Source organism: Amborella trichopoda, chromosome 3 (assembly GCF_054954075.1).
Source record: "Amborella trichopoda isolate Santa Cruz 75 chromosome 3, AtrichopodaSantaCruz75HAP2 v2.0, whole genome shotgun sequence".
NCBI lineage: Eukaryota > Viridiplantae > Streptophyta > Magnoliopsida > Amborellales > Amborellaceae > Amborella > Amborella trichopoda.
The window spans coordinates 58781839-58926017 of record NC_142338.1 but is presented as its reverse complement, the minus strand read 5'-3'; the positions used below and the strand labels follow the sequence as shown (position 1 = coordinate 58926017).

General features: G+C 34.3%; 8 protein-coding genes across 40 annotated transcripts; 3 read left to right on the top strand and 5 right to left on the bottom strand.

The window, feature by feature from the left end:
* Positions 1–36029: 36029 nt before the first annotated feature.
* Positions 36030–49073, top strand: ATSUV3 (ATP-dependent RNA helicase). 5 transcript variants are annotated; one of them, XR_016051981.1, is made up of 16 exons: positions 36030–36476; positions 37760–37883; positions 38983–39104; positions 39243–39433; positions 39804–39944; positions 40400–40522; positions 41472–41549; positions 42663–42839; positions 42948–43060; positions 43234–43314; positions 45850–45915; positions 46148–46212; positions 46688–46733; positions 46862–46978; positions 47341–47432; positions 48681–49073. XR_016051981.1 is itself a non-coding variant. In XM_020664226.2 (16 exons), the coding sequence occupies exons 1-16, from the start codon at positions 36440–36442 to the stop codon at positions 48688–48690; spliced, it is 1575 nt and encodes a 524-aa protein (XP_020519885.1). In that variant the 5' UTR covers positions 36030–36439; the 3' UTR covers positions 48691–49073. The 5 variants fall into 5 exon arrangements, 4 of the variants coding, with proteins under 4 accessions (XP_020519885.1, XP_006839004.2, XP_088717894.1 ...); XM_020664226.2 differs by having other exon boundaries at positions 42671–42839; XM_006838941.4 differs by lacking the exon at positions 48681–49073 and adding an exon at positions 48136–48471 and having other exon boundaries at positions 42671–42839.
* A 61-nt stretch (positions 49074–49134) lies between these two features.
* LOC18429657 (Protein kinase superfamily protein) lies at positions 49135–54486 on the bottom strand. Of its 5 annotated transcripts, none has more exons than XR_016051980.1 (7): positions 52525–54486; positions 51575–51661; positions 51309–51422; positions 50640–50947; positions 50262–50375; positions 50091–50163; positions 49135–49444 (listed from the first exon to the last, which is right to left on the bottom strand). XR_016051980.1 is itself a non-coding variant. In XM_088861765.1 (7 exons), exons 2-7 carry the CDS (start codon positions 51635–51637, stop codon positions 49407–49409), a joined length of 681 nt encoding a protein of 226 aa, XP_088717891.1. In that variant the 5' UTR covers positions 51638–51661; positions 52525–54486; the 3' UTR covers positions 49135–49406. The 5 variants fall into 5 exon arrangements, 4 of the variants coding, with proteins under 4 accessions (XP_088717891.1, XP_088717892.1, XP_011621659.1 ...); XM_088861765.1 differs by having other exon boundaries at positions 50640–50918; XM_088861766.1 differs by having other exon boundaries at positions 50640–50918; positions 51575–51676; positions 54451–54486.
* A 396-nt stretch (positions 54487–54882) lies between these two features.
* On the top strand, positions 54883–61539 carry LOC18429655 (protein RDM1). 4 transcript variants are annotated; one of them, XM_011623355.3, is made up of 3 exons: positions 54883–54925; positions 55613–55767; positions 60938–61539. In XM_011623355.3, the coding sequence occupies exons 2-3, from the start codon at positions 55623–55625 to the stop codon at positions 61312–61314; spliced, it is 522 nt and encodes a 173-aa protein (XP_011621657.1). In that variant the 5' UTR covers positions 54883–54925; positions 55613–55622; the 3' UTR covers positions 61315–61539. The 4 variants fall into 4 exon arrangements, with proteins under 4 accessions (XP_011621657.1, XP_088717898.1, XP_088717899.1 ...); XM_088861772.1 differs by having other exon boundaries at positions 60010–61539; XM_088861773.1 differs by having other exon boundaries at positions 54883–55075.
* Positions 61540–64316: 2777 nt separating this feature from the next.
* On the bottom strand, positions 64317–70800 carry LOC18429653 (homocysteine S-methyltransferase 2). 3 transcript variants are annotated; one of them, XM_006838936.4, is made up of 7 exons: positions 70316–70800; positions 69111–69167; positions 68763–68992; positions 68528–68657; positions 66640–66843; positions 66094–66165; positions 64317–64805 (listed from the first exon to the last, which is right to left on the bottom strand). In XM_006838936.4, the coding sequence occupies exons 1-7, from the start codon at positions 70475–70477 to the stop codon at positions 64611–64613; spliced, it is 1050 nt and encodes a 349-aa protein (XP_006838999.1). In that variant the 5' UTR covers positions 70478–70800; the 3' UTR covers positions 64317–64610. The 3 variants fall into 3 exon arrangements, with proteins under 3 accessions (XP_006838999.1, XP_088717896.1, XP_088717897.1); XM_088861770.1 differs by lacking the exon at positions 69111–69167; XM_088861771.1 differs by lacking the exons at positions 68528–68657; positions 68763–68992; positions 69111–69167.
* Positions 70801–73872: 3072 nt separating this feature from the next.
* LOC18429652 (serine/threonine-protein kinase 54) lies at positions 73873–85169 on the bottom strand. 3 transcript variants are annotated; one of them, XM_011623353.3, is made up of 8 exons: positions 85052–85169; positions 84824–84922; positions 83906–84302; positions 78010–78131; positions 76496–76701; positions 76152–76326; positions 75107–75241; positions 73873–74495 (listed from the first exon to the last, which is right to left on the bottom strand). In XM_011623353.3, exons 3-8 carry the CDS (start codon positions 84252–84254, stop codon positions 74286–74288), a joined length of 1197 nt encoding a protein of 398 aa, XP_011621655.1. In that variant the 5' UTR covers positions 84255–84302; positions 84824–84922; positions 85052–85169; the 3' UTR covers positions 73873–74285. The 3 variants fall into 3 exon arrangements, with proteins under 3 accessions (XP_011621655.1, XP_088717895.1, XP_011621656.1); XM_088861769.1 differs by having other exon boundaries at positions 84824–85169; XM_011623354.3 differs by lacking the exon at positions 84824–84922.
* A 6535-nt stretch (positions 85170–91704) lies between these two features.
* Positions 91705–100934, bottom strand: MCCA (methylcrotonyl-CoA carboxylase alpha chain). Of its 6 annotated transcripts, none has more exons than XM_020664495.2 (16): positions 100420–100934; positions 99085–99206; positions 98622–98769; positions 97995–98132; positions 97712–97807; positions 97562–97621; positions 96923–97015; positions 96556–96667; positions 96006–96110; positions 95775–95911; positions 95354–95585; positions 95009–95187; positions 94521–94643; positions 92754–92999; positions 92382–92477; positions 91705–91898 (listed from the first exon to the last, which is right to left on the bottom strand). In XM_020664495.2, the coding sequence occupies exons 1-16, from the start codon at positions 100765–100767 to the stop codon at positions 91890–91892; spliced, it is 2244 nt and encodes a 747-aa protein (XP_020520154.2). In that variant the 5' UTR covers positions 100768–100934; the 3' UTR covers positions 91705–91889. The 6 variants fall into 6 exon arrangements, 5 of the variants coding, with proteins under 5 accessions (XP_020520154.2, XP_006838997.3, XP_088717889.1 ...); XM_006838934.4 differs by having other exon boundaries at positions 95009–95175; XM_088861763.1 differs by having other exon boundaries at positions 95009–95175; positions 98622–98792; positions 100420–100915.
* A 6633-nt stretch (positions 100935–107567) lies between these two features.
* On the top strand, positions 107568–110080 carry LOC18429650 (peroxidase P7). 2 transcript variants are annotated; one of them, XM_006838933.4, is made up of 3 exons: positions 107568–107813; positions 108439–108633; positions 109455–110080. In XM_006838933.4, the coding sequence occupies exons 1-3, from the start codon at positions 107604–107606 to the stop codon at positions 110004–110006; spliced, it is 957 nt and encodes a 318-aa protein (XP_006838996.1). In that variant the 5' UTR covers positions 107568–107603; the 3' UTR covers positions 110007–110080. The 2 variants fall into 2 exon arrangements, with proteins under 2 accessions (XP_006838996.1, XP_088717880.1); XM_088861754.1 differs by lacking the exon at positions 108439–108633.
* Positions 110081–112082: 2002 nt separating this feature from the next.
* On the bottom strand, positions 112083–128483 carry SEC22 (Synaptobrevin family protein). 12 transcript variants are annotated; one of them, XM_011623350.3, is made up of 7 exons: positions 126670–126780; positions 126249–126323; positions 123469–123721; positions 122030–122190; positions 121075–121221; positions 115989–116065; positions 112083–112754 (listed from the first exon to the last, which is right to left on the bottom strand). In XM_011623350.3, exons 3-7 carry the CDS (start codon positions 123654–123656, stop codon positions 112671–112673), a joined length of 657 nt encoding a protein of 218 aa, XP_011621652.1. In that variant the 5' UTR covers positions 123657–123721; positions 126249–126323; positions 126670–126780; the 3' UTR covers positions 112083–112670. The 12 variants fall into 12 exon arrangements, with proteins under 12 accessions (XP_011621652.1, XP_088717884.1, XP_088717881.1 ...); XM_088861758.1 differs by having other exon boundaries at positions 123469–123707; XM_088861755.1 differs by lacking the exon at positions 126249–126323 and adding an exon at positions 125664–125734.
* Positions 128484–144179: the final 15696 nt, after the last annotated feature.

Genomic DNA, 144179 nt, shown 5'->3' with positions numbered 1-144179 from the left:
GTGGGCCCGGAGTGGCCCGTTCCTTGACAAAACTAATTGATTCTATCCGAGAATTGAGTTTCCGATCTATGGTGGGAACATGACTGTCTCATCAATTCTCGATCCAGATCATATGATTTCAATTCAGATCGGCATTTTTTCGGACTATAGGACAAAGTACATGCATTTTGTTCGTCGGCATTATTTTATTAAAATGGACGGAAAGGATCGAATATTGGGCAAAGATGTACGATGGAGATTGGCCCATCAAGTCCACCTAGGATACTAGAGCTAGTGCTCCATAGATACCATGTTTGTGAGTGGTATCTTGTTAGGGGACACAATGCATGTATCGGATTCCAAAGGAAATCATGATTCCTAAGCGTTTGGTTATGTGGCTTGTGTCGCTGTCTCTATGTGCACATTGAAGGGGGTTTTTGCTCGATTCTAAAAGTCCAAGTTTAGATGCCATTCTTATTATCAATTGGTTGACAACAAGACGTAAACTTTCTTTTTCCATTTTCCATTTTCGGCTGTGGAAGTTGAATATTAGTCAATGCTTATTGGAAAATGCACACACATTTGGGCGGCTATTTGGAGAGAGAGACCTTAATCACAAATCAAATGATTTATTTGAGGAATAGTAGCAACTGGTTTGGAAAAAGGCCATGTCAATGGATGTAAATATGAGTGCTTATACTATGCTCCAGTGGGTGCATATAATATATAAACTCCTTTGGGCGAAATACTTACTTGGGAGATTTTTTTTTTCTTTTTCTTTTTTTAATTTTGGGATCCATCTAGTATATGTAGATGATTACTTTTCAAAGAAAAATATAGATTTTGAGTTTATAGATCATTCCCTCCAAAAATTGGATTCTTGCAATGCAATATTGGGATGCCACCCTTTTTTAGGCACATAGAGGGTGCCAGTTAATTTTTTTTCACATCCACAAAATTTGAGATATGTAAAAGATATTCCTAGTGTAAATTTTTCTGAAGAAAATTGATGGATAGTATCTTGCAGGAGTAGGGAATATTTTGGCACATAGAGGGTGAGAATTAATTGTTTTCCATATCCACAAAATTTGAGATATGTAAAAAGTATACCTAATGTAAGTTTTGCCCTAGAGAATAGATTGATAGTGTACTCTTGCAGGAGTATAAAATTTTTTGGCTTTAAATATTGGAGTGGGGTGGGGAGAGAGTGACCTCAATCACAAATCAAATGATTCATTTGAGGAATAATAGCAATTGGATAAGAAAAGAGAAATGACAATGGATTTAAATATTGAACTGGGGTGGTGGAGCCTAGAGACATAGACAACCCTCGACAAAAAAAAAAACCACTGCATGGTTTGTAATTTTTTGAGAGAGAGAGAGAGAGAAAATCAAGTTAGGAAGGATAATAGCTAGGAATGAATCTTTTATGGGAAAAGTTTCTATACTTTTCCTACATATTAGAAAGTCTATGCTTCCTTACTCTCCTGTCGTCCAGTTTTGATCAAGAGAATCATTCACCATTTGATATTAAATCCGACGTCTTAAAGTATTTTATTTTTTATTTTTTTTGTACAAATTATATGAATATAAAATTTTGTACATGCTATCTTCTCATTGGCGAGAACCTATAAAAAATATTAAAATTAATGTTTCAATAAAATATAATGACCAAAATACCTCTTGAAATTTTCAAGGGTATTTTGGTTATTTTATTTTATTAGAACCATTGTTTTTATATTTTTCACTAGTACGAATTTAATAGAGGATTGGACGTATAAAATTTGGTGTCAAAGTAGTTTGTAGAAAAAAAATTAAAAATAAAATGTCGTAGAGACATGACATTATGAGTGGGGCAATCTTAACCCTCCATTCAAAATGGATGGTTGGATAAGGGGAAGTATATAAGTTTTATGCCGTAGAAAAAACGTAGAAAGCTTGCCCATCTTTTTATGTATTAACTAACTAGCTGATGGCATGATTATTGCACCTTGCTCGTGCTGTGAGTTTAGATGACAAAATAAATTTTAATGATTTTTTCTATTGCATTTTTTATTTATTATTTTTGTGGTTCTTTAATTTTATATCATATTGCTTATTTGTTTTATTTATTTACTACATAGGTTGAATAGTATTTCAGATATTCCTAATTTTTCAGGCACAATTAGGATACAAAACCCTCTCCAATTTTTCCCCTTTTCTATTTTTGTTCACTCCCCTTTCTTGTCCATGTAGAATGTTTTTATTAGAAAAATCTAAATATTAAAAAAAAGAAAAAAAAAAAAAAAGAAAAAAAAAAGAAAACATAAACTAGATTCTCAAATGAGGAGATTTTTGGGATGAGATTTCAAGAGAAGACGAAGAAATAATAGGAAAATTGGAAGAAAAATTAAGACTAGTGAGAAAAATGTGTGTGTGAGAGAAGAGGGATATGGTTGTTGAGAGAGAGAGAGAGAGAGAGAGAGAGAGAGAGAATAAAAGGAGGGGGTTGTGGTTGTTTATCAAGAAGCATAAGCAATTTTATGCAAAATAAAAGGATTTTGTTATATGGAGAGAGCAAATGAGGAAAGTATGATTGGCCATTTCATTTCTTGAAACATCATGGGCACCTGGCCATGATTAAGAATGTCACTTGATAATGAGATTAGTTTGTTATTTGCTATGAACCTGAGTTTGTTATTAGTTAATGATGAAGCCACCTTCCATCATTTCCTAAATTTAACATATGGCTTCTTGCAGTACTTCTATCATATCCTTAAAAGGAAAGAATATTTTGGAGTTTTCAAGAAATATAACTTGTTTGTTTACACACAAACACCGAGGGGGAGGAAGTGAAAGCATGAAAGATACTTTAGGATCGCTTTTCTGTAAAAAATATGTAAATATAAAAATTAAAAAAATGTACTGATAAAAAAAGACATAAACAGTATGATCCCTTGGGGGCATGCTACAACGCGCACTATGGACAACAATAGCTTCTTGCTAGTTCGTCAATGCTTGTTTTTAAACAATTTTTTTGCAAAGTGAGAAAAATGGGTGGCAATACAAAATTGGCCAAATAAAAATTAAGAGGTGGATCACTAGAAATATCTGGTGGCTGGACTAAATCGATGGTTGATATATTTTTATAGAGTTGTATCTCAAATCTCGCTAAAAAAAAAAATACAATTCTAATGTAAAACTTACAAATCAATCAACCAACCTCCACTAAAAACAAAATGTTAAAAAAAAAATGTCATTCATAATACAATTTTTTTTACCTACTATTTCAAGTCTTCACATATTTACAAATCCGCACCGTTTTCAACACTTCAAATTCCATAAACAGGGGTGGAAATATATTGATAGGCCATCCAAATGGTCTCTAATGCCAAAGTAGATGACGTTAAAGGTGTGGCTATTCTAGATATGACGAAGCCGGGGACCTACCAAAACCACACCCTTAATTGAAAGGTCTATACATTGGAGAATCATTTGTGTAGGATGCATGCTTACCCTAAGCATGCATGGCACGGATTCAGCAGGGGCTAAAGCTTGCCTAAAATTAAACAACCGATCCCTCCCTCCATCTCATGAAGAATTACGATTCAAAGGCTGCCTAGGATCTTGCTACATTCTTTATATACACAACCACCATGGAATCATATATGTATTTGAGTGCATGTACTATGTTCCTATGGGAGCAAACTGTTTGTTTGCTCCATAGGATGAAAAATGCAATTAGGAAGATTTTTTCAATCTGAAAATCTGGGATGCAATTAAATATCATCAGATGATTTTTTAAAAAACTAATAAATTATGATTTTTTTTTCGCGCCTTTTTTTTTCGGTAAGAGTTAGTCTCTAAGTAGTTGAAGATGTATCCCCAAATTTTGGGGTCCTAAATACCCCTGGCTTCCTTTTTTCCCTTAGGGAGTAAATGATACTTTGTTCCCGAGGGAGTACAATATCCTTTGGCATATCATAATTACACAATTAAAAGATACAAAATCAATAACTTGAATTTAATGGGAGGGGTTTAAGAAATGTTTTAAGAAATTTTCAAAGCTGAAAAGTGAAAGGAAGGAGCGAGGGAGTCGCATCAGCTTAACCGTTGGGATTTCCTGACAGTATTAAAGCCAAAGTACAAATCAAAGGTGGCCTTTGACCGTTTTCTTTGTTGGGAATTTTTTTTAAAACACGAAGATGCCCTAGACTTCTCTTTCAAAGTCCATTGCACCTTATCTTTAAAAAATAAAAATTAAAAAATAAAAGTAAAGAAGACGAATTCTAAATGTTCTACAAATATAAAAAAAAAACAAAGGGGTGTAGTTTCAATGAGGTTGCAACCTTAAACCATAAGGCGCACCTCCAAATTTTATCATAGCATGTAATTTTAGTGTAATTTTTTTTTAGAATTATCAAAAAATCTATTTTTGTATCTAATATAAAATTTTAAACTTCAAATATGGTTAAAATCAAGTAAATCCATAAACATATGAAAATCTTGAAAATGGATAGTCTATATATATATATATATATATATATATATATATATATATATATATATATATATATATATATATATATATATATATATATATATATATATTCATACTCATACATCTCCATATTGAGATAATCAATTGGAAGTTTTTTCAACATTAAAACAACTTTTTCTGATCTACATTTTAAAGTTGTAACCTTGTATAAATTTTTTTCTTAAAATAATATAAAAAAAAAAGAAAAGAAAAAAAATTCTAAATTCTCATTGGATTTGGATAGTTTTACTGCTAACGTTATATTCCAGCCCTTTTTGGAGCTGATGTTTTAGAATGCTGATTCGAATCGGAATTAGTTTATTATCCATGGTTCTATACTGGATTCCAAAAGTTTGGATTTATCTCATGCATTTATTCAAAATTTCTCAAATTTGTCATCAATTGTTCCTCTCATGTTCATCTACAATAACCCTGACAACATTTTTTCATCCGAGTAAAAAGTCTATGAAATCTTGGGATCGAAGTTTGAGGGTTTTTCTTTCATTTTTTATACTTGATCAACCATTCTTGATTTTTCTCTCTAGCTTTTCATCTGATTTCTCTTAAATTTGTCCTATTTTGTTTTCCTCTCATTGATGAAAATACCCCTAACAAAAGATTCTGGATCAAACCCCTAATCTCATAATCAGAAGCTCCAAAATAGGGCATTGTAAAAGACTAACATTATGACTGGAATACAATGATTTTTTCAACGATTTCAATTGGAAACTCTACTCCAAGGTCCAAAGTGTTTGATTTAGATTCAAATTTAAAGTACAGTCACGTTCGCCAAATTTGATGGAAACATGAAAATATGTTTGATTTTGTTTCAATGAAGTGGGTTTAAATGATATAGTCTAAGAAAACCTTGAGTAAAGCAAAAAGGGAGGGCCATAAACCGATATAAAAATTGTTTTTTTCCATTTTTTCTTCATTTTTTTTTTTGTTTTCCACTAAATCGGAGCAAATCACCACAAGCCAAATGAATTCATCGGAGGGTTGAAAAGGGACTCAATTTTGGGTTTTAAGGCATTATTTACTATTTAGAACCGATGAGTAAATGCCTCCTCTCTCCTCTTTCAAGTTCCAAATTGTAGTCTTCAACATAAAAGTATTATTCCCTCCCCAACTCACATAAATGTGTTTAAAACCAGGGTGTTGGCTTCATAGTTGCTCGACTGAGTGAGCTTTGAATGTGGAAGTAAAAGCAAAATTCATAAAAAATAAAAATAAAAATTCGCTTAAGACTTGAAAACCACCCAAGCCATTATATTTATAATGACCAGACTGAATTATATTTGAAAGACCCCAAGGAATTCCCAAGTTTCAGACGATCTAAAACGGGGACCAGGTCCGAGCTGACTCAGGCGCTCCCGAATTCATGGTTCAAACTCCTGGTAATGCTTTTAAAAAGGATCATCACTCTCTCCCTCTCTCAACATGCTAAATGTCATCTTCACCCTGCATTAGAGTGTGTGTGTGAGAGAGAGAGAGGGAAGTCATTTTCTTTCCCTACTCAAACTAACAATCAAACCTTGTCAGTTTCCTTTCAAAGGATGTTTTTGTCATATTGGAGGAAGTAAAAGGATAGTGAAGTGTGACCTACAAGGCCATGAAATTCCCAACTATCTTTTAATTCACCTTTATTTTGGATTGATGATCCTCACGTAAGGAGAGTTTTTCATATCTAGAAACCTAACCTAACTCTCCTAAAGAAAGAAAAGCCCTTGAACTGTAGAGGAAATAGTGCCCTATAATCAAATCTAAGATGAAAAAGAAACAAGTATAAATAGAGAACAAGTGATATAAGAAGAGAAACAAAACACATTGGGGAGAGGTTTTTTTAGGTGGGTCAGTGGGGAGAGGGCCTCTACCCTCAATAAAAATTGAGCCTAAGACATAGCGTCGCAAATTGTTAGGCGTCAACCAATTAAGCCCAGGATTTTCTCCAACAATAGGGGAGTTTGAGTCAAAGAAAAGGAAGTTGTCGCAAATTGTTGGGCGTCAACCAATTAAGCCCAGGATTTTCTCCAACAATAGGGGAGTTTGAGTCAAAAAAAAGGAAGTTTATCTTCCATATTTGGTGGCACATTTCAAACTAGAAGCCAGATTTGGTGAGAAAAATTGGAAAATTAAAGGGAGAGTGGTTGGTTTAAAAGGAGGCTTATATTTGCAGGTAACTAAACAAAACATTGCTTAGGGTTGAGAAACTTGAGCATAGGAATTTTTAGAAATTTAATGTCATACGAAACTGGACGTGTCATGTGCGGGTCACATCGTTTCGCGTGGAGGGCACATCGATTGGACTGGCGAATTGATGAGACAGATGACCAATGATTTGGAAATTATTGTAATGAAAAGTTTTTGTCTTTTAGGGCCCACGCTCTAAACAACCAAATTAGAGCTTATCTTAAAAATTTCATTAGAAGAGTCATCAAATGGATCATCTCGACATCAAGATGCATGGACACGAGAAAAAAATGGATTTCAAGTTTTGGAAATAGTATATTTTATAATGTATTTTTGGACCGTCAATTTTTAAGATTTTCAAGTTTTTATAGATCTGCTCATTTACATTATTTTTAAAGTTTTAAATTTTATAATTAAAGACGAAATCTATTTTAAAGCTATCACAAAGATTTGCAATATTGAAATCGTATTTCTCGATACTCTTTGAAGTGCGCTTACTTTGATTGTTTAGAGCCTCGGCTCTATACAAACCGCACCTTTCTTATTTTATGTCTATTATATAAAAAAAGTTTATACGAGACGTCAACATTACCGTCAGTGTTTTAAAACCAAGCGATTTTGGATCATTGATCACTAATTTAAATGGAAATTGGTTAGGACCAAACTGTTTTGACGTAGCAAGTGTCCCAGCCCAATGCCCCCAAAAACCCACCCTCCTCCGTTTTGTTTTTTTTTTTTTCTTTAAGTTTGTCTAATGTTTTTTTAGGTCCTCTTAAATATCCGTAATATAAACCTTAATGTTTATTTTCATTTTTTGTGATCACCGATTTAGACTAATCTAGATCCGATTCGAATTGCCAATCCAACAATCTAGGATGGATTTGTAGGTGAACAATCGGCTCCACTGATCTTAGTTTTAAAACACTGATTATGCTATTGAACTAAGTTACATTACAAAATCCTCTAAAAAAAAGTGCTATGATCCGTTAAAAAAAAAAGGAGTGCTCCACTGTTGGAAAATGTTCTAATTAATCATCTCAACCTCGTGATGTATAAACATGAAGAAAAAACAATTTCAAACCTTAAAAATAGTGCATTTTGTAACAAGTTATCTGGACCGTCTCTATTCAAAATTTTTAAATATTATATAGATCCGCTTAATTTGTACTATTTTAAAAATTTTAAATTTCATAACTATGAATGAAAATAGACTTTGAGATTTCTGACACCGGAGCTAAATCTTTAAAGGTGTGCCTTACTTCTACAATATAAAGGAAGCACCTTATACTAACCCTACCCTTATTATATTATGCAGTCGCCTTCTCTCTTATATTTGAAGCTTTGGAAAAGCTCACAATTGCCTCACTGGTTATTTCGTAGTAGTGCGGATCTCTCATTTTTAACAATTTTCATCATTTTATTGTAGTCCCGCTTATCTCATGGATTCTAGTTGGGAGGGTTGAAGCGTTTTGTTTTGTTTTTTTTTTTCTTTTTAGGGAAAAAGTTAGAGATGGTATACAATGAGACAATTTATCTTTTCTAGCTATTAGCTATTGGATTGTAACCATAAATAATTTAATTAAGAGGCACCTCCAAAGTTTATCATAACACGTAATTTTGGTGTAAAAAGTTCTTAGAATTATTTGAAAATATATTTTCATATCTAATTATAAAATTTTAAATTTTAAAAATGATTAAAATCGAGTAGATGTATAAACATTTGAAAATCTTGAAAATGGACGGCCTAGATAATATGTTGCAAGATGTACTATTTTTGGGACTCATTCTTTTTATTTTTTTCCCATATTCATACTTCTCGATGTCTAGATAATCAATTAGAGGTTTTTCAACATTAAACTATCGTTTTCGATAGATTTTTTAGGTGCATCTTTAATTCTACATTTTAAAATTGCAACCTTATATAAACTTTTTTCTTAGCTATTGGATGTCAAAACGGATGGCTTGGGGTATGAGATAAAGTTTGAGAATTTTTTTTTAACTTTGAGTCTAGTCAATAACATACTCACAACCACTCGATTTGAAATTTGATGGATAAAAGTAATTATGATATCCTTGCATTGAAAGTACTTAGCCTCTTTGTATATTTTTTAAAAGGGATGGTATACAATACGACCATTTACCTTTGATACAAGGTGGTCACAATTACTTACAATCATTTGATGTGAAATTTGATAGCTTGGATGTGCTACAAAGTTCGATAAAATTTCTTTTGAAGTTTGAGCTTTGTCAATGAAATAATTGCAACCACCCAATCTCACATCCAATGGTCAAAATTAATGTGACCACCTTGCATCAAAGGTTAATGGTCTTATTCTATACTTCCCCTTCTTAAAAAAGGTTATATACCCCCTTCTCCATATTTGTTATATCAAATAACCGCTTGTACCCATTGAAAGCCCATAGAGCTTCTTCAAATTAAAAGAAATGATGTTTAATTTTTTATTGATTTTTTTTCGTTGTCCAACTTACAACAATTACGTTTTTTTTTTCCTTTTTTCTAATAAACTCGTCATATAAATGAAATTTGAGATGCATCTCTTAACTACTTGTGAGGCTCATAGAATAAGAGAGAAACGAGGCTTCATTGGAGTTTGAGAGAGAGGAGACAGATGAAGAGGAACATAGAAGACACGGAGAGAAAGAGAGGGAGTTTATAAACATTGTAATTTAGATAATGAAAAGGCGGATAAAGGATTATATGTCTTTTTTTTTTCTTAATTAGAGAGGTTCATAGGTTTCTATAGACCTGAGAATTTATTTGAGATTATAATTACAAAGAGGGAGGGGGGTAGGGGGTTGTGCCTTTTGTTTTTTTTGTTTCTCCCTCTTTGCCTATGGGCAATAAGCTCCCTCTTCATTCCTTGCATTCCACTAAACACTTCATTCCTGGTGCAATCTTGTATTATATTATTTAAATCAAGCAGCATTCTCCTAAACACTTCATTCTTTTCATTCTTTTGAATTCAAGAAAATAAGCTCCCTCTTCATTCCTTGCATTCATCTGTGTCAAGAATTTTGCGCACAAGGAGCTTGATAAAATAGCATTCACTGGTTTTGGGGTGAGTTTTTTATTTTCTTTTCATGGCTGGAAAAAATCGTTTATGGATTTCTTTCTTTCCCTTTAGTCTAATAAATTTAAGCCTAAGATACCAAGTCTTGAGGTGATACTCTTTTAAAAAAATTCCTTCTCTTGTGAATGTTCAATGTGTTCCTTAAGACTGAGGAGTATCATGGTCATGAGTGTCACCACCTCCAACCATTAATTGGACGGCGATGAGTGATGATCTCATGCATGGTCATGAACATAAGATATCACCCTTTTTTCCTTTTTGCTGACGGGAGCCATAATTTCTGGAAAAAAAAAAAAGTTTTTGTTTATGATTATTATTGTGTATTATTTATTAATTATAGGTACCTTGATTAAAATCTTGTTATTAATAAATAATGCCAAAGATTTTATGCCTAAAAACCTCAAAAAAAATTTCAAGATAATAAGCAGGTACAACAATGGCAAAGAATGCAAGAGCGAGATATTCTACAACGGGAAGAAGTCCTAGACGAAATAGGAGATATCCAAAATATATGGGACTGTCCTTAGCCTTTGGGGATTACTCTCTCTTAACAAGATTAAGGCTTATAATTTCCCATTCTTTGCCTCAAACTTGCTCCCACTTTCATCTTTTGTGTTCTCAGGTTCATCGTTTTTCTTGTTACCGATCAACATCGGCAACTCGCATCATAAGTTCACTGCAACAACAAGGTATACTATGTCTATTATTTCTTTCTTTCTTTCTTTTTTCACTGCATTTTATGGCATTCAATAGAGTCCATGAAAATAGAGTTTTCTACATTCAAGGGTACTTTTTTTTTAGGCCAATTTTTAGCATAATTTTATCTCTTCTTGACAGCTTGATGTAACCACATTCATGGTTTGTATGGTCGATAGAACACTTGGTACTTTCAAGTGATAGTCTGGATGTTTAATTTTTATTTTCTTGCATTATATTTTCTTGAACATATTTTTCTTGCATTGAATTACGGAATTGTGTTTATTGCTGATTCTTTATACTAATAAAAGTTGGTTTATACTATATTTGATTGATTTTAATTTGAGTATTGTAGATTAAAGAATGTGCTTTTGGAATTTTATTTTAATAAAAAATTTAGGACGGCCCAATAACCTATTCGGCAGTGATTTCATGCAACAATGACAGACATTTGTTTGATCCAAATTTTAAAATAAACACTATTTTCATTCTAATGAACAATCACAAAAAAAAGAAAAATTTGAAAATGCAACCTAGAAAATATTTTTTTACCCCAATTAACATAGGCTGTCCATTTTGGTTAATATACATAGATCTAGGTCATAGAAGGATTTTTTTTCATTTTCAATTTTTTTGGATGGCTTTATTATCATTAGATGAACAATGTTAAAAAAATAAAAAAAAATGATTTTGAGTTTGTAAATGCTAAGATCTTGAAATTCACCAAATGAATGGTCTAGATTCATTGTTGGAGGGGACTCATTTTGATCATATCTAGGGTTCAAGTATGTGTGCATAATTTTGAGTCATAGAAAATACCACAAACATGGTTTTCTAGAAGTGTGGTTGCATTATATCACTACCCTAATATATTTTCATATATAGTTATAATATTTTAAACTCCTAAAATAATTTGAATCAAGCACATATATATATATACATGTGAAAATCTTCAAAATGGACGGTCCAGATAATGTGTTGCAAGATGAAATATTTTTGAGACTTGAAATCATTTTTCTTTTTGTTCTATATCCATATTTCTTGACATCAAGAGGATCATGGTTTTTCAATGTCAAAATACTCTTGTCCAATAGATTTTTGAGGTGCACCTTACGTCTATAATTTAAGATGTCAACCTTATATAAACTTTTTTCCTTTTATGTACATTACTTGATCGAGAGAGTACATGAAAATATTGTTCCCACATCAGCATAAAACACGGGCTCACTAAAAAGTCCTGATCAATGAAATTAGCGGTGGCAATGGGTCAGGTCTGGGCCCGCCTGGACCCAATTGGACCTGACCCAAAAATAAATAAAAAAACATTTAAATATAATCAAATATTATGTTAAATACTTACATATATTATTTAAATATTATTGCTAAAAATAGATAGTTATATTTATGGACGAGGTTTATATAAGGCATAGGCTTTATGAAGACAAAATAAAGCCCCACCTCAAATCCTCATAAAGATAATCTCCAACACCAACAATAAAATTCAAAACTTAAAAAAATGATACAGATCTTATGGATATGTGAATACTTATTTTTAGAGTGAAATGGACACTATAGATAATTTATTACAAAACACACTATTGTTGGAGCTTGAAATCCTAATTTTTTTTCACATCCAAAATGTTTAAGTCCAGAAAATCGATGTAAAATTTTTCCGCTTAAATTGTAATTTTGGATGAGTTATCAAGTGAAGCTTTATTTACTTTGAGAGGGATGCATCCCTATCAAACCATTTTCTTATATTTATTTAAATATTAATTAAATATTATCAAAATATTACATATTAATATATTATTTAAATAAAAACACTATTCGGGTCGATTTATATTAATATCTTTAGGTTTAAGATGATTTTTTTTCAATTACTTGATAGATCTATGTGAGATATTTAACAAGTGATGAATTATATATGAGCTACATACCAATAATATTAATTGATTTATTCTAGATATATGTAGTATATAATAATATACTACATATACATATATTAGTATTAATTCATGGTGATTGTATTGGTCACACATCTCTTTTGGGTATACAACAAAGGAGAAAACCAATATTCTATTGTTTTTGAAATTGTAGAGGAGGAAATCAGTATGACCAGCAAGAACGGCGATGGAGGTCAAGTAAACAACGCTGCCATTGCCGGCGTCAAGAAGAAGCACGTCCTTGTCTACAAAGACAAGGGTGAACGATACAGTCGGTTCCTTTGTATGTTGAATGGGGTTGAATGGGGCAGGTGCAAGGTCATGTGCCCTTAAAACGCCAAACTCATGGGCAACATGAAGCCGAATTTCCAGAAGAAAGTGCGGGTGGGTGACATTGTGCTTTTGATTATGCATATACAAGGCCATCATAGGCATTTTGGTTTTCTTGCACATCTGATTATGCATATACAATGCCACGGGCATATTATTTACAACTGATTCTTTAGAAATTTGGTTTATATGATATTTGCATAATTTCATCTTGAGTTTTGGAGGTTAAAAAATGGTCACTAAATTGACCTCAAACCCTTCAATTTCTTTATTGTCTTTAATTAAATTGAAATTCCAAATCAATTAAACGTCAAAATAATTTTCTTCCCTCGTAAATTGATTCGTCAAAATCATTTTCTTCCCTTGTAAATTGATTCACAAAAATTATAGATGAAATATTCCTTCATGCCATCTGGTGAGACCTCGGTGTACTGGGATAGTGTCGTCCAAGGCATTAAAATTCAGAGATAAAATTAAATATGGATGGACAATATGGTGGCGATAAATCATGAGTTTCATAATGACATAAATAATAGTAGCCAGTCATCAAGGGTATTAGAATTCAAAGATAAAATTAAATTTGGAGGGACAATATGGTGGCAATAAATCATGAGTTTCATAATGACACATGAGATAGTAGCCGGTGTTTCAAAACCTGAATCGTTGGGGTGGATCGTCCACTTGAAAAATAATGTTGGGTATTGTTAATTTTGACCATTGTTTTTATTGTTTGCACCTACTTCTTTTTCTTTTTTTTTTAGCACAATATGATGCAAATAACAATCTTACTAATATATAGTTTAAATTTAAGTGTACAGAGCATATGAGTTTAAATTTAAGTGTACAGAGCATATGAGCTTGTTACCTTTTGTGTGAACTCTTGATTTGGAATCACATGCTTTTAATATGACAAGCTTTGGAATAATATACTTTTGTTGTGATGAGTTTTAATTTTTTCTTATTTTTTTTGTTATAATCCTTTCAACTATTTCTTTATATAATTTCAAACTAATTTATGAGGCTAACATTAAAAAACTAGAAGTTGTATATATAAGTTTGATGGGTTTATTTAGCTCAATTGGTGAATATATTACATGACAAAATATGTTAGGCCATTGGAGGAGATTAAAAAGGCATATTAGTTTTAAATGATTTTTTACTTTATACAATACTAACAAAGACATCATGATCGTAACAACATAGGAAACCAATTTCTCATCACGCATCATGATTCTTTAGATCTCTTTTATATTCTTTTTATTACAATGAAATCTATATTGTGGTCGATATAGTCATAGTGTGGTACTTAACATAAAACTTAATTGAAATTGTCTTAACAAATTATTAAAGAGTAATTTATTTTCAAATATATTATTTAAAAAATTATCACTAGCATTATAATTGTCATTATTAACTAATAATACTTTTTTTTTCCTATAGCTTCATGTTTGTCATCAATGAATAAGGCCCAAGCAACAAACAAAATTTTAGTTTCAAGAGAATAAGTGAGACTTCCTTTTTTATTGCATTCAAGGTCGTCGAGGTTCTAGAGAGAGAGTCATATAACCTAGATATTCTGAGAGAGAAATATTATATAAGAACTGTCTATAAAGAGAGCATTTACTTTTTGTACAAGAAGGTCACGATCATTTTATCCCTTAGATTTCAAAATGGGGATTCTCTATAAAGAGACCATTTGCTTTTTGTACAAAAAGGTCCTGTACAAGAAGATCATGATGATTTTTATCCGTTAGATTTCAAAATGGGTGGTTGTAAGATTTCAAAATGGGTGGTTGTAAGTGTGTGATTGTTAGACATAAAGTTCTTAAAAATTTATTTATCAAACTTTGTGACTGCCCCAAGCCATCCACTTTAACATCTAACGAGTGAAAAAAGTTGTGACCTCTTTGTACAATAGATTTTTGAGGTGCACCTTACTTCTATAATTTAAGATGCCAACCTCATATAAACTTTTTTCCCTTTAAGTACATTACTTGACCAAGAGAGTAAATGAAAATCTTGTTCCCACATCAGCATAAAACACGGGCTCACTAAAAAGTCCCGGTCAATGAAATTAGCGGTGGCAATGGGTCAGGTCTGGGCCCGCCTGGACCCAATTGGACCTGACCCAAAAATAAATAAAAAAACATTTAAATATAATAAAATATTATGTTAAATACTTACATATGTTATTTAAATATTATAGCTAAAAATATATAGTTATATTTATGGACGAGGTTTATATAAGGCCTAGGCTTTATGAAGACAAAATAAAACCCCACCTCAAATCCTCATAAAGATAATCTCCAACACCAACAATAAAATTCAAAACTTAAAAAAATGATACAGATCTTATAGATATGTGAATACTTATTTTTAGAGTGAAATGGACTCTATAGATAATTTGTTACAATACACATTATTTTTGGAGCTTGAAATCCTAATTTTTCTTTCACATCCATAATGTTTAAGTCCAGATGATCGATGTAAAATTTTTCCACTTAAATTGTAATTTTGGAGGAGTTATCAGGTGAAGCTTTATTTACTTTGAGAGGGATGCATTCCTATCAAAACCATTTTCTTATATTTATTTAATTATTAATTAAATATTATCAAAATATTATATATTAATATATTATTTAAATAAAAACACTATTCGGGTCGATTTATATTAATATCTATAGGTTTAAGATGAATTTTTTTCAATTACTTGATAGATCTATGTGAGATATTTAACAAGTGATTAATTATATATGAGCTACATACCAATAATATTAATTGATTTATTCTAGATATCAGTAGTATATAATAATATACTATATATACATATATTAGTATTAATTCATGGTGATTGTATTGGTCACATATCTCTTTTGGGTATACAACAAAGGAGAAAACCAATATTCTATTGTTTTTGAAATTGTAGAGGAGGAAATCAGTATGGCTAGCAAGAATGGCGATGGAGGTCAAGGAAACAACGCTGCCATTGTCGGTGTCAAGAAGAAGCATGTCCTTGTCTACAAAGACAAGGGTGAACGATACAGTCGGGTCCTTTGTATGTTGAGTGGGGGCAGGTGCAAGGTCATGTGCCCTGAAAACACCAAACTCGCTATATGAAGCCGAATTTCCAAAAGAAGGTGCGGGTGGGTGACATTGTGCTTTTGCGCCTCAGAAGCCACGAACACAACAAAACCGACTTGAGCCACACATACACTCTCGATTGGGCTTGAGAACTCAAGAGTAAAAGGGCTCTTGGGTGTATCAGCAAGCATGTTCATGTGCCTGATGCAGAAGACGATCGTGATTATATTCAGGTTATTCCATTTGCAGCAGCAATGAAAGCTGGACCTCTCTCTTCTATTTTTTTCTGAATTTATCTCTTTCTTTCTTCTTTTTAACATGTCATTATTTGAATTCCATCAATGTCATAATTGGAAGGGACATCTGTAATTGTTGATCTTATGGGTCTTCAACTCAAAAAATTTTAAGTTTGGTTTATGTTTTGTTATTTGGGAATCCTTTTTTACAAAGGAAAAACTTCAACTTGGTTTATGTTTTGTTATTTAGGAATCCTTCATTACAAGGAAAACTTCAAACTTGGTTGGTTTATGTTTTGTTATTTGGGAATCCTTCTATACAGGGGAAAATAATATGATTCATGTTACAAACTCATATTCTATGATTCGGGCACATTGTTATACATAAACATTAATAATTTTTTAAGTTGGTTTATGTTTTGTTATTTGGAGAATCCTTCTTTATAGGAAAAACTTCAACTTTCGTATCAAAAATTTTTAGGTCTACATTCTCTTTGTTGTGTTTAGACTTTAGAGCAATTACTGCGATTCACATCATGAGCTCACTTCAAGAACCAAGTATGTTATGTCCATTTACTCTTGATATTTTTTCACTGCTTTATGCTACTTTCAAGCATATAGGAGCCCATTAAATAGAGTTTTCTATTTTATTTTATTTTTATCATCTAAGGATGCTTCTTTTTTCCGAACAAAACAGAGTTGATTAATTTTTAGTATAATTCTTTTGTGCATAGTGAAGAGGATGTGCTTGAGTACCTGATGTTTTTACATGAAAGTCTACAAATTCAAATTTGGTTTTCTTGCACATCTGATTATGCATATACAATGCCATCATGGGCATTTTGGTTTTCTTGCACATCTGATTATGCATATACAATGCCACGGGCATATTGTTTACATCTGATTCTTTAGAAATTTTCATAATATCATCTTGAGTTTTGAAGGTTAAAAAATGGTCACTAAATTGACCTCAAGGCCCTTCAATTTCTTTATTGTACTAATTAAATTGAAATTCCAAATCAATTAAACGTCAAAATCATCTTCTTCCCTTGTAAATTGATTCGTCAAAATCATTTTCTTCCCTTGTAAATTGATTCACAAAAATTATAGTTGAAATATTCCCTCATGCCATCTGGTGAGACCTCAGTGTACTGGGATAGTGTCGTCTAGGGTATTAGAATTCAGAGATAAAATTAAATATGGATGGACAATATGGTGGCGATAAATCATGAGTTTCATAATGACATAAATAATAGTAGCCAGTCATCAAGGGAATTCAAAATTAAATTTGGAGGAACGATATGGTGGCAATAAATCATGAGTTTCATAATGACACATGAATGATAGTAGCCAGTGTTTCAAAATCTGAATCGTTGGAGTGGATCGTCCACTCGAAAAATAATGTTGGGTATTGCTAATTTTGACCATTGTTTTTATTGTCTGCACCTACTTCTTTTTCTTTTTCTTTTAGCACAATATGATGTAAATAACAATCTTACTAATATATAGTTTAAATTTAAGTGTACATAGCTTATGAGTTTAAATTTAAGTGTACATAGCTTATGAGTTTAAATTTAAGTGTACAGAGCATATAAGCTTGCCAAACCTTTTGTGTGAACTCTTGATTTGGAATCACATGCTTTTAATATGACAAGTTTTGGAATAATATACTTCTGTTGTGATGAGTTTTAATTTTTTTCTTATTTTTTTTGTTATAATCCTTTCAACTATTTCTTTATATAATTTCAAACTAATTTATGAGGCTAACATTAAAAAACTAGAACTTGTAGATAAGTTTGATGGGTTTATTTAGCTCGATTGGTGATTATATTACATGACAAAATATGTTAGGCTGTTGGAGGAGACTAAAAAGGTGTATTAGTTTTAAATGATTTTTTACTTTATACAATACTAGCAAAAGACATCATGATCGCAAAAACATAGAAAACCAATTTCTCATCACGCATCATGATTCTTTAGATCTCTTTTATATTCTTCTTATTACAATGAAATCTATATTGTGGTCGATATAGTCATAGTGTCGTACTTAACATAAAAATTAACTGAAATTGTCTTAGCAAATTATTAGAGAGTAATTTATTTTCAAATATATTATTTAAAAAATTATCACTAGCATTATAATTGTCATTATTAACTAATAATACTTTTTTTTTTTCTATCGCTTCATGTTTGTCATCAATAAATAAGGCCCAAGCAACAAACAAAATTTTAGTTTCAAGAGAATAAGTGAGACTCCCTTTTTTTTTTGTGTGTCGTCGAGGTTTTAGAGAGAGAGTCATATAACCTAGATATTATGAGAGAGAAATATTATATAGGGATTGTCTATAAAGAGAGCATTTACTTTTTATACAGGAAGGTCAGGATCATTTTTGTCCTTTAGATTTCAAAATGGGGGTTCTCTATAAAGAGACCATTTACTTTTTGTACAAGAAGGTCCTGTACATGATCATTTTTATCCGTTAGATTTCAAAATGGGTGGTTGTAAGAGTGTCATTGTTAGACACAAAATTCCTAAAAAAAATTTTATCAAACTTTGCGAGTGCCCCAAGCCATCCACTTTAAGATCTAATGAGTGAGACCTCTTTTTTACAAAAAGTAAATGAAAGAATCCCCATTATATAAATAAAATAAAAGTAATAGACCTTTTTTAGCCTCAACTATTCTTTCTTCATCAAAGGTTATAATTATCCATCCTCCAGCCACACACAAAAAAACAATCACCTACTCTCTCATCTCAAACTCGTACTCCTCTTGTATCTCCTTCCTCTCAACTTTTTATTCATCTACCTTCTCTTTCTTGTCTCACAGCAATTACTACAATTCCACCTAAAAAATCAATTATGTTAGGTCCATTCTCTCAATATTTTTTTCACTCCTAGCATGTGAGGTGAACATCTGATCGGATTTTTCTACATTTTCTTAACCATTCAAGGATATTTTTTTCTTTTTCAATCTTGCGTGATGAGATTGTATCTTTTTCCGTAATAAACATTCTATGCTTGAACTTTATTAGTCGATAGAAAAAGTTTTACATTATTGTTTTAGTTTTATTTTTTTCTTGAAATGAGGTAATGGCTCATGATCTTATTTATGTTTACGTTATGAAATGTATAACGGTATACAACATATAATTATGAATGGTTTTTTACATGACAGTCACACCCGATCATGCAGATACATTATATAGTCAGCTTACAAATGATTTTTAGAAAATTGGTTAATATGAACTTTGCATAATTTCATTTAGTTTTGAAGATTAAAGAATGAGCTTTTGAGTTTCTCTTTTGCAATAAAAATATAGCGATTGTCTCTCTGTTAATGGTTTATTGATAACCATAGTGAAATTGATCCCAATGCCCTTCAATTTCTTTATTAATTGAATTGAAACTCCAAATCAACTGAACGTCAAAATTAGTATCTTCTCTTTTAAATTGATTCACAAAAATCAAAGATGAAATACTCCCTCATACCATCTGAGATTCCAGAACCAAAAAGACCAAGGCCTTGGATTGTATTTTAAAATGGATTTCAAAATTCCATATCAGAAATATACCCCCAAAGTAAGAGTAAATGGAAATTCCCCATTCCTTTTAATAAGTTCCAGCCATTGGAATTTTTCTAAGATGTGGTACTGCCACATATGGACAAAATATATTTATGCCCCTGTCTTTCAAGGAAGAAAACTTGCTCAATCCCCTCTTTTTTTCTTTTTTCGTTAAAATTTATCTCTTGTTTCTCTTCTATCTAAACTCTCTTCATTCACATGCACTCTAAAAATTTTTCTTTAAAGAAGTTTAAATATCTGTATAAAGCTTATTAGATAGCCGACTCCAAATAGTTGGAAAAAAACTCTAATGACGATGAAGCTTACCAAATTAAAACTTATAAAAAACCCGTATATATCTTCCCTTAAATACTTTGCTTATGTTATTCGAACTCATTTCAAAAGCATTTACATTTGAGAGAAAAAAAATATGAGTCACTTTGGGGGAAAATGGAACACATATGAATGCACAAATAAAATAGAGTTGAAATTTAAAATTAAAATGAATATTTTCTCTGAAAAATATAAACATGAGAAAAGAAATAGCACCTCTCTCTCTTGGATGGACCATAACGCCTGCTTAATGTTAAGCTCTTGCATCCATTTGTTTAAAAACGAGAGGTGGGAATTCTAGGATCCCATACATTTTAGTTGATTTTTTGTTTTCTAAATTAATGATTTTTTGTTTTTATTTTCAATTTTCAATGGATTTGCTTAAAACAAATCCCATGTTCTATGCATTTTTTCCTTTTACAAGTTCTTTTGTGTCTACTTAAGAGTAACGGTGATTGTTTAATTTAGGGGAAATGAGAGAATTGCTGGAACTTGCGACTCATTATTTTTTGGAGAGAGAGTGAGCAGTTTGATCACTTATTGCATTTTATACCATTACTTAATTCTTTGGGATGAATCCATTTTTATTGAATGGTCTCTTGTTTTCCCATGCATTTGTTCCTTGCATTGTCCCCAACTATTTTGCTTTTGCTTCTACAGTTTTGTTATTTTTCTTTTTTCTGTATGAAAAATTCTGTTGAATGACTTCTTCATTGTTTACCTAAACGCTAACGTCAATGCCTAATTGTTTTTGTTTTTGTTTTTGTTTTTATTTTTATTTTTATTTTTATTTTTATTTTTATTTTTATTTTTATTTTTATTTTCAATTTTTGTAAATAATTGCTTATACTTAGATAAGTTTTATCGTGGCATATAATATCCCTTGAGCGACTTTTTTTTTATTTTTAATGTTTTTTTATACTTCTTTTAAATTGAATTTTGTAGAACCAATTATAGATTGGTACCTTAGTTTTCCCTGCAGGATGATTTTTAAGACTAAATGAAAGACCCAAATATTGGAATACAAAGCAAATATTTCCACTATTTTATTTTACTGTAAAACTTTACTTCTCTCTTCAAATCTTTAGCAACTTTGAAACAACTTTTTTCATCTTTAGTAACTTTGCAACAACTTTTTTCAAAAACTTTAACAGCTTCAAATCTTTAGTCACTTTGCAACAAGTCTTTGTAACAAACTTTAAGTGGTGATACTTGTTTACTACTTCATTATCATCTGATATAGTTTAAGGGGAATGAACTTGTGAAAACAATACCGGAAATATATGCATATTGAAGTGAAATTGAACTAGGGTTTGTGAGGTTGGAGTTACAAAAATTATTACGAAAATTTAGAAATTTCCTACCGCGTTATGCAATAATAGAAGGTAAATAGACTACCTTCTAACAATGATGATTAATTTGAAGAGGAAGCATGCGAAAAAAGAAGAGTGAAGAATGGTATATTTGGAGAGATGGCCAACCTCTCTTAACAGTTGAAGGGTTGTATCTTTGAAGAAGAGTAAACAACATCTTTCAAACCTAAAACGAGGGATTTGGGTAAATTTGGCAATTTGAAATATCAAGGATTTCATGATTATTTATGTGGTAAATTTGGCAATTTGAAATATCAAAGACTTTTTTGATGTCTTTAACATGAACAGCTGATAAGCGAGATGCAATTCTAATCTGCAAATATGTATAAAAAACATGTTTATTTCATATTTGTTCCTTAGCTAATTACAAAGATAATACATAAAAAAAGAGAATCAATTTTTTTACAAGAATAAATTGTTTTCACCATTAACATCGACAAGGATTGATTTGGAGAGACAGCCGAAATGTAAGATGACACCAACGTCTTTCGACAAGGATTACCCTCGGAAGCTTAAGATAGACATATTTATTTTACCTACTTTATTTTAAGATGCACATATTATTTAGCTAGTTTATTTTAAGATGAACATGTTTATTTTAGCTAGTTTATTTTTTCTCTTATTTGCTATTTTTTGAGAAAGTTTTTTTTATCCCTTATTTGCTATTTTTAAGAAGAATCTAGTCCATTTACTAGCCATCTTTCATAAAATGAGTTAATAGGCTACTCGTGAATCTAGTCCATTTACTAACCATCTTTCATAAAATGGGTTAATAGACTACTCGTGCTGAACGTGCTGAACTTTTTCATGTAGAACTAAGTTTTGAGTTGTCAAAGCTTCATACTAACCTATGTTTCCTGTAGAATTATGTTTTGAGTTCTCAAAGCTTCATACTAATGCACCGTCCCATTCCTTTTCTTATACAAAACATATTGCTAAGTAATCCTGGTGTAACAGAGTCGATAAGATTTCGTGATTATCAATTTGGTTGTAAAAATATCCGTGGTTGAGACTTAATGAAAAATGTCGTTTTATCTTGGAATTTATTTCAAAAAATTTATTGAGAAAATTAAACTAGTCTTCAAAATTTATTGAGCAAAAACATATCAAGATTGATTTCAAAAGCATATCACAAAATACCGTTTTTGTATAAAGCTATTCGACCAAGCCTGTTGCGCACATCGAGCGACACTCTCTCCATGACTCCACCAAAACAGTGGGATGAACAAGTGGGTTATAGGTAAACCTACGTAATTGTGTGGCTTCCTTCGCAAAATCAATTTGAGAAAGCAGAAAATGCAAATTGTTATTTTATTGATAAAAAAAAATTAAGCAACAGGGCAAGAAAAACATTAAGGAGCATAAAAACCGCAAATGACTATTTATTTATTTATAAAAAACATGAAGCAATAGGAAAGAAAAGCATTATTGGTTGATAATGAGAATCAATCGAATTACATTTTCAATGGCTCAATAATTGATGTCAAACAAATACATATGCAATTTTGTTATTATGGAAGGTTGATGATTTATAAAATAGGTAAAACCGAGAAAGGGGCTGAGTTAGTGGTGTTAGCACCCCACACCTTAGTCCCCATATTGTAGTTTCCATTTCTATTGATATCACCTCACTAACATTTTCAAAAACTAACTTCTAAACTAGTTGACCACCTCACTAACATCTTTGAAAAACGAATTTCTAAACTATTTGAAAAAATGGGTATGGGTCTGTCTTTCCTAATGAATTACCCAAAAAAAGAAAAAAAAAGTAGGGAAAGCCAAAATAGAAGATAAATGATCAATGCAACAAATAAATTTTTCAAGTTAACAAGTAAGATTTTTGTTTTGAGTGCATTCAAGATTAAGAGAGCTGGAGAGTCCTGGAAAGTGAATATAGCTTAGATATCTGGAGAGAGTCCTATATATCTTTTGTACATGGAGGTCATAATTATTCCCACTCATTAGATGTTAAATTGGATGGCTTGGGGTGAATCACAAAGTTCAAGATTATTTTTTTTTTTACACTTTGTGTCGATTCAATTACACTCTTGCAACCACCCATTTTAAAATTTACAGGATAAGAATGATTGTGACTTCTATATACAAAAGATATATAATCCTTTGTAGGCAATCCCAAAAACTAAAGTTCCGTTGCAGGCAATCCCAAAACTAAACCCTCTTTCTAGCCGTAGTGGATTATTTCTCTCTTAGAAAAGGTTAAATTACCCATCCTCCGATAATCACCTACTTTCATCTCAAACTCTCCTTCTCTAGCATCTCTTTCCTCTATTTTTTTGGTCATTTATATTCTCTTTCTTGTCTTAGAGCAACTACTGCAATTCACATCATGAGTTCACTTCAAGAACCAAGTATGTTATGTCTATTTACTCTTGATATTTTTTAACGGCTTTATGGTATTTTCAAGCATATAAGCCCATGAGATAGAGTTTTCTATTTTTTTTATTTCTTATTTTGTACCATTCAATGATACTTTTTTTTTCCAAACAGAATAAAGTGGACTAATTTTTAGCCTAATTCTTCAGTGCATGGTGAAAACGGTGTGCTTGAGTAGCTGGTGTTTTTACATGATAGTCTACATGTTCACTTTTGTTTCGTGTTCACTTTTGGTTTCATCTAATTATGCAGGTACAATGATATCATGGGCACATTGTTTACAACTAATTATTTAGAAAGTTGGTTTATATGATCTTTGCATAATTTCACCTATAATTTTCGAGGTTAAAGAATGAGCTTTTGAGTTTCTCTTTTGCAGTAAAAACATAGCGACAGTCTCTCTTTTAATAGTTTTTTGATTACTAAATTGACCCCAAGGCCCTTCAATTTCTTTCTTTTATTAATTGAATTGAAAGTCCAAATCAATTGACCATCAAAATCATCATCTTCCCTTGTAAATTGATTCACAAAAACTGCAGATTAAATACTCTCCTATGCCATCTAGTGAGACCCAGTGTACTGGGATAGTTTTATCTGGGATATTATAATTCAACAATAAATTATTAGTTTCATAATTACAGGAATAATAGTAGCCACTATTTGAAAACATGAATCGTTGGGGTGGATCGTCCACCCCAAAAATAATGTTTGCACCTAAATTTTTAACTTTAGCACAATATGATGCAAATACCAATTTCACTAACATATACTTTAAATTTAAGCGCATGTGGATATGATCTTTGCCAAATCTTTTGTGTCTAGAACTCTTGATTTGGAATCACATGCTTTTAATATGACAAGCTTTGGAATAACATTATTCTATTGTGATAATTTTTTTTTTTTTTTTTTTTTTTTTTTGTGTTATAAGGCGTTGAAACATTTTTCTATATAACTTTGATATAATTTGTGAGGCTAACATTAACTAAAAGTTATAGATGAGTTTGTTTAGCTAACTAGAAAGATCGATAATTATATTGAATAAAAAAGTATGTTAGGGCACTGGAGGAGATTAAAAAGATATATTGATTTTAAATAATTTTTTATTTTAAAGTAGTTAGTAATAGGGAAATGATCTAATACAACGGTTGTATTATAGTATAATGAACTATACTTCTAGAAAACCATATTTGTGGTATTTGTATGATTTTAAATTTTGCACACACACTCTCGTCATCTTTATAATCAATCTAAAAAAAACTAATTTGCACCCTATATATGGTCAAAATGAGTCCCCTCCAACAATGAATCTAGACCGTCCATTTGATGAATTTCAAAATCTAGGCTTTTATGAATTCAAAATCATTTTTTTCCTTTTCAATATAGTTAATCTAATGATAATAAAGTTATTTAAAAATTTTGGAAAGAAAAAAGATCATTCTAAGGCCTAGATCTAAGCATCTATCCAAAATGGATGTCGTATGTTGATTGGACTAAAAAAATACTTTCTTGGTTGCTTTTCAAATTTTTCTTTTTTTTTTTATTGTTCATTAGAATGAAAAGAGTGGATATTTTAAAATTTTGATGAAACAAATGGCTCTAACATAGTTTTTAAAGGTTGTTGCATTATATTACTATACAACCGTTGTATGAAATCACTCCCCTTAATAATAAAGTATCATGATCCCAATACTATAGAACCAATTTTTGATCTCGAGACGGTAAAGCCATCCATATTGAGATCTATTTTATGGTTTCCTAATTACAATGAAATCCATATTTTTTGTGGTCTACTGATTACAGCGAAGTCTAAATCTATATTGTAGTTAATAGGGTCCTAATGTGGTCCTTAATATAAAAATCGACTGGAACTTGATACGTAATGTTATGAAAACACAACTGCTACTTGACCCAAGCCTGATTCATGTAATATGTTGATGTTTCGGAACTTCATTAATTTTCATTGTTAACAAATAATACTTCTTTTTTCTATTATCAATGTATAAGGCTCAACGATACAAAGAAAATCTTATTTGTGTTATTGCATTCAAGGTCCTAAAGAGAGTCTTAGAAAAAATAAGAGATCCATATGACCTAGATATTCCTAGAGAGAATACTATATAAACAAACCCTCTTTGCCGTAGTGGACTATTCTCTCTTTACTTTTCTGTTAATCTACGTTCTTTTCTTTGTGTGAGAGCAACTACTACATCCACCTCAATAACTATGTACGTTATGTGTATTTTCTCAATATTTCTTTATAGCTTTGAAGAAATGTAAGGAGAATATCATATCAGAGTTTTCTATATTTTCTTTAACCATTCAAATATTTTTTTGTTTAATCTTGACGTTTTATGGTACTTTAAAATCAGAGTTTTCTATATTTTCTTTTACCATTCAAGGTTTTTTTTTTTTTTTCGATCTTTCTTTTTGACAAATGTTACTTTTATTAGATTCTAAAAAAACTCAATTATAGAGTCAGAAATGACCAAAGAACCGATAACCCCTTTCGCCAAAAAATCAGTTATGGTACTTCCAAGCATACAAAGAGAACATCAAATCAGTGTTTTCTACCTTTTCTTTAACCATTCAAGAATTTTTTTTTTCTAATCTTTTAAGAGTTTTTTTTTTTTCCATAGTGAAGGTGGTGAGATTGAGTACGAGGTATTTTTATAAGATAGTCGAGATGTTCACCATTCTTGCATACTTGATCATGCATGTACATTGTATCATCAGCCATATACATTGTAAAATGGACATATTGTTTACAACTAATCCTTTAGAAATTTGGTTTCTATGAACTTTGCATAATTTCATCTGTAGTTTTGAAGATAATGAGCTTTTGAGTTTCTCTTTTGCAATAAATTAGCGATCTCTATGTGTTAATGGTTTCTTGATAACTATAACTATATTAACTATTGCAATAAAATTATAGCGATCTCCATGTGTTAATGGTTTCTTGATAACCATAACTATATTAACTAAATTTGTATAGAGCCTAGGCCCCAAACAATCAAATTAGAACCTACCTTCAAATAGTATCGAGAAATGTGGTTTCAATACTGGAAATCATTGTGATAGACTTAAAATATATTTTCATCTTTATTTATAAAGTTTAAAGCTTAAAAAATAGTGTAGATCGACAAAATTGACAGTCCAAAAATGCATTACAAAATATATTATTTCCAAAACTTGAAATCCATTTTTCCTTATGCCATCTTGATGTCGAGATGATCAATTTGAAGATATTTTGGCATAAAAAAAACCTCTTCTAGTGAAATTTTTGAGGTAAGCTCTAATTTGATTATTTAGAGCCTCGGTTCTATATAAACTTTTCCCTTAACTAAATTGATCCCAAGACCCCTCCATCTCTTTCTTGTATTAATTGAATTGAAACTCCAAATCAAGTGAACGTGAAAATCAATATCTTCTCTTTTAAATTGGTTCACAAAAATTGACGATGAAATACTCCTCATGCCATCCGGTGAGATCCCATAACCAAAAAACCCATATTGTATTTTAAAATAGATTTCAATATTCCATATTAGATTCACTCAGCAGTGAGAGTAAATAAAAATTCCACATTCATTTTAAAAAGTTCCAGCACATTGGAGTTTTTCTAACAATGATGTCGGACCACCACATATGAACAATATATTTATGTCCCAGTCTTCCAGGGGAGAAACTCGCTCAGTACCCTCTTTTTACCCCTTTTCCTTAAGATGTGTTTCTCCTACGTCTAAGCTCTGTTCATTCATCTGCACTCCTAAAATTTATCTTTAGATAAGTTCTATCAATATTTGTACAAAGCTTACCAAAATAGCCAAACCCAGATAGTTTAGAAAAACCTGTAATGATGATGAAGCCAAATTAAAGCTTATAAAAAAAAGTTGTATCTCTCATGCCTTAAAATTCTTTGCTTTTGTTGTTCAAACCCATTTCCAAAGTATCTAAATCTGAGGGGTAGCTTTGCAAAAAAAATAGAACAAATATGAATACACAAATAAAATAGAGTTCAAAATTTAGAATTAAAATGAATATTTTATTTGAAAAATATAAACATGTGAGAGAAAATAGGACCTCTCTCTCTCTAGCTCTCTTGAATGACCATAACGCCTGTTTAATGTTAAGCTCTTGCATCCATTTGTTTAAAAAGAAGATATGGGAATTCTAGCATCGCATACATTTTAGTTGATTATTAAATGAATCATAATTTTATAGTAAATAAAGGGATTCAGATATGAATAGTTTTGCAATATCCCATAATAAGAGTTTCATGATATATTTTTTTGTTTTCTTGACAGGAGGATTAGTTATGGCTGTTTTTTTATGTCGTGAGAAAGCTTATTTAGATAAAGAGATTTATTAAGTATTCTTTAATTGAGTTGGCACCATTTTAAGTGGGGAAAGAGAAGAAAAATTCTAAGTAGAAAGTTAAAGTGGGAAAATAAAAATAAGAAAATAACAATAAAACAATAAATGAATAACGAAGAAAGCAATAAACGGAATAACGAATAGAATGAAAAGATGGTTAAAGATTTTCTTTGGAAATTTTGTGAAAAAATAAAAAGATGATTAAGTATTCTCCCGCAAAATTTTGTGAATAAGAAAAGATGGTTACAACAATCACAAGCGCCAATGCATCACGAAAGACAGTAAAGATAAACAACAAATGACCTCATCTTCACATGCCAATGCATCTATTTGACTAAGAAAACTATTTTTTTTTTGGTTTAACGGTGAATGCATATCTTTGACTAAAAAAAATCGAGCCCTCCATTATTTAGCTCAATATGAATTAAAAGATCATCAAAGCAAGTCTAGTCCGTCCAAGTCTAAAGAATAAAAATTCGGTACTAAAAAAATTCCTAGCTAGTTCATGCCTAAAGAATGAAATTCGTCTCATTACTCATGATACACGACGGAGATATTTGGTTATTCTCATGTCTAAAGAAGGAAAATAATTAAGATTCAAACAAAAAAATAATGAAGATTTGGTCGAAAAAATGAATGTTGTAGACATAGTGGAAGATGAATGTTGTAGACATAGTGAAAATTGAGTCCTAGACCCTTATCCCAATGTTTATTACCATCATCAACAAAATTCGGTCAAAAAAAAAAATAAAGATTCGATCAAAAAAAATGGGTGTTGTGGACATAGCCGAAGATTGGGTACTAAACCCTTATTCTGATGTTCATTAACATCATCAGCAAACGATAGGTGAGAGATTTGTTGACATAGAACATAGACCTTAAATAAGTGAAAGATCTGCACCTTAGTAAGCCCATCCATTACACCGGTTCCGATCCTAATTGCGAAACGTGGAGAGAGATTTACGAAAATAAGACTAAACATGCCAATTACCATTTGTGAATATAAACGTTAACAAGCCCATTACACGGTTCCGATTCTAATTTGTGAAACTGGGAAAGAGATTTGGACTAAACATGCAAATTACCCAAACAGTTCACAACGAGATTTGCGAAAATAGACTAAACAACCGAGAGATTTGTGAAACTAAACTAAATAGGCCAATTACATAAACAACTGAGAGATTTGTGAACATAGACCAAGCCCATTCAGTTGAGGACCATACTTAAAAGAGAGGTGAGGTTGAATATGTGTATAAATATTTATAAATATTTTGTATGTAATTTTATATTTTTAAGTGATATTTTTACTTTATTCAAAATAATTTACTTGAATCATATGTTATTAACTAAAAATAAACAAAAATACTTCAATATCAGTTAAGCAATTAAATAAGGGTGTTGTTTTCTATAAGATTGCAATCTTAATCAATCCAATTAAGGCGCAACTTCAAATTTCATCATAACATGTAATTTTGATAAAAAAAATTCTTAGGAATCTATTTTCATATCCAATTATAACATTTTAAACTCCAAAAATAGTTAAAATAATCTATAAACATATGAAAATCTTGAAAATGGACGGTCTAAATAATGTATTGTATGATGCACTAGTTTTGAGACCCAAAATCTTTTTTTTTCATATTCGTATATCTCAATGTCGAGATAATCAATTAGAGCTTTTTTCAATATTAAAACAACCTTTTGTGATGGATTTTTTAGGTACATATAATTCTACATTTCAAGGTTGCAACCTTAACCTTTTCCAATAAATAATATTATATACAGTACAAGGTGTATACTAAACAATTAACAAAATAATATTATGTAGGATATATTGATTTCAAATAATATACTCTACTCTTTATAAGAATACTTGTCATCCAAAGTTCCAAACAAACCATATTGTACCAATAATACCATTTATCTATGCTACAAGAAGTAATTAAATATGAAAAATTAGTGTGTGTCACGTAATTAAATAAAATTCATCTAAAATTTGAGTCTATTCAATGGCACATCCGCATTCACCTGACTTAAAATATAACAACCAGGGGTGTGTACTTTTCCAACACACCCGAATATACAAACACGAATACGGTCGTGGTCATTGATTATTCAACAACAGTTTCTTGATATGCAATTTACAGATGTTTGGGACCTTTGAACAATGAAGTGTAGCAGGCAGACATTTTTCAGTCTGGTGCAGGGATCAAAAAGTATGGCTTATTCTGTAAATATGCCACCCCAATCTCTCATTTTAAACCAAAACAACAAGGGCAAACATGTAATTTTTCTCTCCCAGTTTGGACATGCTTATTGCCACATGAACCCCTTCCAAATTTGACCGTGTGATGCAAAAGTCCACTCTTTTTAATTTAATAAAGGGCAAAGAAAGGTTGTGATGTTCTATATCATCTATTTTAGCTTGATGGTATAAATTCCACACGTCTTTTATGACAATGTCAAATTTACATAGTTCAAATTTCAACAATGAAAATTAATATAACCTTATTTTTATAATTAATGTTACAATTTTATATAAACTTTTTTTAAAAAATAATAAAACATTTTTTCAATGTTTTTGTTTCTAAGCAAATGGAGTGTCAAAGATGACCTCTTTCATCCCCACAAATGGGCATAAAAGGAAACGCTACTTCTAAACAAACATGCGCCGAGAATGTTTATATAAGGTTGCAACTTTAAATTGTTGAAGTAAGGTGCACCTCAAAAATCCTACAATGGAGGGTGTTTTGGGATAGGAGAACCCTCCGATGGATCATCTTAATCTTGAGATGAATGGACGTGAAGAAAAAAAAGAATTTCAAATCCAAATAAACAGTGCTTGTAATAAGTTATCTAGATTGTCTATTTTCTAGATTTTCAAGTGTTTCTTGAACAGTTCGATCAATATTATTTTATAAAATTTAAATTTAATAACTTAGGATAAAAAGAGATTTGAAAGCTATCATAAGATTTTTTACGACAATAAATTTTATAGGTGCGCCTTACTTCTACAGCATAAGGAGACAACCATATACAAACCTCACCTTTCAAAGGATCAATAGATGGGTTTGCATTCTTGGTTTAAATTGGAATAGGTGGTTGACCCATTTGAGCACCGAGCTTTTGCCGCTTCAGTTATGAGTTTTAGATATAATAAATAATTTATTGTTGATCCAATAATCTTAGAACTTGCGTAAGCATTTTAGAAAAAATAAAATTTAATAATTTTTAAAAATTACATTCTTTGCTCAGTAAGGGAATTCATGGAAAAGTCATGTTTTATATTCAACATTTAAAAATAGTTGCTTACATTTTAGATTTTACATTCACGTCCCACTGTCTTAGAGTATATATTATATTTTAGATTTGGGCAAGCTTTTTATGCTTCCCTAATCGGGATTGATTCATACTCTAAGACATTGGACGGGTCAGGTTGATATTTCCTCAGCAGTGACATATGAAAGACATTGTGGATGCTGGAGAGCAAGTCGGTAAGCCACACTTCCAATTCTTTTCAGGACTTCAAAAGGTCCAATGAATCATGGGCTCAATTTCCCATTTTTCTTGAATCTCATAACACCCTTGGTTGATGATACATTTCTTCAATTTACTTTCTAACTTCTTCCACCTCTTCATCCAAGATCGGTCCACTGAGCTCATATGCAGTTGGGGGCTTTACCCGGGCCTGGCTATTTGGATTACGTTGACCATAGGTGAGAAATATGGGCTCTTGGCTGCATCAAAGGGGATCCCGTTATCGTTGAACCATTTACCAACATATATGCCTAACATGTTTCTCGTACATTTCACCATGCCTTCGAGGATCATCTATTGTGATTTAGGCTTTGAGATAAATAGGTCTATACGACTGTGACCTACAATACTGATACTCCTAGATAAGCCAAGAACAATTTTTTCAACATCCGGTTCCTGTTGATACATATTTCCACCAACCCCTCCATATATATTCCAGCTGGGCCCGCCATACATGCTTTAGCTAGGCCCGCATATTGGAGCTGGGCCCGCCATGCATGCTGGAGCTGGGCCTGCCATGCATACTTGAGCTAGGCCCACCATGTATGCCCATGTCATAACCACTATGCATTCTAAACCCGCTTTCCCTATAGTATGTTTCCTGTAAACTCATTCTTGTGGCCATCTCCAAGTCATTATTATATTGCTCTTCTAGATCATTTCCGCTCGATGGCGTATATAAACCAGCCATCTCTTCATCCATCATCTGCTTTGCAGTTTTTTTACCTTTGGTAGCCTTGAGAAATGTTGTCATTTATTTTCTTACATTACTAAGAACACTATTGTACATAGAAACATCTCCCTTAATACCTGCCAAGTGTTGCTTGAACCAATGTACCTCACTACTTATCACTTTTTTACAGTAATTATAAATAAATTTGTTTTTTTTGTTGGGATCAAGTCTAACCCTGTGTTGCCATGCAGGGTCTTATTTAGATCTTGCCATGGTTCAACTGTTTTAATATGTAAATGGTTAAAAATTAACATGACAATTCAACATGAAAAATAATCACTGTGTAATGATAATATGTAGGGGTAGTTCATAAAGTTATATTTATTGTTAATACAAAATACTTCTACTGGTAAAAATATTTTAGTTCCTACTGGCAAAAATAATTTATTTATGCAACATTATAGATAAAAATAGTCTATATCGGCCACTACATATAGAACAAAAAATTTACAATGATATAGTATCAATAAGAAATATATTTACAATGGTATAGTACATATGGACTCGTTACAAATTTTAATTTTGACAAGCATGACTTAGTTCCTACTGGGAAAAAAAATAGAATCAAGAAAAATAGAATCAACATTATAGATAAAAAGAGTCTGTATAAGCCACACTTAGAATCAAGAAAAAAAATTACAACAATATAGTTATCCATAATGCCACCACGTATATTTGGCATAAAAAATATTTACAATGATATAGTCATTCACAATGCCACAAATAATATTTTCAATAATATAGTGGGCACAATCCCAACTCAATTAAAATGATCACAAATAATCATACATCTCAAATACAAAAATGCAAGATAATATAATAAAAAATGCAAGCTCCAAACATGACTACAACTAAATTATCAAAAATATATATACAATTTATGTATCAACATACATTTTTTTGCATTAAAAATTTAATAATACAATTGAAAAATGCATGATAATATAATTATCATAGATGCCACGATTTTTTTATAATCATATTCATACAGTTAATACTAAGAATATACATACATGCCACAAATAATATTTACAATGATATAGTCATTCAAGATAATGTACTGATAAAATATTTATCAACCATATACTTACATTTTATGCATTAAAAATAAAAAAATATAGTTTTACATTAAAATTTTAACAACATGTATTTTTTTGCATCAATAATCTATCAATATGTACTTTTTTGCACTACAAATTTAACAATAAAAATTTAAAATACAGTTTAATTCCTCATGATAATCAAAACTTGGTCATGATTTTCACAATTTTTCAAAAACTCATGATTTTTCAAAAAAATCGATCATAAAAAAAAAAACGCAGCCACAACTCTTCTTCATCCGAAATCGAGCAATAAAAATTGGTTAATTCTAGTAATTACATCCAAAATTAATTGAATTACAGTATTACATTAAAAAAACCCCTAAAATAATTCATAATAGTACTTTAATTCGTATCATATTTGTAGTTTGGCTGAAAAGAAAAAAAACCTAAATGTTCTTCACAAAATCGTGACTCAAAATCGAAAATTCACTACAAATCCACCAAAATCAACACAAAATGTGTACAATTTATGATGAATAATACAATCATGACTAATTTCCCTCTTATTTCATACAAAATAGTGATCTATTTCATCTGTAATTCAAAGAATGACAGAAAAAAGAAAAAAAAAAGCGCATAAAAAATACAGACCCAACCTGACATCAGTCATTTGAACTCGAAAATCCACCTCAAATTGAACAAATTAGATCTAATTGAACACATTTTATGATAAATAACATAATCATGACTAATCTCCCTCTTATTTCATACAAAATAATGATCTATTTCATCTGTAATTCAAAAATGACAGAAAAAAAAAAAAAAAAAAAAACGCACACCCAACCTGACATCAGACATTTCAACTCGAAAATCCACTTCAAATCGAACAAATTAGATCTAATTGAATACATTTTATTATAAATAACACTATAAGGAATCAAAACCCTATAATATCAACAAATTATTTGCAAAAACTTAAATACAATCGATTTAATGGCGAAAAATCGAGGTTCTTACCTGTTTTTCTACAACTGTGGCTTCAAACCCAAATCTGACAGTTAATTGTCCAAAATAATCGCAAATTTTGAATAAGTTCTTCTCAATAACACTCTCAAGATTAATAACCCTCTGATTTTATAAAAAACAATGCCCTATTTTATTTGAAATCAATGAAAAGGCGGAAACCTAAAAAAAAAACTCTTGTTCTTCACAAATCCGATGATTTGTGATCTAAATTGAAGCTGAAAGCTTCAATATATCGAACAATAAAACATGCAAATACTGTAATATTCGAATCAAACTAGTAAAAGCAAAAAAAATGATAAAAAAACTCCAAAATTTGATGATTCAAATGCTTTTATTGTGTCACCCGTGCCTGCTACAGTAACTCGAGCGATTCACCGTTCAGAATAGCTCGGTTCTATCTAGACGTGGGTGATTTCCCGTGTATTGCAGGAACCAGCATGGGGTTGCCGGTTTCTGAGTCGAACCAGGTGAGTCCGGTTGGACTCACTGAGTTTTGAAACAATGGTTGCAACCTTATATATATATTTTACTTAATTTTATTTTTTCATCTATACTTAAGTAACCATAAATGTGGTACTTCAATATCTCACCATCACACACTTATAAAAAATACAAAAAAATGAAAAATAAAAATAAATAAATTTACCACAATCTATCCCAATCTATCCCCGTAATTAGGCTTCCCCATGCATAGTACTAGTCGTGTTCTTATCCCATTACATTCAAAATATCTCTCTTAAAGATGGGCTCTTTGACCTATTTAATGTTCCATATATAATATCTCTCTAATACTGCGATCCGTCTTTATTCTTATAAACATGCGGGTCTTTTAACTTTGGCTTAATAATGTTATATATATAAACATGCGGGTCTTTTAACTTTGGCTTAATAAAGTTATATATATATATATATATATATATATATATATATATATATAGAGTAATAATCCTATAAGTTCCTCCTCCACCCATGTGTATAGGACCCCAAACGATCATCATTAAAGCTAGCACAAATGTTTAGAAAAATTATCATATAGGTGTGAGACTTAACTTTTATATAGATCCGTACCAAATTTAATGGTGATCATTTGGGGTCCTACACACATAGGTGAGGGAGGGTCCTATATGATCATTTTTTATATATTATAATAATAATAATAATAATAATAATCCTTTGAGACTCTCTTACACCTATATGTGTAGGATATCAAATGATCACCATTAAATTTGGTACAGATATTTAGAAAAATTAAGTCATGCACCCATGTGATAACTTTTTTAGATATATGTGTCAAATTTAATGCTGATCCTTTGGGGTCCTACACACATGGGTGGGGTAGGGTCCTATAAGATCATTTATCTCTCTCTCTATATATATATATAGAAAATGATCATGTGAGCCAGTGGGTTCCCCTAAAATATAATACTTGAATGTAAATAAAAAATATATGAGACTATTTTTAAATTTCCAAAATAAACTATGATTTTTCTTTTTTGTTAATTTTTCTTCCACAAATTGGTAGGGCCTGATCCAAATCAAAATTTGACCAATATTTAAAAACTTAGATTGGTTATGTGAACCAGTCATTTGGAAACCTGTCTGGTTTTGCAAATGGCCGATTTCAAAAAGTGCAAAAAAAAAAAAGAGAATTGGCCAATAAAATATTAAAAGTAAGAAATTTTTTTTTTTAAAATAAAGAAAAGAAGGCCTCGACCAACCCGAACAGTTATATTCGAATATTATTCCCTTGCAACATATCTGGATCGGGCAATTCGGATAGGATCTACGGTTCTCGAAACGCCCGTTCAACCGCGAACTTTTTCCTTCGCCGAACTATTACCCCGCTCTGTACTCGATGCCACTCATTTGTTTTCCCTCCCATTTTCGTTTTCATTTAATCATTTTACGTTTACATTTTGTTTTTTAGGGTTTGCCTTCCATTTTTGAGTTGTAAAATTAAAGCAGTGTGATGCCTTAAAGCCATTGCAAGCCCTAATGGCTTCCTCCTTTTTGCGGAAGAAATTTCCCTCAGGTAAATATCACGAACATTGTTTTCCTTTTATTTCAGCAATGAAGACGACTATTTCTTAGTTTATGATGATTTTGGGTTTTACTGGTTCTTGGTTTCTATTTTTTGATTGATTTAAGACCATTTAAACTAGTTTTAGCTGCAAAAATGGGAGAGAGGTTGTATTTGTGTCCTCACTTTCTGGAAATGGCGAGTTAAGGTTTTACTGGTTTAAATTGAGTGGTGATAATTGAGAGAGAGAGAGAGAGAGAGAGAGAGAGAGAGAGAGAGAGAGAGAGAGAGAGAGAGAGAGAGAGTTCATGTAGGAGAACTTGTATGGAGATTGAGCAGAGGAACACTACTCTATATTTTAAGTTAGTCTTTTTAGCACCGTAATTTAACGGGCCGAGGAACACTGCTCTATAATTTAAGTTTATATGTTTAGCACCTGTAAGTTAAATTTATATGTCAACCTAGAACATCATAGGTTTAAAGGGCTGGTTTGTTTGACGGCACGGCGAATGCCCTAAAGGATGGAAGTAGTGAGAAAAGATATAGAGACATTGAGGGTGTGGCCCTTGATAGAGTGGAATGGCACAAGAGGATTTGTTTAGCTGGCCCCAAATAATTGAAAACAGCTCGGATGATGATGATGATGATGTTTAGCACTAAAATTAATGGTACATGATTACTTAGCCCCCATTTCTTTTGTTGCATCTAATTTATGGTGTTCTGTATTATGGGCTAGAGCATGAATTGGATTACCACCAAAGTTTACATTCAAGAGAAGGCTGCACACTAAACACTCCAGAGAAAATTGATATTATGATTTATTATTACTTTTATTTTTTTGGAATTTGAGCATCTTAACCTAGAGTTATCAACCTCGGATTCTTGAGAAAGCATTTTGATCGAATCGAACAATAACTTCCCTGAAAGGAAGAAGCACCATATCCCAATAGGATGAAGTACATTAAAAAAAGGCTTTCCCAAATGGAGGAATTTTTATATTTCATCTATTTTGTCATACAAGGCTTCAATCTGTCCCTTCGTTTCCTATGCTTACTTTTGATTTGGACATAGTATAAAGATTGTGAAGGTTTATTACATCATGATGTGTTCACGAGCTCTTGTTTTCTAACATATTTTATGAACTCTTGGTCACAAGTGGCATGATTCTTAATTGGCAATTTATTGAACCTTGTAAGAGTTTGATTTTATTGGTATTGCTCCCCTACTAGCACTCATCTGTGCAATTCCCTGATAGTTTATCTTCTCTTTATTAACATGGTGATTATGTGTCCTAGACACTACAAGACTCTTATTGGGGAGCTTGGAGCGAAGTCTTCATCACTTACAAAATGCTCGCTATGGTTGTGGCTACTTCAGTAGCTTTTGCAATTCACCACTGTTTGACATCACCGACTTAACGTAAGCAATATTTATCCTTAAATGTGTGGCTTGTGATCTATCACGCCTTATTTCATTTCAAGTTTCTCTAGTAATGATTTAGATGATTTTTCATCATATATGGTCCTTTTCCTTTGGAACTTAATCATAAAAGCAGGATTAACATTGCATAAACGACATATTTATTTATTTGATTACTTGATGTGAAATGTTAATTTTGTCTAGCCAGTGCTACAAGTGTTGATTATCATTTTCGTGTCTAATTTCTTATTTGTTGAATAGTAGTATGGTATTAAAAAAAGTGTTGCCAGTCAGTTTCCTCACCAATTTGTAATTTGTTGTTGTTGGATATCAGTAAGAACTGTAAACAAGTAAAAAGAAAATAATTGTGATATAGTTCGATCAGAAGATATCATGGTGCTTTATCATCTAAATGTATATCTCAACTCTCATCTTTTCATTTTCTTTTCTTGAAAAGATCAAACTATAAACATAATTTTCTCACTCTTGAGCTGATATCGTGTCCATTGCTGTGTTCTTATCAAAGAGTATAGTGCTTTTGATAACTTAAATGTATTAATTTTTCTTTGTTGATATTTGTGGTAATTGGTCTCCTCACCGGGCTTCAATCCATTGAATCACCAATATAGGAAAATCAACAGCATCAAACTTACAAGCCAAAACCTACCAATCCACATGTTTCACCTTCTCCAAATTCAAGATTTGTAAACTATATGAACTTATAATATCTCCAAATCCAAAAAGTTTGAAAGGGCTATCCTCAAGACAGGTACACTGAGTTGTGATATTTAATAACTGCTACTTGAGAAGACAATGCAATAGGTTTCTAAGGAACAGAGATTGCACTGTAGTTTGGGTTTTTTTTTTGGGTAATTATGTAGTTTGGTGTTTAATTTCTGGTTCTTAGCTTTTCTATAGATTTTAATCATTTTTATCCTTCACCTTTGTAAATCTGTATAATTTTTCCATTAATGCTAGCTATATGGTGTGATGGTAGGATCACTTTAATGCATCTTCACACATTTTATTATCTTCCCTTTGCTAGCATTTATAAAGCAAAAAAGCCTCCTTACCATTTGTGCTTCTATGTCATTTATAGACGTCCTCACACATGGTATGCACGTGCTCGGATGAAAAAACGGAATGTTATTTTGCACGTTGGCCCTACAAACAGTGGTAAAACATATCAAGCACTGAAGCGGTTGGTAAAGAGCTCCTCAGGTATATCATAGAATATGCTATTCTATGATAGTCGACCTTGATACTTGTTTACATGCATGATATGTAATAGCATGTAGCATGTTGAATTTCTGGGAACTTCTTAATCAAATTGTTACTCTTTGTTTGATTTCATTATAGGCATATATTGTGGACCTTTAAGACTCCTTGCTTGGGAAGTGGCCAAAACGTTAAACAAAGCAGGAGTTCCTTGTAGCCTGGTGACTGGACAAGAGAGAGAGGAGATTGATGGTGCTAAACACAAAGCTGTGACTGTTGAGATGGCTGATGTAAATTATGATTACCGATGCGCAATAATTGATGAAATTCAGGCATGTTGTTTGGGGATACTCTGCTTTTCCATTCTTGTGTTAACTCTGTGGCCCGGCATGCTATGTAGATTTTCTTTTTAATCATACACGAGTCATCTAGGTTCTTTGCCTGCCTTGATCACTGTATTATCTGATAAACTATCATTCACCATGTTTTCGGACGTATAATGTGGAGTGTATTTGTGTAATTTTTTTCATGTTGGGTATCGTGTTACTTGTTTAGCTGAGGTGCTACATAATAACTATTGGAACTTGATTGAATGATACCTAATAATATATGGAGGTTTTCTTTTTGATGCTAGAAGTTTCCGCTTTCGTAGATAAGGCAATTCAGTTGTTAGGCATGCCGAGTTCTTTCTATTATTTGCAGATGCTTGGATGTTCAACGAGGGGTTTCTCGTTCACACGTGCATTATTAGGGATTTCTGCTGACGAACTGCATTTGTGTGGGGATCCTGCTGCTGTTCCACTTATTCAGGAAATCCTTGCAGTTACTGGTGATAAAATCGAGGTAATATATTTATTTAGTAGATATAAGACTAGATGTTATTTCCAGTCACTTTGGATTTGAATTTCTGATTTCCATTTTGTCTGGGTGAAGGCCTCCTAAACAACTGAATGATGCTTCTACATTACTTTTGTATGAGATGGCATTGTTTGGTTGGAAATTTCACGTGTTAGCTTGCTTACAATAAGTGATCTGATTGTGATTATGTTTGTGTTTGTTTGATCTCTTTGCAAGGTGTCGGATGCATTTGATTTTTTGCTATTGCCATCATGCTCCATTGCACTCCCTGTGTGCATGTGTTTGACATGCATTGACACTGACATTAGTTTTATTCCTATGCCACTCTGAGTTTGTAGTTTTCATATTACTATATCGGCTGGTATATATCTATATGTACACACAGGCATTATGGGATGTGTTCACCCACATTTTAAGATCTCTTATTTGTATTCTTTCAGGTTCAACGTTATGAACGATTATCACCACTTATTCCTTCAAAGGCTCCACTTTGGTCCTTTTCTGACATACAAAGAGGTGACTGTATTGTTACATTTTCACGCCGTTGTATATACAAACTAAAGGTGAGAAAGCCGAAAGTCTGTTTTATTTGACTTGAAAGTTTATTACCAATAGCAGCTCCATATTTCTTCCGTCTTTCTGTAACTTTTCCTAGTTGTTCCTGCTCCTACTTGTTAGACAGTGAACCAAATTGCACACATCAAATCTATAGTGTGAACTGTGGACATACATTAGGAGGCTCTTAATTATAGGTAGGAAACTTTTCTTGCTGTTCGAACATTAAGATCCCATAAAAGAAGATCAAGGTATGAATATTATTGTTGATTTTTTTATTTAATAAAAAAAATGATCAGTTACAAGAATATACATGTCAGAGAAACCTTATGGTATTATCTTTCATGGTTGGTGCATTCTGCAATAGAGCAGACTCTTTTTCTCACTTGGGTTCTGATCTCTTTCTCACCGAGAAACCCTTAACATGGCTTCTTCTCATTAGGATGTGCTATATACCCCTCACACTTTCGATAATCTAAAATTGAATGAAAACCAGGTCGGTGATTTGTCTTCCCTCTGGACCCCACCAAAATCGTATGAGATGTGCTGAATTGCTCTCATGATCAGAACGGCAAGAAATGAGTCTTTCTTTCATTAGAACTTTTTATTGGTTGCGTCCCATACCTTTCATGCCAAGTTGTTCATTGGGTACTTAATAGTTCGTGTAATATAATGAAAGCATGAAAGTATTTCTGTATGATATATTTCTGGTTTTTTTAGTGGTTGTCATTGCATTTCCTTCTATTTCCCTTGACCATGTTTTTCCTCTTATATCTTGCTTTTTGCATGCCCTGATGTGATCATATGAAATTCATATGAAACTTCTTGCTCTTGAACTTTCGAAGACTTTGGTATCATCAGTTATTCTATTTATTTTCTTCTTTGTTTTATCTATACCGTTGTTAATTTTTATGCATGTTTCATAACTTTTTTATTTTTTTTGTTGGATTTAAGTAGAAAAAGATTGAAACATCTGGAAAGCATATGTGCTCGGTAGTGTACGGTTCCCTACCTCCAGAAACTCGAACCCGGCAGGTATGCTGTTCTCACTTAGGTAGATTTTATGTTTTGTGATCCACAGCAGTCGAACTAGTTATATTTGAAATTTTCTGCAAATTAGATAGGATATTATTGGACTTATCATTATTAAAAGGGAAAATTTCGTATAGAACCCTAATTTCTCGTATTATTTCATGGTAGACCCTACTTCCGTTTTTCTTTCAAGCGGCGTAAGAAAACCCTTAAAGATTCACCATACCCCCTCATCTCTTATCTCCCTCTTTTATTGACTTTTGATCAAAAAAATTAGCCCCAACAAATCTTTTTATACCATTTCAACCCAAAAATGTTTTTAATTGGTGGAAAGGGAAAAAGAGGGTTAAAAAAGTTTTTTTGATGAAATGGTATAAAAAGATTTGTTGGGGCTAATTTATGTGGTCAAAAGTCAATAAAAGAGGGAGAGAAGAGATGAGGGGGTACCGTAAAATCCTTAGGGATTTCCTTATGCCGCTTGAAAGAAAACGAAAAGAGGGTCTATCATGAAATAATATGAGGAATTAGGGTTCTATATGAAATTTTCCCTTATTAAAAACATTCACCTTGTATCTTATGTTACATTCACCACATTTTGGCAAGTTCCCTACTTGGCTCCAAAAGGATATTAAGATCTGTTACAACATCCTTGCACTTCAACAGCATTTTCACATTCATTGATAGATTAAATTAGAACACCAAAGCATGTATCATGATAATGTATCTTGCTATAATTTGATTTGGTATTACCTTTTTTCGCTGCTTTTGAAAACAAACTTCTCTTTCCTCTTTCTCCAATTGCTTTGGGAATTTTTGCTCGCATGGTTGATTGATGTCGTGTGCTGTTACTTTGTGTCCCTTCCTCTATCAATCTATCTTTTAGTGCTTTTCATAGTTCATATTATATTTAAATATGGTTTCACTTTGTATTGTCAGGCATCCTTGTTGGGCAGATTGTCAATGTAGGGCATTTTCGTCTTGTGAAACTTTGATGCTTTTAGTTGTTTTTTTTTTTTTTTTGAGAGAAAGTTGACATTTGGTGCTTTTAGTTGTTATAGTTCATGTTTTTGACTTTATTATGTTTGTAATGACTGGCTAAGTGGGTCTGTTATTTAGGACTGCAGGCAACAATGTTCAATGATGAAAGCAGTGAGTTTCATGTTCTTGTCGCAAGTGATGCTATTGGAATGGGTCTTAATTTGAACATTCGTAGAGTTATATTCTCAACAATGGAGAAATTCGATGGTGTCCAAATCCGGGAACTCACCGTGCCAGAAGTTAAACAGATTGCAGGTCGTCAATCTTTCTACTGCTTTTAAGTTGCACATTTGATGTTTTAGCATATTTACTCTCTGCTTTGTTGTAATTGTATGTATTTACCCTATCCTTGACTTTTTTCAGGGAGGGCTGGAAGGTATGGTTCTAAATTTCCTTCTGGGGAGGTTACTTGTATAAATAAAGATGATCTGCCTTTACTTCATTCCTCACTCCAATCTCCCTCACCTATCTTAGAGGCAAGTTATTATAATGTTCTGTTCCTGCTATTAATATTTATAACTAGTAGATCCATGATTTAAATCTCCTAGTGCTAATGATGGAATTAGTATTTAAATGTTTGAGAGCATCCCTTTGCATTGATAATCGAAGTTATTGGTTCATGATCAATTACCTTAATGTGTTTTTGCAGCGGGCTGGATTGTTTCCATCATTTGATCTTTTGCTATTATACTCTCGTTTACATCCAACCATTGGATTCCACTCCATGTTGGTAGGATACATACCAAACTTGTACTCCCATATTATGTTTTCTCCTATTGTTTGATGCCATGATTTATGGGAACAAGATATTGAGTTTGTTTTTAATGCTACTATCCAAAGAAAAAAAAAAGTGTCTGATTTGAATGCTTCCCAGAAGCATTTCCTTCCCTTAGAATATTTTTTCTTGTATGGGCTGTTCGCGTAATTTCTGTGCCTTACAAAACAGAAAAATGGTGGGGCTTGCCCTGGTAAAAAATGCAATGCCAGATGCAGCTTCAAGCAAAATTGATATCCTTGTGACCAGATTCTACCGATGGAGCAGTAATTTGTAGTTGGGTGTATACTGCTGTAATTGATAAAGTTACCATGCTGCTATCCAAACAATAGCATTCATTTCTTAACCTAGATTACTAGTTAGAAAAAGCCAGTAGTGAAGCATACAACCTTTTGGTCTTTATAAGAATGCAAGTTAAACTAGTTTTGCTCCAAGTAAGCAATCTTTGTGGTGGATGAGACAGAATTCATGGCATGGAGCCCCCGCAAGATATGGTGTTTGGTGGAGTTCACATGGGGTTTTAACTAAGAGTTTCGATCGTTTGATAACAGTTCCCAAGGAACCCTAGACCATCTGGTGTGGGATGTATCCCTGGGAGGCGGCATCTTGCTGCTGATGTAATTGTTGTTATGTCTAACATCTTCATTTGGTTGTACCTCAAGTGCAGCTCAATGTATTTTTCTGTTGAAATTGTGAGAAACATCCTACCTCGTTCACAGGGAGCCTGACTCAAAGCCTAACGCTACTGGAATGAACAGTGACTTGTCTGGTTTTAAGTACTTGGATTCATACCTTTGACAACTCCCCATAAACTGACAAATTTCTTGAGTGAGAAAGACAGTAAATCATTAGGAGCACATAAAAATGTTCCTCCTAAAGTAGCTGTGTTATTACAAATAACGTAAAAGTCCTTTTCTAGGTTCTAGGAGCAAATCATTCTCAATGGCAGTATCTTTGTAGATTTGGCTAGTGGTGATGATCTTCTTGAATTTTCTAACTTAGGAGTACGCATTCTGCAGAATTCTTTTTTGTATCTAGTCCAGCGTTTTAAAAAACGCCGAGTCGAATCGGACTCGCCCGGTTCGACTCGGAAATCGTGAAAAGGGACCGGATCGCCCAAAAAATCGGAAATCGTCCGGTTCTAGAGAGAACCGGACGATTCTGTACAGTGATTCACTGTACGGAATCGGCGAGTCCGAACAGTGAATAGGCGATTCCGTACGGATTTTTTTTTTTTTTTTTTTTGTTTGTATTTTTTGTAATCCATGATAGATTTTTTTGTAATACTTGATCGATTTTTTTCTAATCCATGATCGAATTGTTTTTGTTTTTTTGTAATCCATGATCGAATTTTTTGGTTTTTTGTAACCCATAATAGAATTTTTTGTAATCCATGATCGAAATGTTTGTTTTCTTTTCTTGTAATCCATGATCGATTTTTTTGTTTTTTTTTTTTTTTTGTAACCCATGATAGAATTTTTTGTAATCCATGATCGAATGTTTTGTAATACATGATCGAAATGTTTGTTTTTTTTTTGTAATCCATGATCGAAATGTTTCTTTTTTTTTTTGTAATCCATGATTGAATTTTTTGTTTTTTGCTTTTTTTGTAACCCATGATAGAGTTTTTTGTAATTCATGATTGAATTTTTTGTAATCCATGATCGAACTATTTTTTTCTTTTTTTGTAATCCACGATTGAATTTTTTGTTTTTTTTTGTTTGTTTTTTTTTGTAATCCATGATCGAATTTTATGTAATCCATGATCGAATTTTATGTAATCCATGATCGAATTTTATGTAATCCATGATTGAATTTTTTGAAAATTTGTGATTTTTTTTGTTTAATCCATGATCGAATTTTTTTTTGTAATCCATGATAGAATTTTTTGAAAATTTGTGATTTTTTTTTTAATCCATGATCGATTTTTTTGAAAATTTGTTATTTTTTTTTTTTAATCCATATTATTCAAAGAGAAAACGAGAGAGATGATGATTCTGATGGCCACCCTATCCCAGCCATATTATTCACATATCGAGTCCCAACAGCAACAGTGTAGGGATGAGCACGAAATACTGTAAATTAAATGCTGAATGGCGGTTCATGCAGGGAAAGAACATATCAATATTCGCATATTCATTCAAAAACATGAAAATTCTTAATGGAGTACCCTCATTTTTTATTGAATTCCTAAAAAACAATATTTATAATGAATTTTAATAATTTTTTCGAATTTTTTTTAAGCTTTATTCTGACCGATTCACCCGATTCCCAATCCGGATCGTCAATTCGCCGATCCGGATCGGTTTTTTGGAAGCCCGATCTGGGTCACCGATCCGTTTTTTAAACCATTGATCTAGTCTAATGGGCTTCATTTGAATTTTCAAATAGTACTTTCAGCAACATTCTTAAATGCACTCAGCAGAAATATTGTGGAATTAATCTTTTTCCAAACTTCACTTATGGCTAACAACTGATGTTTCTTTTTAGGAACAATTCCTTGGGAAGGCAAAATTATCTCCAAACTACTTCATTACAAATTATGAGGATATTTTGGTATGCAATATTCCTTCTAAACCTCAATGTGACTGCAGATATAGGCACTTGAGCAAGGCTATCATCATGAACTAGTCCTGATTGGTGTGTCATAGATAGGGCACTCATTTCTTTTTAATGAAATATGTGCAGTTATCGCTTCTATTGTTTAAAGCTAATTGTACAGTTGCACATTTTTTGCAAATGATATTAGTTTTTTAGATATTAATTTTTGCCTGCTGTCTGACCACAGAAGGTTGCAATGGTGGTTGATGAAATGCCTCTAGGTTTGCAAGACAAATACCTTTTTTGCATCAGGTATTTTTCTTTAGTATATTACATGACTACTAATTGGAGTTGAAATGTAAATTTGACAATATGGTAATGCTAAATGTAATAGATGATGTATGTGTAACAACACCTTACATGCTGCCCTTGGTTCTGATTAGATAGTTTGAGGCTGTTTTGCTAACTTTAATTTTCCCATTCCAAGTTTCTCCTAAATGCCAACTGACCATGTAAGAGCTTTGGACCGGTCTGTTGGCTGCAATGGGTCTTGCTATCATGTTCTTTATAAATATCAATGTTCATATGCAAATGGACCTAAACCTGAATTAATTGAGGCAGCTTGCAGGTTCAGGCTTTAATCCAACTATTTAGGCAGGAGAGACCCGTGCCCTTTTCTTCTAATTGTTAATGTTGACAAAATTAGTTTTGGGTCATTTTTAAATGGCCAAGGCAGACTGCATATTGAGTCTGATTTTAGAAATGCTGATGTTCACACTCTTTGCAGCCCAGTTGACATGAATGATGATTTATCAGCACAGGGTCTTACACAGGTAAAGTCTGTATGTTATGGTTTGATTGCTTTCTTAGCGAGCCGACCCCAATTAATTGGGAAAGGCTATGATGGCGATGATTGCTTTCTTAGCACAAGACATTTTATGAATCTGTTTGGGTGAATCAGTTTGCAGAAGGCTATGCCAAGAAAGGCATTGTTCGACTCAAAGAGATTTTCACTCCTGGAACCCTCCTGGTACCAAGAACACAAAATGAGCTCAAGGATCTGGAATCCATACACAAGGTAATTTTCTTTTCAAGTGTTTAGGTGACTTTTTGGCAGTTCTCTTTTTCCTAAAATATTAAGAAAGTAAAAAGGTACTAAACGAAAAAGGTACTAAAAAAATTAAAACTGTTTGAAAAGATTGTGTATTGAACAAATCCATTTGTAAATTCCATTTGATTCTACCCAACAGTCCTAGCGAAGGCTGGAAAGTGTGTTTCAGACCGAATTTGGTAGAAGTTGTCTGAAATCTTAGTTTAAGTTGAAGGGGTTTGGAGTATGTATCATTGAAATCTGAATTTGTGCATAGTGAACAAGCATATCATACACCTGTACTTCCTATTATTTATCTTCAATCTTCTGTTGCCAATGTTGTCCTGGAGGTACTGGAGCTGTACGTGTGGCTGAGTTTTCGTTTGGAGGATAGCTTTCCAGATAGGGAGTTGGCAGTTTCTCAGAAGGCAATGTGCAGCTTGTGAGTAGTTTATCAAGCCCTTGGAGCTAAATTTATTGGGATTGTCTACAAAGAGACCATTTGTCTTTTTTACATATGAAGGTCACAATCATTCCCACACATTAGATATCAAATTGGATGGCTGGTGTTGAGTCACAAAGTTTGAGATTTATTTTTTGGAACTTTGTGTCTACCCAATGACACTCTTACAACCACCCATTTTGAAATATAAGGGATAAAAATAATTGTGACCTCCATGTACAAAAGATAAATGGTCTCTTTGTAGATAAGCCCAAATTTATTTATTTGTTTGGGGCTTTTTCATCAGAATCATGAAACAAAAAATTGTTTCTGTTTGGGTCTTAATACTTGATTGAAGTGATCTAACTTGTAAACAGATCTTGACCTGAATTTGCAGGCATATTTTCTGTGGGGTTTCCTTTTTAAAAATAACCTTTTTTTCATCCTGAATTTGGATCTGAATTTTTTTTCCCAAATTTGGCAGCAATGCTCAATTTTGATCTTCTTTCCCCCTTTTCTCAATAAATATGTGAAAAAGAAATCCAGCCCTGTATCTGGTATTTCACTTGCCTGTCAAAATTCATATTGAGAATTGAAATTTAACACCTGGCTCATCATTTGGAATTTTCTAAGTAGCAAGAGGTGATTATGTTAAGTCTATAGAGCTTTGAATGATAAGCAAGCGTGCTTTTGGTATTACTAGATTGATAGAAGAATTTTTGGAGAGACTGGGATACCAGAGACCTAGATCGAGAAAGCTCCAAAGGAAGTCTGCTCTTCCTCAAATTGATTCACCGTAATTCTAATGTAAATTTTGTCCTCTCGGAGCAATCAGTTCCGTGTAGCCTATACCTGGTTCTAATTTAACTGCAATAATAAACTATCTTTTTTCCATTGGCTGAGTGCTTGGACTTTGCTTTAGACTTCCAAATGTACAAAGTTCATCGTCTGAAATGGGATGAGCGGTCATTGTAAAATACATATGGATATGTCGAATTTCATATATGGACTATTGGGAAATTTAATTTTTATGGAAAAATATGGTAAACTCAGACTCCAGTATTAGCTCAGCCAACATAAAGACCCAATATTTTGTGCATTTACATACGGCCCCCGTAAATTTATGTTTTTACCTCTTTATGTGTGTGTTGCATGTAGCATAACTTAACCTATGTTTCGTAATTTCTTTTAATGAAATATCACTTCTTTGGATTGCATACTTTAAGATGGTTTATATTCAATACACAGATATCTTTAGCTCTCAGATGGATTGTCAGATATAAGGGGCGTTACAAAGCTCAGGAACCAAATAAATACAACACTCCCAAGTGCCTGATTTTACATCTAATGAACAAGGCTGATAGCAGCCTCCTCACCAAAAGGAGTTGGTCTTATTGCATACTTTAAATGGTGTTCATTGTATAAGTTTCTTTTATTTTGGGAGCATTTCAACGAACCCTTCTGAGCCATCAGATGCAGACTTTGATTGCTGGGGTTCATTATCCCTCCTCTCGAAGTATGTCAAAAATTTAGACAGACTTTGTGCCGAGGAATCACACCCCAGCCATCCCCAAGATCCAACAGCTTCAGAGGGTGAAAGCGCTATTGTAAAATTTCCTTCTTAATATTTCTTCCATAAAATCTGCAGATGTACCTCAGCATAAGCCATTCTGAAATCTCTCTCGCTCTCTGATGCCAAAAATTACTAAAATCATCTATGCAGCATCGTTTAATCCCCTACAATAGATTACATGAATGAGAATGTCGCCCATTTGTCTCCCAGTTTCACTTTAGATGGTCACCATATGAAGACATGCAGTCTGAAAGATTAGATACAAGCGTTATAGCATAAATCAGTTTGAATCAGAAGCTAACTTCTTTTTCTCCAGCAATGCAATACACTTCCTCTTGAAGCTTAAGGGGATCAGGGTGCAATATTTTTGTCGTAGATATTACCCTGATATCTCAAGGTTTTTAGCCAACCATTGTGCGCTTCCGGCCTCTTTGTCGCACTGTAACAAAAGCGAGGTGACATTATGTTGTGCTTATGGTCTTCTAAGAAATATTATTAGTTTTATTTCTAATAATGGAAGATGCTACCATCCACTGTAAGTGAAAGTGCACAGTAAGTGAAAGTGCCTGTAAGTGAAAGTGCTACGGTCTTGGCTCAAGGGCTCCCTACTATCCTGTCGAACTTAGACTGTTGGGATAGCATGACAAATATAAATTCCAATTTTGTTTAGAGTTTGGTTTGAGCTGAAAATTTTGAGGGTGTGGTGTCACCCTCACGAGCCTAAAAAATATATAAAAGATAACTTTTAAAAACTGAAATAACCAAAATACCCCTGTGATATTTCAGGGGTTTTATGATTATTTTGTTTTGAAGAATTTTTATATATTTTCAAATGTATGAGGGCACCGTGTACCTTCAATATTTGAGCTCATTCTAATATTTAATAAAAAAGAGTCAAAATTCATATGCTAACACATGCACCCAATTGTCCAATGAAGATTAAGCAGTTGGGAGCCATGAGCGAAGTACTGTAACACTTCATGCATGAGCAATTTTCATCTTTTTCCTTTGATAAATAAATGATGTCTACCAAAAAATACAAAACTTCGTGTTTAGAAAAGAGGAAAAATTATGACAAGAAAGACCTTGAGCAAGCTTGTTGAGGGTCGCACACCATTGCTTTGAGGACTTCCTATATGCAACCAGTATCCGATCCATCTGTTCAAGTTTGATTAAATTGTGAGAAAGTTGAGGTATAAAAATACCAAAGAACCAAGGGATAGAATATTTATCTGAGAGTGAGAGAAAGAGATTACCACATTGCCGCATGAAGAATGCATGGAGATCAGAGCTCTCTCAAGTACGTACAAATCCACGGCTTTATCCTCAGAAAGGGTAGAAGTGAAACTGAGACCGAAGTCAATAAGAACCTGAAAATGAATATGGCGTTTTTTGGTCAATGCAAATGGCGTGAATTTGCTGAAATCATTTAATTAATGAAAAATGAACATCAGTGATGGCATGAGGGGTTACACCACAACGGCGATTATCCAATATCAAAGGATAAACCTCATCCCATGCCTACCATACTCGAAGAGGAAGAAAAACATCGAAACATTCCCTTTATGTGTGTGTGTGTGAGCGCGCGTGTGTGTGTGTGAGAGAGAGAGAGAGAGAGAGAGAGAGAGACCGACCAGATTATTCGTGCTACTTTGAAGCAGCATATTTGAAGTTGTCAAGTCCCCATGAACCAGGCCTCCATCATGTAGCTTTCCTATCGCATTTCCTATCTGTCCAGCAATATCATTTATACGTTCCTCTACCACACCAGTCAATCCAAAGTCTAAAAGAACATCTTTCACAGATGGTCCTTCAATGTACTCAAACGTGAGTGTGTGTAGCAAAGGATCCACAGCATATAGAGCAGGTGTGGCCACACCAAGTCTTCTTGCTTTAGTCATGCAACGGGCCTCCTAAAATTAGAATTATAATTATATATCATCTGCATGCTCAAAAAGAAACCAACATAGTTCGTTTTTATACAGGTAAACTATGAAAAGCTAAAGCTAAAAAAATTTATATCCGGAGCATGAAAAAAAATGACTGATATGTGCTACATTGCTCATCACTCTCTCTCTCTCTCTCTCTCTCTCAAAGGCTCTCCTCCAGGGAGGAGACAATATGATGCTTTATGGTTCCAACCTGTCATGTTGAGAGGGAGAGAGAGAGAGAGAGAGAGAGAGATGGTCTTTTTCAAAAGACGACAAAACGATATTGCTCAAAACATTTGGATTGAGATATACTGTTAAAAGTAAAGACTTAAGTACTTGCTGGCCAGGCTTGAAACCATTTGCAAAACTCACCGCATTCAAACGTTTCAGTGTCAGTTTCGAATCAAGGGTTGGGTGCCTGTACTTCTTGGAGAATCTTTCCTTAATGATGGACCTCCTTCCCATGAAGGTTGACTCAAATACTCTCTGCAAAAGCCAATATTAAATCCACATTAAAGAACCAAACAAAGCAGAACCAAGAATCAAACCTAGTATCACCTCTGTTCTTTCCACTTTAATCCTTTTATTACATCCAAGAAAAAGATAACACAAATTTGAGAAGAGAAAGACACCCTTACAGCTTCTGCTCCCTGCTTCAGAAGCACCCGAAAACCATCTTCCTCTTTTGAATCAATATCCATTTGTATGGCCTTTAACTAGCTGGTCTGCAGATGTATGTACTGGGGATGATCAGAGTTTCATGGGGATTGCATATGCATAAACACTCAATCACTGTAAGGATCATACCAGCATATTTTTCTGTAGGGAGATCAGAGGTAATAAACTCCGAACAGTAGAGGAAATTGTCGAAACTATCTAGTTTTGGTTCCTCACATGAGGGTTTAGTTTGTATTTGGACCACAATGACAATTCGCTGTATTGCTCATGCACCAAACTATGCAAGTTTTAATGTCTATTTGGATAGCGCTATGCATGGTCCTCACATGAATAGCGCTATGCATGGTTCTCAAGATAGGTTTCTCTAACATGTAGCACAAACTCGACCATTCTTTGTCTATTATATTAAGGTAGAAAGTTTGCCTACAAGAGTTCATCAAGCAAATATTCACAAGATTCGCATATTTCATGGGTGAAGAAAGAATAATCTTTATAATTATTTTCTCTGGTTGCCCATTGTATTCCCTTGCAAACCGTGTAAAAATGGAACTAAAAGCCTTTTGTGTCATGCTCAAATTTTCCTTTTTCAATGCCCTAGGTTTCCAACAAAGCAATTCGTTCTAAGTGAAGCGTGTGAAACTTAGTAAGTCAATACGATTTTTGTCCTTTGCATTGACAACAAAAAAGTCAGTACATCCCTAACTACTCATGGTTCTTACTTAGCAGTTAAGTTCTCATTGTATTGCATGAAATGGTGCTAGCATATTCAATGGTCCATTTGATTCTAGATAAATAATAGACAAGAAAAACTAGATGTAGCTTAAAAACAAAAGTTTCACTTCATAAAATAGAAACACAAATTATAAGAAGAAAAAGTGCTACAACATTCAACATGTGAACAAAGTCTAACCAGCCTGAGTATGTGAGCCGATTTGCAGTCTCATATGACGTCCAAGCTGCTTCTGACTCTCTGCACGATTCATCAACTGCTCAATCCTCTCCTTTTCTTTCCTCATATTCATCCTGTCAAGCTCCTCCCTTAGGATTCGAAAAGTATTATACTTTGGAACCAACCCCCTGATAACCATTTCTTCAAAAAACAAGCATGCCCCATCTAACTTACTGGCCCTACAAAGTCCATGCACCAAGAGAGAGAAAGTTCCAAGATCAAGGCTGATATCCTTCCTTATCATATCATGCAATAAATATTCAAGAACCTTCATCCTTCCTTTTTTGCAGAACATTTTCAGCAGAGGTGTATAGGTTCGAATGTCAGGCTTACAAGAGCTTTCTTTCATCTCTCTAAGAACCTCCAGAGCCTCCTCTTCTTGAGAATGCTCGCAAATAACCGAAATCAATGTATTATATGTTGTAAGACTTGGTGTAATTCCATTATTAGGCATCTCCTCAAAAATAGTTCGAGCATCTCGGAGTCGACCTGCTTTCCCCAATATAAAAATCAAAGAATTATAGAACAAAGCATCTGGGGTGCAACCACTTTTCTTCATCCGTTCATAGATTCGTAAAGCCTCTTGGGTCTCTTTTGCCTTCCCAAAAGCATGCATTACAACTGTATAAGTGACCACACTTGGGGGGCACCCCTTCGCTTCCATCTCATTAAGAAGGGCCTCAACATTTTGAAAATCATGCAAAGAACAATAAGCTTCGACTAAACTAGTGTATGAAATTACACAAGGATTGAATCCATATCCCTTCATTTCCCTCATAGTCCACTCAGCCTCTTCCAGGCGCTTAGCTTTACACCATCCATGAATCAGTACATTGAAGGTGTGAGCATTAGGGGGTATCTCCCTCCCAAGCACCAAAAATAGATCTCTAGCACGCTCCACATTACGTTCCTTACAAAGAGTATCCAGAACTACATTCATAGAAGAGGTATCTTTCCTTAAACCTAAACTCTCAATCCCATAGAACACATCTATAGTATCCTTCCATTTACCAGCACCCGATAATCTCCTCATCATCTTACTCACTGTAGATAGAGAAATCAACCCTCCTATTTTCCTCATCTCCTCCACTATATCCCACATCTTATCAAATTGCTTCATTTTCCCAAGAATATCAACCATCATATCATATGTTTCAGTTGAATTCACAAAACCCACTTGCTTACTAGCCCATCTAAAGAAATTCAAAGCTGAAATCCAATCGTCATTATATCTCCGGAGCACTTTGTTCACTAAAGTCTCTGAAACTTTGACACCACAATTGTCTAAGGCCCTCCAAAGATCTTCAGGGGAATCACGCAGATTCTCCAACAATGAACCAATTTTATCAGTATCCTCAGAGGAAGAAACCCGAGAAATAGTTTTATGGTCAAATTTCTCCAAATTATCGATCCAATCAACTTTCTTTACTCCATTCGCTGGAAGCACGAAATCATCATCCATGTAATCAACAAAAGGCTCCACCTTTGGGTTTTTAATCCATTCAGGGAGCTCAGAAGACTCACTAAAGTTGCAGAAACCGCGTAAAGCTCCATTTAAAAGTCCATTAATGGAGTTTGCAGCAGTGAAACAAGTTTCCAAAGTCTCCAAAAAGTAAACGGACCCAAAAACCCAAATACCCCTAGGAACAATATGTCTTGCTAACATGGTGGAGGAAACCCCAGATTCAGAACCAAAAAAATCTCAAGAGATGAAGATACATGCCCCAAAAACAATGGAAAAAACAGAAATCGACAGAAGACCATGCATAGAACACGATTTACGCAGTAAAAATAAGAGAGAGTAAAGAAAATAGATTATCTTCCGTTCTTTTAAATGGAAGCAAACAAATATCTATCAAAAAAAAAGAGAACAATTCGGAAAAATACCTGCTAACGAAACAGCTCCAAGCTCTCTCCGCGGGTGAACTTGTTATATGATCAAACGAATTTACTTGGCTTTATGACCCCTGCACTATTTAAAAATGACAAAGAGATCCCAATATTGCTCTGCCTAACAATTACCAAAATAACCTTATCCCTAACTCAAAGGACCAATTCATAAACGATTATTAGCCCTTAACGGCCATTTTTCATACCTTGCGAAGAGCCCCGTGTTAGGAAAGAAAAGTCTAAATTGCCCATAACTTCTCACTCAAAGACCAGCCTACCATGGTTTCTCGCAAAGCATAATAGGCAATTTGGACTTTCCTTCCCAAGCAAGGGCATTTTGGTCCATCTCAAGTTGTGGGCGTAATAGTCTTTGAATAAAAGGAGAGGGGTAGGCCAGACGTCTTGCTCCTTTCAAATGGCGGAATTTTAACGAGGTAGCACAGGAAACCCTACCTTTGTGCTGGCTATTGAGGTAAGGTCACAAGTGTTTTATCTTTCCCTTGGTGTCCATATTTCTCTTGTTTTCAGTTCTATAATTTCTTGTCATATATTTTTATGACCAGTAGAATTAGGGTTTCATTACCGAGGGATTGATAGGATTTACGGTTGTGGAAAGAGAATGGTATGAGTTCTTTTCTTCTGGGAAATGTGAACCTTAAATCTATTTTAATTAATTTCCATATTTTCTATTGTTTTGAAGTTCTATAATTTCTTGCAACTGTATTCTGATAACTAGTAGAACTAAGGTTTTATTTCGAGGGTTTGATTTGGAATTCGGTTATGGGAAAAAGAGTGGTTTGAGTTTTTTCTTCTGGAAAACGTGAACCTTAAATCTATGGAATTACACTCTTTGATAGCAAAAGTGTAAGGTTATTTTAACTGTTAATGCTTGTGGTTATGTTCATTTTGGTGACATTTTTGTGAACTAGTGTTTCCTGTTTGGGAAACCCTAAACTTTGTGTTGTATATAATCACAGTGAGTTCTCTCTCTCTCTCTCTCTCTCTCTCTCTCTCTCTCTCTCTCTCTCTCTCTCGCTCTCCAGGATTTCAGAAGCGACTTTAGTGTTTGGCCGGCTATGCTCTAAATGGAAATGATTGATTTTTTTATTGATTCTAAAATTAAAATGATTTTTATAGTACTTTCTTTTGCACTTCTTAGGGTTGAGTTCATGATGAAGAGAGCTGAACCATTTGGTCAAGTGGAAACGATATCATCTGATGATTCCTCAGACTCAGATTCTGGAGATGATAAATACCAAAAGACAAGTGGTAATGGAGCAATTGATAAGCCTGCGAAACTTGGTACCGCTGAAAGTATGCATCTAATTGCTTGGATACATCCTGTATTGCTATCTTTCCATTGATGTCATCTTGTTTGGTTTTTTACTTGTTCGGTTTTTTACTGATCTTTTTTTTTTTATTATTGTTAATTCTTAATTTCATTGATAAAAAAATGAGATTAACACATAAAAATTACATTGCTATTTAAAAATTTGCAAATATCTGCATCCACTTTTTGATCTTTGCACCTGAGAATAAGATGGGTATTCTCCTTCTATCTCTCCAAACAAGTTAGAATAATAGCCATGGGTAAATGTTAAATGTACAATTCAGATAATGGAATAAGTTGATAAGAATTCATGGCTTCTAATGTGAAGATTCTGTTTGCTGATACAGTTTTTGTAATTGAAAATAGGTATAATTAGACATGCAGCAAGATGATTTGTATGCCCATTGCAGTTCCATACATTGATGCTGAAACTTTTGAGGTTTTGGGCCTGTCATTCACTCCAATAGAATTTCCAATACTTGGAATTTATTCTAACTGTGTTATGTAAGCATGATATTAAAGTTGATTTCATACATATAAGGAGTTTGAAATGTTAAGTCAGATAACTGAACCATTTTTTTAATTATAGTGGAAACTCACTCATTACAACATAATAATACTAGGGAAAAGATCATTAAAGGAGATGAAACCCCTTAAATGTCAAACTATCCCTATTAACATTTGAGGGCATACTTTTTCATTTAACTTAGATACCTATCTCAAAAAAAAAATGCCTTTGTCCAGTATTTGGAATGAGGAACAATGGGGGGCGTTTGTAATTTGACCCCCAAGAGGCCTCACCCGAATGATAGAAATACCTCAAGTTGTTCTGCATTATAAATAAGGAAGACATTGTTCAGTATTAGCACAACAGAGCAACTAGATACATACAAATCATTTAAGTGCATGAAGACAAAAGTATCCCTAATTGTTTTGCAATACTAATACTGAACAATATTTTTCTTATTTGTAATATGGAACAACTAGGGGTATTTTTGTCATATGGTTGAGGCCTCTTAGGGGTCAAATTATAGAAATGCCTATGATTGTTCCACATTCCAAATACTAAACAAGGGCAAATTTGATACTTCTATTTACTTATTTATTTGAGGGGGTATCTAGTTGAAATGAAAAAGGAAAGTATGCCCTCATATGCTAATAGAGATAATTTCACCCCTTTAACAATTTTATAAGGGCTTTCATTCCCTTTAATGATATTTTCTCATAATGTTATAATGTGTAAATACTAAATTTTTTGAAATGTCATCAATGGAATTTGGTGGGTAAGGAATTTAAGTAATAGGAGTTATTAAATTAATAAACAATAGCCCATTAAACGTCAAATAGAAAAATGTTGAAATGCTTGAGATGCAGTAAATATATTAAGACGTAAGAAAATGGAGTAGAATCGGTGCCATCGTGCATGTTGTTTGCGGATGACATAATTTTGATCAATGAGACCCAAAACAACGTCAACATAAAGTTAGAACTTTGGAGGGATGCTCTAGAATCTAAAGGTTTTAAAATTAGCAGGAATAAGACAGATTGTAAGGAATGCAAGTTTAGTAATAATAGGAGTAGAGATGGGGAAGTAGTTAAGATTGATGGCCAAGAAATACCAAAAGATCACATTTTCAATATCTTGGGTCGATAATCTAGGAAAATGGAGAGATTGATGAAGATGCTGCACATAGATTAGAGCTGGGTGGGCGAAGTGGAGATGTGCTACTAGAGTTTTTTGTGATTGCCTTGTACCAATGAAGTTGAAGGGCAAGTTCTATAGGATAGCTGTGAGACTAGTCACCAACTTTACACTATGGGACGGAATGTTGAGCGGTCAAGAAATAACATACTCGGAGAATGAGTGTAGCTGAGTTGAGGATGCTGAGATGGATGAGTGGCAGACAAGAAGGGATATAAATCAAAATAAATATATTCGGGAGAATTTAGGTGTAGCACCAATAGGCGATAAGATGAGAGAAAGTAGATTGGCCATGTGTGGCGCAGACCCAGTACAATACATGTTAGGAGTTGTGAGTTAGTTCAAGTGGAAGCTAGAAAAGGGCAAGGGGTAGGCCCAAAAGGATGTGGTTGGAAGTAATGAGAAAAAATATGGGGACTTATGGCCTCAATAAGGGTATGACCAGAACGGCGGACCAAGATTCATTTAGCCGACTGCAATTAGTTGGGAAAAGACTTTGATGATGATGATGAAGAAAACATAGTAGAATGAGTTGTCAAAATGATACTAGAGTTCTCACAAATCCTCACTAGTTAATGTTGTGAAAAGTATTTTCATCAACTGTCCTCAATTTTAAAAATGTACATTTATGGAAGGTGGATTTTTTTCAGGCCTTTAATCTGGGTGGGTGGGTTGGTTGTTTGGAGGTGTTGCATGTCCCACAATATAACAGTTGTATGGATTGATGGGTCTTGAAGTGGATGATGTAGGAAAATTTACTGTTACATATTTTATTGGTTTGTGAAGTTGGGTTTTGGGTAGTACTCCTGTTGTTTAGTTCGGGCACTATGGATCCACCGAAAGTTGCTTTCAGATGGATGGCCATTGAAACATCTTAAAGATGGTTCATCTCTTAAACCGTGGATTTCAGATTCCTTGCTTGTGGTTTTTACCATTGAAGTATTTGACATTTATTTTTGCATCTCCTTGATCTCTAATGTGGGAGATGTTGGGATTTCTAGCTTGTGATTTTTATCCATTGAAGTATTTGACATTTAGTTTGGCATCTCCTTGATCTCTAATTTGGGATATGTTGGGATCAGTGGAAAGGCTTGTTCTTGGTCGATATGTTCCTTTAGGATAGGTTTAGGGCCCATTTTTTCTCGAGTAAGTGGTCTTCTTGATTACTACTTACGAAGATATAATGCAAAACAAGGCTTTTATAGAGTGTAGTAGTGGATTATGGATTTTTTCATGGGGTTCAGAACTATGGCTTACTCGTGACTAGTGATCTATGCAAATTGAGCCTCAGAGAGGTCACATTTTTGGAAGATTTGCCCAACAGCAATCTTTTGGAAAAACCGGAAAAAATGCAAATATAGAGGTGGTAAGAGTAGGTATTGGACATTAATGGGCTGTAGTGCTTAAGGAATTACCTGAAATAAAGGTGGACCTAATCCACTGATGGAAGACAGTGGTTCTTAGTGAAATTCCCAGTCCCAAAGCAGAAGATCAATGGAGACAGCTGCCAAAGGGTTTCAATGCTTAACTTTTATGACTGTTTTATTGGTAAAGTTGGACCATTGAATGTGGTTCAGATCCTTGGGAGCCATTGAATTGGAAGGTTGATTTCCAAAGTAGTTGGAGGTCTAGGGCAGTCTGCTTCTCTATTGAAGCAGAATCCATTATGTTGATTGGTTTTTTCTTTTCTTTGACCTTGACCTTTAATTTTCACCAGTGATATATAAGCTAATAACTAGGGGCAAATATGCTGGCTGAAAATGTGTCAACAGAAATAATATAGTAAAATAAATCAATGACATGGGAAAGAAGGAAAAATGGTGGGATTATGCGATGCACATGAGGTCACCGAATATCAATTTTAAATATTTGTAGAAAGAGTATGGTATCTCATCAATTTATGATAGACTCTTTCAAACATTATTCGAGGAATTCCGCTATTTTCAGGGAAGAAGAGAGTTATTTGCTCTCTCTTCTATTAGGGAACTAATGGCAGTAGTTGGGGTAATGGAAATTTTATGAGAGCAGCATCGAGTCAATATCTTCAACATAACGCTTGCATCACGTGAACCTCTACAGTATTGTAAAACTCCCCAGTTACAAGGATATCAATTTTAAATATTTGTGGGAAGATCATGATATCTCATCAATTTATGAAAGACTCTTTCGAACACTATTCGAGGAATTCCACTATTTTCAGGGAAGAAGAGAGTTATTTGTTTTCTCTTCTATTAGGGAACTGATGGCAGTAGTTGGGGTAATGGAAATTTTATGACTATACGAGAGAATCGAGTCACCATCTTCAACATAACCCTTGCATCAAGTGAACAACTACAGTATTGTAAAAATCCCCAGTTGCAAGGACAGGAATTCGGTTTGAAATCATGTTAAAAAATGAAACTCAAACTTTTACATCTGATAATCATTAATTTATCAAATAGCTAGCTTATATTAGTCTGTCTTATGACTTCTCCTATCCAGTGTCGTAGTATCATCCCTTAGTTAAGCATGATCTATGATACAGGTGATGCGTTGATGAGAAGAGCAAAGATGTATGAAGAATACATGAGGGACATCCCCATTCCATCTCATCGCAAGGCCGTCATCCCATTTAATTCATGGCAAGGCTTAGCCAAGTCCATGAAGCAATTATATGGGCAACCTTTGCATTATCTTACCAATGTTCTCTTGAAAGAGTGGGACCATTCGAACGATGGGGTCAACCATGATGGGCGTTTGTTGGATGAGATTTTCCATCCTGTGAGAGCAGAAGCCATTGTTTGGGCTGTCGAGGAAATCCATAGGCTCACCTCTTCTCATCACCATCTTGCCAAGCTATGGGCTGAAGTACCCCTGCATCAAGCATATGTTGATGCCATCCATCCCCAAACATGGAATTGATTGGCCTCCAATACCCCTCTCTCTCTCTCTCTCTCTCTCTCTCTCTCTCTCTCTCCTCTGTTCTTTAAGGCTACATCCCAAAATCCAGTAGTTGCCATATGATATATAAAGTTTTGTTTTTACCAAGGATTCAGGCTTGGGCTTGATTTGTTAGGGTGTTGACCATTTGAACACTGTTCCAAGTTCAAATCCTGCTGTTGAACTACCCAAATAAAAGTTTGTCACAGCTAATTGCCAATTGAAAGATGATTAGTTCTATGAATTGCTTGTGATATATCGAAATGTTTGAAAAACTCCATGGTGGATGAGCTAGCAAATTTGCGGTTTCTTTTCTGAAGTTAGATTAGCCTGGATATCTCCTCTTTTTTGATATCCATACGGGTCCATTCCATTGCATTTGCGTCATGTTTTGATGAAAATAATACTGAGCTGTACGTTATATAACAAAAAACTCAGGGAGCAAGTATTTTGCTTAGGCTTTGAGGTTCTCTCACTTCATTGCATTTCTGTAAATTTTTTGATAGAAATAATTGATATGACAAAATCATCAGGAACCAAAAAGATGGGTGGCATAGACTTCGAAGCTCTTAAAAAACATGGGTATAAGGGTGGGCCATCAGTGCTCAAAGTCCCACCCCCAAGAGTGAATGAGACCATTGAGCAAAATTGGTCTTGGTCTGATGGAAAAAAGTACAAGGATGAGGGAGAGGAATCATATGACGAGAGAGAGAGGACAAGAGCTGCAGTGGAAGAGGGTGCAAGGCTCGCGAATGTGCAGGTCAGAAGTGAGAGGAAAGGCGGCATGTCTTTCTCGCAGAAGGAGAAGAGGAAGAGAGAGCTTGGACAGGCCAGTAGGGGGAAGAGCTACGTTGAGGAAGAGAAGAGGTTATTGAGAGAGAGGGGAATCTACTCCGGCTTCGATTCTTAAATCGTTGGGGTTTTGTGAAAGTTTCAGTAGCTTTTGATCTGAGCTGAAACTCTGTATTGTAAAAATCATCTGTTTTGGTTTTGAGCTCTCATCAACTTGCAAAATCCTTTCTACTCTGGTTTCAGGCTTTATGGCTGAAGTTAGATACACATGCTCGCATAGAGAGAGAGAGGAGGGTGTTCATGGAAGGATATTTTTATGTAAATTGTGTATTGGCACCTGGTAGAATCCGGTGTTCAAAATAACGGATTGGGCCGACTAGTAGGTCTTGACCCGATCCGATTAGTCCGACCAATTCCAACTAGATCGGCCGATTAGTGTCCCGATTTTTTTTTTTTGAAAAATGCAATTTTGGAAAAAAATCCCAAAAACTCAAAAAATCCCAAAAAATAAAATATAAAAAATGTTTAAAATTTACATGTATTAATTTTTTATATTGTAAAAAAAAAAGAAGCAAAACAGTAAATATTATAAACATAATTGAATTGCAGAGAAAATGATTAGGCATCTGAAACAGCAATACTGATCTATGTATAATAAATATGTATTAGTATTATATATTATATATAATATGTAATCAATATATATTATATAATATAAATTACATTAATAAAATAAATATATAATATAATATTATAAAATATTAGAATATTTCCATTCAAGATCATGTTTGTTTTTTGGGTATTTTGGAAATTAATTAAAACTGTAGGTAAAATATAAACTTGTTCGTCTTTTTGTGACAATTTTGATAAATTTCCATTTCTCATATTTGTGTCTATGTGTACCTTGGGAGGTTGGTGGTGTAGATATTAGATTGACGATCAAATCATAAATGTTATAAAGATAGCTTTGCAGACTTTGCACTGTGATTATACACTTATTGGCTAATTTTTAAAACAAATTGTCGATTAGTGTACGATTAGTATCAATTCGTACACAATTTTTTTTTTGCATACAAGTTTCCCATTCAATTCGTACACATGGAAGTTTCCCATTCCCATTCAATTGGGCCAGATCGAGATCGGTCAATGACCGATCCTAAGTTAGTCGGCCAATTTTTTAAGAATCGGCCGATCTTTTAAACAATGATAGAATCACATCTTCTACGTGCCATGGTGGTCGAGATAACAAAATTGAATCATGAATGGATTTTGGTTTTTTTTGGAGGGGGGGGGGGAAATCATTTATCTTTTATATGTGGAGGTTATAATTATTTTTGTCCTTTAAATTTCAAAATGGGTAGTTGTAAGAGTTTAATTAGTAGACAGTTTCAAAAGAAATTTTCGGTTTTCGTGATTCACCCCAAGCCATCTAATTTAACATCTAATAAATAGGATTGATTGTGATTTTCATGTACAAAAGATAAATAGTCTCTTTGTAGACAATCCCCATCTTTACATCGAGGAAGATAAAATTATTCCTAATCAAATTAGATGGCTTGAGATGTGTTATGAAGTTTGGGAAATTTCTTTTTGAACTTTGGATATAGTTAATGACACATTCATTCGATTTGAAATATGAAAGATACTCGATTTGAAACATAAAGGATAAGAGTGCTTGTGATGTCTTGTACTAAAAATAAATGGCTTCGCGTATACTTTTCTTTCTACAAATAGGAAACCAAAAGTGTACGACCAGGGTTTCAACTCATGGTTCTCAATTGCTTTCTTATTGGGATTGTATATTAAGACTATTTATCCTTATATGGAGGTTACAATTAGTTCTAACTATTAAATGTCAAATTGAGTTTAGTCAATAGCACTTATACAACCATTAGATGTGAAAATATGACGAACCAGAGTAATTGTGAAATTTAATTCCCATAAGAAAAATTCAATCCTTTCACAGATGTAATTCTCTTTGCTCATTCCCTATTTAAGTCCTTTTCTTTTTTTTTAATTCTTCTCGCAAACTCTCTCTTCTTTATGTCAACTCGCTTCTTTTCTCTCTAGCATTATCAATAATCCCGTTATGCCTTTAAATTCGGCACAACATAACAATCACTCTTTCAGTGTAAGCCACTTTTATGCATGAAGTTTGAAATTTTTTCTTAAAATGTGAGTTTAGTAATCACCATTCCATTAAACCTTGTACCAAAGTTTACTGGTCTTATTGTATACCCTCTCCTGGTGAGTATAATAACCTTAAAAACTGTAATTTTAAGGTGGTCGATCTTTATCGGATTCACCTGATCTGGATAGGGATCAGCAACATATTGATCCCATTCCTTTGTCAAATCAAAAGCCGGCCCAAGTCTAACCTAAATCACCTCAGTCCGAGAACCAACAATTCGATCAAAAAATTGAACGATTTTCCAACCAAGAACCGAACTGCTCTCTTCTGCAACACCTTCATCTAACCTCTTTCTTCATATAGATCTGACTTTTTCTGTGTTCTTCATCTCAAAACAATTTTTTGTGAATTTGTCCCAAATCATTCATCTTGAACCCTTAACAAGACTGCAGTTCTATTCCTGGATTTGAAATCACTAGCCAAGGACTTGGAGAACGTCAAAATTGCAATTTTTCTCCTTAATATTGACTATTTTGAATCAGAGTTCTTTATTTTTTATTTAAAATCAACTGAGAAAATATTGTTGGCTTTCGTCAATTTTTGGTGGATTTGAAATCTGCAATTTTTGGGCAGATTTTTTTCCATGCATTTGCAAAGTATATTTCAAAGACCCCGATGATTTTTTAGTCAAGAGTCTTCTGAAATCAGATAATTCGAATCTGCTTTTATTAAAAAAATAGATTAAAATGATTTAAGCAGTGGTTAAGATTCTCATACAACCGATTGAAGAAAAATGAAAAACATCCTGGTTGAATTCCTTTTGACTTTTTATTTAATAAATGCAATTTTTTTCGTTGATTTAAATTTCTTTTCTTTTTTCATCTGCATGAAAAACCACTATTTCTCTCCTAATGGCCTTATATACATTTTCTTCTTAAGGAACCATCATTATACTTTCATTTTCGTCCCAAACCAAACATCAAAAGACATGCATGAAAATGTGATATATTGCATGATTCAGCATGAATCCTTCTTAAAATTCCATGAAATCACCATCACTTTATTATTCCACAAAGACGAAAAGGAAAATAAGAGCCCAGGTTTTGGATTGTGTTAAGAGTTGCCATACTGACCATTTTCTATTCAGTTAAATAACTATTCAAGCTCTTGTTTATCAGTCAGCCTTGAAGAGTTTCATGACTTCTCGCTCTTTTCAGTTAAGTAACTGTTCAAGCTCTTATCTACAAGTCAGCGCAGAAGAGTTTGTTGATCTCTTGCTGTCTTTAATTAAACAGCTCCTCAAGATCTTGTTTACAAGTCAGCTTTGAAGAGTTTGTTGATCTCTTGTTCAATGCCCTTGAAATAGCTTTGATTGTAAGCGGGGTTGTTCTGCAACAGCCTCCAATAAAGGATGCCCCGGCTTCACGCCATTTTTCCACATGAGAAACGAAATCTTCATCTGAGACACCAGCCGATTCCTAAAAGAACGTCCAATCAATTATTTGAAGTAACTCTCTTTCTCTAGGAGTGGCAATTTAAGTTGCCTTCTCCTTTTGACAGTTAAAGTTGTTCACACATATCATTTGTGTTTCTACAAAAAGTTGACACAGGTCTTCCTTAGCAAGGAGAGTATTATTCTCATTACACACTTCTAGTTCATTCATGGGAATCAAAATCAAAGTAGAACCTTGGTCCCTAGGTTGTTCCTGGTTATGTTCCTCTTCCTTGTCAAAGTAAAAGCACTAGGAAAACCCCAAAAACTATATTGAATGCCTCACCATATAAGAAAGAATCAAATGATATCATGTTATACAGGTTACAAGTACACATAACATTTGGTGCCTGCCACAAGACATTATTATTACCATCAAGAGATACACAAAGCATATGATGAACAAAGTATGCATAAATGACTGCAGATGACAAACCCTCTTTTGTCTCTCAATATTTCCACCATCTACTGTTTTTTGCAGAATACTACGCAAATGTCGTTACAACTCAGTATGGTTTAGAGTGTTTATACATTTGTCCTTCAAGTCTTGCACTACAAATTTAATTTAATTTTTTTTAATGTTTATCTATGGCTTTGTGTGCTTATATTATTATTATTATTATTATTATTTTAGAACTTTTCTATGGGAACAATAAACAGCAGATGACCACCGTTTCCATACTTGTGAAGGATTCAGAAACTAAGTCGGATGTGTGGCTTTTCTTAATGTTATTTTTTCTTTTCCCTTGGATAAACTCTGCCATGGCCGGTCCTACTCCGGTCATGCCGGCCGGTCCTACCCCGGTCATGCCGGTCCCAAAGTTGGATAAAGGAGGAGGGTTGATTTAGGTAAGCCAGCCCACATCTTTTTATTTCATATTTTTTTCTTGGTTTTGGTTTCATCTGGCACCAGGCCGGCTCTTTCAGAATCAATTTGCCTTATGGCACTATGGTTGCTCATCTAAAATGGAGACATTATGTTGCAAATAAAAAGACACCATTGCACCTCATCACCAAATATTCCAATTGAGCAAGATCTGCACAGCAATGTTTCTAATAGAAATAATCACAATACCACATAACATCTTGAAAGACAACAATATGGGAATGCAATAATTAACCCAACAATTTGATAATAAGCAGTATCTCAGAGAAAAAAGTGAACAATATGAGTATACTCAGCACACAAAAGAGCATAGCACTTAGACAAAAATAGGACTACTTATTAAGAGAAAGCCATCAAATATTGCAAATATTGAGAAAAGCAAACTCACCACCCACTCTTTAATTACGGAATCATATGTCTCCCCACTGTTCGGATAGATCACTATTGGTTTAGTAGTAACCTGTACGATGGAAAAGGAAAAATAAACCACCAAAAAAGTAAATCAGTTGGGACTCAAAAGCAGAATGATCTGACTAGTTAAGAAAAATGATCCTTTTCGGGAAGGAACATTTTTTTGTTTTTTGGAACCTCAACTTGGGACTTCGGTAGGAATGGAAGAACTGACATCATGTTGTGCCAATTTGCCAGTCTGACCACCCAGGCCTAGGGGCCATCCACTATTGTAAATAAAGTACTAAACACATTGACCGTGGTCCTAACTCCACAAACACCTAATGGTTCTTACATGCAGCTCTAGTTTTTACAAATGTATGATATCATGAAGTCGTATAGGAGAACAGAAATACCCAACTCGAAAAAAAGAAAAGACGAGATCATAAAAGCCATACTGCTCCCCATATGATGGCCTACCATCAAATAGTATGAGCTCAATTCAACAATTACCAATCAATATTGGGATTAGAAGAGGCCATACCTTCTTGATAAAAAGAATCAGATCATGAATGTATCTGGGAGGCGTGCAGTTAATCCCCACAGCGACCACTTTCTTACATGAGTCTGCAATTGAAGCACACTCCAGTAGCGAATCCCCACTAACAACATTAGTCCCATCCTTAGAATTGAAAGTGAACCAAGCTGGGATGTTTATGTCATTTTCTTCAAGCAACTGGACATAAGCCTAAACAATTACCCAAAAAAGAATAGCGTCAACTTAAGAATGAGAAAAGAGCTTCTAACTATGGCAATTAAACTAAATATAATTATACATTGGGACATAATATGGGCTCATAAATGCACATCTCTGGGTAATTTGATTAGAGGGAAGGATAAGACAATGATCACTAAGAAGGACATGGATTTCTCAAAAACTTCCAAGTAGCATATAGTATATTCTTGAATGGATTTCCATTTTTCAAATTGGGAGTGTAAATACGGGTCCTAAAACGAATATGTTGAATGATCTTCACGTCTATTCACATGCCTGCATGCATGTGTTTTATATACGGAGGTCCATGTCTAGTACTTGATTGTACCCACGTAGTTTATTTAACTTCGTAGTCTTTTGGTTATGAATAAAGATGTCACTACAATTTTAAAAGATATATAAAAAAAACTTCCATATTTATTAATATACAAAGGGTGCGGTTTGTATAGAGCCAAGGCCCTGAACAATCAAATTAGAGCCCACCTTCAAATAGCGTTGAAAACTGTGGTTTCAACACTGTAAATCTTTGAATAGCCTTAAAATATATTTTTATCTTTAATTATGAAATTTTAAGATTAAAAAATAGTGTAGATCGAGCAGACCTAAGAAAACACTAATAACTAAAAAAGTGACGATCCAAAAATGCGTTACAAGATGCACTATTTCCAAAACTTGAGATTCATTTTTTTCTCAAGCCCATGCATCTTGATGTCGAGATGATCAATTTGAGGATATTTGGGCATCAAAACAACCTCTTCTAGTGAAAGTTTTGAGGTAGGCTCGAATTTGATTGTTTAGAGCCCAAGCTCTATATAAACTTTTCCCATATATAAATGGTTATACAAAATTACACCAGTCCAATAGACCTAGAAATGTTGCAAATTTTTTGATAAGAAATGCTTTTAAATGTATGTATTAATAAAACATTTGTGGATAGGTGAATCTCCACTCATTTGTGAATTTCCAGTCACAAGCATAACTGGCACTATGAGGCGACCAGGTTGTAATGCATATTTGGCACAGTCCATAAGACCCAAAGTGGACAGTGTCATGAAGATCAAGTATAGCTACCAAGAGTTTAATCTTTGCAAGAATATTAAGCGACCAAATACCAGATCCATAAGGATGCTTTAGTTAGAACTCCTCAATCTGAGTTGTATGTATAGTTTTCCTACACAAGACTTGCAGATATGTCTTCTACTTATAAGCAAGAGAGTTATTCAAGACAAAACTGTAGAAATGAAAAACAATCCACAAGACAAGAAAGAAGAAACAAACACAAAAGAAAGAGACAACCAACCACAACGCAAAGATATACGTGGTTCGGCAACGTGCCTACGTCCACGGGAGACGAGAGTTTCTTTTCTGGCAATGGAGAATAGGGTTGCAATAACTCTCTTCCTCACGCCTCTCTGTTCTCTCTGATTACTAAGCAATCTGCGTTTTTCCCTTAACCTTAAAAAACCCCATCGCAACAATATATATCGCCCTCCGGGCTTTTAACGGCCGTTCGGATAGATCTATTTCCTCATAATACAAGACATCAATCCTCAACAAAAACTAACAGGTGCATTCTGGTGCAATTGTCTATCAAGAAAATAAATTGTGCAACAACTGGGTAAAGGAAAAACTACATGGAAAAGTTGGAAGAACTTACCCTGGCCTCTAGCTTATTAGGTATTGTTTCAAAGGCAATCAAATCAGCACCTGATTCAGCAAGAACCTGAACTCTTCTCCTATGGAAATCTTTCAAGGTATCCAATGTGACATCGACCCCATAATCTCCACTAGAAAAAAAAAAAAAAAGAGACAGAGAATTACACCCAACACAAGAAAAACAAAAAATGAAAAACAACCAAAAGTTCTTACCAAACCAATTCAAATCAACTGACCTATACTCCGACCCATCTGCTAAATATGCTCCATAGCTTCCTATTGAGGCTGCCACCAAAATTGGGTCTCGTTCTAGAACGTTTCCATTTCCAAACTTATTGCATGAACTTTTTGAGTGTCTCTCCCAATAAATATCTCGGGCTTCACATGCAATATGAACACTTTTCACCAATAACTCTTCTGCTTCTTTTTCAGAGAAGCCTTTTGATTTAAAACCTTGGATAGTAGCCTGCTTTACCCAAAATCGTCATGATTAACATCTCCCAAGAACACCAATCTCATGCGCAAAACAGAGAAAAGAAATAAATACCACATAGTTATCTAGAAAACAAAAACACCATAAGTACTTGGTAAGATGATGTAATTATAATCTCGGCACCAGCTTCAAGATAATCCAGATGGACCTGTTTAATAATCAAACAAGGTAACATCCAACATCAGCTTTTTATAAAGAGCTGAAGCACCACTCTCTCAAGTTAACCAAGGAATAACATTTAAAGGCTCAAATTATATAAAGAGTAAAATAACCATAGAACAATCAAACAAACAACAGAACAATTAGCCATAGTAAAACAAGAAACATAAGAATCGGATGACAGGATACCAACCAAGTCTAAATAACTGTAGGCCTTTCAATTCTTGGAAACAAAAGGTACACACAGATGGGGCCATGTAATTGTTCATAATTGGTGCTCTTTTTCTTAGTGAGCATACTAATACCGCAAGCTTGAGTTATTTTTCAATATAAATACTGATTTCATGTACAGAACCATGATTCAAGAAATTGATGGTTTTGAATCATAAAAGCACTCTTGAAAGGGTAGGATAACCACTTGAGCCAAACGATTCAGGTAACTAGAATTTGCACACAACGTTCGTCCCCAATAGCATGCATAATGACACACACTCCCCAATAGCATGCATAATGACATACACACACCTCCACATCCACCAGGCACTGTAATTCAAATTGAATTATTCATCCAATAATTCTATCATTTACATAAATGAATTATAGACATATGAAAAAGAAAACAGAGGGATGCAACTCTCTGAACATACAATGCAGCTTCAATCAGAAAAACCATGGCAAAGCTCAATGACAGAAACTCATCAAAATTAATCAGAAAAAATAAGTAAAAGTGACAATATTAACAATGGAAACTTGAAAAACAAGAACATTTACATAAATTTAAGAAACCCATCATCAAAAATTGGATATTACAAATGAAGACAACAGAAATGACACAATCATATGTATACAATGAGAGCATCTACCTTTGGTCCATGGAGGTCACAATAAATGGAGGTCACAATTATTTGTAACCATCCGGTGTGAAATCTGAGAGGTTGGGTGCATCAAAAAGTTCGAAAAAAAATTATTTTGAACTTCGACCTTGGTCAATGAAATAAATACAGCCACCAAATTTCACATCTAATGGTCAAGATTAATTGTAACCAGTACTAAAGGTAAATGGTCTCATTATATATTTCCGAATATAATTTGCAAAGCTCCAACTTTTGGCATGCCTGTGTATGAGAGAGAGATTACCTGGCGAATAAGATGAGGAGAGGTGATGAGGCACTTTGCACTCCACAGAGGGTCGTTGAGATCAGCCCCATGTCTCTCCAATTCAGTGGCGAACCCCCCATCTATAACAGCAGAACCCCCAACTTTTTGCAAAAACTCCTCCATTTTCTCCTCCAAACCCATCACAGAACAACAAAAAAACAAAACCCACTATTTTCTCTCTCTACGAAACTACTTCTCACTAGTTTCCCCACCTTGTTCTGATCATTTCAACCTTTTCCAGCTGGTTCAGGAAAGAACAAATTGCCACTTTTATAAGCAGCAGCTTTTCTCTTTCTGGATATTCAGATGCCGAAGGACACCCTGCGCTTAAGTAGATGCAAAGATGATGAGTGAGAAGTGGATTGTTCATTATTATACAATTCAATTAGCTATGGAAAGATTAGAAAATGGTTAGAGAGAGAAATGCAGACAAAGACGCAAGCTAATGAAACATGGCGGCCAACGGGATGGCAAGGGATGGGATGGCACGCATATATTGGACAGATCACTGATTAAATGTCATAATCTTTGCGTACATGTTTATTAAAAAAGGGGAATAGTTTACATTAAAATTTAGAATCACCTATGTTGTTTTAATGTTGAAAAAACCGTCTAATTGATCAATATTAAAAAAATTTATTTTTGAGTTTAAAAAATAATGCATCTTGCAATAGATCATCCATTTGTAAGATTTTCATATATTTATAGATCTACTTAATTTTAATTATTTTTTAAATTTAAAATTTTCTAATTAATTATGAAAATAGATTTTAAGAGAATGCTAAGAATTTTTTATAATAAAATTACATGGTACGATAAAATTTTAAGTTGCACCTTAATTGGATTGTTTAATGTTACAACTTTATAAAAACCATACCCTTAAAAAAATTTATATAGAGCCGAGGCTCTTCACAATAAAATTAGAGTCCATCTCAAAAATTGCACTAGTTTTTTTTATACTTAACTATCCTCAAATTGATCATCTTGATATGAAAATACATGGATATGAGAAAAAGATGGATTTCAAGTTTTTGAAAATAGTGCATCTTTTAATGCATTTTAAACGGTCAATTTTCAAGTTTTCATAGATCCACTCGATTCTACTCTACTTTTTAAGCTTTAAATTTTATAATGAAAATATATTTTAAGGCTATCACAAAGATTTTCATTATTGAAACTACATTTCTCGACAATATTTGAAGGTGGGCTCTACTTTGATTGTTTAGAGCCTTGGTTCTATACAAACAAACAGTTTTTGGAATGTTGAGTGTACTAAATGACAGTGTTACAATCACTGATTTAAAATCTCATGGACCATGGTAATTGTGAGTTTCTTGTATTAAAAGTAAAAAGTCTACGCCTTTTTAAAATAAGTTAATAACTAAAATAATATAAACATAGATTTTTTTTTTTTTTTTGCATTATTACCTTATTGCTTTAGCTAAATTGCAATATTGACTTTCCTTTAACTTTACATTTAAAGGGCCATATTCTCATTTTGGAAAGTTAATAAGAAAATTTAGTTTGTCGACTATTTAATAGTTTATTTAACTTTGACTGTTTCAACTTACATATTTGAAAATTTTAAAATAAAATTAAAAATAAATAAAATAAGAAATAGTTGTATTCTCTACTGATTTTATCTTTTGTTGGAAATTTATTAAAATATACATAAAGATGAATTTTAGTGTTTTGCTATTTGCAACCATTCGAACTCTCGTTTTTTTTTGAACGGTCATTCCAACTCAAGACATCTGTTTTCATGAATGTTTTAAAATTAAATTAAAAAATGAATAAAGTGATAAATTATTAATCTCTAATGGAGAGTTTGACAAATTTTTCCTTTTTTACAACCTAAATTTCACCAGCTATTTCCAAATCTCATTTTGTATGCTAAGTGGACCAACTCAGAAGCAAAAAGAGAGAAGAGAAGAGGTAAGAGAGAAAAAAAGAGGAGGAAAAGATTGTGAAAAGATATAGGAAATGCAGCAGAAATTCAGTTGAGAGAGAGAAACACTAAAGAAACATGGCATAAGAAACCAATTCATTAAAGGGTTCCTAAAAAAAAAAAATGTTAACCAATGCATTAAGCAACGCATCTTGACGTGGAATACTTTGTAATGGGCATCTCTTTTATCCCTCCCTATCTATCTATGCATCGGCATCGTGAAAAGCACGAAAGTGAGCATACGTCTTAGACCTCAACTTCTTAGCCTCATCTGTCCATATCCTTTACACCCACTATACATGTATATACTCTATTAATCAATGCACCTTATCCCTTGTTTTTTATTTATTTATAGGAAAAACTAAATTATCACTAATCCACTAGCCCCCATCCCCCCCCCCCCCTCTCTCTATTTGCTAATAAGGAAAACAACTCTCTCTCTCTCTCTCTCTCTCTCTCTCTCTCTCTAGAGGAGGCAATGAAGAGCAACAAAGCATGGATTTTCTAATGAGAGCTAGCAACATCCTATGACACTATTTTCATTTGAACTTACATGTAAGAGTCTTTTGTATGTGGTAGGTTTTGATTTGGTGGCTTTAAAATATAGTGTTTCCCTCTTCTTAAGGAGTAGGTTGGCATGTTTTGCATGAGGGGTGATATAAATTTAGTTTCTCTTATTTAATAAGCCCCGAAATTGATGTTAATTCCTTTCAATTTTTTAATGTAATTTCAAAATACTTCTAAAAAAGATTGTATACAATGAGACCATTTACCTTTGATACAACGATCTCATAATTACTTATAAACATTCGATGTGAAATCTGATAACTTGAGTATATTACAAACCTAGAGAAAATTTCTTTTGAAGTTCGAACTTGACCTCTAAAATAAATGCAACCATCCAATTTCACATCCAATGGTAAAGATTAATTGTGACCACCTCGTATCAAAAAGTAAATGGCATCATTGTATATTACATTTGTTTTATTTAACAAATCAAGATTTATATTTTAGCAAATGATTTCCTTTTTGAAAGGTATTTGAGTGAATCCTTTCTGTTTGCTATAATGAGCTAGCTCCCATAGTGGCCCACTTCACTACAAGAAAACTGTCACTGCCTGAATTTCTATTTTTCCTTATCTGTGGAAAAGTTCAAAAAAACTATTTCTCCCTTTCTGTGGAATGAAAATGGTACAACACCTAATTGAAAAGATTCTCTCTGTGTTTATCTTAAATGGATAGGGTTAAGAGTTCAATCAACACAAAAGGACAACCATTTGTGCAATAACTGGTGCATCGCTGAGATTGCCAATATCTGTGCATAAAGTCAAGGAAATTGGAGCATTTGTTCTTGGTCTTCATTATGAGGTTCCTTTCAATCCCACATAGGCACATAGAGAGAGAGAGAGAGAGAGAGAGACCATGGTAATGAGCATCAAGCATCATCTAGTCATCCTCCACCCAAGTAGCATTCGAGCAACCGAAACCACAAGTAATGTGGCTCATTGCCAATACAACCAAGGGTTGGGGTAAGACATGCCCAAAGAAACAGCCATTAAGGACAAAATAAATAAATGAAAGCACATAATGGGCAAGCTCAATGCTCTTCACGACTAGCCTTCATTAACCGTATCAACAATGCTCTCAAAAGTTATTTAATCCCCAAATCACTTGTGAGAGAAAACAGGGAGATCAGGGCCTAAACACACGGTAAAACCCCAAGGTTTAAAATCCCAGCTTACCCACCCAAAAAAAAATCATGAGAGCAAATTATATGAACCAATATCATAGGAAAAATGGTGGTTTCCACCTATGCAAAATCATATGCACTGATCAATGCAGAAGGTGTATGTGTATGCATGTCCGTGCCTCTATATACACATGCACATACATGCACATACTAGCACATGCATGAATGAACGGGATGCATGTATGTGTGCTTGTATGTATGTATGTACAACATACAGAAACATATGCACCTAGTCGTCATGATGATGATGATCATGGACCACGATGCTTGCCAAGGCAGAAGCAACCATGGGCTGCTTGGTCATCAGGTATCATGCCACCACCCTTGCTTGTGTCAATGGCCTCTAAGAGCCTCACAACCTCATCCATGTCAGGTCTCTTCTCTGAGTTTGCATCCCAACACTTGCGCATAACATTCACCAGCGAACTTGGACAGCAACGAGGTATCTCGGGTCTCAAGTTCTGTGCACAAAAAGAGAGACAAGGTGTAAAGGCCCACTCAAAACGTTCCACAGAGAGGAGAGAACCATTATGCTATGGGGTTCATTAAATTTATAGGAACAATGGTGACAATAGTTAATTTGTGTATTTGTTATTTATTATAAAATCAATACCTCTGATAATGAAAACCTCTGTTTGTTCTCTCTGTTTTTTTTTGTGTATATGTGTGAGTGTGTGGGTGTGGGTTTGGGTGGGAGAGAGAGAGAGAGATCAAATGCAATGTCAAAAGTCCAGGACTTGATATCGCAAAAATGAGAGAGACTACTGCAACTGGGTAATAACTTTCAGCATCTGCAACCGTAAAGGGGGATACTTATACTATTGTGACCTTCCAAAAAGAATGCTTTACAGTTGTAACTCAGTCTCGAATACTTCCAAGGAATAAAGAATATTTTGGTCATAGTCTATGCCAGATTTATAAAGTATATCAGCCCTCCCTAGTGCATTAAGTTTTTTTGAACTTCTAGTACATTAAGTTTTCACAAAATCAACATAAAACTTCATAGCTAGTCCTAATAATGGAGACTTATGCTCATTGGTGAGTACTGAGAAAATAACAATAGACTACTAACCTGCCTAACAACAGCAGCAGAGACTTCTGCAAAACTGAGATCAGGATATGGCATTTCACAGCAGTATATCTCCCATAAGCAGATGCCAAAGCTATACACATCGCATCTTCTATTATAAGGTTTGCCATTCAGGACCTGCAAGATCGATAATAGTTTTCATGAAACCTGGTGAACAGTCAAAAGAAACACCAACTGAACCACAACAGGAAAAAAAGAATTTTTTTTGGAATCTAATTCTCCTACTCGTGGTTACGAACACCCTTACCACAGACAATACCTATGCTTTGCTTCTCATAGTCGATCAACAAAAAAAAAGGAAGAAAAAAAGTGAGAAACAATCCCCTCCATTTTAGGAGCCCTTTTCTCTCATCCTAATTTCCATCCCACAAATAGAAAAACTGTTGCATCGTGGTCTCTCACTCATTCTGCTTTCTCTCATGCTCCTGTTGTTCATTGTTACTTCAATTTCCACTCTCTCTTTCATCTTACATTGTTACTGTTATTACACCCAGAGAAAGAAATAGACATCATTCTCTTTCCATTTATTTCTAAGATTCGTGTTTCTGTAAAGAACTAGATATTTACTAAACTTTTTTTTTTTTATAATGGGATTGTCTACAAAGAGACTATTTATCTTTATTACAAGGCGGTCACAACTATTCCTACTCATTGGATGTCAAATTCGATGGCTTGGGGTGAGTCATGAAGTTCCAGAATTTGTTTTTGGAACTTTGTGTCTATTCAATGACACTAATACAACCACCCATTTTGAAATTTAAAGGACAAGAATGATTGCGACCTCCTTATACAAAAAATAATTGGTTTCTTTGTAGACAATACCTTTCATAATTCATATTTTTATATTTGTTTTACCAAAGAGACACATATAATGTCCCAAAAGAAAAAAGAGAAAACCCTAAAATGTTGAGAAATATCTTTTCAAGAAATGCGAAACCAATAAAAGAAATCATGATATTTTGTCAATTATGTACATACAAGAGAAGCCTCTATAGAAAGAAAGCTAGTACCGAAGTCATCCAATTACCTCTGGAGCCATGTATCCAAGGGTACCAGTCTCGCCAGTCATATCCTTTGGGTTTTGAGCTTCAACTCGTGCAACTCCAAAATCAGCAATTTTTAGTGTCCTTGATGCATCTAGCAACATGTTTTCAGTTTTAACATCACGATGCACAATCTTCTTTGAGTGAAGATAGCTTAGCCTGTTCACACACTAAATTTAATCAAACAACATACTTAAAAATAAAGAAATAAACCTGAAAAGTTCAGTTGCAGCCCATTGGAAATAGAAAAGGAAAGAAAAATTCTTAGAACCCTTAAATTGAAAGTACTCAAAAAACTAGGCTCGTCTTCACAAAGTGACAGTCTCACCCTCTAGAAAGGTCCAAAGCAAGCTGAATAACAATTTTAAATGCAAGTTTCTTCCTCCTGTTTTTTATCAGGAACTTTTTCAATGTACCCCCAGGAAGATACTCCACAACAACACAGCATGCCCTAGAAGGAATGGAACTATAACAATTTGCCGAATTATTAGCTGGAATCTTAAGTTCTGAAGTTCCCATTGAAGCTCCAACAAACTGCAACGGAGATCACAAGATGTCATGATTATAATCTTTTCATTGACAAAAGAAAGTTAAAATGTACCAAACTTATAATTCAAAAAAAGAATTCAGTCACAAAACTCAATCCTTGCATTTGGATGCACCTTATAATAATAATCATGGGATGTAAGAACTGCAAACATCGTTAACATTGTTAACTAATCAAACAAAAAGAAACTCTCTCTACTAGCCTAAGGTGCCCCGATACTGATAAAGGATACTAGGAAGGATACAGAGAGCAGGGATATGACTCTACAGTTCTGAGAATCCAGGATACAGATAAATAGGAGTATACTATCTGACACAAAGATGAATATATATTGTCGTAGCTCGTATAATACTAAATGCATGCATGACACACACATGCACCCACACACGCACAGACATGCACACACACACACACACGGACATGTGTGTATAGACACACTCACGGATATGTTACACCCCATTATATCATAAAACATAATTATATATTTTATATCTTTTATGTTACATCACTATCAGTGTTGACACGTATGACACCAGTATGCTAGGCATTTACAAGTATCACTGAATCACAGCAATAATCATGGACCTTCATAGCATTAGGATGCTAGAATTCCAAATGATATTGATCAATAAACAAAAAGAAATCTATACAAATGGCACATCTGCTCCTGCTCACCTTTATGCGTTTAAATTTATGACCACAATTGTCAGATCGGGAGCACGGGATCTTGAAGATCCCTATGGCTGGGGGTGTCACCCGTACACTGCATATGGTAAGGATAGAAATCCTAAAATATTAAGGATCTCAATCCCAACCTTTTGGGGATGCTTGATACCAACCTTTGCGGATATCGAGCCCAACCTTAAATATGTAATTATAGTCTAGGAACTATATACACTCTTGAAAGTAGGGATTTCTTTATTCATAGCCAGCAAGCAACGCACTATATTAAAAATATAGTTGTGTTTTCCTAACTGGCTATAAATAAAGAAAATCATCAGTTTTCTGGTCCCAGCAACCATGTTCATAACCTTTATTGGAGAATGGAGCCTTTAAATTGGGTAGATGTTTCTCCAAATTCGAATATATACTACACAGACAAGGAAACGCAAGCACACATATACACACTCTCTTCCCCTCCCTTTCTATGAAACATTAAGTCATAACAAGAAAAAGAAACCTAAGACAACTTGCTATTTCCTCAATTCACAAGAATTCACATATGCACCGATACTTCTCAAAATGCTATGGCAATTATGGGAGAGACAAGATTGTGTTAAAATGCATGCACACACCTTGGTAACATTTGGATGGTCTAGTTTATGCCAAACAGCAACCTCCTGTCGAAATGATGTTCGAAGTGCAGCAGCTTCAGCCTCAGTAGCAACACCATCTTCTCCCCAGTCCAACAGCTTAACTGAAATAAAGCCAGGAAATAAGGATACAATACAACAGATCAAACTGCAACTAACTAACCATTGCGCTTGTTATGAGCTTAGAAATTCATTTTTCTTTCGACGACTCGGTGATCTTAAAAGCGAGAAAATGCAAATTACTTGGAGCACAAGTACATGGAACTCTCTGCAGGTTAAGCCAAATTCCCAGCTTCATTACTCTGCCTGTTGCTTTCTACTCTGGCTACCCTTTAAACCTTAGAGGTGTATACAAAATGCGAATGAAGGCAAGAATTTATAACCATGCAACTAAGCACTAGCAAGGGCATCAAGTCCCATACTTACCCAAAAAAAAGGGCATCAAGTCACAATAGTCCTTAAAATGTTACAATTGTACCCTTTTCTTGACAAATACAATAGTGCCTGTTTTATTTTACATGTGCAATCACCATCATCATCATCATCATCATCATCATATTCTTATCCCAATTATTTGGGGTCAGCTACGCAAATCCTACTCCACCATTATGCTTTATCAAGGGCCATACACCGAATAAAACTATAAGTGCTTAGGGGGAACGCCCTAGCATAAGCAAATAACATAAATTCAGGATTTATGAAAAGTTAAGGCAAAGTTTTACCCTGGTTGCCCACCTAACACAACCCTCCTCCTTTACTTAGGCTTGGCCCGGCAGGAGGCCAGCCAAGGCGGAGTTTTTAAATGTGCAATCAATATAATAAATAATAAAGTTTTCGAAGCTAGTATCTGAATACCAATATCATCAAAATTTATGCATTTGAAATATTTATAACTATGAGTATGTATAGTTTTATATCTTGGATCGATAATCCATAAGCATGAAAAGATTGAGGAAGATGCCAATAGAGCTTGGTGGATGAAGTGGAGATGTGCTTCTGGCATCTTATGTGAAATGAAATTGAAGGAGAAGTTCTATAAGACAGCTGTGAGACCAGCCATGCTTTATGGGACAGAATGTTGGGCAGTCAAGAAATGGATAAGTGCCAAGACAAGTCCCAAGGAAAGAATGGATAGAATCCAAAATGAATACATTCAAGGGAACTTAGAGGTAACTCCAATAGGTGATAAAATGAGGGAAAGTAGACTTTGGTCTGGCCATGCGCGGCATCAACAACATCAATTAGGAGGGTGATTTGGTTCAAGTAAAAGGCTCTAAAAGGGCAAGGGGAATGCCCAAAAGGACATGGATGGAAGTAGTGAGATGAGATATGGTGACTTATAGTCTGATTGAGGGTATGGCCCTTTATAGAACAGAATGGCGAAACAAGATTCATACAGCCAACCCTAAATAGTTGGGATAAGCTCAGAAGATGATGATGAGTATGTGTACTTCATGGAAAGCACAAAGGGCTTTGTCATCTATACCACTTCAGAACTTTGCTCAGTGAAAGAATCAACATTGCAAAAAAGGACTACACCTGTTAGCATCTCCTCTTATGAAATAAAAAATAATAAGAAACTCATAAGGGTTTCTCTTAGGGGCCCACAAACACTATAGATTTAGGAAGGTCTACGCAAAGAACAAGCAGGCTTGCTGGCCCCAAATAAAATCACTATGATGTAGGCAAGCTCAAAATCAAAGGCTTAATCCCCAAACTTAGATGCATGACTTGCCAGAAATTTGGTTTCTATCTCTTAATTCTAGAGACAGAAAGTTGAGGGAACACAAGCCCATAAAACATGGAAATTTGGAAACTTGCTACATTTTAATGTTTAAGAAAATTTGAGAGAACAAATGAAGACCTGTGAATTTCAAAGAGAAAATCAGGGAAATTGGGTGGGTTAGACAAAGTACTTTTAAATTCACCCAAAAGTCAAAATTTTGCGAAGAAAATTTTAAGGTGTTTTGGGGACATTATGGGGGCATTTTGGCAACTGGAAGCTGGAAATGGAAGTGAGAATTTCTAGCTTTGGGATCTAGATGCTGGACATTTTGATATTTGAAAGTGAAATAAGGAAACCTATGTTTGGTTGAACCTGGGATATTATAAACCTGAAGATCTGGAAATTATCCGCTTAACTGTTCATTGTAATTTCATTGATGAGAGGGTGATATTTGTTAAATGAACGAGATTTCGAAATCATAGCTCATCCTAGGTAGAGCTAACAAAATGGACGGTCTAGATCACATAAAAAAGAAAAGTAATGTGGTTATTTCTCACCACATTAATGTGGTTAAAGTTCAATGTAAAGTGCAATCGATCTACCATCCTATCTTGATCAGACGGCTGGGAACATGTCTAAGTATTTTAATTTTCATCTTTTGTATATACATCATATTGAGCTAAGATTTTGGGCATCTATACTTCTCACCTCCATGCACCAGAAAAAAATATTAAAAATATAAAATAAAATGACCAAAATACCCATGAAACTTTTAGGAGTATTTTGATCATTTCACTTTCTGGATTATTTTTCAGATTTTTTTCAGATGTGTTACAATGAGGTGCACATTTGCAAAATTTCAACTAAATCTTATTTTTATGAAAAACTAACATTAGTCATATGACTTGGGCAAGTTTGAAAAATTCGGAAATGAGAAGTGCACACTTCTCCAAAACTAAGAAGTTTGCACTTCCATTGGCTGGGGCTTAGAAGTCCAAACTACTCATCTGTTGAGAAATTTGGACTAAAAGTAAATGAGAAGTCCTCGTTACCAAACCCCGAACTTCTATAATGCCCTGAAAATTTCGGAATGTTCACGGTAGCCAAAAACCCCCTTTTAAGGTGACAAATAATCATTAAGTCACCAAGACCCTTTAAAAATAAATTTACATAACAAATGTTTCAAGAGAGTTTGAGAAATTTAGGGCGAATAAATAACCCCATGAAACCAAAAGTATTGCAAGGGTTGGGAGAGACACCCCTTCCTGAAATCAAAAGCTTTTGAATAAGAAAATTGAGGACTTTAAAAGCTGAGACAATCGGTAGCACCAAAAATCCCATGGTAGGTGAACTCTAGTGAGAGTAAATTGTTACCAAAACCCTCAAGATTCAAAGCCCTTAAAAAAATTTCTCATATCCGAGGTAAACAAAATTTGTCCAACTTTTCCTTTTCTCTAACCAGATTGGATAATTTTTTTATGGGTTTGGATAAGCTATTTTTATTTGATAAATTGACTGCTTGCATTCATAAATGGGCAAAAATGTATAAATTGGGAGTTGTTAAAATCTACATGTTTGATAGTGAGGTTATGGTAGGGTTTTTCTTAATTTTTTAGAATTTTCATTGGGTTTTGTCTAGTATAATCTATTGCTTCATATGGTTCGTAATCCACCCCATTTTAATTTCTTCACATGCTTCTTGTCCTAGTCTTCCTCTTTAAATTGTCTCCAGTTGGTAATTTTGCTTGATTTTGGACAGGAAATTACAAATGCTTTCTTGGACTCGGCTAGAATTTTGCATGTCATGCAGAGTTTTGGTTACAATTTTGCATTATTTCGCTCTAATTTGTGTACAAAATTTGACAAGTTGTGTATTCTAGTTTGCCATATTCCAGGCCAAAGAAAACTCTGTTCATGGACTGTAAATTGATCCGTTCATGGACTATAAATTGATCCATTTTATCAAAGTTAGCTGAACATCAGAACATCGCACTATGTTCTTGGCGTAACCCAATTGGACTGAAAATTTTTGATTTGTGGGTTTTGCGCACACCCATACATACACAAACAGAGTTCAGACTCATGAGCCACTTCAGCCTTAGAGAGAGGAAGAGGGCCCAGAGATGTAGCAGGCAGAGAGAAGCGGGAGCAACCCAAATTTTATGGTTGGGAACTTAAGGGGAATTTCGAACCAAAAAGAGGGTCGTTATGTAAAAATAGATCTATTTTGCTTGAAATTGGATGGCGGGTGTGGGATGTAGAACTTTTGAAAAAGTTTGGGGCTATCTATAGGACTTTTGGGGAAGAGTGTGCTATGTAAATTCCTAATTGAACTTTTATGTAGGACTGCCAGTCATGTGATTCAAGGCACCGAGAAAAATCCAGGGGGCCGAGAAGGAATCAAGATAGAACTTCATTTTATTGAAGGCAGCATCTAAGTATGTTGATCTGCCATGGAAGAAGCCATGGCAACAGAACCTTCAGAGTTCCCCTTCTTCCATTGTAGAAGTTTCAGAATTCTGTTAAATTATATTCTGTTTTGAGGTCTACCGTTGCAGTTGATAGTGCCAATATGCTATCCCACAATTCCTTGAAAAAATTATATACCATTCTTCTCTTCCTCGCCTTGTACCCAAGAGGCTTGGGCCATGGATGTCCACAAACACTCTAAACTATAAAGAGCTCACCTCAAATACCATTATCTATAGCTAATACAGAGAAGTCAAAAAACCATAGAACAAGATGAATGAAGTAGCAAGATGAGAAAGCAACAGGATCTTGGCAAATATTCAATCTATGCTTCTGAACTCCTAGGATTCACTAAATGACTATTAAATAAGTATGACTGTTCCACAAAAAATCTCCAGCCAAAAGAGGCAGTATAGCCCCAAAATTAGGCAGCTTGTCCACATCATTATTGGCTTATATTGAAAGTGTCAAATACTTAAATAATACCTTAAAAAGATATCCAAATAGAGGATTCCATTTCAACTTGGGGGTTCCACCTTCAATACAAGACCCCATCCCCAATGTCCTAAGAAGATTTATTAATAGCTAGCTCTCATCCTGCAATGGTCCCCTCTCAATCCCATTTTCCACATCGCCACCCAAGAACCCCCAGAATATAGGAAGCTTCCCCCCTACCTCCCCCACTCTCTTAAGCATATTCCCCTGTAACACCCACCATCTAAAAATAAATCCCTATTCTTGTTTCCTATCCAATGCAATTCACATAAGGCTTGGAACCTACTACCCTAGGAATTTAAATGTCATGCATGTCAATGAATAATTCTCCCATTTTCAGTGGTAATTTCAAGTTCCTAATTTCAAGTTCCACATCACCTACATGATATACATACATGCATACATATATATTTTATATATATATATATATATATAGGAAACACACTGCAAGTATTTCAGGGAATAGTGCACAGCCAGAGGTATAAAGCAATTCATCTAAATTACCAAGTTTTGAGTCAGTGATTCACAGTTACCTCACTCTGAACTAAATCCAAATTTCTTGGTTTCTTTTACATCAGATAATATAGAATTCAAGAGGCTTTAGTCCTACAGGATTTAATTATTCTGCACATAATTATGGCTGAATAACAAACAATGTAGACCTGTATAAGGTTTTCTAGCATATATTGTCTTTGATCCAAAACAGAGAATTTCCCAAATCACATGTCACCATGTTTTAAAGATTTACTATTAACTCTTTCCTTCTTGAATCTAATATTTTTCCTTGATCAACCAGAATAGTGCAAAGCTTCTTCTCCATGATTCATGTTTATTCAACAGTTCAAGTATTCCAAAATAAAGAAATAAAAACTATTGTTAATCAAGAGCAAAACGAAGTCTAGGAACAATTAGGAATATTTCTCCTCTATAAAAACATCAGATAATTAACCACCTAATGAACTCCGTCTACAATGTCAAATGCACATTTTGTAATCTCAAAAAGTTTTGAAATAACAAACTCTCACTTGGTAAAAAGAATATAAAAAGCCATATTGCAACATAAAGAACTGCAAAAAGAGTAGAGGCAGAAAGATCAGCAGTTATTAAATCGCTGTCAGTTAATACTTGATGCAAAGACACAAATATTATTGCAAAGTATAGCAAAAAAGATTCTAGGCAGGAGCCTACCTGCCACGTCTTGCCCATCATAAACACCTTTATACACCGTACCATAAGTCCCATGCGCAATGACGTGCCTTATATCAAGTTTCGACAAATCAATTTCCCATTGTTCCTTTGGCCTCACAGCCTCCTTCCCCCTAGACCAAACCCGGCCAAGATGCTTCTCCAACTGATAATCCAATGTCTTCAAATCAATTTTATCCGCTCTGAAAAAAAGATCCTTACTGTTCAAACTTCCACTACTGCTCATTTTTGCTTTTGAAGTAATCCCCCCAAGGTCAATAGACACAGATTTCTCTCTTTTTCCAACATCCACATTTTCCTCATCAACCTGTTTAGAAGAATGTCCTTCCATATTTTCAGTTCCAAGTCAGAACCTGCAACACTGGAATTCTTGAAATACCTTCAATTTCAAAAACCCAGATCAAACAGGCATTAACCTCAAGTCAAAATCACTGTTTGTCAATGATATGTTCAACTCAAACAAGGAACGTACCAAAAACAAAATGAATACCGATTTAAACAAAAAAGTTTATGAATGTATAATAATTTTCTAGCTAAATTCCTTGTACAGCCTCAGAAAACCCTTGACAAGAAGCAGAAAAGAAAATGGAAAAGGAAATCCTACAAACCCAATTCAATTCCTGATAAAAAAAGAAAAAAAAGTGAATAATAACCTTTAGATGCCAGTAATATCCGAATAACTTTACAAGCAAATGGGAATTCAACAATATCAGCAAACAGAGAGAAATGAAAAAAAAGAAATAAATCCTATTCCTCAATGGCTTAAACCAATATATATATCGCCCAACCAATTCAAAATTCTTCCTATAAAAAAACCCACAAAACAAGGAAATATATAAAAAACCCACAAAACAAGGAAATGAACAAAGAAATAAGAGGCAAGAGGAAATGGAAAGCTACCTAGTATTCCCTAAAACAGCACTACATTAAACGCCTCATTCCACGAAAAAGTCCAATAAGAAAAGTAATTCTCGGAACGAAACTCAACACCAGATTCCACTTCCGTAACGGCCGCCATATAAGACAGGACACCAAACAAAAATTCACAGCGAGAAGATGAGAAAAAAGCTTTGCTCAAATTCAAAGGAGAAAGAAACCCTAGAATAAATGTCTGGTCAGTTGACCTACCAATACAAAAATAGGAAAACCTAACCCTAGCAACGGTGGCATTTCGCCGTTGAAGACCTGAGTTAGAAACGTCAGAGCTCCGGGTCGTCTCGAGCGGACGACGTCACTGTGACGTCACAGAGGCAGAAGGAAAGTCGTGGATGGAATTTAAAGGGGATTCGCGGAAAAAAATGAATACCAGACTAAGCAAACCCTAGGATCAAGTGGAGTGGTAAATGACAAAATTGCTCCTTGACTTGATTTTTAATGACTTTTAGAAAATCTTTCCTAAATCCCATTACATTTAAAGTCAACTTAGCAAAAAAAAAGAAAAAAAAGAGAGGAAAGAAAAAGGAAATTCCTGTCATAGTAGTAACATTTGAAGTCAAATTAGCAAAACACACACATACAAAAAAAAATAAAAAATAAAAAAAAAAAAAGGGCAAAAAGGAAACTTAGTCAAAACTTATGATGTCTTAATGGAATTGATGACATAAGGAGCTAACAATTTTGAGTTGAAAAATATCAACAAAGATTTGTAGGCTCTAGGCTCTATTCCGTCTACTAACGTTTCCAAAGAAAAAAAGGCAGTTGTAAATGGATTGGAAGATGAAAGAAAAGGGTGAATGAATGAGATTTAGTACATTTATGTGACAACACTCTTTGGAGTGGTCCATAAATGGTCCAGACACTTTATGATATGATTATTTTGGAGTTTGTTAATCAATTTGAAATGAACTAATGGAGATCTCACTTTCTTGTCCAAATGAATTCCATTCTCAAATTTCATCGGGTATAAAATGTTCTCTTCTTTATATACCTCCACAACCGATCAATGTCATTTTGTATATGTAAGGGTACTATAGTCATTTTCCCTAGAAACATAAAAAACGAACTTAGATTCAGCATCGACCGTTTGCGCGTTGGAAGGGCCGCGGCTCGCGGGAAACCATTTAAACTCACACAAGAGCCAGCAAGAAATTAGCGAATAAAATATTATTAAATGAATATATGTATTCTTTAACACACAAGAAATCAGTGATTTAAGATGACTTCGGATTTTCCTATGATCTGTGATAAGTTTAAGGAACAAACTAGAAAATCGAATTTTTTTTAGGAAAATTTTGGCATGATCCTATCCGTTCATTTGATCCTAAACGCATAAAAGATTAGATGGAATAATGTTCACATATAAAATAATATGGTTACTTTAGGCAATTTTAATTTTTTAATGAAAAATAGTTTGATAGGGTGGCAGCTGTATCAAAATAAGTAAAGCCTCAACTCATAACTCATTGAAAATTGCAATTCAAGTATTCAAAAACCTTCACATTGATCATCTCGGCCTGAACATTATAGTTGTGAAAAAAATAACGAAATCAAGCTCTAAAAATAGTGTATATTGTAATAAATTATCTAGACTGTCCATTGCGCCTGAAAATAAGTGTTCATTGATCCGTAAGATCTGTACTTTATTTTGAGTTTCAAAATTTATTGTCGGTGTTGAAAATTGATTTTAGAGCAATTATAAAGATTTTTGTTGCCGCAAGTGCCTTCAGAATGAGGATTTGATATGAAGTTTTATTTTATTTTCATAAAGCTTAAGCCTTATCGAAACGTCATCCTTTCTTTAGTTGGCATGAGTAAACTTGAACAATCTAGAAATGTTTCACAGTATAAATTACTAGAGTTTTTTATCCAAGAAAAATGTATAATAAAATATTGATTACTTTAATGACTTATGCCAAGAATATCCATGATAGTGTATCCTGGAGTGATGATACTTCTATACTTTATCAAGTAATGCATTACTTTAGAGTATATTATATTCTCATGTTGTCATAATATGCTGTTTTTAGTTCTCGTATTATATTCTGTACTTCATATATAGTTTTTGTAAAGAACATTTTTACAAAAGCATTTCGGGTTTTCCTAAAAGCAGCTGTCATGTGATTCTATACACCAACAATTGCTGAAACCATTTGTCAAAAAAAAAAACAATTGCTGAAACCAAACTCAAATAACTGTCTACATATGACATTGAGAAAATAGGGAAATTTCATAAGTTATTGAGAAAATAAGCAAATTTCATATGTTATTAAGAACATAGAGAAAAAAATTAATTGAATAAAGGAAAATTTATATATAAAATATTTAACATTCTACTCGTAGATTTTGATTGAATGTCAAAAACCCCATGGAAAGACGTACGATCATGAGTCGTTATATTTGCAAATGGGTAATGTTGAATAGCTCATCTCTAAATCTACAAAAATATCAATTTTCAGAATAAGAAAATAATCTCAATAATAATGTATTTTTTGTCGAGGTCATTTTTATGCCATATTTTTCTAAATACCCTGGCCCATCACTGGAAGTACCGGATCGGCTTTTTAGTACTTCAATACCTCATCAATTTCTCAAAAATAAAATTTGGTCAGGCACTCGAAGTTTTGGACCTAAACATAGACTATGAAATCCGCACTTCAAGATGAAAGATTTTGCCCCAAAAAATCTCATTAAAATTATAACCTGGACATTAAATTCGTAAATATTGGAATCATTTTCAATCCTAGAGAAGAATTTTTACATTAATCACCAAAGTATGTAGTATAAGATCCAATTTTAAATATACTTCGATATGCCTCTTACATCATGCGAATGGGGACGCCAACGAGCCAGGCCAGCCTTGGACCTAGCCGGACCATAGTCTCTACTTACCTGGCCTGAACCCTGCCTTAATTGAGGGGCAGCACGTGTCTGCCTTAATTGAGGGACAGCACGTGTCTTGTGAGGATTGGGCCGGGCCAAACACAATACAAGATAAAAAAAGAGAAAAAGAATAAGAAAAAGGAAAAAAGTTATACAAGGGCGAGGCTCTAAACAATCCAATTAAGGCGCACCTTAAAAATACACTAGAAGAGGGATTTTCAATGCCCAAAAATCCTCAAATTGATCATCTCAACCTCAAGATGGACGGACATGAAAAAAAAATGGATTTCAACTATTAAAAATAGTTCATCTTGTAATGTGTTTTTGAACAGTCAATATTCAAGATTTCCGAGTGCTCATAAATATGCTCAATCCATATTATTTTTTAAGCTTTAAAGTTTATAACACATTGTTTGAAGGTATGCTTTACTTTGATGGTTTAGGGCATCATCCTTGTACAAACCACACCTTAAGAAAAAAAAAGGTAGGGGCAGGCCAAATTAGGCCGGCCCTAAGTCGGTCCTGGCCCTTGAGCCAAATATTATGGCCTAGGCCCTAGTTTTTTAGGGTCGGACCGACCTGGCTGGGCCCGCCGCCTCTCCCAACCCTAACCACGACGCAATCCATATTCATGTATTAGACTATGACTTTTTTTATTTTTTTAAACTTTAGACTGAAAATGTCCTAAACCCATTCCTGGAATAAAAATAAACGTAACGAAGTGAAGGCCAACAGGAGACTTTGAAAATATCACCGTCTAGAAATTTTTTAATTGCAGTATAAGCCTGCAAGAACCACAATATCATTTTAAAGAAAGTAAAAACAAAGATGGCCTTCTTCTTTCCAAAATTCAGCCAATGTAACATGTTCACAAATCAGCCAAAAGTGGAAAATCATTCCATAAATGACAAAAATACGGCCAAGACCGAGCCGCCCCCTGCCAGACTTGGAAAAACCGCATTCACTGTCGGCCATATTTCAAATTTCAAACCCTCCCAATGCCTTCTCATTTTGCAACAATCAAAGTAGGGTGCACTTTCGAATAGCCTCATTTCAATATCAAAAATCTCTATGATGAACACTTCAAAATTGAGATAATACAATATGCACTATTTATACAACTTGAAATTTATTTTTCCTCTTAAGTTCAAGATGATTAGATTGTGAGTTTCCCAGCTTGCTATTGAATTTTTGAGGTGTGCCATAATTTGATTGTTAGGGCCTTACCCTTATATAATTTTTTTTTTAAATAAAACATATAAAAGAGAGAGAGAGAGAGATATTTCAAGGATGAATTTAACATCCTAGATTTAACGAGGAGGGATTGAGATGAATATCGCAACTTCAAGATCATATTATCAAGAGATGACGACCTTAGCCTGTCATACTAGTCGAACCGTCAACCAATGTTTTGGCTAGTCTCAAAAGTTATATTTTATTTTAAAACAGACTAAATATTATGTTTGACCAAATATTAGTCTTAGTATGATTAGTGACCGGTTAGGTTAGTCAAGTGATGTTGGGCAAATATTTTTTTTTAATACATTTTATATTTTTAGACTATTTTTTATTTTATTTTTCTCTTATCTAAAAATCATGTCTAATCAATTCAACTAACAATCAAACATATTTTGACCAGGACAAACCCCTACTAATTTAAGGATCGGTGGGTTCTGATAAAACTAGTAACAATCATTCCCAATGATGCAAAATGAGCAAAGAAAAGAAAAAACTAGAAAAATTTTACAAGTTTCATTGGTATGTGATGAACACATAATACTCCAGTTGCACATCTCCACTTTGCCACCCGACTCTAATTATACACGCGGCATCATTCTCAATCTCTCTTTTTACTGGATTATCGACCCAATATATCTAAAGCGCCATCTTTTTGGTATTTATTGCCCTTCAATTTGAATTACTTATTCGTCTTTACTCCTATTATTACGAAACTTGCATTTCGTATACTCTATCTTAATCCGGCGAATTTTCAAACTTTTAGATTCTAGAGCATCCTTATAAAGTTTTAATTTTGTATCTGCTTTGGTCTCATCAATCAAAACTATGTCGTTCACGAACAATATATACAATAGTACTTCGTCTTATAGGTGCCTAGTTAAGTCATTCATAACTATGACAAAGAGGAATCGGCTTGCTAACCCCTGATATATACTTATTGTCACTAAAAACTCACTTGTCTCTCCATTAGTGGTTTGCATACTACTTCGCGCTTCCTCATACATATTTCTCACCAAGTTCATATAGTACTTGGAGACTTATTTCTTTTCCAACGCCCACCAAAATAAATCTCAAGATAAGCTATTATTAACTTTCTCTTGATCACTAAAGACCGTGTGGAATGTTTTTTCTTTTTGCCCTAAACTTTTGAATCGCCTAAGTAGGAAAATAGCTTCAATTGTTGACCTCCCCGACATAAAACCAATTTGATTTTCTGATACATTTGTTTCATGCTTTAGTCATTGCTCAATCACTCTCTCCTACAGTTTTATAGTGTGGCTCGTTAGTTTGATCCCTCGATAGTTCACATAATTTTGTATGCCTCGTTTATTCTTATAAATAGGTACCATAATATGTTTCCTCTATTCGAATGGTATTTTCTGTGTTTACAATATCTTATTGTACAGCTTGGTATGCCGGTCAATGCCCATCTCCCCATGCACTTCCAAACCTCTGTTGAGATACCATCTAATCTTAAAACATTTCCTATCTTTATCTTCTTTAAAGCTTGTTTCACTTCCGATATCCTATCCTACAATTGTATCTATTAGTTCCACCCTCATTTATGCCATGAGTCTTTTTACTGTTGTGTTCCTATTGTGTTCGTCATTTACTAATTTTAAAAAATGAGTTCTACATCTTTCATTGACCTCTTCATCCTTTACTAAAACCCTTTGATCATCACTCTTAATACATTAATATCGTCTAGATCCCTACACTTTTTCTCTCTCATTTTTGCTAAATTGAAAATATCTTTTTAACCTTTTCTTGTTCTCAATTTACTATTTGGACTATCATATGCCTTTAAGTTTGGTTTTTTCTATTTGTTTAGTATTTTTCTTCAAATTTTTAAACTCTTCTAAGTTTTAATCATTTCTATTATATAGTCTAGTTTTATAACACGATAGTTTTTCACTGGTGACCTTCTTAACCTCATTACTCAACCAAGTTTCTTTATCGAAATTTCTTTAACTGCACCATATATACTATTCCTAAATTATCAAAAGAGCCTAAGCAACCGAATTATGAGAGAGAGAGAGAACATACACAACCGCATGATCTGGAGACTAGAGTTACATGGCTAAAGGGAATGACACCAAGCATTGAATCTTTAGGTTTGACCTATAACACACTAGGCGCGTGATGAGTCATACTTTTATCACATGAAACCGAGCATATTGACCATTTGCTAAGGAATGATAATGAGGGGCATTCCTTAACATTATGCTCAACATTATCCTTCATGCAAATTGCCATGCCACTTGCGTGCAGACTGTGGTCTCCTTAATCTCTGAAACTCCCATATGCATAATATCTCTCTCTCTCTCTCTCAGACACACGTAGGAGAACCGGGAAGAAGACCCAAGCATTTCGAGCTTGTTAATGGAAGCCCAACAGCTCAAAAGCTCTCTCTCTCTCTCTCTCTGCCACTTAACAGAAGAAAAAAATGAGAATGCTGCAGATTGACTCCACATGCATCATGCTCTCCTTTCTGTGTTTGTTTTGAGTTCAGCATTTTGTTCATCCTCAAAAACTCCAAGAAACCTATCCAACCCACTTATCTAGCCTACATCTTGTAAGCCAACCACAACTGCAATGCTCATAAAATTCCCATCAGGAGACTCAGCCATGAACATGTTATAAAGTCAAAAAGAATTTCCTCGAATTTGAAGAGAATAAAAAGTAAGAACTCACAGTAAATGAATATATGAGGAAATATTAAATGAAGAAGAGCACCAAATAGCACAATGGATTTGAAGACAGCAATACAATTCTTTCTTTTTCATAATTCAGTTCTAGAGTTTATCGACCTGAAAGAAAAATCTGAATCAAATTGGAACTTAGACGCAGCTGATGCATTGAATGGCTTCGATTCAACATTTCACGAAGATCCAAAGGACAGAAGGAATTATTTGTCCTGGTGCCAAGCAATGCTATCCATCAGAATAAGTGAATGTAAAATGCTCTCTCTCACACACACACACACATGCAACAAATGTTCTTATAAATTTGTTAACCCACATCAAGCATCTTACGATACCAAGTGTTGTGAAATGTTAAGTTGATCATAAAAAGACAGCACCACATTGATCAAGACATTAGATCAACATAAATGAATTGGTGGTACATCTCTCTCTCTCTCTCTCTCTCTCTCTCTCTCTCTCACACACACACACACACACACGTTTGTAGAACCTACATGGAAGGAGAGCTAAATACAAATCGCCGGTACATCTCTCTCTCTCTCTCTCTCTCTCTCTCTCTCTCTCTCTCTCTCTCTCTCTCTCTCTCTCTCGTACGTTTGTCGACCTTACATGGAAGAAGAGCTAAATACAAATCGCCTTCTTAACATGTACTATCACATTGCATTCCACATTCCGCGAAGAACTGGGATATTTACCTCGATTCTAAACAGAATAGTAGTGTCGAAAACCTGCTGACCTGCACCCACTTGAAGCCCACGTACATAGCCAGCACAAGGCGCCCTGACTACATGCTGGGGAGCAAAAAAAAAAAAATCTATCCTATCAAAACCAGTGGCATACCAAAACATGAAGAGAACTAAAAAATAAGCTTAGCATGAGAGAACATGTGCGTGTGTGTGTGCGTGTGTGTGAGAGAGAAAGAGCATGTTCATGCCTCCATCTTCATGGCCTCCATGACTAGAACAGGTTGGCCTTGCTCAGAACTAAAAAGTAAGCTTAGCATGAGAGAACATGTGCGTGTGTGTGTGTGTGCGTGTGTGTGAGAGAGAAAGAGAGCATGTTCATGCCTCCATCTTCATGGCCTCCATGACTAGAACAGGTTGGCCGTGCTCAACCCTTGAACCATCACTCACAAGAACTTTAACAACTAAACCAGCCATCGGTGCTACAACAGTCCCTTGAGGAACTGTGTGTGACTTGTCAAAACTTTGTTTATGTTGAGATCCTTCTTCAATAGACTGAACAGATCGCACGGACTGCATAAAATGGTGGTGTTGCTGGTTATGCCAGATATGCATGTGCTTGGAACCATCCTGGTCAGAATGAAAATAAAAACAATGTCACATGTGGTCCTGAAATAAAAGGAACAGAATTTATGAATTACACACATTTGAAAAAATAAGCAGCGTTTATATTTGCTAGTAGAACAAGAAAAATATAAAGTCGGCTGCATCATATATTATTCAACTGGAGCATTTGGATACAACTTTCAGCTAAAGAACACAATCAGTCAAAGATCTCCATATGAAACTCACAAATTCATGAACACGAGAGAGAAAGAGAGAGAGAGAGAGAGAGAGAGAGAGAGGAGCTTTCAAATATCAACAATGTATATAGTATGCATGCTCTTTCAATCTATCCCATCCATCTAGATAACGAAAGCATAGACCCAAAATGTAATTAAGATTCAAAAGTTGAGCATTTGGAAGACACTTCAATCCAGGATAAAAACAAGCAAGTCTTCATTCTACAGTTCAAAAACCCCCCAATCACTGCTCTGATACCGACAAACAATTTATGGCTCCTAACAGAATGACTTTTAATTACTTCAGAGCTCAGACGACTAGTTTGCAAACCCCTCAGTCACTACTCTGATGCCGAGTAACAATTTATGGTTTCCAATAGAATGACTTCACATTACTTCAGACCACTAGGTCATTGACTTAAAACTTATAAAAAACCAAAAGAACCGAAAATACCCTCAAGATACAAATAAGAATATAGAAAAGCTGCTATATCGAGCACCATCCATGCTTTTCATAAATAAACAATCAATACATTTATGAGATGTGAAAAACAACATATTACATGGTGTCTTAAGGAAGCAATGTACATGTGTCATCCTTTAGGATTCCAAGATGTCAAGACTCTTAACCATGATTGGACGACAGAAAAGTACCATATATGGACTGAAATTGGCAACCAATATTTGTTGATCAAAGGCTTGCTTTTCTATAAGACATTACCCTGTTTTGACACGCTAATTGTCATATCAAAGAATGGCCGCACTTACCTTTATGGGCAATCCTGAAAAACTGTTTTTCTTTCTTTTTTTTTCTTTTTTGTTTCCCCCTTGCATATAGTGGAAAAAAAACAGGTTTTTTATTCTTTCTATTCTAGGGCATTGCCATGGAATTTCGAAGATAAGTGAGATAGCAAAGAATAGGCTTCCCCGTGAATAGTGGCAAACCAAGCTCGGAATATTTGTCACTCTTAGACAGGAGGAAAAGAAAGTACTATTTTTAAAATTGTATGCATCCAAAGGGGGTCTTAGTGAAGGATGAATACAATTTAAAATGGACTATGCCATCTTTCAAAAGGAATAATCCAAAATCACTTAGGGAAGCCCACAATATATGATGAGCCCATTTTTCCAGGATCAACCTTCATAGCTAGAGGAACTTCTGGCTTCTATTGATAACACCGCTGGTGTATCCTCGCATGTACCAGTTCTATGAAGAAGCCAAAAGCAAAAGAATAAATACATGAAGCCCATATGAAAGGCTTCCTTGAAATTTAAATTAACTGTACTTTGTGACAGAAAAGAATTTCACCTTGGAATACAATGCCAAACTAACACTGGTGCTCAACCCGTCAAGACTAACTCTGAAGTCGAGATGTCCTAAATGCAAGACGCTTACTTTCACTCCAGGTGATTTATTATCACTATCTTCAGTCTGCACACAGAGCAAACAATAGAATTAGCCAAGGAAATATGAGTTCTTTCTTTTATTAGCTGAAATATAGCAGAAATTTACAAAAGAAACAAAATCAACTACACAAAAAGGACCACAGCCAAAATCAGCAAAGATCACATGGAAGACACCAGTAGTCGACAAAAACAAATAAAACAGTTAGTCAATAATAACAGAGAAAGGCTTCATATTAAAAAAGCTGCTCCTCTGCAATGAATGAAAATTTTATCATGAAACATAGAAATCTAAAACATAGATAACCAGACCACTTAACAATCTTTTTCCCAGTTCAACTAGCAACATTGCAAGAAAAGTTAATGACATTTTATGGCATCGAAATCCAATACCTTAACACAATAGTTGCCATCAGTCTCATAAGTAACAACAAGTTTCAAATGCTTTGGACCTAAATCAGTGATTTCACTCTGCCACTCAAGTTCCATTGCACGTCTTGGAGAGTGATTCACTCTAAAAGGTGGATAAGCATACCATAAATGAAGTAATTTGTCCTTACCTGTTAGAAAAACTATGATCATCATTAGTGCTGTGTACAGACATAGGCACAACCACACCTATTATGAAGGCGGAGCTCATACAATCAAAATTCTCAGGATATTCTAAAACAATGGTTACATGCCAAAAAACCTGCAATAAGAAACCATAAGAAAAATTGTAAAATAGAGCCACAATACCATCATAAGCTTCCTTTGATTTGATCTGTTCCATTTTGCAAATACAGGCAGCGACCAAGGTTGCCCCAAGTTTAGCAGCTTGGTAAGCCTCCTCCTCTACTAAAGCACTTGCATCAAGAAGTAGATCGCCCTTGAAATGCTCAATAAAATGTGTTTCTACTTGGCCCTTTTCAAAAGCCTCATGACTAGATAGTCTCTGTAGGAAGTTTATATTTGTTGGTACACCAGCTACCTGCAATATGAGATTTTACAACTGACTTATCATGATTACAACCACAACGCGATATATATATGATACACTTGAAAAAAACATGCAAACAGTGAGCTTACTACAAAATAAGTCTATAAATTCTTTATTCACCCAAAAAAAAAAAAAGTTTATGAATTCTTAAGACTAAAAATGCCAACATAACAGAATAACCTGGAAGTCTGAGAGGCAGTCCCTCAATTTGACTAGTGCTGCATTTCGAGTCTGCCCCCAAACTACAAGTTTGGCTATCATTGGATCATAGTGCACACTGACACTGTCTCCTACTTCGACACCAGTCTCAACTCGAACTACCAAAACATTCATTCAGATAAGAAACCAAATAATCTGTAAAGAAAATTGAATCAGGATATTTAAGAAGTCATGTTGGTTTGTGCATCTCACCCGTTGGCGAACAAGGGGAGGGATTGTAATGATGGAGGAATCCAGCAGCTGGAAGGAATCCTTTAGGAACATTCTCAGCATATATGCGTGCTTCAAAGGCATGACCTTTCATCACAACCAAGCTATAGATAAGCAATGGAAAAGTTCTCCCATTTCAATTTATCACTGCCCAGACATGGAACTTAAAAAGTAGATCAGAAAATACACAAGGCCAAAAACTATGAAGAGCATTAACCATGAATGAAAAGCCACCATTGGAAATACCAGTTTCGTGAAGTAATCTAAGACAAATTATAATAAAGTAGCCTCAAAGCAATCAAGAAAATTCCAAATACCAACTTATGAACCAGATCAAGGTAAAAACAAAGCAAATAAATAACCAACAAGTCAGACTGGATCAATAAACTAGAAGACAATGCCATTTGGAAAAAGAATCAAGATAGTTTTTGAGAATGTACAAGAATTACATGAACAAATTAGAAACCCTTATAGTGGGATCTTAAAAGGAAGTGACTGAAGAGTCAATCTGAGCAAGAATGAATCAACTTGCCATTTAAGGGCACCTCTGATTGAATCAAAGGCAGGGGTTCTCCATTCGCAACACGAATCTGCCACTCCACGAGATCTTGACCAACAATCATTTCAGTGACAGGATGTTCAACCTGTAGAATGTTACCACCAGATCTCTAAGCTTTGAGCAACCACTACTGACTAGATCTTTTGCAAAACATAACTCATAAAACTAAAGATAAGAGAAACTAGAGAATGTAGATCCTAAATGCTGCACCGGGGGGAAACCACTCATTTTGGTAGTGGTACAAGCACACACATTAGAAAAAAGCAATATCCTTCATAACAGAACATTAGCAACTTGAAAGAAAAAGAATTGCAAATGCAAGAATAGAAGCAATCATAACCTGTAGACGGGTGTTCATCTCCATGAAATAAAACTGATCGGTTAGTGTATCCACTATGAATTCCACAGTCCCGGCATTATAATAATTTACTGCCTTTTCAAAAGGACAATGTCAAACAGCAGCAATCAAATCAGAAAACCTCCCACTAGACAGAGAGAGCTAAATCATAGCAGAAATCCAAATAAGGCAATATTCTAATGAACTTTTTAAAAGGAAATCCTAAAAGCTAATCACTGATAAATAGTTATAACAAAGAAGCATATAAAGCACCGTAAAATGTGGTGTAAACAGAATATGCTGGCTCATAACAAACATTCATTTACATACACTGAAGGCATGGTTCAGTTAGCATAGGTGTGAAGCAGAGTTCACTCTTCTTTGCATCCATTGCGTAGGTTAATGGAGAAGAAGACGAATGAATGACCTTTTCAATTTTTTGATTGAAAATATTTGAAACCAAAATTATGGTTAACCAATTAAAGAAAAACAAATCATGTGTGATTAACCACTTAAAGCAGACGGCAAAAAATAATGTAATTGGAATGAACACCATATATGATAACCCTGGGATTTATTTGACAGCTACATAAAACATGGTAATCAAAGGAAAATCAGAAAAGACATTCAGATGCGCATCACCTTGGCTGCAGATACAGCAGCTTCACCCAATTCGGAACGAAATTTATCAGTAATATTTGGCTGCATTCAAGAAGTAGACATAATTATCATATAATGGCAAAAAAGCAAGCCACAATTAACAGTATGAAAATGTAAAAAACTAAGAATTACTGCAGGAGCCTCCTCGATTATCTTCTGGTGCCTTCGCTGAACACTGCAGTCCCTTTCATTCAAATGTATGACACTACCAAGTTTGTCTCCAAAGACCTGAAAATGCACTCAAAATATGCATATTAATCATAATGGTCCATATTCAATGGGTGGAAAGACAACCTTTCAAAATAGATCTTTAAGAGCACCAATGCAACAAAAGAGAAAAAAAAATCTTGTGTATAAAAGGGCCCCTCTCATACTGCACAAGACAGAAGAGGTTAAGCAATCAGAAGAACTATACCTGGACTTCTATATGCCGTGGTCGAGAAATGTATTTCTCCACTAGAACAGTGTTTACACCAAATGAAGCAGCTGCCTCACGTTGAGCTCCCAATAGAGACTCGATAAATTCATCTTCACTTTGAACTATTCGCATACCCTGTAGGTGACATTTGCATCAGAAAGCAAATTTGAGAAAGATTCCACCAAAAGAACTAGCTATAAAAGAGAGAAAAAAAGAATCCACAACAAAAGTATGCAGTCTGTCTTCTTCAGCTCAAATCCAGATGGCGTAGTAAAAGCTACCCAACATAAAAAAAGAGTGACTAACTTCCCATAACACTTCTCAGAAACATAAAACAGGTATAACAGGCCAATTTCAGAAACAAATCCATCCAGATTCCAAAAACGTGGATAGCAACACAATCAGACCAGTCAATAAGATCGCTTAAGGACCAATTCACCAACGGTTATCCAAGAAGTGTTAAGAAATTGGGTCGAAATGCCAACAAGCGAGACTTCTACAGTAAATTTTTGCTTTATAAGCAGACTGATTTAGATTTATTGGAAATTAAAATTAATATTTTGCAGGGGAAAGGATAACTGCCAAAAATTCTTAATGGGAATGTAACAGATCATAAATGCACACCTTTCCTCCCCCACCATGGGTGGGCTTTATCATGACAGGATATCCAATCTTATCAGCTTCTGCTTTTAGAAGATCAACTTCTTGTTGATCACCATGATAACCAGGCACAAGTGGTACCCCAGCTGCACCCATTATCCTCTTTGATGCACTAGAAGACATGTGACAGACCAACTGGGTAAACAAAGTGCACTAGGAAACATGAGAGCAAAATTAAAAAATAAAAAAGTTCGAGATATAAAACTGCCAATACAAAGAGCTAGTTCTGCATGCTTGTCAAGGCTATGAATGTTAACCTTTGGCGAAATACAAGAATTAGATAAGAAACAACTTGCATCAAAAGTAAAGTGAAACTTAGCAGATGAATTATTTGGCAGAAATAAAATAAAATAAACAGACATAAGCATGGGTAAAAATGGGTGGCAAAATGGGAGGAATGAAAATAGAAAGAAGGTAGAAGATGTACCTTTTATCACCCATGTCTCGAATTGCAGAAGCTGGTGGGCCAATGAATATTAGACCAGCATTTTCACAAAGTTCAGCAAACTCGGCACTTTCAGATAAAAATCCATAGCCAGGGTGAATAGCCTGCATCGCATTTGGAAACGAGGTCACCTTATATAAACACGTTTTATGGATTACATTTCAAACCTACCAACCCACCATTTTTGTAATACCCTAATGGCTGTCACACCACTAGGATAAACGATCTAAATGTGAAAACCATGCCAAGAGAACAAATTTATTAGGTTAGAACATGATAATATCTACCAAGTTATTTTTTAAAATAGATACTATTTACTAAGCTAACTGCAATTTTCAAGCCATCAGCAAAAACATACAAGGATTGTGTATTTAGTTAGTTGTGATCCGAATGAGGTTATGACTAAATACATGACCTACCGTTTGGCTCTGATTATAAAGCAAAAGCATGCAGGAAAGAATAAGTACTTATAAATATGCACGCCTGTCACAGCTACCACCCAACATAAAACCATTCTTTTGTGTTAATCTAATGACATCTGTCAGTGAAAGGCAATGAATTGACAATGAAGAGGACAGGAGAAAACATAGAGGTTTACACATTTCTATCCTACTTTAGTTGATAATTGTAACCTGTTTGTTTGATTCCACTGGCCTTGAAAGCCTTTTCACAATCAAATGCACCTGATATATTTCCAGCTTACTAACAAAGTAGTTCACATAAGAGTCCTTTGCACACATCAAAAGAAAATAAAATCCAAGTACCAATTATATCTATGTGCAGTCAACATAAAAACCTATTGTGTCCAATGAAATCAATCATGTTTGCAGAGCATAAACAGATTATGAATATTTCGGCAACTTGTCAAAGGAATGGGACATAAATTTTTCCATGTAATTTGATCCAAACAGCTTTCATAGCCAGAATCAAGGAAAAATGCTTCCAATAATCCATGATGATTCCAAAAACTCGTACAGAGACAAGCGATGATAGAACTTAGTAGCATTTTGAAGGACTCTGTAATATTGAGGACAGAAATTACACGACACCCAAAAAAAACTATAATAAAATATTCAGTTCAGGGATGGACTTCCATAGAATATCAATATAAAAAATCCCAACCAAAAACTTCTGCAGCAATTCGATATATAATAGATAAAACAATTTTTCTCAATTTAGTGCCACGATAGAGCAAATCCTAAAGTCGAAATATGATCGATTCAATGTTCAACGAGTGATTTTCCTTTCTTTCTTTGGAGAACAAAAGGACCACCGAATCAATTATAAACGAAAATAGCTAGATGAAGAAACCCTAACCTGAGCGCCAGTTTTAATGGCGGCCTGAATAATAGCTGAAGCATTCAGGTAACTCAATCGAGCAGCAGGAGGGCCAATATGCAGAGCTTCGTCTGCACTTTTTGCGTGGAGACTTCCTTTATCAGCGTCGCTAAAAATGGCCACAGTTCTCATGCCAAGCCTTTTAGCCGTTCTCATAACACGGCAAGCAATCTCTCCTCTATTTGCTATCAGTATCTTGTCTATGCTTCTCCTCTGAATCTCTGGTGTTGCAGATAAAAATAGCTTCTGGTTAAATGAGAAGAGATAATTCGAAGGCAACCAAATTTTAGGGTTTCTTCGAAGTAGCGGAGACGCCACTGAAGCCATTTCTGAGCCTTCTCTGCAAAATTGGGAAATGAATAATGCTTGTTTCTGCAAAATTGGGAAATGAAGGACATAATTGTTAATTATTTGTAATTCGCGCCTAGAATTTTGCTAATGCCACCCAACTGGGTGGAGAATTAGAAAATGGGTGCGAATAGTAATTCTCTGACGAGGCGAATAATGAATGGATAATCTTAACTTAAGTAATTTAAAGGCACAGCTTTACGATGTTTTAAAGGAATTTGACCTCTAATTAAGGCCCCCCTTTCCTAATATTTTTGGGAATTTATTAAAAATATTTTTAAAATTTTGAACTATTGAAAATAAATCCCAAACTTTTAAAACTCATCCATGTTTTTTTCTCTTTTTTTTGCTGAGTAGACAAATATAACGTTCATGTTAGTTTTAAAACCGTGATGGCATCACGGTGTATTAAAAATTGTGATGGTTATGGCGAGTTATAAGTCAAACGTTTGAAGCGTTGGGGCATGTGAAGAACAGTGATGATTTATTAAATTATCATGATTCTAATTTAACCGGCATAAGAACCCTTAATGACCATAGATTTTTAAGTGTCGTGATGCCTTTTTACGACCATCGTGGCTTTTTAAGTACCGTAATACTTCAAAACATTAAACTACTATCACAATAGTGAACCTAACGTGATGTCTTCATTGTTCTAAAACTACCATAAAAGCTATTTTGGTCCAAAAAAAAAAAAGTAAAAAGTGAAAAAAATTAGTATAATGAGGTTTTGAAAATTTTGGGTTATTTTTAATAATCCAAAAAATAGGGTCTATTTTGTACAATTTTCTTATATTTTTATTGGGTCGGTATTGCATCGACATGTGGATGCTTAAAAGTTGCACAAACGCCTTTTAGTGATTCAAATTGAAACATGCTCATCTAAGGGCCAATAATGAATCTTGTTTTTTATTTTTATTTCTTTATTTAAAAATATATTACTCTAAAGTTTTGGATAAGGCTCATTTTTACAAGCAAGATGAAATAAAATTAATAAAATTTATTTTGAATAAAATATATTGACCAAAATAAATTCAAAGATATTTTAGTGATTTGTTATTTACATTTCTTTTTAATCATTTTTATTTAGTTGTATTTATAAAAATGCATCGACGCACCAAAATTTAGATTAGTATTAATAAAAATAAGATACAATACTAATTTTCGGGAGTAGGAAATGGCCATTTATGAGATCTCAACCAACACGCTCACATCATGTGGACGGGGTACATTGCCCTAATGCCATAAAAAGGTCGTGCTAGTCCCGCCTATGTAGGGTCCCGAAAATGTTGAGCTGGGAATGGTCTTAACATTTGTCTTTTTATGCACAAAGTGGCCGCTCTTATGACTCGAACCCGTACTCTTGTGCCGGCTACCTGAGTCTTTTACCGTCACACCACGTGACAGCCCCTTGGCAATGGCCCTAGTGCCCAATGCTAAAAAAAGCTAGCACCTGGCCTTAGTGCCAAGTCAAGGTTGGACCACCTCCGGCCTAGGCTTGGACCTCTTCACCTTGGTCAGTGTTGGGTTGAGCTCAAGACAACCTTATGGGAGCTAAGGTTGAGCTAGGGCAAAGGCCATGTTGCCGACCCTAGATGCAAATGGGTTGTTTCAGGTCCTAACCTAACTTGATCCTAGTTTGGTATGGAGGTGTGTTATACTTTGATTGTTTAAGTTGGCGCTATATATGTATTGGATTGTATACTATGAGACCATTTATCTTTGTTACAAATTACGACCGGCCATTAGATGTCATATTAGATGGCTCCGGGTTTGTCACAATATTTGAGATTTTTTTTTTGAACTTTGAGTCCAGTCAATGACCTAATCAAATATTATGGATAAGAGTAATTGTGACTCCTTGCGCTAAAAGTAAATAGTCTATGTGTATAATTTTCTGATACACACACATGTATGTATATTTGGGGTTGTTCTAGGATATACCACTCTAATGGTAATCCTAGAATTTCCTAATCCAAAACTTTTTACTAAGAAGGAAAAGTTTATAGAAGGTTGAGGCTCTAAACAATCAAATTAAGGCACACCTCAAAAAAATCACTATAAAAAGTTGTTTCAATGACAAAAAAACCCTCAAATCCGACCATCTTGACCTTGAGATACATAGACCTAAAAAAAAAAGAACTTTAGGTCTTGAAAAGAGTGCATCTTGGAATACATTATTTAGAACGTCAATTTTCAAGATTTTCAAGTATTCATAGATCTACCGATCTACACTATTTTTTAAGCTTTAAATTTTATAATTAGAGATGAAAATAAATTTCAAGCAATTATAAAAAATTTCAATATTGAAACGACAACTTTCAACATTATTTAACGATGCGCCTTACTTCGATCGTTTAGGGCTACAACCTTGTACAAACCACACCCTTACTAAAAATCTCAACTAGCTCGAGTATTTTAGGAACAATACTTTTGTCATTTTAAGATCCCTGAAAGTCAATTTCTATAAGTGTATATTGTAAGGTTTATTTATATATAAAGAGTCCACCTAAAACAATAAGACTAAGGTGCACGTTCAAACTCCACTAGAGTATGCGATTTCGGTGCTAGAAACCTTACAATGATCTAGAAATCTATTTCACCTCTAATTATAAAATTCAAAGTTTTTAAAAAGTGCAATATCCATAAAACATTTAAAAATCTTAAATGAACAGTTTTCAAAAAATGTATCATAAAACGCATTATTTTTAAGACTTGAAATCTCTTTTTTTCGTATTTGTATATTTTAAGGTCGAGATAATCAATTAGACGATTTTACCGCGTGAAAATTGTTGTACTATGGCCAGAAAGGCCTTATGATGACCACCATGTTCCACTATCTTTTCTTTCTTGATGTATTCAATCCCTTTTTTTTATTTCTATAATAGCATTATATTTCCTGTTTGTTTTGTCCATGTCTTATTTTCTTTTCCTTTTTGTCGTGTCTCAACAAAATTCTAAATGATCAAATGAGACAGAGAGCGTGTGTGTGTTTTCTTGGATTTTTGGCACCCATTGTTTTGACATCTATAGTCCAAGTCCAAATATTGAGGTCATATCTTTAGACTCTCTCCCTCTATCATATGCCCTCCCTGCTCCTCTATCACCACAAGTACTGTTGCAAAACCCTCAATGTTAATTTTTTATGAAATTAGTTTATAATACCCAAAGCGAACTCAAATGCCAAAATAACAAAGGGAAATATCAGACAAAAATAGTTTACCTTTCACCAGCGGCAATGGGAAGGGTTGAACCTTAAAGTAAATATAGGGGTAACGATGATATATTGTAATCTCTTTAGCGACACGTATGCCACTTTTCCTATAAAATTGTCTTCAAGGAATGCGAGGGTCCACTGCTACATCTATTATTGGATGGTTGATGAAGCTGTCTTCGGAACAACAGTTGATTACCCATAACATGAGTTACATTTAAATGCCTATTTGTGACACAGATACGAGTGTTAGAAACATGAATCCGTTAAAAGATGTCGTATAGACTTGTTAGAAACATGAATCCATTAAAGACGTCATATAGACGTGATACATTCGTATAATATACGAGTGTGTACATGTATGCAAAGATCTACGTACACAAATTGAAATTTATGTGTAGCTCATAAAAAAAAGGTGAGATGGAGATTCACAACTTAGAAATGGAGAAACCCAATAAAATTTACTTGTACTTAAAATAAAGGAACACTTCTATTAGTAGGAATAATGACTTAGGTAAACAATCGGTAAGAAAGTAATTTTTTTTTTTTCCTTTTTTGTTCTAAACTATGTTTTGAAAATAAAAAAAAAGGGGAGTTTTGACTTTTGTAAACACAAACAATTTTCATATGTAAACGTGGATTTTTTTTTTTTAGTTGACTTATGTAAACACAGATTATTGTCTATGTTTAAAAAATGAAAATAGGCATTAAATTTTTTATATTTTTTTAAAAAAATGTTCTACGATGAATGGGTGTTCAAAATCATGGATAATTTTTAATTTGAAAATAATTTTTAACTTCTAAAATCAAATATCCTAGATTGAAGAATGTCATTTTTGTAAAAAGAAAACATCATCATTCATTATCATCAGAGCTTTTTTTTCAATTATTTGGAGTCGATTGCATGAAGTATGGTCCGCAATTCTAATAAGGAAAGTATATAATGAGACCATTTACTTTTTCTACGAGGTGGTCACAATTAATCTTGACCATTGGATGTGAAATTAGGTGGCTACATTTATTTCATTGACCAAGCTCAAAGTTCAAAAGAAATTTTATCGAACTTTGTGACACATCCAAGCTATCAAAATTCACATCGAATGGTTGTAAATAACTATGAACTCCCTATTCCAAAGGTAAATGGTTTCATTGTATGCAATCTCAATCTAATATATCAAGGCCCCTACCCTCATTGAGGCCATAAGCGCACATATCTTTTCTCACTACTTTCAACCATATATTTGGCTTATTCTTTACCTTTTTTAAGCCTTCCAAATAAACCAACTCGTACCTCCTAACATGTGCTATACTGAGTTTGTACCGTACATAGCCAGCCCACCTAAGTCTACTTTCTCTCATCTTATTGTCTATAGAATCATACATAAGTTTTTACGAATGTATTCACACAAAAAAACACATCACATTCTAAAAACCAAAGATGTCTAGAAAAAAAAAAATGTTATTGATAGGTATCGTATCCCGGTATCCGTTTCTGAAATCCAAACATGCCTAGAAGAAAAGAAATGTTATCAACACTTAATTGAGGTTTCGTATCCGTTTCTAGAAGTGTTGTGACACGTGTTAGTGGAACACTACAACCCAAGGATGACCATGGTGAGATGCTCGGACAAGCGCGTCCATGTTTCATAATCCACAACAAGCCCTATTAGTTCGTCAGACAACCACCCAACGATCGTACCTTTACAACCACAACTACCTGTTATCAGCAAAACTGCCCTATGAGCTCTGAAGCCACTGAGAACCACTAACATCAATTGGATAGGGCTTGGGTCGTGGTGGTAGCACCCCATATTAGTCACCACATTGTGGTTTTTATTCCACCACTAACATCATTTTACTAATATCTTCAAAAAGCTAACTCCTAATCTATTTGAAAAAATGGGTAAGAGCATGTCTTTCTCACTGAATTACTCAAAAAAAAAACCAAAAAAAAAAAAAAATGCACTCAAAAAAGGAGAGTGAGAGTATTAAATCGAGTTCTTCACCAGACTTGTAGAGTGGCAGCAGCTTCTAGATGGTGATAGCAAGCTTAAGATACTAGAGAGGTCCTCATGGACTATATTCCTTTAGGTGAAGAGTATGGTCCCATATCCTTATATTAAAGCAAAATTTATTGCTCCTCTTGGTTCAATAGCTTGTACCGCATGTACCACTCATCAATTCACCAAATCATGTGGTACCAGAATTGGGCGACTCAATCAGCTCGGTATAAATATATGATGACTCGCCTGGTGTTCCTAACTGGGCCCACACTAACCATTTCTTCATGAGTGGTAAGTTAGAAATAAATAAAGTTTAAAACATAAAAAGGCAATAACAAAGAAATAAAATTTTGGGAACTGAGCCAAATTTCAAGATCGGACGGTTCTTTAAGCGAACTAGACAATTTTTATTGGAAACTATTTGGTTCCTATTATATTAAATCGATCTGGATCGAACGGTTCGGATTTTGATAGAAATTTTTTAAAATATTGGATCTAAGTACGATCTATTTTAGAAACATTATCGATATCTATATGGATGGATAGCTCTTGTGATGAAGAACAACATATCAAATTCAAGTTCATTTGTGACGGACCACCAATTTTAAGAAATGGCACTTTGCGACGTCAGATTAGGCTCAAATTTGTAACTTGAGCTTTTTGGATTAATGTCTTTCTCCTATGAAAGTTTTAGATCAGTTGAACAAGGATTTTGAAGGGTTCCTGTGTAAACCTTTGGGGCACTTTGGTCTAGACCTTGAACCTTTGGATGACTATTTGAAGCAACTTTGACCAAAGTTTGACCATCCTCTATTTTGGATTGGCCGATGCGCCAGTTTTGACTACGCTACTAGCTTGGATTCCTTTTGTTCATCTGGAAGTTTCCTTTCCTCATCTTATGGGGTCTGCTAATTTTGAGCATATTTTGAGACTACTTTCACCGACTATTTTAAGTTCCAGTGATTTCCCTTTTCAACAATTACCATTCCAGCATCTAAATTTTCGAGATTTTTAAGTGTTCATAATTTGCTCGATCTATACTGTTTTTTAAGTTTTAAATTTCATAACTATAATTGAAAATAGATTTACAAACCATCATAAAGATTTCCGATAGTTGAACTAACATCATTTTGGGGGTACGCCTTACAATGATTGTTTAAGGCGCCGACCTTATAAAAACCTCACCCAAACCATTTTCCTCATTTGAGCCCATTATTTGGTGTGATGAGGCTTAAGGATAGCCCCCACATATAACAACCAATTCAAACATGCATTATTATTATATGTATTTTAGTGCAATGCATGGTATTCCACTTAATATAAGTGCTGCTTTTTTTTCAATCTTTCCAAGTGCTCTTCTTGTAAGCAAAACCCACTGTCATTGAGTAATCAGATTGATTGAACAGGGTTTTATTAAAATCCCACTTAAGCTAGTGCCTCAGTCACTCATTAATATCTACGCATTAATAAAATACAACTTTTGTTAGTATAAATATTATTAATTAATGCAACTTTTGCTAGTATAAAAAATAAAAACAATAATGGTTTTTGGCGCTTTATAAGGGAGGACAAAGCTCTGCCGTGTTACTACTACTGCCATGGCTGCTAATTTAAAGTTTTTGATCGTAGTTGCTGCTGCTGCTGCAACAGTTTCAGTTTCTGATGCTCAGCTCTCGTCAACCTACTACGACGGCACGTGCCCTACCGTTTTTGACATGGTGAAGTCTGTCGTGCGCTCGGCCATCAACCGAGAGAAGCGAGTCGGGGCTTCCATCGTTCGCCTCTTCTTCCACGATTGCTTTGTTAACGTACGGTATTTGTGAAACTAACATTTTTTTTTATGTTTTATGTAGTCATGTCAGGCATGTTTGTGAATTTGTATACTCGATTCCTTGTGTGCCTTGTTCGTCCTGTACTCCACACATACAAAGAAAGCAAGAAAAAGAAGCAAGTGGATGTAAAAGGAGAAAATGAACTCATCTCCCAATCCTGTCTGAGCGTCCGAATTTAGTTTGCTAAACCACATCTTGTGGACAGAGCATGCTCAACCCTAAATATATCAAGGGGGCTTAGGCTCTCTTGTACAGCAAGGCTATTTACTTTTGGTATAAAGCGATCACAATCATTTTTTGCTATTAAATTTGAAATCGGCTACATGAAGGTAATGTCATTGACTAGGCTGAAAATTCAAAAAAAACGTTCTCGAACTTTATGATACATCTTAAGCTATTAGAGTTGACAGGAACAAAGGTTGAAAAGTGATTGTGACTTTTTTGTACTAAATAAATATAATTATTCCTTAGTTCTGGAACAAAGCTGGCTAGAGGGTTGTGCATTGTATGAAACAATAAAATACAAAGCAAAAATAAATAATCAAACAAATATGAAAAAATTTGTAATCACATGAAATCCTCTTTTTATCCTTCCTTTTAGGGTTGTGATGGAGGGCTACTATTGGATGACAACCTCCCAGCCTTCGAGAGTGAGAAGAACGCCCTTCCCAACAAAAACTCGGCAAGGGGATTTGAGGTGATAGACAAGATTAAGGCAGCCACTGAAAATGTGTGCAAAGGGGTGGTCTCATGTGCAGACATCTTGGCCATTGCTACACGTGACTCTGTTGTAGAGGTCGAGTTTGCTTTTTTATGCTCTGACCTCATTTATATGGTCATACTTCTTACCATCATATACGCATATAAATATCGAAAAAGACATAAACCCCTCTCTTTAAAATTATAATCTCAATAACCTCCTTGTCCCCTTGTCTTGTAAATATCCTTCGAATCCCTCCAAATTAAAAGGGACATTTAACCCCCTGACTTTTTTCATTGTCTATATTACAAAATTTACTTCTTCTTCTTTTTTCTAATAACCTCATCATAAACATTGAGTTTGTAATGCCTCTTTTAACTTACTTGTGAGGCGAGATAAGTATTCACAGAAGGTCGCTATAGAGAGGGAAGAAGAGGTCCCCGGTTCACAAAGAAAGAGAAAGGAAAGGAGAAATTTCCCAGGATTTAGATATATGGGTGATTAAAAAAATAAAAAAAGGTAAATTTTGTAACTTAGATAATGGAAAAGGTAATGAGGTGGTTAAACGTATTTTTTATTTAGTTTGGGGTTCATGGTATGTTTATAGTATGAAGGGATTTTTTGGGATTATAAGTTTAGAGTTAGGGGGTTTATGTCTTTTTACCTATAACTATACACAAGTAAGTAAATAAGTCACAAAGTGTGCAATAAAATTATATATATATATATATAAAAAAAGGTCCCAGTTACTCATGCGGGTGTATGTGAAATTTGGTGTCCTGGGATATGTCACTAATTCAGCTTGAATTTTAAAAACATTTTCTCGAAATTTTGTGACACAGTCATAGCCATAAGATTTCTACTCCAAAATCTTTGTTTTTAAGAAGGTTAAACATTATTTTTGCATGATAAAAAAGCTTGGAGGCCCCTCTTGGCAAGTCCTGGTGGGAAGAAGGGATGCAAGGACTGCAAACAAGCAAGCAGCGGACACTGACCTTCCCCCCTTCTCTGCGAACCTCACCCTCCTCATCAACATGTTCCAGCAAAAGAACTTCACAGCAAGAGAGTTGGTGGCTCTATCTGGTGCTCACTCTATCGGCATGGCTCGATGCACCACCTTCCGTGACCACCTATACAACAACACCAACCTCGATCCGATAGCGACAACCGATCTTAAGGCCAATTGCCCGCAAAGTGGTGGAGACGACAACCTTGTGGGGCTGGACCACCAGAGCCCGAACCGATTCGGGAACAACTATTTCCAGGGTTTGATGAAGAAAAGAGGGTTGCTAAACTCTGACCAGGTCCTCTTCAATGCAGGATCAACTGATGATGTTGTGAGAACATATGGCGACAATGCGCAGATGTTCTCCGATGAATTTGCTAGTGCTATGGTGAAGATGGGGAACATGAATCCCCTAACCGGAAGCAATGGAGAGATTAGAACAAATTGTAGGAAAATTAACTGAGCTTACACAATGGCTATGGTAGCGCAACCTCTGTTTTTCTTTTTGAATCATGAAATCAATACTTCATTGGAATCTTTTTTATTCAGCAAATTTATGCTAATATCCCCTATAATTAGAGGAACTCAAAAAACATCCCTCAGATTTCATATTTTTTCATGTCCCCTTTTTTTAACTTTTTCTTTTTCTTTTGCCAAAATAACCGCGTTCAGATTTCGGAATACAACCTCCATTCTTGGGGTCCTTTTTCCTTATTGAGATGGATTCGAAACTTGAAGTCTTGAACTAGTTTTTCTGTAACCAATCTAGAGCGGAGCGTAAAGTTCTGTTGGAGTAATGCACATCAAACAATCCCTCAAACAGACAAAAATTCACAAAATCAGAAAATTACCCTGTTCATTTACAAAGAACTTCTACTTTGAAATTACATAAAAAAAGTAACATATTAGCTTTACTGTCTTTATGTAATTTAATTTCAAACTGGGAATAATGGTCTATCGTATATGTTTATACAAAACAAACAATTATATCATTGTAGTCACAAAACCCTAACGTCAAATAGTCGTATATGTTTACACAAAACAAACAATTATATCATTGTAGTCACAAAACGGTAACGTCGAATAGTCGTATTTGTTTATACAAAACAAACAATTATAGTCACAAAACCCTAACGTCAAATAGTATTTGGATTACAATGAGTAAACATTTTCTTACTGTCAAAGCCATTTTCAAAGCTTTAAATCAATTTTTTTTTCTGGGAAAGGGACTGGGGTCTTAGTAGTAGCACCTCCACACTCTAGTTACCACATTGTAGTTGTCAATCCCACCACTAACACCACCCCACTAACACCTTTAAAAAAGTTCAACTCTTAATCTACTAGAGAAAATAGGTAGGGCCTTGTCTTCCCCACTGAATTATCAAAAAAAAAAAAAATTATTGTTTTTGTTGTAGAGACTGCCACATAACATTTTTGGTGTTTTATCAACCTCAGAAGTTCCATTTTGTTGAGGGTGAACATTTACGGTTCAATATGTAAGAACACAATTTTCCTTTCAGATACGTCGAATGTAAGATAATTTAAATATCAGAAAGGTCCCAGACAGTTTTTGTCATGCAACTCATATTTGTTTATTGTAAAGTTTTAATTTTAAGTCAATAAATAGTGACAAGTTGACATTTAAAAATAGAAAATCATTGCCGCTTAACAACAAACAATTTCAGGCTTTCAAAACCCAAAAGACAATCTCTTTGATCAATGAGCATAGAATTTGGAGCGGCACGATACGTCTCCATAGATGGAGCATGACAAATAAGAGATTAATGCAACATTTTTTATTTAAATCTATTTTTAGGTGTACTTCAACTGAAAAAAATAATTTGACCCGTATTAAGAATATAACTCAAAACATCACGTTGTGACGCCCCAACACAGATAAAAATTAATAATTTAAGGAAGAACAAGACTTTATGCAAAAGTTTCGAGATGAATGCTTTCACAAAAGCAATATGCAGAGATCCTATCAACTTGGAGAGAGCATTGATACAAGGTAAGCACCGTGACCGCTCCTTCATAGGAGGGAAAAAGTTCATAGTTCAACTCTCCCTTAGCTTTTAGAGACAATAAAATTTAGAGAGAATGTGATTAGTATATCTAAACAAGAAGAACACATGGACTTTGGATTCCCATTGATTCTGGATCCTTTTCACACACGATCACCATCTATTATGCGCCCTGTGTTGTAGGAGTCTTCATCCTTTTCAATCATAAATCGATGAGAGAGAGACAAGGTTTCTCCTTGTTTAGATATATTATCAATTTTCTTCTTTGTTCCTCTTTTTTCTCTCTTAGCTTAAAGAGAAAAGGTGAGACTTGCATTGCCCGAGTAGGTGAATATGGGCCAACTACAACATCTTGACAATGCTTCATTTTTTTTTCATTGCATCAACAAATTTCATTTCATAAACGAAAGGAGGAATAAGCCACTACTCCCACAACAAAAGATACGGACTTGATTCATCGATAGAGTGTGTGCGTGTGTGTGTGTGTGAGAGAGAGAGAGAGAGAGAGAGAGAGATTTGGGAAACACTTACATATCAATATAAAACGGGGCATACAAGATTCTAACTGATGTCAGCAGGAAACAATTAAAACTTTAAAACCAACAGACTTTGCAACACAGTAAAATGCAAAGTACATGAAATATGCTAAAAAGAAAAAAAACACGTTATTGGAAGTGCTAAAAATGAGAAAGAAAAACAAAAAAAGGAATGGAATTACTGCACGGTATGGTTGGTTCATGGCCAGGCCTTTACATGAAAAAATCTCTACTTATTAGTCATATGGTATATAGGCTTCCCAATAATGGGTGTCCATTCCCTGCTTCATTTCCATTATAAAACTTACAAAAAATGTGAGAGAACTCCTCAAAGGTCTCAATAGAAGATAAAAGAATTCCTAGCAAGCACCAAGATTCATGCCAATGATCATCCACTCACAAAATAACTGCCCCACGCACAAAAAAGACCCAAGGCTGTACTTTCCTCTCAATCTCGGGCAAGCACACAGATCCAACCTTACAAGAGTATCCCCCCAGTATATTGAGATCAATAATAGTCCAATGCAGATTGCAGCCTCCCTCAAATGGGCCTAACGGTAGTAGTGTTCACCATATTTTGTTGCGGACCCAAAACAGAAGAAAAACAATTCCAAGTACAATGGCAACCGGGGCCCACTTTCTAATCAGAGCCTGAAAAAGAAAACTCAGCAACATAGAAAGACATTCACAGAATAGTTCGCCATATTTAATATTTTATTATTTAGCAATCATTGATTATCAAGGGTTTGTGTAGGACTGGTGCTTAAATAGAGAAGGCTTTCTGCAGATGGGTTGTTATCTATGTAAAAATTATATTGGTTTATATATATATATATACACACACACGTGCACACACATATATAAATATATATATTTCATTTATCCAAAAAGATATTACAATCTCACTTCGTTAACAGTAAGAAACAAATAACACAGAAATTTTAAGTTTGGTCCATTTGCATTGTGTGTGTATGTAGAGAGAGGTTGCACTGTCTGCATGCACATCCAAAAGATTGCGCTGTGTATACGCACGAGCGAGAGAGAGAGAGAGAGAGAGTGAAGTTTTTGCAAAACTCGCAGATGTTTTGCAAAAAAAATCAATTTGGAGTCCACCTACAATTGGGAATCATTCAAATTTGAAAATTAACCAACGCCAGGTCAAACTGAAGGTGAAATTTTCGAAGAAGCCCAAATTGCAATTTGGCCTGGAAATCAAATGGTGCCAAAGTTGTGTATCAATCTTATGCCATTCTGCCACTGAGATAAGTATGACGACTAACAAGGGCATGCACCAAAGTCAACTCCTAAATATGAAACTTGCACATTTACCGATCATGTGCACTGCCATGGCTCATAATAATCAGCATTGGCAAAGGTTGACTGATGAACTCCTCTTTCTTTTATTACAAGTAACAAACTTATATTGTATTGATGAAACTAAAATTACAAAATTGTTATGCAGGTGTCCTCTGGACAAAAGATTTTGAATGCAAAACGAATGGAGCTAGAAATGTGAGTACACTTCATGAAATCACTTCATTAATTATTGTACGTCTAGTTCTAATCTTCTTGAAATCAGATGGCTCGAATGCATGCAGAGAATGAATTCATATAGAGCATAGTTTGGTTTAATTGAGCATGCAACTTAAGCCAGAATCCAAAATTGGGCATAGTTTCCCCTTGAATACTCTCTTTTAAGATTGTAAGAAGGTGATAAACTTCACTGATACGCAATTCAGTTTTCTAGAACTTCCTATAAAGCTATTCACATGACATTGTACAACATGGTATATCTAAATTACAAGCAAGGAATTTAGTTAGAATGGATAGAGAGCTCCCTACCAACTAGTCACCCCTAAACTGCTATTGAAGCTTGATTTTGATGGGTGTTACCATGGGAGTTTCATTCCAGCAAAAGCAGCAGAACTCCTTTAGGACAGCATGGGGAAGTTTGATTTCTTTCTATGGCCCATTAGATATGCGTGATATGACTTTGGCTAAGGCTCTCACATATATTTATGGCTCTCAGGACAGCCGATTCCAGTCTTGGCTCCCCTAGTTTGTTAAGGGAGATTGCCTTCAAGTTACATTGTTATCAGGTGGCTTCCCCATGAATCTGCCATCCCTTTGTGCTGCCTTGCTCTTGCTTTACTAGATGGTATGAGATGCAAACAAGGAGGACGTTGATAGACCGGGATATATATAGGAATTTGCCAACAATCTTCAAGAAGGGTAAAGTACGTACACCTTTTTGCAATAATTTTCAGACACAAATTACAGTCCCACACTATTGTTAACCACATTTTAGGCAGGGGAACTTTTGTCATTGCAAGGGGGAACACAAAAAACAGCGCAGTGGCAGACATTCAAACATCAAAATGAGTGCCACTTTTTTCTTCTTTTTTGAAGACCTGGGTATGTTTTACAATGCTTGAATATGTAATCCAACCTCTCGCTAGATTTTGGAATTATTAACATATTAATACAAGTTGAACTTCTCTCAAAAGAAATAGTACAAAGTACGTCCTTTAGTTCATTCTCACTATTGGCCTTGCCTAATGAAGAAAATCCCACTCTTCCATAGCCATTTTCATTACATGCTTGTATAACCCCTTTAGTCCATTTTCCTATTTCATAAGTATATTATCGTTCTATTTTCACTCCAATTAATTGGAAAAAAGCTAAAATGATGATGATGATGATCGTTCTATTTTCATTTTACACGTATCTTACAGTTTCTTAAGTTTTCCTGTAAATATGAAGGGCTAGCTGAGCCACAAGGCTTCTGTTTATGGCAACACAATCATAAAAAGAGAAGTATGGGTCTAGTAGCAGTCATGCCCAGTAGAGGGCATCTAAATCCCCCACATCCCTAGTTTGTAGGGATTGGGACCACCTGGCAGTTGGTCCCATCTGGATAAAACGCAAAACATGGAGGGAGACTAGTCTGTCCCCCTAGAGGCTATCAATACCCGGCCTCCTATCGATAGAGACTTTTAGTTTTGTTATTTTTGTCTAGGTGGGGGGAAGGAAGGGAAGGATTGTTACCTTCCTTTGGCATGGAGGACAATAGGCTCCCATCAAGATCAAATATGAATGGATTCAAACCCTTCAAGATTAATTAACAGTAACTCTAACTATTTATTGAAACAATGATCGACTTCTTTCAATCAATATAGTTGCACTATGTGCTAGGGGATTTATCTTTGATACAAGGAGGTCACAATTCCTACTAGAAGTTAATGTCAAATTGGATGGCTTGGGGCGTGTCACAAAGTTCGACAAAAAAAATTTTGAACTTTGAGTTTAGTCAATAATACACAACCACCCAATTTGAAATCTGATGGATGAGAGAGATTGTAACCTCCTTGTACTAAAAGCATATGCCTCTTTGTATACTATTCCATGCATTATTGGCATGGGAGCCCACCAATGATTGGTTCCTGCTCCCACCAAAAAGGGAGGTGTGTTGGCAGCCGCCCCTCCCAGACGGGGTTGGCAATACCTCCGTTCCTCTTTGTACAAGATAGTGGACAATTGGAACCCATCTCCCCAACCCCCCATAAGTGGAAGTGGAAGATGCAGATGCAGCAATACCTTCGCAATTAGGGATAAACATTATATAAACAAGGTGACACAGTCATATGCAGATGCAGCAATATCTTCGCAATTAGGGATAAACATTATATAAACAAGGTGACACAGTCATAAAAAGAGAGGAGCATGTGGATTCTTGCAACAACCAAACCTAATCCCTGATAAAGATACAACAATAATATATATATATATATATATATATATATATAGAGAGAGAGAGAGAGAGAGAACAAAATATATACACTAAAACCTCCAATAACTCGAAAACAAATTATAAATAATACCAACCTGCCTATTTAGATCTCTTGCCTTGTCAGCATATATACGAGATTCTGATGTCAGCCGGCTTGACATTTGACTGACCTCTGCAAGAAAAGAAAAGCAAAAACTTATTAAATGAACCTGAAAATAAAGCAGTCAACAAATTGAAAACTTTACAATGTCAAACAATAAAACTTAAACACAAACATAGAATTACCATATTGGAGAAGAAAGATGCCAAATAATAAGGTCATGCCATGTACATTTTCGAATAGATGCAGCAACGAGGGTTACCAAAGGGTGATTTTGCAAGGGAAAATTTTTATTTTCATCAGCATGTCTGATCGACTCTTGAGAATGGTTCATTTATATGTTAACCAACCAGTTGCCAACACAAAATCCAGATATTATTCATCACTTAAATCAATCAGCACTCATCCAGGAGTTCTCTCTCAAAAAAAAAAAACCAGCACTCATCCAGGGGTTCTCCCAAAAAGATTACATTGAAGTAGAGCACAAATACATTCAATTAAGAACCCTCTCAAAGGGGATATTGACCAAGATTTTACAAGAAAAGCATCATATAGACCATTTGGTCAGAGTCAAAACCACAATCACGTAGTTCATCATTACACAACTAATGGGCTTGCTGGTGACAAAAAGGAGTGCTTTTGGGTTGAATTTTACATCGCTACTCTCCCTCCATCACCATCTAAAATGGTTGATAACATCATCATCACGGCCTTATGATGACCTCATGCCACTTAGTATTGATAAGTGAGTAAGAGAGGAAGACAGAGAGTCGTATAAGTAGAACAATTACCTTAACCAACTGCCCAAGAAAACAAAAGAGCATACATGTTACCATGAGGAAATTGACTCGAAATTAAAAATACTTCCACCAAAATTACAAGTTAATGCCGGAAAGTTCTCAAGAAACTCTTAAATGTTTCAAACTTTGATATATACGAATTTTCTCACTTGATCCTAATAGATTAAAAAATTGTGTGCCCTAAATTCAAATATATTTGAGTCCTCTAGTTTTTTTATTTATTTATTTTTTACCTTTAATGAGATTCTACACCTGGTTATGTTTTCATGTTCGATTATTTTCAAACTATTTACTTACAACACGATTGTATATTCTTGAAGCAAATTGTCAATTTTTCAAGTTTAAGTTTTTATGATTATTGATTTTGAAAGAAAATTGCTTTTTACACTTGCTTTATACTCAGAAAAAATAGCATGCCAAACCTAAGTAGGCAGCTTGATTATTATATAATATCAGTAGATAGCTACAATCATATATAAAAACAAAGTTACCAAAAGGCATATATTTTATTCTATACAATATCAATTAACAAAGTAATTTTTCATTTATAGAGTCAAAAACCACGTGACACACGTGCCTCCACTACAATATACACACACACATGCAGGCACGCCCACACACACAAACAGGCAATCTCTCATGATTTGCCTCGAGAATGCCAGGGCAACCCATGGTTGGTGGTGTTGGGGGTGAGGCTTGATTATTATATAAGATCAGTAGATAGCTACAACCATAGGCAAAAAGAAATTAACAATATGTATATATTTTATTTTATACAATATCAATTAATATCATACTTTTCCATATATAGAGTCAACAACCACATGAGATGAACATGCCTCCACACAGAGGTAACCTCTCATAACTTGCCTCGAGAATGCTGGGGCAACTAATGATTGGTGGTGTTGGGGGTGTGGCTTGGGGGAACGTGGATTGAGGATTGCACTCGTGGTGCCAAGGGCAATGGTGGAGAATGAGGTAGCTCTTCGATGGCAACCAAATGGAACTGAGTAGGTGATGTAGTTGTGGTCTGACCAGCTTGGGTTGGTGGGTTGAGAATGGTTGTTTGAGGTGGCTTGGATTGTTGCCACATCAAGAGGAGTAGGTGCCACATCAAGCAGCATATGGCCAGATTCAGGCAGGCTAAGTGCTAAGGAGCATGTCTTCATTAATTCCTTGGGCGGCTGGTTTTCCATCAGAGGGGAAGATAATACCACGTTGGATGGCGAGTCGGAGGTAGATCCGCTGATGTGGTTGGCATGTTGAGGTTGGGGTTTGACGTGTTAGTCTACATCGGAAAGTGTTACCACTTGTGCCAGAGGTGTTCAGATGGTGGAGGAACCACGACCGATACCATCTGTTGATTCTCATTTAATTCTAGTGTACTGGAGTGGGATTTGATGGGCTGGAAGTGGTGGGTGGGTTGGTGATATGACCTTGTCATTTTTGGATGGTCATGGTTGAATTTCAACAAAGCGCCAGGTGGGAATTGGATTTCAGTTTAAGTTGGAAGGGTGTGTGGGTGCATGGATGTGCAATTTTGATGATATATGTGTGGGGAGTGATATGGATGGTGGATGCTGTGTCAGATGGGTAATGATGTTACGTGATGGATGTTGGGATTCAGATTAATGGTGGTAGATGAATTGGGGACACTAACAGATAGTTGGGAGTCTCTGCTTGGGTGCTCTGGGTTTGTAGATGGTAGATATGGGGTTGTGGCTAGGGTCCCCCTATGGATGGGTTATGTATTTGAGAAGGTGCGGAAGTTGGGATATGCAGTCGGGATGGTGTTCTATGGTTTTGCTGTGTGGGGAGTCTTTGTGACATGGCAGCATCTCGAGGTGGTGATGATGTGGCTTTCTGATTGTTATAATCACAAATTTGCCCCTCAAACATTTTTGGTTTCTCTTGCCATGTCGGCAGTCCCGTTTTTGGAGTACCGTAGTCCATTCCTTGGTTTGTACAGTTCGTGTTCCTAGTCCCTGTATGATAGTATGAGCTGCTACATTGCGATTCCTCTGGCTTGGATGGAAGAGGATGTAAATATAATGGCGTAGGTTTCAGATGTGAAGAAAAGTGGCTCTTGGAATGAGGTTTTCTTTGGTGTTTTTATTAGGATGATGACAGAACCCAAATTTAGGTGGCCAAGGGTTTTCTAGACCACTTTGAAGAATTCACCGCCCTCTTCGAGGGCCCTGAAGGTGTCTTGATGCATGCATGAACCAGGATTCCACTCACCTTGATACATTGTCTTGTCTTGTGGACAGCGAAGAAATTCCAAAACCACAAACATATTTGTAGCTTTCCATACCTAAAGTTGAGGTCTGTAGTAGCTAAGGCTTTTTGATAGCATGCATTTGGAGGGGAAGAGAAGAGGTAACATCAGTTCGTTAGGGCCCTGTATTAGATTAGGGGGAACCCGAAGTAGTGATTGCCCATTGCTGGATTCCCCTGATAACATGTCCAAAATGGATGGAAGGTGGCGATTGTCTAGTTTTGCGGTAGATTAATCTCCTTGTGATGTCGCTGCCTTTTATGCATAGCGAGGTGAAGTCCAACAGAAAGTGGCTGTCTCGTGTGGTGACTGAATCAAGTTAGTGGTGTGGGCAGGAGTTTTTGTGGTTTCATGGGTTGGGAATTTGATAACTTCGTTGAATAAGGTTGGGGGTCAGTTTTTATGATATGTGTGTGGTAATGACGTTGCAAGTAGAAGGCTCAAAAATAGTAAAAGGTAGTCTAATCCCAAAAAGACATAGTTGGAAGTAGTAATAAATGATATGGGAATATGTAGCCTCCCCGAGGGTATGGTCCTTGAAAGAGTAAAATGGCGGACCAGAATTCATATAGCCGATCCAAAATAGTTGAGAAAAGGCTCCGATGATGATGATGATGATGATGTGTGGTAGGATATCAAGTGGGAAGGGAGATAGGGGCAAGGTTAGAGACTTTAGGTGATATTAACGTCATGGCTGACGTGGTAGTTGATATTAATGGTTGTCAGAAGGATTGGTCGTTGTACAAGGAAGAGAGGGGGCAGCTCAGGTCGGAGGATTGTGGAGTTTCATTAGGATGTTTGGGAGATACAAGCATGCTCATAACATGATGAGATCAAAAGGTAAAAGTACATAGGGCTGAGAATGGGTTGGATTGGATCTAGATTTGGATACAAAAAGTAACAGGATCCGGATCCGGATTCGGATCCTGACCCGATCATATCCAGAATATTCAGATCCAGATCTGGATTCGAAAAGTATACATGGGATCCGAATCCGAAGCTAGACAATCGGATCCCAAAAAATTATTTTATATAATATTTTATATCTATAAAATACTATATAACAAAAAATACTATATATTATTTTAAAAACTAGGTCGGATCCAGATCTGATCCACTTGTACCCAAATCCAATCCAAATTACTATTCGGATCTAAATTTTGGATTTGGATCCGACCGGTTAAATCCAAATCTTGGATCCATACACGGATCTGGATAAGGTCTGAAATTATCAGCCCTAAAAGTACAAATAAAAATTTAGTAACAAATAAGGTGGAAAAGTGGGTGACCAAGCTGGCAATCTTAATAAAAGTTAAGACTTGCCTTCTTTGCACATAATCATTGATAATCCCCCTATTACAGCCCACAAGATTGTAAATGTTTGTCTTGTTCAAAAGCATTTATTCATGTAAATATTATTCACAAGTTGGTCGTCAATCATTTTCTACTGACTCTTCCTCCCAAGTTATAATCTCTCATTATTAGGTCTCTTCCATCAAGGAAAATTTATAAGGCCCTTCCATTAATCAAATATGTTACTTGAGCATTACATTAAAATTGTAGAATTTGGCTTTTCTTCAATAAACGCTATTCAATCACTAAAGTGCCAATTTCAACAAATCCACACCTCCTATCATGTATTGTACGTGATGCAATTCATTTCAAAGTTAATTGTTCGGGCCATGTTCGACTGCACTAAAATTTTGGCAATAGCGCCATTTTCTCATATACCCACTTAAGGGTGATCGGCATCCCAACTTGGTCCAAAATATTTCACAGAGGAGCCGACATTTTTGTAAGCTTGTGCATTCCCAAAATGAGCCAAATTCCCACGAGAATACGAAAAATAAGTTTTCCTCTGTTTCCAAAAAACTAGATTCTTTGACATGAATGTGACAGCTAAGACTGCAGTTTCTCATGATTGAACCAAAAGAAGCTAGCAAATAAATAGACAAAATAACCAAAAACCTTTTTGTTAATGGAGACAAAAGAAAAAAACTTACGATCCAGTTTTTCACCAACACCAAGAACTTCTTGAACATTACGAGTCATTATCTGATGGACTTCGTAAAGATCATCATTCAACTTTGCAAGGTTCCTCTGTGTATGTGTGTCCAAATAAAGTTTCCTAGTCTTCTGGATGAATGTATCTTTGTAACAAAAGATGGATGATAACAACCATAGTTAGCAATACGTGCAATGGCAATATGTAAATCAAAAGTCAGTATTAATTCAGTTTTGGTACAGAAAAAAAGGAGCCCAAAAGACAAAATTTGTTAAGGAAAACACAGTGCCAGAAAAACATAAAATAGATATAGTTCGTTCAGACATGACTGTATACATATGCATATTTGATTGTACAAATATGTAAATAGGGTTAATTACATTGACATTTCAACAAAAAAAAAACAATTCCAGTTCACATCATAGGTAATCAACTAATGAACCAAATTTAATAACTTGCGGGTGCTCAAAGGGAGACATCCAATTGCAGATTGGAAAAAAAAAATAACAAGAATAAATTCAAGGTAGTAATTATTTATTATTTTACCCATATCTTTTGATATAATTTCAAAATGCACATCAAAATACATATTATTTTGCTTCGGAATAGTAGACAAGAGTAAAATGGCAAATAGTTGAAAAGTGAGATGTATTTTTATATTTCCAATAAGTTTAAGACAATTTTTAAGAGTTTCTTGAAAAACTATTATCAAATGATATAACATGGTAATATTTCATGCCTGACAAAAGATTGATTTTTTTGGAGTTATTTTGGAACCAGACCTTTTAAATCTCCTTTGAAAATAAAAACTTCAAAAACAAAAATCATCTTTAATCAAAGTTTTGTAATTATGCTCCCAACATATAATCAAAAGAAAACCACATCAAAAGTCCATAAAACAGCAGTTGATGCACAAAGAAAAAGACAATGCTTAAGCTGCAAGATAGGCGCACCAAATTTAATAAAAGCATATGGTCGGGCAGCGGTCTCAATTTGATTCGCATTGACCCTCTCGAACTCATTCTTGAGATCCTCAAGATATTGAAAAGCAAGTTTCTTGGGATAAGCACGGTCACACATCGTTAGGTAGCACACACGTCCTTCAATAATATAGCTATGATGATATTGCGTCAAGTAGAACTGTAAAATATATCTTTCGATTCAATGAATGTGAAATGTGGAAGGACTAAAAAGGTAACAACATACACTACAGACATTCCATAAGAGAAGCATTAAGCAAGTAGCTCCAACTCAAAGCACAAGCAGAAATCCCAGCTCATGAACAAGTAGATAACAATAATGGATCCAGCCCGAAATGCACATATAAATAAAAGGGTTTTCAGATCAAACAACCATAGAGATGCTTAATTTAACACAACACCCATTTGATTTCAGAATATTATAAAAGTACTCATCTATATATGTGATAAATCAGGTAGGGGGGCACTTTGTGATTATGCCCCTACACCAAAAAACCACCCCTCCTTTAAAATTTATTTATTAAAAGATATCAATATTCTAAATACCAAAAATTGTTTTCCATTTTAAGGAAAAACCTGGGGGGGGGTGAGGGGGGGAGAGGGCTACTAGGGATATTAGTGCTTCAAATACCAACATCTGTTTTAAAGAACAATATTTTAAGAGCGAGTATAGCATACTCCCACAAGAGCAACCTACGTGCACTCACTCCTTCAATCTGAAAGTTTGGAATCCACTTTAGAATAACCAAATGAGTAGTTTCAAAAAATTAGGCAAGGAGATTATAACAAATACATCCTCTAGGTAAAGTTTCAGTAGCAGGACATGCAGACACAATCTATGAGCTAACTTGACTTTAACTATGACAAAGCGTTTCGATTATTACATTCTGGCAGTATAGGCAATTAAAGTGCATTGATATGCATTTAAAAGTGGTTCAGTAAAAATGAATAGCATTGAGAATGAAGATACAATATTTACTAAGATGCATCTATAGAACACAAAAAACCAAATGCACAAGTCACTTTACCATTCTATAATATTATTATTGTTGTTGTTGTTGTTGTTGTTGTTGTTGTTGTTGTTGTTTGTTGTTGTGGTTGTTGATTTATTTATTTATTCAGTTATTTGGTAAGCAAAGGGCTCAATAGCACAGACTTTTGTTTTTTTTATTGGAAGCCATAGGGCTCAATAACACACAAATACCTTCAAAACTTCAAAGTAAAATGCACATGAAAAGACTACATATCTCAATAATTCACCAAACTATGAAGCTCCTGCTTTGTAAAAATATCAACCCTCTCAGCCTTTATCAAAAATAACAATACTCAAAAGGATTATGAGGAGATGTGCCATAATCCATTCAAAATCAATTCCGAAGCAAAAGTTCAAAAATCCTAAGCAAAAAGGATACTGGAAAATATAAGGACCAGTTTCAATCGACATCCTTGAAGGGTCACTCTGACCCCTCGATAAATTTTTGAACAATGCCTTCGCCTGTTGCTTGTAGAACTCCAAATCTTTTTGATCACGACCATCATCCAGTCCCTCAGCCAAGGGAAGACCATCAGTAACGCGAGCAATCATCGTAAGCTTGACCATTTTTATATGCCTATGCCGCTTTTATAATCCAGAACCACCTTTTCAATCTGACTGGAAATGGTAGGCTGTTTAGAAATACCCATAATTAAAGCATGTACATACAAGACTGTTCAAATCAAATAGAAACCAAATTAACATTCCCAAAATACCAAATTAATAATCTGGATGGATGATAATCACTTAAATGGCTGCAAGTTTGGTCTAATTCTTATCAACATGCAAGGACTCTTAAAGCTTGACAAAAATCCAAAAAACCAGCATGCGATCTTGATACTATATTTTAACCTGATAACCAACATAACAGTTGTCAAATTGGAACCAGGCCAGTATACTGATAGATGCTAAATGTAGACAGCGCAATTACCAAAAGAAACATAGACAAATAACTTCTTCTTTTTTTGGTAAATATAGACAAATAACTTGTGCAAGTAACATCAAGATATGCAGTAAATCCACTATGAGAGGAAGTAACATCACAACCACAGAAGTACAATCAATACATCCACTAACTTGAAGTATAGATAGACGTCAAATGTCTGGGTTTCTGAACGGAGAGGGACAGTAAGCATTATCCAAGGTATACGATATCTGTAGCTGTTTCATTCATGTCACCAACATATCCATTTACTTCTCTTCGGCACAACTTTCCTATCCATGGCATGGGAGGAAAATGAAACCTCCAAGACTAAATAAAACACGATGAGACAGACAGATGAACATATTCAACAGCCTCTCATTAAGTTTGACATATGAACAAGGAAACCAACAAAATTGACCCCTCCAATAGAATCATGACATATGGGCTAGTGAGAAAATGATACTTTAGATTCTAGCATCGCAATTTACCATCAAAAAAGGATTAACATCAATCGGCTCTAAAAAGGTACCTGACAGACAATATTACCTAATTCGGAACAAATAATGTTACCAAAGGCCACAACAACCAAGATAATTAAACTTTTGGAGCATTGTCAAACTTGTACACAATAATTAGGTATAATAATGCATTTCAACACTCTATTACCTATCAAAGTTACCAATAATAGGTCAGTATCCCCGCAGAATTAGTCAATATCCTTCAATTTAATCAATATGAATATTGCGATCATTCTACTGATAAAGATCCAACGGTAATAACATAAAACTTTATGCTATACTAACTAATATGGAGTATCATTCTCTAGGAATAAAGTAGATAGCATTAAATACATAAAAGTATATAAGACAGCCATGTGCTAAAGTAGCTCATCACCATTACTTCTCAAGATAATTTTGAAAATTATTCATCCTGCAACATTTTACAAAAGGTGTCATTTCTAATCCACATACATGACCAAATCCTACACCTCTAGCATGAATACATAACAATCACTTGAAAAATAAAAAATAAAAATCTATCCTATGTTTGAAGTCTTTTGCAGAACTAGAAAGGGAGGTTGACACAAGAGAGAAATAGACACATCAAAAAAGAAGCTCTCTTTTTTTTTTCGGAGAAATATATACAAAAGAAACTTCTCTAAATGATAAAGATGTAACTTCAATATTCCTCAAAAGCACTATCATGCTTTCAAATGCTTCAAAATGACTTTTTTTTTTTTTGAGAGAGAGAGAGAGAGAGAGAGAGAATGGTAATAATCAAGAGAAACTACGAAACCTTCCAAATTTGCTAGAAATGACCATTCTTCAAGGAAGTACTATATGGTCCATATGACATCAATACCTAGACATCATTGCTGGTCCATCATGAATTGGAGTGCTAGACAGAGATAGGAGGAGTAGAACCCTGGTTAAAAATGTCATCAATTTATATGCATATTCCACACTCTCTCCATAACTGTCCAACCCCACAGATTGGACAGCGATAATCCACATATTCATGTTGTCATCAAGCTCATGTGAAACACATTATATTTTTCTTTCTTAAAATGATGTGAATCATAAACAATATAACATTATCGGATGCTTGATGTCTACTAAAAGGGCCAAGGGGAAAAAAGAATCACATACATTTACAACAAGAGAAACAAAGGCTTCAACCCTGACGTGAAGTCCTAAGTAACCTTAATCTCTGCATAAAGCTATAAAAAGTGTTGTTCTCATCAATGAATTACAAACATGTAAGACACAAATTGTGTGAGACAAAGGATGGTCAATTACAATTACTAGTATTGTGAAAACAGGTAATATGTTCCAGGCAATGTTCAGATTCTAATTGAAATAAAAAAATCCACAAACACGAGATAATCTAATGATGGAAATCCATCGGGAACGAAGGGATAATTCATCCTGGAGTTTATAGTTTTAGAGTTTGAAACCCCTTTTGGAGGATGACACACATAGTTACATGATACCTGTATATGCATGTGCATACTAAAGAATAGGAAACTTTAAGGAAACATATGGTTGACGAGACATATAGAACGCAGTCTGAATCCAAGACATAGATACACAGTCACTCTTAAGAAAAAATAAATAGAGATGGAAAAAATTAACAACTAAAGACAGAACAAATCTCACGATTTTATAACCTTAAGAAACTCCAAAACATGGAATGAAAAGTGGTCGGTGTTAAACAAGTCATTAGAGAAGTACCAGTACAGGGAACCCTATGGAAAATTCCTTCTGATCCACATGTAAAACCCTTTAAGCCCCAAATCACCAATAAATCTACTCAAAAAATCCAAAAAATTAAACTCAATATACAATTTGCAGAATTTCAATTAACCATGTCCCCTTCTTCTGATACAAAACATCCAATCATAAGATTCCCACACAAAATTCATAGATCAGTTCAAGACTTAGGAGGAAACACAGGTAACCGGTGCAAAAGCGAAAGAAAACCCCCTTGAACCCCTCTCTGATATGGAAACCCTATGAATGTTAAGAAGGGGGAGAAAGAGAGAGGGGCCTTTTAGATAAATATAGAGAGAGAAAAAGAACCAGGGCATAAAAGGAGATCCAGGGGAAAGAGAGAGAAAGATGAAGAACAAAGAATCAGAGCCAACTAGCATACCTCTTACCGTCTCTGCTCTTTGCTTCCTCCCGCGTCTTCTTGGACTCTCTCGGCTCCTTTGAAGGAAAAGAGGAGCGAGAGAGAGAGAGAGACAACCCGAAATGCTGATTTATAGAGATAGAATTGCGAGGAAAGGGAAAAGTTTTCCGTTTTCTGGTTTTAATGCTTCTTCCAATATAAACTGTTTTGACTCATTAACGAGGGAAGGTCATTTTGGTCATGCCTTTTCATTTTTGTACCGAAAGTGTGGTGGCTTCCTCCTTACTATCATGTACGGGACTCAAAAAAAATAAATACAATTAAAAATTTATTAATAAATTAAATTTTTTCTCTGCTTCAGTTTCTTATGATGTATCATTGTATTTATGAGTTTCCTTTTTAATTAATTTTTTTTCTCAGTTTCAGATTCTTATGATGTGTCATTGTATTTATGAGTTTTGTTTTTCTAAAAGTTTGTGATGTATCTATTATTTCTTTATTTTCTATAATCTATCAAAGCCTGCCTAGTAGTTTTTCTTCTTCCCTAAGTCTATATATTCTATTAGTTTAATTTCTTCTATTTTATTCTCTATATCTCCCAACTTTATTTCCTTTAAATTTCTAAAATAGCCGAAATATTATAGTTCTTATGACCTATGTTAAAGAAACCACCATAGTTCGAAATACACATTCATAATAGAAAGACATGATCGTATTTAAACTTCAAAAACACACACAATCATGTCTCTATCCTCGAATTTTTGATAAATTTTATCGAGCCAAAACGGGCCCTTAGTTAGCGTTTGGGAAAAAATAAAAAAATACATAAATAAACAGCTTTTAAAATATACACATAATAAAAAACTAGATGGTCATAAGAGATTTTGAGGATGAATACTGAGCAATTTCCATTATTTTTTAACTTAGCCATTCAGCAAGTATTCAATCGACTAAGCTCGAGTCTCTTTTGAGTCACATGACTCCACCCTAGTCCCAGTTTTCTCTTAATTTTGGAATAACTTAGAGGCTTCATTTGATGTTTTTGAGAGTCAATCCGACTCACCTCTGCACTAGGCCAATCGGCATTTAGTAATTTTGATTTCAATATTTACATTCTGCATATAAACACCATGATATTTATCTTTCCAAGGGGATTGAGGAGACCAACAAATTACTCAGGAAGCATTTGAGTATAATCTTTATAGTTTTAACATAAAATTGAAAAAAAAAAAAATCAATAAATTAATTGCGCAATTTCGTAACCATAAATAAGCCCCACTATAAAAATCACAAAATGGCTTCTATACAACAAAATAAACTAGCACTAAATAATAAAAAAATCCATTCCCACATTTATCTATAGAGCAAATTGTGCTTCTATGCTCAATAAAATAAGCCAAAAATAAAAAAGCAACAAATTTACATGGGAAAACACACATACATACACACACATATATATATATATTTGCATTGGTAATTAAAAAAATCAATACTATTTAGAGGAAAAAACCAGAAAAATCACAAAAATAAAATCCATACCCTTATTGAAAAAGATGAGATATTTTGTTTGGAGGCTCCTACAAGTGAAATCCTTCCTTGTTTGGTGAAAAATCTTTACACTATGATGAAGAAAAACTAGTAAAAAAATAAAATAAAATGTTGAGAGGAACGGTTACCTTGTTGAAGAAGAGGAAAGCTTGAAACTAGATTCTCGGTTGAAGAAGATGAAGTATCTTGTATGAGGCTTGCAAATGGATCCTTGTTCGTAGGTCTATGAGAGAGGACACAAAGGTTGAGAGAGAATGGCGAGGGAGGCTTTGTGGGAGAGAAGCCTGGGCTTTGAGAGAGAGGGCCGAGTGTTTTGTGAGAGAGGCCCTTTCCATTTTTTAGTTTTTTCTTTTTTTTTTAGTTTAGCCCCTTGCGATAAATTTAAATGGAATATTATTTTACATCCATGCGAATAATGGATTCCGAGGAACTTACTTCGGACCTTGTGGGGTGGGGATTTCTTTGACACGATTTGCTCTGTGGCAGTAAAACCTTTTCCTATAAGACAAGTTTTCGTCGACTTTTACGCACAAACAAACTGCCTAATTGTGTGTTTCATATGAAAATTGTTTCATGATGCAAGTTTTCATGGTTGGGTAGGGCTTAATTAGGTCATAGTTAATTTAAGTTAATTTTTTAAAAATTTATTTTATAAGTTTATTATAGAGTGATTATTCATTATTTAATGGGTGCGGTTTGTATAGAGTGTAGGCTCTAATCAATCAAATTTAGGCTCTAAACAATCAAATTTGAGCCTACCTTCCAATCCAATGGTGTCAAGAAATGTAGTTTCAATACTAGAAATCTTTGTGATAGTCTTAAAATATATTTTCATTTTTATTTATAAAGTTTAAACCTTAAAAAATAGTGTAGTTCGACAGATCTATAGAAACTTGAAAATCTTGAAAATTTATAGTCTAAAACTGTATTACAAATTACACTATTTCCAAAACTTGAAATCCATTTTTTCTCATGTCTATGCATCTTGATATCGAGATGATCAATTTTAAGATATTTGGGCTTCAAAACAACGCCTTCTAATGAAAATTGTTAGGTAGGCTCTAATTTTATTGTTTAGAGCATTGACTCTATTTAAACATTTGCCTTATTTCATTATGGGTGTGTCTAGAGCCTAAGCTCTAAACAATAAATTTAGAGCCTACCTTCAAATAGTATCGATAAATGTGGTTTCAATATTGGAAATCTTTGTGATAGCTTTAAAATATATTTTTATATTTATTTATAAAGTTTAAAGCTTAAAAAATAGTGTAGATCGGCGGATCTATGAAAACTTGAGAATCTTGAAATTTGACGGTCCAAAGATGAGTTACAAAATACACTATTTTCACAACTTGAAATCTATTTTTTTCTCATGTCTATACATCTCGATGTCAAGATGATAAATTTGAGGATATTTGGGCATCAAACAAACCTCTTCTAGTGAAATTTTTGTGGTAGGGTCCAATTTGATTGTTTAGAGCCTCAACTTTATATGAACCTTTCCCTTTAATTATTAAGTTATAGTTAATTTAAGTTAATTATTTTTAAAAAATATTTTATAAGTTTATAATATAGTGATTATTCATTTTAAAAAATATTTATAAGTTAATAATATAGTGATTATTCATTATTTAATTAAAATCATAAATATATATAATCAATATATTACTTTATATATGAAAAATCCTTCAAACCCCTCAGCTTGGGGTTTTTGCCGGCATTGGTTACCATTGTTTGTTTGTTTCTATTTTTTGGTGCATTTGTTATCATCAACAAAAGCATGATGAAGGGAAAAATAATAATTAGAAGTTTGCAATACTGCGCATAGTACTACATTAGTCATATGACAAAAAGAAAGATATTTATTTGTTCTGGAATTGCTTCATATCCTGTGCTTCATTCAACTCATCAAAATTTTTTTTTTTTTTTTTTTGGAGGAATTGGGGTTTTTAGATAAAAATAACAGACTCGTAACCACTCACTTTTGGGGATAAAACGGGTCATCAGTTAAATTTCCATAACCATAAAGCCGAGTTAATTTCACCAATCGGAACAAAATCAAATAGCTAACATCTGGTCAAGAAAAACCATCAAAACGTTGCATGTAAATTCATGGTTTAATTTTGAAAACTCCAAATTAATGAGGTTCCCATACAAGAATCTCCAAATTATTGAGAAGATCAATTCAAGGATTCTTGAGCATCGAAACAACGTCTTTTAGTGAAATTTTTTTGATGCATCTTAATTTAATTGTTTAAGGTTTTGCCCATCACGCCAATTTTAAGAGAGTCGTGAAAATGGGCATTTGTTATCAAACCATAGGCGTCAAAAATAGTTTATATAAGGAATACCTAAAGGAAAAAGTTTATATAAGGTTGTAACCTTATATGTATAACTACGGATGCACCTAAAAAATCCATTGGAAAATGTAGCTTTAATGTTGAAAAACCTTTTGATTGATCATCTCGACATCGAGATGTATGATCATGAAAAATAAAAAGATTTTAAGTCTTAGAAATAGTGCATTTTACCACATATTGTCTACACCGTCAATTTTTAAGATTTTCATATGTTTATAGATGTACTTGATTTTAACCATTTTTAAAATTTATAATTTTATAATTAGATATAAAAATAGATTTTGAGATAATCCTAATAACATTTTATATCCAAATTATATACCATGATAAAATTTGAAGTTGCATCTTACATCTACAGCTAGAGATGCATCCGTATGCTAACTGCACCCATACCTAAACCCTCCAAAACCTAGTAAGAGAAAGCTGGATAAAGAGAGAGAGAAACCCTCCACGGCTTTGACTATTTTCCAAGATCTTAGATCCCATAGTGAGGATGGACTTATGATTTCCAGCAAAACATCGAAACAAAGCATTTTCCATGACAAAGGCGTGAGAGGATGGGGGATAGGGACACAGAGAGTAGGAAGATGGGGGGAGAGTTCAAACAGAAAAAGGCAGAGTTTTGAGGGGAGTGAGTGTGTGTGTTTTTGTGTACTTGGGTTGAGTACAGGACCAGTGGCTTGAGAGGTGATGGAGAGCGAAATGGTTGACAGGCTGGGAGAGGAGAGGGCCAAGAGCAGGCACATTAGGGCTTCAAGCCATTTTATTCTTAAGTAGATATCAACCCCACAGTTAACAAGTCTCCGTTTAAAACACGATTTTTTTAATATATTTAGAACTTTAAATTTTTCGAAAGATCTTCAAAATATCACTTTTTTTAATGGAACCAATTTAAATCTGTATTCTATCTTTTTTTCGAAAAAAAAAATTCAAATAAGCTTTTTCCCTATAACTTTATTTCTTTATTAACTTAATATTATTGAATTTTGGTTTAAATATAAGTACATCAATAGTGAGAGTAAATTAAGAATATTGATTTAACAAAAAATTCCATAAAAAAATTCACCATCGAGTTCTCTTAAAAAAAGTATATGAAAAAATAAAAAAAACATATTTCTATAAAAACCGTAACTAAAGCAATCATATATCTTAAAATAATAGGTAGAATTAGAAGAAGAGTAATTTAATGAAAAATCTATTTTTTTCTCTAAACCCGTAATGTCTTCATAAATAGCAATAAAGATTCAATGATATTAAATATTTAGGTAGCTAGGAATTGAGTGCAAAATTCAATTTTTCTTAAGCATTTTGTTGTTTTTTATGCATAGAGAAGATTGATTAATTTCATAGTTGATTCTATTGGTGTATATAACATAGCATTTTGGATGGACCACTATTTTACATATTTGAATCTTTGTGATTTCTTCTAATTAGCTGCAATCCTATATTGAGGGCTTTTTTTTTTTTTGAAAAATAATCCTATACCTAGATTCACAGTTCTTGTTATTTGCTAATTAGTTATTGTGTTTAGTATTGTTGTTGTTGTTTCATTTTGTGCTTTGAATAAATCTACATTTGTTTTGTGATGTGACAACATAGTAAGCATTTTTAATTGATTTATTGAAAGTTTCAAAAGAAAATTGTTGAGTATTTCTCTAATGGCACTAGTAAGGGTATAAAATTATTGTTTAATGGTTTTAGCATATTTATACAATAGCTACAAATCATAATCCTACATTGTGTCATCTTCACATATCTGATTTTTTCACTATCTTATTTTTATCCAAATCCTAAATATTCACGATTTTATAGCTTGCCTTATTTTTTGGTGAACCGCATTTTTTATCCGATTTTTTGCTCCGACTTTTTTAAATAAAACCAATTTGTTACCGATATTTTGGTCTACCGATCTTTTATTATTCCCCGATTTCTTAACTATGGTCAGCGCACATTAGGTAATTTTTAATTTTAAAATCGGCTCTATGTGGATAGCGTTTCTAGGATACGTGAAGTCCATCCATTTTAGTGGAGGAAACCCGCATACGTAGAAATGCGGGCTTATTGATAAATCTATTTTTGAGATGGATTTTTTCACTTAATTTTTAAAGACATGTAATCTTTAACATGGAGATCATGAATATGGAAAAATAAGTAAATTTAAAAAATTAGAAATGATAATTCTAGTAAGAAAACATTTAGACAGTTATCTCCAGTGTTTTTAAGATGGACGCTTCACATTTTTTGGACCGCATAAACAGTCATGCAGTCTAAGCCGCATGAAACAATTTTCCGACTTGCATGAATGCCAAGGAAGCCCACCCATCCTTGACGGTCTATGGGGAGATTTGGTTGAATATTCGTCACTTTTTCCTCAACAGGGAATTTAGCCCCGTCTTGTTCATCTTAAGGGAGAAAGAATGTGCAACTCGACTTAGAACCCAAGCAATCGGAAGAGTCGTCGAGTCAATCTAACCCGAGTCAATTTTCTGGGTATGATACCGACTACACACACCAAACCTTAACAGTCTACTGGTCGATCCAGTTGAGTATTCGACTAGAACCCAGGCGATCCAAAAAGTGGTAGAGCCGAGCCAATTCTCGCTTTGATTATCTCCTTGATGCTCAAGGTTTTCGGGCTTTTCCATAGGTAAATTTGGATAAATTTGATGGGTTTATGGGAATTTATTTTATTTTTTTGGAAATTTTTGAGTACTTTATATTTTTTTTAAGGGTATTTTGGGTATTTGGGATTGGTAATTTGGGGATTATTTAATGGAGGCAAGGGCACTTCGAGAAGTTAAAGTTTTCTCTCTCTAGGGTAAGGTTTCTCTCCTTGGATTAGAGCTTAATATTCTCAACCCTTAAAAATAAGGTCTAAATTGGCTTTTATAAATATGGGAAAACATCAGTGCAATATTAAAAGTTGGTGGGTAGAAAATCAAAAGCATGGCTCAAAGGGGGTTAGATTATTAATTTCGGGGCATGGATGAAAATGATAAAAAATAACCATTAAATCTTTAAGTTTTCAATGATTTGCCCATTAAACAGACTTCTTTCTTTATGCAGCACCAAAACTCATTAAATCGAACAATTTTTTCATTATTTAAACCCAATTTTCTTATGGAGCAATAGACCACGGTCATCTTACAACAAGTTTGAGTGAAAACTATTCTCCATTCGCCAAGTTTCACTCATTTTGAGTTTCGATTTTTTATTTCTAATTAAAAATAGCTTACACATTTCTACACGTCATCATTACGTTCAAATTTGGCCCTTATTTGATACCAGTGGGTAGATTATTGTGGGAGACCCCTAGACCAATGTTTGACGAAGCATTTGGCTTGTGATGCCGGATTGGAGAGATACATCTATTTAATTTTTTTATTTTTTTTTATGACTGCAGTCTCATAATTATAGACAGATTCTCACTAATTTTTGCCCTTGGAATTGGCTTTTGATCGTGGATTTCTATATATATAAATGTGTTCGTATATGAGTTGGGAAGCTCCTTGCAAGAATTTGGCTCGAATCGTTGCACAGAGTGTGAGATATTTATGTATAAAGTAATCAGAGCTCATGGGGACTTTGCACATCACGCATTGCAAAACCCCAACTTTACGGCTCTATTTTACCTCGATCCAAGTGGAGGAATTATATGGATGAAAAGCCCATGTACCAATGAGTAACATACTCAATTATGGGCACGTTTGGCCATGGGAGTAGGGAGATATGGACTAAAATATTTGTAAAAAGAATCGTTGTTTGTTGTATTTCTCATGAAGATAATAAATTATTTTTGTAGTATGGTATTTTTTTTTTTATTTGTGATACCTCTGTGGTGCTCCACTGGTTGTCAAAAAAAAAAAAAAAAAAAACTTCTCGACATCAGATTTGGTTGAAAATGTTCCCAATGCCTTTTCTCATCATCACTTTCATCGCATAGGATTTTGGGGCTCATTGGACACTAATTTATTGGGATCATTTTGTAAAGTTGGGTCAATTTAGGTGGACCCTATCTATGGTTCAAGTGTTCGAGAGGCTATATCTCTTTCATTCTATGTCGAATTGGGAGAGGCTATATCTCTTTCATTCAATGTCGAATTGGGCTCAACTATTGATTGTAACCTTTTTATATTAATACCTTTCACCCATAAATCTATAGGGCCATTTATATTTGTATATCTTAAAGAAGCTTTGTAAATTGGCATTAGATAGATGTGAAATGGACACTGGAGTACCATATTATGGTCATCTGGCCTCAGATTGGCTTGATATTTTTAAGGTAGCTTTGGGTTACCTTGGATTAAATATGCAATGGTCATATTATGATTTTTATCTATTTTAGTTTGATCGTGCCTCATTTTGGATCATTCGATCACTAATTTAGACATGATTGAGCAAAGATCTTTTTTGTTTTTTGACAGGGAGCTTCCTTTTATCACCTTAAAGGGACTTTTCATCTTTTGATTTATTAATGGATTGCTTTTTTTAAAAACCTACTACAACCATTTCTAGTGGTTCCCTCAGTATTTTTGTTGTTATCATGCTGGAAATTTATTTTAGACATCGGCACTACTGAGCCTGGACACATTTTATTTCAAACAAAATACCCCCAAACAGTCCCTTAAAATATGAAGATAGTTTTATGCGGGAGACGCATATCCATGCTTTCTTTGCATTCTAGAGTGACGAGATTGACGACCTTCATAGGAATGCATCTCTCAATGATCTATTTCTAAATATACGAACACGCCCAAAGGGAAATGAAACTGGAAATGCATCAGATTTCACAAAATAATCAATTCATTTTTTTATTTTACAATAATAGTTACTTAATATTTCTACAATTGCGAGCTCAGGGAGGACTTGTTTCTCATATTTTTTAAAAAATATTTTGATGCCATTTTGTTATTCGCACAGGACAGGGTGGATAATCAATGTTATCAGTCCATACACAGTTACCAATGTGTATAGAATGGACAGTCTTACGCTCTGCTGAATTAGGGTGTATGGACTGTTAAAAGTCCATTTATGGGCAGTATACAAAATGCAAAGTGTATATTATCCTATGCACTATTAGTAGTTTATACAATTAATTAGGAGTGTATACGCACAATGTACACTGTTAGCAGTGCATATGGATTGTATATGCGCGAGAGCAAGGTGCTTAGTGAGGTTTGTTTTATTTATAATATACAAGAGTTGTATCGAGTAACTGAGGTTAACTCAGCTCGCCTAGGGGTAGGGGTGGCAATGGACGTGGGACCCGACATCCGAACCCAACTGGGTCCGGGTATGGGTCAAAAAATTGAACCCGACGGGTCGGGTCTGGGTCCAAATATTGGATCTGAACACAATTTGGGTCCAGGGCCATGTGGACTCTACCCAAATAGTGTTTATATTTAAATAATATTTAATATATAATATTTAAATAAATATAACTATATATTTTTATTTATAATATTTCAATAATACATGTTTATATTTAAATATATTTAAATACATATTTTTTTATGGGATTGTATACAATAAGACCATTTGTCTTTGATACAAGGTGGTCACAAATCCTCACAACCATTTGATGTGAAATTTGATAGCTTTGATGTGTCACAAAGTTCGAAAAAATTTCATTAAAAGTTTTAACTTGGACAATGGAATAATTGCAGCCATTCAAATTCACATTTAATGGTCAAGATTAATGTGACCACCTCGTATCATAGGTAAATGGTCTCATACTTTACTTTCCCTCCTTTTATTTTTGGGTCAGTTCCAATCAAGTCCAGGTCTGAGTCCAATAACTTCGAATCTAGGTCCGGGTCCAACTGGACCCGGCCCGACCCAACCCTTGCCACCCTACCAAGGGGGCGAGTAACTTGACCAAGTTTAAAAAATGCTGGTGTGAGGACCTGTCCTGGCAAGGCATAAAGCAAAAGTGGTTCTCAACAATCGAATGAATCACTTTTCCAATGGAAAACAAAAAAAATGTAGGACCTCTTCTCTCTTTTTTTCGTTTGGCTGTTTATTTGGCAACGAACTTTTATGCATCCACACAAAATTATAATAAAGTTCTCAATTTTCATTAGCAAACTCATCCTCAAAATGCTACCAAGTTATGATTTTAGATTTTAGCTGATATTTAAATAAGTTACAGTCATGGGTGATATCAACTTCCAATCCAAGTATATTTCAACCATACTTGCAGAGGTCTTGGAAGGGCTGAAACATCTTTTTATCTTTTCATAAGACATGATCAGTGTTTTTGCAAAACAACTATGAAGATTGAGGGCTTCAACAAACTCGCAATTTGGTTAAGTGTTGAAAAATCATGGTAACCCAATCTCCACTTTGAACAAATTGGGATATCTCAAATCTCACTTTCACCACTTAAATAAAATGCCCAAGAAGCAATAACAAGTGCAATATAATTGAAAAAAATATAAAAACAATAAGTCAAACATTATGAGAAATTATCCAAGCACAACACAAATGAAAATAAAGAAGGACACGCACATATACGTGGTTCACCCGAGATGGGCTATGTCCAAGGGCAAGACGGCAATGGTGTATTCTTTGTCAAGAGGGAAAAATTACAATATTTGGATTATACAGAGTTACCTTATACAATCTCAAATAACGCTCAAACAAAGAACTTTCTACCATGAAACTACATACAATCGACTTCTGTCTTCGATTCATCGATGTCGCAAAGAAATGCCGACAAAATGGCCTAAGATATGCCCTACATAGTGGTGCTAGGGTTTTATTGCAAAAACCCCCAATTTCTAACCCCAAGCTTCTCTCTCTACAAGTTTCATTCCTTCCCACATGCACCCATGTTTCCCTCTTTATATATAACCCTTTCAAAAAACCTTTACCAAAAAATATATTTTCTTGACAAGAATGCTCTTTCTCAAAAGGGTGAATACCATAAGGGTTGATTTAGCATCACTCCCCAACAATCTCCACCTTGATGCAAAATCACACCCTTGCCTTGTCAATCCATTACTTCATTTATTTCTTGAAACCTAGAGATGTTAAACTCCATTCTAACTTCTCTATTTGGATGGACTTAGTAAACATATCCGTAAGGTTGTCTTCGGTATTGATCTTGACCAATCGAACTATTTATTCTTCAACAACTTGACGGATATAGTGATATTGAACCGATATGTGCATTTACCTCTTGTGGTGAACCGGGTCTTGGCTAAATGGATAGCACTCATATTGTCACAAAATAGTTCCATGGGTTTGCACATGATGTCCATCTCACCTATTAACCCTTGAAGCCACACGACTTCTTTTGATGCTTCCATTATCGCCATATACTCGGCATCGATAGTTGACAATGCTACCGTGTCTTGGAGCCTTGACATCCAACTTACCGGTCCATTTGCAAACTGAAAAACAAATACGGTAGTCGACCTAACTCTATCAAGATCATCGGCAAATTTGCATCCACAAAGCCTTGTGTTTAGGTTGAGCCCTTTCCAAATGTGATTGCATAACTAGTTGTACCTCTTAAGTACCGAAGCACCCATTTTGTTGCTTCCTAATGAACATTTCCTGGGTTTGCCATAAACTGACTTAAAACGCCAAACGCATGTGCAATATCTGTTCTTGTACATACCATGACAAACATTAAACTTCCAATTGCATTTGCATAAGGAACCTTAGTCATGCTTCTTATTTATTCTTCCGTCTTCGGACTTTGTATTGAAGACAATTTAAAGTAAGGTGTTAAGGGTGTCTTCACCGGCTTTACATCTTTCATGCCAAATTTTTCAAGCACTCTTTTTATATAACCCTTTTGAGATAATGACAAAATTCTATTTTGTCTATCCCTTTCAATTTCAATCCCAAGGATTTGCCTTGTCAGCGCGGTATCCTCCATCTCAAATCTTTTGCTCAAGGAAGTATTGAGCTCATTAATTTTTGCCTTATCTTTGCACACCAAAAGCATGTCATCCATATATAAAACTAAAATCAAGTAATTATCATCATCAAATAACTTTAAATAGATGCAACGGTCATACTTACTTCTCGTGTACCCAATGCTCAATATGAACATATCAAATGTTATATACAACTGTTTTGATGCTTACTTAAGCCTATACAATGACTTATTCAATTTGCACACTAGTCATTCTTTGCCATTCTTTATGAAGCTTTCCGGTTGTTGTATGTACACTTCCTCTTCACGTTCTCCATTCAAAAATGTTGTCTTCACATCCATTTGCTAAAGCGTCAAATCATGCAAAGCAACTAACCTAAGCACCAAACAAATTGAGACCAACTTGACTACTGATGCAAATATTTCATCAAAGTCAATCCCTTCATTTTGCGAAAATCCTTTTGCCACCAATCTTGCTATATATCTTTCAAGCTTGTCATCAAGGCCCCTCTTTATCTTGAACACCCATTTACATCCAACGACCTTTCTACCTTTTGGTAGCTATACCGAATCCCAAGTCTTGTTTATTTGAAGGGCCAATATCTCATCTTCCATAGCCTTTTTTTATTCCTCGGTACCATTGCTATCAATGGCTTCACGAAATGATGTTAGCTAATCATTTTCGGTTATAAAAACATGCAAAGTATTTGGATCCAAATAATCTTTGTGCCACCCAGGTGCATGAGTTTTTTTAGTAGAGTGCCTTTGTACCAAAAGCACAACTTCATCATGATGGCCATGTGGTTTTACATCTTGACTTTCTAGCTCTTCATGCTTTTCACTGTAATCAATTGGTATATTCTCATAAGGCATAGTTGCACTTGGTGTAAATGTTTCGGGGTTGCCTTCAAATTCTTGGCTCTCTTATTACACTTCTTGACCATTGTCATTTATCATCCCCTTTGCCAATACCTTGGATTCATCAAAATGCGCATCATGGCTAGTGATTATTTTTCGGGTACTTGGATCCCATAACCGGTACCCCTTCACCTTTACTATAACCCACAAAGATGCACTTCTTGACCTTGGATCCAATTTGGTTCTTTAACAACTTGGAATAAGTGTATATACATCACAACCAAAAAATTTTAAATCGAAGTAATTACTTGGAGTTCCATACCATACCTTATTAGGAGTTTTCTTCCTAATGGTACCGAAGGTGATCGGTTGATAATATAAGAAGTCATTGATATGACTTTCGCACATAATTCTTGTTCTAGACTGTCATTGCTGAACATGCACCTCACACACTCCATCAAAGTGCGATTCATCCTCTCGTCCACACCATTTTGGTGAGGATTGTATGAATTTATTTAATGCCTAATAATTCCATCGGCCTTGCAAAAAATTTCGAACTTCTTTGATACAAATTCTCCACCATTATCGGTTCGAAGATGCCCCGTAGATTTTTCAATTTCGGCTTTAAAATTATTAAATGCACAAAACACATCACTTTTGGACTTTATAGTTTTGATCTATATTTTTATTGAGAATTCATCAACAAATGAAACAAAATATAATGCACCGCCATAAGATGTGGTTGGTGAAGGGCCCCACACATCTGAGTGAACATAATCAAGCTTGTGCTTGCTTGTATGTTTTCCGGCCTTGAAATGTTGTCTATGTTGTTTATCATAGATATAATGCTCACAAAATTTGGATCCATCAACTTTAAGTGTAGGAATAAAATTCGGCTTCATCAAAACCTCCATACCCTTATCACTCATATGCCTCGATCTTCTATGTCATATGCGATATGGAACTTCCTCACCTTCAACCACGGAATTCACATCAACATTTGTTATTGTGCTTCCCAATAACTTGTACAAGCCCCCAACTATGGCTCAGTTCATCTAGATCCCCTTTTGATACTTTGATTACTCCACCATGACATGTGAACTTATAACCTTCCGAATCTAGAGAAGAGAGGGAAATCAAGTTCTTTTTTAGTTCTAGCACATGCCCAACATCCTTAATTGCCGAAAAGATCCATCAAACATCCTTAGACGAATTGAACCCATTCCAACCACCTTGCTAGTGGAATTGTTTCCATGGATATTGATTTTCCTTTAAATGACTTATATGAGTCAAACCATAATCTATGAGGGTACATGTGATGGGTGGCTCCACTATCAAGTATCCAATTTTGATAGAATATTGAATGACATGCCACTATCAATATTTTATCTTCAATGAAATCGAATGTAGACTATTCAATTTGATTTGTTTCATTCTTGGATTCACTTGGCTTTTCACTCCTGCATTAGGAGCTTTCACTCCATTTCTTTTAAAACAATTATTCCTTATATGACCGCTTCCCACAATGCCAATACACGTTATTGTTATTGGGCCCTTTAGATTTTGATCGAAATCTTGAATTACTTATTGAATGATTCATCGATGAATCAACACGTTCATTCGATCGACCTCTTGCCATAAGAGCTTCCGTCTTCGACTCTACCAAACTTCCCAAATATGCTTTATTTCGAAATTCATCGGCAAGTAGGGCACTACATATTGAGCCCAGGTTAAGAGAATCCTATTTACTACAACTCAATGTAGTAACAAGGTTATCATAGAATTCTTGAAATGAACAAAACAAGGTGACCGTTTTGTCTTCATCATCCATTATCACACCAATACTCTCAAGTTGACAAATGAGGTTATTAAACTCATTCAAGGGCTGTGACGTATTTGCACCTTCTTTAATTCTCAAGGTATACAATTTTCTTTTCAAAAAATTTCGGTTTGTGAGAGATTTTATTTGACACAAACTTTCCAATTTTTCCCATAAAACTTTTGTCGTCTTTCACCAACAGTATTAAACAAAATTTCATCTGCTAAACACAAGAGAAATAGTGGCCCATGCCTTCATATCGAGTTCATCCTAATCATCATCGGTCATATTTACAGGTTTTTTATCTTTTCCAAGTAATACTTTATGTTGCCATTGATGTAACAATAAATATTGCATTTTTAATTTCCAAATTATATTTCCCATTAAACTTCTCCACCTCAAACTTGTGAGATGCCATTTTCGCAAAAATATTATACTAACTCCTTGAGCTTTAATACCATTTGTTGAAAAATCAGGATAACTCAATCTCCACTTTGAGAAAATTGAGATATCTCAAATCCCATTTCTACTACTCAAATAAAATGCCCAGGATGCAATAACAAGTGTAATATACTTGAAAAAATATATAAGACAATAAATCAAGCAATATGGTAAATCATCCAAGCACAGCACAAATGAAAATAGAGAGAGACACACACATATATGTGGTTCACCCAAGATGGGCTATGTCCACGGGCAATCCAACAATGTTGTATTCACTATCAAAAGGGAAAAATTACAAGATTGGGGTTATACAGAGTTACCTCATACAATCTTAATGAATACTCAAAGAAATAACTTCTTACCATGAAACCACCTACAATCGACTCATTTTTCTTCGATTCACCGATGCCTCAAAGAAATACCAACAAAATGGCCTAAGGTGAGCCCCAAATGGTGGTGCTAGAGTTTTGTTGCAAAAACTCCTAATTTCCTTTCCCAAGCTTCTCTGTCTACAAGTTTCCTTCCTTCCCACATTCACCCACATTTTTCTCTCTCTATATAACCATTTCAAAAAACCTTTATCAAAAAACATATTTTCTTGACGATAATGCCTTTTCTCAAAAGGGTGAATACCATGGGGGTTGATTTAGCATCACTCCCCAGCAGGTAGGACCTATTTAAGGAACTCAAAACCAAATTTTGGAATATAGATCCAAGTAGGGTTTCATTTGGATAAAAAATCATTGTTTTAGCTCGGATCGAGTGGGTGAACAATCCAAGTCTCTCATCGGAATCTATTATGGATTTATTTTCTAACTTTTAGTCAATTTGGGTGATCTGGATCGGTACATTGGGTAGGCCATCAAAAACCTTAAAACGCTACATCAAAGGTTCAACAATTTTTTTTTTAGTCATTGTTGCACTGTAATGGTTATATTTGTGATATATTTCTCCAGTACACCTTTTCGGGCCACAATTAGAGAGTCAGTCAATAACAAAATATCGGCAAACCTAAACACCGGTGACAAATATGTGTTGTTCCAAAAAGTTGACGGCAAATAATTGGGTCAAAAATATGGATTGCCAAAAATTAGATCGGCAAAAGAATCGTGAATACTTTAGATTTGGTTCAAAAAACACTAAGAGAAAGCAAAATCGGATATTGCAAATATGACACGAGATAAGATTATAATTTGCAGCTATTGTATGAATATATTAAAGCCATTAAATAATAATTTTATGTCCTTCTTAATATCACACGTAACAAAATTTTGGCTAAATTTTCAATAAATACAACAACAACAACAATGCTTACTCTGTTGTTGCAATATAGATTTATTGGGACCATATATTGAAACAACAACAACAATACTAAATACGAGAACTACATTAGCAAATGATAAAAAGTGGAAACCAAGCTCTATAATTATTATTAGAAGGAAACAAACAAAAATAAGGTATATTGAAACAACAACAATACTAAATACGAGAACTACATTAGCAAAGAACAACAAATTAAATCAAGGTACATGATTTTTATTAATAAGAAGTACATAATTGTAGTTAATTAAAACACCAAAAAGCTAAAAATGTAAAATAGTGGCTGATAATGCTATGTTATACATAACAATTAAATAACAAAAATATTGAAAAAGTCAAATTAATTAAACTTATGTGTCTAGAGTGAAAGTAACAAATTGCTTAAACAAATCCATATATTTGAATCCTACCCTGAAATCCTTGCTGCCTAAATGTTTAATTGTCACTAAATCTCTTTTTTATTCCTTATGGTGCTTTGGGTTTAGAGATTTTTTTGTTTCTTTCATTGGGCTAATCCTCAAAGGTTGTTTTGATGTTTGAAAACTCTTTAATTGATCATCTCGACATTGAGATGCGTGACTATGAAAAGAAAAAAAGAATGTGAGTCATAAAAATAATATATATTACGATATATTATATGTTCATTTTGAAGATTTTAAAGTGTTTATAGATATACTTGATTTGAACAAATTTTGGAGTTTAAGCTTTTATTATTAGAAATAAAAATAGATTCTTAAGCCATCCTAAGAATTTTTAAACCAAAATTATATTTATGGAATTTTTTGGAGATGATCTTAATTTGATTGTTTAAGGTTGCAACAACCTTAGACAAACTTAGACAAAACTCACCCAATTATATTTAATATCGTTATACTAAGTGAATTATTATTATTTATAATCATCGTATACATACTCATCACATTTATAATGTCGACCAAAAGTAGCCCCAAAAGTAAGGCAATCAACGTGGAACATATCTTTATAATAATATTTACATTTATATTAAGACACTATATATTTATAATTATTTGTTTAATAAATATAATATTTAGTAAAATATTGAAATTACATTATTGATATTTTTAATAATAGTTATAGTTATTTTAGTTATGAATATTATAATATTTATGAGTTACGATTAATAGAATCAAAATAATTAATTCTTATTGACTAATATTATTAATTAATATAAAATATGTAAATTTATAAGTTTATTTTTATCAATGAATTTATGTAATTATCAATAATTGATAATACAATGTACATATCATAATCTTCATTGATGAATTTA

What these genes read in the sequence shown, in the direction of transcription:
- ATSUV3 (XM_006838941.4), top strand. Translation starts at nt 36,440, where the DNA reads ATGGCTTCCTCCTTTTTGCGGAAGAAATTTCCCTCAG. An exon ending in GCGGAAGAAATTTCCCTCAG is followed by an intron (nt 36,477 to 37,759) that starts GTAAATATCACG and finishes TATGTGTCCTAG; the next exon opens with ACACTACAAGACTCTTATTG. An exon ending in GTTGGTAAAGAGCTCCTCAG is followed by an intron (nt 39,105 to 39,242) that starts GTATATCATAGA and finishes ATTTCATTATAG; the next exon opens with GCATATATTGTGGACCTTTA.
- LOC18429657 (XM_088861765.1), bottom strand. Translation starts at nt 51,637, where the DNA reads ATGGATATTGATTCAAAAGAGGAAGATGGTTTTCGGGTGCTTCTGAAG. An exon ending in TGAAGCAGGGAGCAGAAGCT is followed by an intron (nt 51,423 to 51,574) that starts GTAAGGGTGTCT and finishes TGGCTTTTGCAG; the next exon opens with AGAGTATTTGAGTCAACCTT. An exon ending in ATTCTTCATGCGGCAATGTG is followed by an intron (nt 50,164 to 50,261) that starts GTAATCTCTTTC and finishes AAACTTGAACAG; the next exon opens with ATGGATCGGATACTGGTTGC.
- LOC18429655 (XM_011623355.3), top strand. Translation starts at nt 55,623, where the DNA reads ATGATGAAGAGAGCTGAACCATTTGGTCAAGTGGAAACGATATCATCT. An exon ending in GAAACTTGGTACCGCTGAAA is followed by an intron (nt 55,768 to 60,937) that starts GTATGCATCTAA and finishes CAAAATCATCAG; the next exon opens with GAACCAAAAAGATGGGTGGC.
- LOC18429653 (XM_006838936.4), bottom strand. Translation starts at nt 70,477, where the DNA reads ATGGGTTTGGAGGAGAAAATGGAGGAGTTTTTGCAAAAAGTTGGGGGT. An exon ending in CTCCTCATCTTATTCGCCAG is followed by an intron (nt 69,168 to 70,315) that starts GTAATCTCTCTC and finishes ATTATTAAACAG; the next exon opens with GTCCATCTGGATTATCTTGA. An exon ending in CCGTAATTAAAGAGTGGGTG is followed by an intron (nt 64,806 to 66,093) that starts GTGAGTTTGCTT and finishes ACGTTCTTTTAG; the next exon opens with GAATCGGCTGGTGTCTCAGA.
- LOC18429652 (XM_088861769.1), bottom strand. Translation starts at nt 84,254, where the DNA reads ATGGAAGGACATTCTTCTAAACAGGTTGATGAGGAAAATGTGGATGTT. An exon ending in GCTTTGGACCTTTCTAGAGG is followed by an intron (nt 76,327 to 76,495) that starts GTGAGACTGTCA and finishes GTGTGTGAACAG; the next exon opens with GCTAAGCTATCTTCACTCAA. An exon ending in CTGCTGCTGTTGTTAGGCAG is followed by an intron (nt 74,496 to 75,106) that starts GTTAGTAGTCTA and finishes TTTTGTGCACAG; the next exon opens with AACTTGAGACCCGAGATACC.
- MCCA (XM_020664495.2), bottom strand. Translation starts at nt 100,767, where the DNA reads ATGGCTTCAGTGGCGTCTCCGCTACTTCGAAGAAACCCTAAAATTTGG. An exon ending in ATCAGAGGTGCCCTTAAATG is followed by an intron (nt 96,111 to 96,555) that starts GCAAGTTGATTC and finishes TTGTGATGAAAG; the next exon opens with GTCATGCCTTTGAAGCACGC. An exon ending in GTTTGGCATTGTATTCCAAG is followed by an intron (nt 93,000 to 94,520) that starts GTGAAATTCTTT and finishes CATTCTGACCAG; the next exon opens with GATGGTTCCAAGCACATGCA.
- LOC18429650 (XM_006838933.4), top strand. Translation starts at nt 107,604, where the DNA reads ATGGCTGCTAATTTAAAGTTTTTGATCGTAGTTGCTGCTGCTGCTGCA. An exon ending in TCCACGATTGCTTTGTTAAC is followed by an intron (nt 107,814 to 108,438) that starts GTACGGTATTTG and finishes CCTTCCTTTTAG; the next exon opens with GGTTGTGATGGAGGGCTACT. An exon ending in CACGTGACTCTGTTGTAGAG is followed by an intron (nt 108,634 to 109,454) that starts GTCGAGTTTGCT and finishes ATGATAAAAAAG; the next exon opens with CTTGGAGGCCCCTCTTGGCA.
- SEC22 (XM_088861756.1), bottom strand. Translation starts at nt 123,656, where the DNA reads ATGGTCAAGCTTACGATGATTGCTCGCGTTACTGATGGTCTTCCCTTG. An exon ending in ACTGGTCCTTATATTTTCCA is followed by an intron (nt 122,191 to 123,468) that starts GTATCCTTTTTG and finishes ATATCATCATAG; the next exon opens with CTATATTATTGAAGGACGTG. An exon ending in ATATGCTTTTATTAAATTTG is followed by an intron (nt 121,222 to 122,029) that starts GTGCGCCTATCT and finishes TTTGTTACAAAG; the next exon opens with ATACATTCATCCAGAAGACT.